Raw genomic sequence first — 144,179 nt, forward strand, 5'->3', positions numbered from 1 at the left:
TGGTCATTTGTGTTTTTGGAAAATGCTCTTCAATTTTATACAATGTAGCTGGGAACCATCTTTGGAGTTTTTTGTCCCCTTTCCCATAGATGTAATACGAAAATAGTTTAATAGGAAAGCCCTGGTTGTTCATCTAGGAATAATAACAAATAAATACATTACGAATATAATTATTCTGTGTTTTGCTCAGTAGGACACGTCGAACATTGGTATAAGAACTACAATATATTCTGAAAATGAGCATTAGAAATTCACGTTAGAGATATCAAAATTATCCAGTTAACCAGGTACTTACAATAAACACGTTTTCTTTTTTATAATAGCATGTTTTGCCAAGAGTACCCAACATCGTTTCTCTCTAAATATGCTTTCTTTTGTGAAAGGGGTGGGCTAAAATTAAAATCAATTATCTCTATATTTATATTCTGGTACTGATTTGTTTGTAGTATTGCAGAATCTGCACGTTTGTTGCATTATGCATAACCCTAATCTTTAGCACAATATTGAAAGAAAACAGTTGTAGAAATGTCCAGCTCCAGGAATTTTCTTCTGGGTGGGACATGTTTGTGGTCACGGGGGGCCTATTTCCATTGTGCGTGGGTGTACAAGTACCGTACACAAAGTGCTGGCATTAATCCAGATCTCCCAGATCCGTGATCCAGGAATAAATGTCTTCCCAGATCTAGATAAAAATACATTTTTTCACTGCTCTATTAAAAACAGTACATAGGAAAAGAGAAACAAGGAAAATAGTGTTGCAACATTAGTCTACCTATCTTCCCTTGACATCTGGTCTGCCCCTTCTTTTATATCAACTTCTTCACTTCTCCTTCTCCTTTCACTCCCACCATTTACCTTCCATCAGCTCCCTCTGATCACCATTCCATTTACCTCCACTCCCACCTATCCCAAAAACACACAAAAGTTCTTTCTTGGCCTGGCTGGGAGAATCAAGGGTGATGCTTTCTCCTCCTCTGTGAGAACTGAGCAGCAAGGCCTCAGTCGTCTTTGTTCCATCTCAGATGGTTGGCACTCAACAATGCTGCCATCTTGTTGTAAAAGACAGCCCCCTCACCCCCACTCTAGAATACTGAAGCAAGGAATAGGGCATCTTGTTTCTTACAAAATGACATTTTGAAGAACATTTTTTTTCTTGCCTTTTTGAAGACAATTTGAATTGAATTGAGTGCACAAGGGAGTGCTAGTGTGCAGGAGAGAGGGCCAGGTTTGAGGGAAATGGGATCAGGAGGCAGACAATAGCGTATGAGGTGTTTCCAGCTTCCTGGTGTCACTCCTGGTGGGGTTCTGCAGGGAGGATAGGCCCTTGCTCCCCTGCCATGACCCTGTACATCATTGTCTGGTACATACTGTTTATATACTGGTTATAAAATATGTAATTGCCCATGATGGCTTTTTGTTTGATGTGTTTAATTTGATTTGCTATTGAAATTCACAATTATGTTCAATACACCAATCATATCATACATGTGGCCTGATATTTTCAAAGAAAGGTGTGTATGTTCTTAGTAGGTCCTGCCACATGCACTGCCCATCTATTAAACCAAAAGTGAGTTTTTTTTCTTCTTTTTTTTAAATAAATCACTTCCAGAGACACATAATTTTGGCAGGTAAGGAACAGTGTGATTGAATGATTTGCCCAGGATCACACACTTTGGTTAAGCGGTAAAGCCAGAATCTGAGACAGGCTTAAAATTTAGATACTTGATCACGCATCCTCCAAGCTCAAGATGGTACAAATATGTGGTGAAGTTTGGTTTTTAATACCTAAAATAATATAATACTCAATTTTATATAATTACTTGAAAAAGTCACATGATAAATTAACCTACAAATGTCATCATTTTAGAGACATGTTGATGAAAAAGAGTAAGGTAGTCATTTTGTTTTGAATCCTAAATTGCACCACTCCTGTTTGCAGTTTTTTGAGAAAGGCCTCCATGTAATTATTTCCACCAAGTACTGGTAAAGTAAAGCATAAAACATTGGTAAATATCACCTTTGATCTTCACTTTTCCACTATGTGTCTGGAAAAGTGCAAATCCCTCCCACAATTAATGATTATGGGAGCCATCCAGAATGGTTTCTTTTGGAATCTGACTGCTTTTAGCAGTGTGTACAAATCAGACAAATTATGTAGGAATCCATTGGCTTTGTACCAACATAAAAATACATGCTGGTGGAAAACCAATCAAATTCAGCTGGGGATCCTGTAAGAGCAGGCAAACTTGTTATCTGGGGAGGACTGTGGGGGTACCATGGATCTGCTCTCCCGCTTCACCTGCCACATCATACAAAATCCGGCAGTGCATACAACGTGCTGATCGATGCTTTTAGCGTCACTTTTTCCACTCTGCTTGATTTGGAATATGACCCCCTATGATTATAGCTTTATTTTGGCCATCCTGATTGGAAGCCTACAAGCTCCAGCATACAAATACATGAGAATTTAAAAGAAATCTGATAAGACACAAGTGAAATGAAATGCATGACAAGGTCATTGTTTCACACAACTTGATCATCATGCACTTAATTTCTAATCACCCAACAATCACACATTACATAATTTAAAGAAAAAAGTGCCACAGCAATGGTCACTGCCAGTTACCATTTTGCATCTCTAATCACTTCCTCTAGTAAATAATCTGCCACTGAGACACATTAAAAAGATAAGACCTCAATGTCATGGCCTGTGTATCCCTGGCTGTTTGTGTTTGAGGCGAGAGAGACAGAGAAGGGGGACAGGGACATGGGCATTTGCACCTTGTCCAAATGTTAAATCCACCTCTGATTGCACTCTTTTTAAGACATATTTCAATACAGTTTCTAGTTTTAAAAGCTGTACACCTTTCATACTTTGCCGACAACATATTTTCCAGGTGTTTGTGAGTAATCCTTTGAGAGGCAAAGGTTTACTGCAGGGACCGGGGGCGGGGGTGGTGGTAACAAGCGTCCCAACCCACTGCCCTCTGAATCACAAGTGGGGTCCCACAGCAAATAATTTCCATTTCCGGCACTGCCTAAACACCCAGCACCCAGGATTTACATCATACTTTCCAAATAAGACCCACAAAACACATGATGTATTCAGTTTGCTTCCAAACTCTCTTAAGTTATTCAAACGGTATGAGGTTATACATTTAGTACTAACAAGTTTGAATCATGGAAGGTTGTGGCAGAGTAGACTAGGCTTTCACACAGACAAAGATATTTTCTATTTAGGTTCTAAACCCACTGCCAAGTATGCCTGAGAAGAAGATCAGAAACTAGTGCACACTTGCCACCCTACTCTTGTCATTTTCATGTAGGGCATCGTTGGAGCAAAGCATTGAGGTGCAGCTGTATTCCCTACGCATAGCAAACAAGGAACCCACATTTGGGCATATACACTTTCACTTAGGGAGACATACTGAAATCAACATGCATTGGCAAAGCCAACAGCTTTGGCTTTCAATTAGGCATGGATAGGCATTTGCCAGGCACTGCCATAAAGGTACCACATGGCCATTAGATGGGAACAGTTGAGAAAATATGTGGGTTTGGTGTGAATCAGATAGGTCATCCAATCGTAGGGAAGGGAAGGTTTTCCTCTGGCTAAAAGGACCTATCAGATACATGCTCTATTAAAGTAATCATTTGCTTGAGGATATTCTATCATCCAAACTAGCCTATATAATGTGGTTGAAGGCAAAATGTTGCTGTGTGCTTTTCCAGAGTGTCTTGTAACCTCATCTAATAAAGACTGCTGTGAAAACCACCCGTGTGCCTATTCATTTGCTCCTGTCTTTGTTTCAATATGTATTATTTAAAGATGCCAGAAAGCTTGATGAGAAGAAGACCCCCTGTTCATTTGACACCTATAAATAGGACCCTAAAGTATTTTATGAAATTCAGGAACAAATACCCAGGCTTCGTGTTGGTGTGCTGACAAACAGGAGGAGATGCCTAAAAGGAAATGACAAGGTGAGTGGCAAAAACTGCAGTGTGCTCTCATTTCTGTTGGGGGCATCTCCCCATGACTGTCAGCATCTGTAAATCATGGTATGTGTTATGAGGGACAGAGTCAAAACAAACATAAAACATGTTTATGTATATATTAAGGGGACTGTGGTAATTTTTAAGTAACAGGAAATATTGTGTGAAGTGAGAGAGATATAGCACCCAGAAGCCTGACCCAAGAGGGTCCAGAAAAGGTTGTCTTACATCCCCACAGAGGGTCCCTAGGCTATGTGTAAACAAGTTTACATAAGAAGACAAGCTAAACTCTGTGATCAGAGTTTTAATTAGGGGCGAGAGTAGTAAGGGTGCTCAATGTGGTTTGTATGTGTGGTCTGTCTGTTTATGTATTTGTGTTGAGTTAAGGAATTGAAAAAATAATATATGTTGTAAAGAAAACAAAAAAAAGTTAAGGAGCTAAAAGGGACTATCTAGGGAAGTTGTTGGTACTATTCCAGAGATCGACAATGATAATTGAAGAAGAGGTTTGAGCAAACAATTGTTGGAGCACGCTCTTATATATTGTTTTTAGCTGTTTGGAGGCTTTTTTTAAAGATTTGGTTAACCAAAAAATGCAGTCAATTGTGACTTTATTGTGCATTTTTAAACAAGCGAGTGAAATTGAACAAAAGGTTAAAATGAAGTAACAATTATATACTCATAAAGATAAGACTTTTGGCAGGTTGAAATGCTTTGAACAATAGAAAACGGACAAGCCAAACATTAAAACAAAGGAACAGATAAGACAAGTAGAAAATTCGGCAAGCATTTTCCTGGCTAGGAAGAAAGTGCGTAGCTGGAAAAAAAAACAGTCTTTAAACTTAATTATGAGTTAAAATACAACACTGATTTCCTTTTCTGTTTGAATAAAGAATACCGTTTTGTACATGAACATTTCTAAAATAAACAGAAGGCAGAAATATATTAATTTTAAAGTGCATAGTTGATAGAAGCTATGCATCATGGAGAAGAGATTTATGTTTCAAAACCGTGCTGCTGAAAGTTAGCCAAAGCTCTTTTTGAAAACAAAGATGTTACGCTCACCTGGCTCCCACAGGGGCGTCGGTCGGACCCGGACAGCTGCGGTCTCCACCCACGTGATGGGTAGTGCAGCGATGACTGACTGGATCTGCCCTCCTAATCTTGTCTGCTTAACCCGTAGAAATATTCTCCTGCAAGTAGAGAGATGGATTTAGCCACTTGTGGATTCAAGTGATGGTACCCCCACAGTCCTCCCCAACTAATCACCTCCGAAATGCCCTCACAGCACAGCAATCTCACCTTATATTCTTGAAAGATGAGCTCTCCATCCTGCGTGGATTTGCAGGGGCGCGTCGATTCCAGTTACTTCACTGGTTTGAAGGCTCGGGAGAGTTCCGGAGAGTATTGACTCTGAGGTTCCTGGTGAGGACCAGTAAGTCTTAAGTTCATAGAGTTCAATATGTCCGATGTTCACTCTTGTTCCCCCCTTCCTTTCTTGTCTTGCAGCTGGCTCGTGAAAAGATGCTCTTGTGGCAGCTGGTGGCGCTCAGGTAAGAGTCTGTATTACCCGGCGCTGTCCGGTAAATGTTGCACGTGGAAAATGTGTTGTTTTGTCTCTCTTTACAGATGCGGCACGTGAAAATATGGAGAGTCACAAAAGGATGCCTCCGGTGGTAAATCAGGTAAGTCTATGGTGGTAAGAATTATATTTGTTGGTTCCCTCAGCTCACCTTGAGGTTTTCTTTTCTCTCCTAGGTGCCGAAGTTCAGCGAAGAAATGATGGCTGCAGCGCCGACCCGAAGGATGCTGTGAAGACTGGTGAGTATAGTGCGGTGCTGCAGCTGGAGGTGCGGCGCGTGCAGAAATGATGTTCTTTACAGGTCCGGAGACGAGATGGATCCAGAATCAGGTGTGGAATAGAAATAAGTTTGTTTTCTAACCTTGTCCCTTTCTTTCCTCTTTGTTTTAGGAGCTCCGGTTTCGGGGCGGGCGTGGCAGAAGACTGGATGCAGGCTGCAGGCACGGTGAGCATTACGCTGCTGGATGCAGAATAACGTGAAGCGTGTGTTGCTGGTCGGGCGTGGTTTAAATAGCCTCAAAAGTAGTCCCAGGTAAGAAGTCCCTAGAACCACACCCGATTAAAAAATAGTCCCTGTAGAAAAATAGTCCCTTTCAGGCTTCATGTTGGATTGGAGTCATTTGCAGCATGGTCTGCCTGAGGTAAATAATGACTATGAGCTTGGCGCCTTAGGTGCCAGGACTGATTTCTACTATGAGCCTGGCGCCTAAGGTGCCAGGACTGAACCCAGATAACCCCTAGCCGGGGCTTCTGAGGTTTTACTAAATGTCTAGATGCCTGCTCCCGGGGCTGATGGGCTTGGTCCAGATGCCTGGGGGTAGGCATCATGACACTGACACAGAGCCAGGAAATAATTAATTGCAGGACGCCAAAGCAATGTGCATTTATGAAAACAAGAGCTGGCCTTGCAAGTCAAAGCAGCAATGAATCAGTCATGCACACAGATACATCATCATGCTGTTGACAATATCTTTTATAAAACACTAGCAAAATCATGGGCAATTTGGGAAAATGTATGCATGTGCATCAATTTTGAAACAGAAAAATAAATAAGAAGTCATGAAGATATGATTCAAACAAGTGACAATCAGTAGGACCAAAAGCTGATGCATATATGTTTTCTTGGAACAAGTAGTGGGATATTTTTGTATTATTTTTGAAAATATTCATATATTTTGTAACAAGCTGTAAGTGAGCCATGGCTGACTCACACCCTGAGGGAAATACAGACTTGAACCAGAACTTAATGATTTTTTTTTAAGGGTTTCTCTGATACACACATGTAATGCTTGTGTTTTTAAATGGGGAAGTACAGCTGTAGGTCTGTATGACAAACAACAGCTGATGAAATTGACAACTGAGTAGGTTTTGTGAACATAATTTTTGCATGGCATTTGTGTATGTTTATTGAAGCCATGTGCTAGAGAAGCACTAGATTGAATTATATGACATTGTGAGATAATTAAGCCTCTGGTTGTTTAGTCAAGCAAAGGTATTTATTTTGAAAAGTTATTGTTTGCTAAAAACTATAAGCGATTGAATCATATTGTGAGTATACTATTTTATAATAAAAGCTACTCCCAGTTATTGCACATATGAGAACTACTGTGGTCCGATTAGGTCACTGTTTAAAAGTCACACAAGTCACTTTCCGTTTTCAAGGGGTTGTTAGTTATTTTTGGATTTAATGTAAGATACTTTCTCTGTTAAGAACACAATAGATCGCCCCTGATTTGTTAATGCCATGTCAAACAAAATAGTTGTTTCTTATTGTTAATAAATGGGACATTTAGAAAGAACATAGATCATAAGGCATGCATGGGCCAATCACACAGATGAGGACGCAAGGAAAAGTGTTTTGCTAAGAGGTTTCAGTGCGCTGCAAAAAGAAAGACACATTGCAAATGAAAACACAGGAGAGTGCTCTGGATGATCAGAAAAGTGAGAATATTGGTAATCAAGGACAGAGAAAGGAGACATGCACCATAATACAATGCACAGCAGATTGGACAGGCTTCAAGAGAGGGGACAGTATCTCCCCCACTGCACAGTGTAACTGCACAGTATAGAGGCACTGAAAAAAAATAATGAAAGTGGCTAAGATCACACAAATTGTAAAATTGTAAAACACATTATGAGTGCAAATTACATTACAAAGTTGATTAATACAATAGTTGATTGTATTAAATTAAGCACAATGAATATTTATGGGGAAAAGCAAGAATTAACAAGACAAAGCACCTTTTTTAGCAACAATGTTAAAGGCGCATGTATTGATGTAAACATGTGTATGTAATGAGAGGAAGTACTCTCAAACACATTAAGGCTAAGGTTACACACAATATGAATGAACAACATGATATATTTAACATGATATATTTATCAGTTGTATTGATGAAGGCACTAGGTCAAAAGAGTATTTTCTACAGAACACACACCCTGATTAATATGATTTTTAAGAATAAGGAGTGCATTATTTAGATTTTTGCAGAGTTTGTTTAAATGAAATATATTTATGAATAAGTACAAGCAGGCTGGGCACTAACAAGGAAAAACAAGGAAGTCTTTGCACAATTATTGAACATGATATGGATTACTTTTATGCATGATGAATTGATTTAGGTCAGAGTCCCTGTCATGATATGCTTATAAGGAGAGGGGGAGTGACACATGCATACACACACGCATGCATGCACACACATGCACATAGACACACACACATGCACACACATGTACATGCACACACACGGAAATACATTCATGATCTTGTGGAAGTACAGGCAGTTAATTGAGTATGGCTTCAATTCACATGAAAACACATATAGATAGTCAGAGAAGGAATTCAATACTGCAATGAGAACACACACGCATATAAGATGCTTTCGATTTACATTAGGAATATCAGTTAGGGACATTATGGCCTCATTACAACCCAAGCGCTCCCGTAATGAAGGGTGCCGGTACGGGACCGGCACCCTTCATTGATGGAGTGCCTATTATGACTTTCCCTTTGCGGGACCCAGAACAGACATCTGGTAAAACCAGACGTCCTTTCCGTGTCCCGCGAGGGGAACAGGGAGCTAATAATGGGACGTTATTAATGTGCCTGTTATTAGCTCCCTCCCCATTCCCATTGCGCCCTATGGGGCTAAAATGGGAATGGGGAATGGTTCCTTCAAGGAGTAATTAATGGGTCTTCCATTGTTGGAATGACCGGTTATTCCTCATTGAAGGAACGCAGTATTGGAGCCTGGTATGGAGGCAGCCGTGGCGCTAATAGCACCATGGATACCTCCATACTCGTAATGAGGCCCTGGGCCTCATTACGACCCAGGCGGTAAGGGGTTTACGGCAGCGTAAACAGCGCCGACCCTTACCGCCTGATTCCGAGGTCCCTTAGCGCCATGGAGGATTTAACACCTGCAGGTGTTAAAATCCATGGCGCTAAGGGACCTTGATGTTAATTACGCCACCGTAATTTACGGTGGCATAATTAACGCCTTCCCCACTCCCATTATGCCCTATGGGGCAAAAATGGGAATGGGGAAGGGTAAATGGGGATTGGGGACTTACCGCCCCGCCAACCTCGGAATGGGGCGGTAAGTCCGCCAACCACCATGGCGTAAACGTAGTTTACGCCATGGTGGTAAAGGTATGACCCAGGCGGTAACTTACCGCCTGGGTCGTAATGAGGCCCCCTATGTCTTTCTAAAATATGATATAAGAGAAGCTAGATTTTTGGAGGCTACACATGGAAAAGGGATAGGAATACTCTGCATATACTATCTTAAGAAGAGATAAGAGAACGGTTTGCCCAAATCAGACATTGTATCAGATGCAAGCGCTGAGAGGGCAACAGGTACAACAGTCCGAGCAAGTACAAATTAATCCACTACAAGGGCAATCACAACAATCCCGCATGCAGACTCAGCAATGTGCAAACACAGGACAATTACTGACACCTAGAATAAGAGATGCCACTGTGGTAGGAGGAAATCCTTTCACAGGACCGGGGGTATGCAGGTACCCACAATAAGACAGATCACAGGGTGACTTGAGGTGTTCAGAACTATTTGTGATGATAGGAGGCAAATCCTTTTCTATTAGTTGACACTGGGGATACATGTTCATGTATACGGGAGGGAAAGTATCCAATGTCGGGAAATTTCCATAAATGCTCAAGGGTACTCTGGAGCTACAAGTCAAATTCCTTTTACTGACAACTTACAAGTTTCAATAGGAGAGTCTGACATGACTGTTCCTTTGTTATATTTGCAACAGACACCAGTTAATATTTTGGGAAGAGATTTCATGACAAAACTTAACATGACCATTTCATTTATTGACCAAGGGATAGTGTGTTCCACTTCATGAATTCACTATTTAATAGTGGGCAAGTTTATACTGGCATTCACAGGACAAGGGGCTCTGTGGGGAATTCAAGTAGACCCAGAGGGTTTCCTTTATGGGTTGAGCATTATATTAACATGGCTACCTCGCTTAGTGGGGAGGATTGTGAGAACACCTGACAAATTCTTGTTTAGACCACAGATACCTATGGACAAAGAGGGGGGACAGACAATCCTTATAAAATTGGAGCAGCCATAGTACAAAGGGAAATGGTGATGCTCAAAGGAATGGGCAATGAGGGTAGACCTTGGAGAACAGTAATAGCTCTTGAAGAAGGGTCTAGGTGACTGACATAACTGATGACATGTTTAGAGAAGACCAAACAGATGATGAAGTGGTGTTCTTTATGAGCATCACATACTGGAAAAAAAATAGAAAAGAGGGAAATCTCACAGCAAATGGCAATAATGAGGCAGCACCCAGCATAGTTTCAGGAAGATATGGAGAAGGTGCCAAGTGTCCTGTGGATCACAAGCCCTTATGACGTGGATCTATTGAAAGGAATGGGGAACAAATTAAAATGACATGCATGTAAGGGACGATAATATGTGAAATATGAGAGTTTGTGTTGTGATTAGACTCATTAATGTAAGGTAATAATACACAGTTAAAGTTAAAAGTGCTGAAGAAATTCAAAACCAAAAGATTGACGTCAATCCAGGGGGTTAAATAAATGAATAAATATATAAAATATAATAATGATAATAATAATAATAAAATAATAATAATAATAATAATAATAATAATAATAATAATAATAATAATGAGTGAATACATATTAAAACAGCAACAAAGTTGATAAAAGGTGCAAATAAAGGAGCAAAGAAGAACAATATGAGACAAGAGTGATGGAGGAAGGTGTGGATAAGGTATGCAAATTTGCAAACAATGAGCACACTGGATGGTATATTTGATAAAAAATAAAATGTTATTAATGAAAGGCCAAGAAGGTATTGATAGCCAAGATTGATCTAACAATAGGAGGGAACGTTTAGTAGAATTGCATAAAAGAAAATATGAGAGTAAGTAACAAGAACATTGTTTATGTTTATATGAAGATGTTGATTTATGTATTACAGATGAAAATATTGTCATGTTTGGAGCCAGGGAGGAATGTCTGTATGGCCTTAATGGAGTATAGCGAAACAATGAGAAGAAATATTTTGACAAAAGTATGTATTAGTGGGCAAGTAAAGAATGAAAAGGTGAGTACCAGTTGACACAGTAAGTGTGTGAACAACCTGATTGATCATTGATCATTATTAGAAGTAAGAAGACCCAGGTGAGTACAGCAAAAAAGGTAGTAAGGGATACAGTCCTTTGAATGGGTAGCATATTCCCAAGAAAGGTGTAAACAGGGGTGAGCAGGGGTGAGCACAGAATAGCATATATATATATAGCATATACATGCGAGTATGGCCATTTCTAATGAAGAAAATGAAGAAGAACATTGGATAGAAGGTGGGGTAACCTTTTTGTAATCATAATGACAAATAATGCTAAATATGAACATTTAGCAAATGCATGAAACTTTAAGGACAGGCAAAATAGTGTATGCCTATATGTCACAGTGGCAAACATTTAATAGGATCAGTGCTGGTTTCCAAATAACATGGGTAGGTAAGATTAGTGTAGGAAGGACAATGAAACATTTTAATTATGTCTCAACAGAATAAATACAGCAAAGAAAGAAGAGGCCGTGGTCCTCTGGCACCAGGAGGAGGACTTCAAAAGTACAGACACAAATGTTATCATAGCAGAAGAGACTAAAACAGGCCTGTTAGTACACTTATGTCAATCCAACTAAAAGTGCACCAACATTTTCATTTTTCAGAAATGCAGCCTACATTTTAGTGGGCTGAGAATGCCAATAGATGACCTCAGCAACATCACGTTGAAAGAAAGAACAAATGTGTACTTTAAGAAAATAACTGATCGCTTTGCCATCTTAAATATGACTTTGCCTCTATTTCGGTTTCTACAGGTAGCCAGCAACAACACCGCCTATGGATACACCAAGAAGAAAGAAAAGGAGCGGCTGTAGACAACACCATTTTTTTTCAAAAAAATGTTTTGAATTTGTTATGTTGTTTGTTTTGTTTTTTTATTATTTTTATCATAAAGAAGGAAAATGTATAAACTCTAGTGGTGTGAAGAATGACAACCGTAGAGAAAATGTTTCCTTTGTTATTTAGAATATAAGTACACTATAACATTTTTTGGAATAAAAACCAAGAAAAAATAACCAATTAAAAGAGAAAGAAAAAACATATGTGCCTTACGGTCTCATGTCATAGCTATACCCAGGTATTAGCCAGTATGAATGAACTAAACATGCCACCAAGATATGCAAAAAGGGGAGAAAGAAGTACTCATTTTATTATATTAGAAAAAGAGAATTCAGTAGCAATTATTTTCAGGAGGTACAGGTATTTAAAGGAAGGACATAGTTATTCTAAGGTTTGGGTATGTGGAGGCAGTACTGCACTTATTTTTCAAGAAACTCATTCCGTTTTTGTATTACAGATGGTGAGAGTTACCTGCACACCAGGTGATTGACGGCAAATGATCCTGCGAGCAAGGAGAAAAACCCATTGTGAAAAGGCTTTTGAGGGACCCAGCCAGGCGCCCAGTTAAAACCAAGCATGGCATTTTTTTTATAAGACTCCCCCAACCTTGTGTTCCTCAGAAACAGTCAAGTGCCCCCCCTGATTATTTTATGTGAATAAAGAAGATTGAGAGTATGAGTCCTCTGTGATCACAAAAACAGTTAATCCAAGGACAAATAAAACAAACATAAATGTATGAAAAATAAGAAAGTTCTTGGAATTGGAATAAAGAAAATATGATGAATCGGGTGGAAGATGTGCTGTTGCAAGATGAATAAAATGAAGACAAAATTAAATGTGCATGGGGAGAGGGCAGGGACCAAGGAAGTGTTGTGAAGTGGGAGGACGGAAAAAGTGTATATGAACGATGAAATGTTGCATTTGGACGGAACAGTATAAAATGGGCTGGTGGGTTCCCTCAAGGAATAATCTCTCCGATTCCTGTGGTGGCTGAAATCACTTGTTCTGCATGTTGTTTTTATGTGTAATGGATAACAGTGGTGGGATCCAGAAAGGAGCAAACAAAGTTATTGTTTGGGGATAAGTGCATACAAAGATTAAAAGAGGGCAAAACATATGCCATGATCTTTTGACAGAAAATAGATCCATATATTAGAATAGGGGTATAAAATATGGTTGAGGACACTGTTGATTCTTTTGGAGTGTCTTTTATAATACCTCCCATGTTGAGAAAGAGCATTACATTGAGGGGGGTGATTGATTTAGGGATGCATAGGTACACATTATATGGGAGAGGGCGGACGCTGGGTGTAGTGGTTGTATATCGAACAGTGGTCAAATATCGACCAGAGGGGTGTGTGTATAGGTGTGTTGACGCCTCCACTCTCAACTGAGTACAGAAAACATGATAGGCAGATAAATGGTTCCATTATTGCAGAAATCAGGATTATGGCGCATATTTGGGTTACAATGACCCAGGAAGTGAAGGGTGCTTTAAATATCACACACATATCATGAATATATACAAATATATTATGAATAAGAGATACAAAGTGAGACATGTTTAAATAAATAATGAATGGCCCTCTGAAGGATTAAATACAGTAGGCAGACTGAGAGATATTTCAAAATGGATACCTCAAGCACAAAATGGTGGCTAGTGCTAAGGACAGGTGTGGAAATCCTGACTCATGCTTATAAGCAATGGAGACCGACACATGAACTGGTCTTTCCCGGCTCTAGGTCATTTGGTCGAAAATAAATGGTCGACAGGGCAAATAGTCGACACCAAAAGGTCGACAGGGCAAATGGTCGAATTTTTATTTTTTAGTTTTTTCACATTTTTTTTTTTTGGGGGGGTCCCACAACCCCCTTTTTTTGCTAAAAACCCCTTTTTTTCCCTAAACGAAAACCTAAAAAAAATATATATATAAATAAATAAAAATTCGACCATTTGACCTGTGGACCAAATTGTGTCGACCATTTGTCTGTCGACCATTTGTCTGTCGACCATTTGACTGGACACCATCTTTCGCAGCATCTCGCTGTAAGCTAATTGAGTCTGGGAGATTGATCTTGGACCTTAGCAGGAAAAGTAGGCAAGATTCATAATGAGAAGGGCATGATGTGCTTTGTATAGACCAATTTGACAAGAACAGCTGCAGTATTTGGCATCATATAATAGAGGCTATTTATTTCAACATGCTATAAGGTATTAACTGACTTGGCAAGACCTCAAAAAGTAGATAACAATTGATAGTTATATGATAAAATTGTTGTTGGCAGGAGTTGAGGAATGTTATAAATGTGTATAACCGGTTCTAAAATAAGCTTTTTAGTTTTGTGCATCAGAAGCAATTGCTAATGCCAAGTATCTCTAATGTGGGCTTGGTGTGCATCAGATAAGTCATCCAATGATAGGGAAGGGAAAGGTTTTCTCTGGGTAAATGGGCCTATCAGATACATGCTCTAAAAAAGTAGTAATTTGCATGAAGATGTTGCATCATCCAGAATAGCCTATATAAGCAGGTTGAATGCAAAATGTTGCTGTGTGGTTTTCCAGAGTGTCTTGCAACGTCATCTAATAAAGACTGCTGTGACAACCACCCAGGCGCCTGTTCTTTTGCTCCTATCTTTGCCTCAGGATGAATTCATAGATGCTAGAAAGCTTGATGAGAATAAGACCCCCTCTTCACCTTCTATATAGTTTACTTTAAAAAGCCAATACTATGTTATCAATATAGCAAACATGAAAACCTCCAAACCACAATTAAAATGAACCTGACAATAAAAAAGTATAATTTGCTCTGAAAGTGCAAAAGAGTGCCACAGACAAAGTATATCTGCAAAATCAGAACAAAGCAATTCAGCAAAATATGTAAGTTAAAAAGAATCTGTCATTCTCCATTCTGGAATGCAAGGAAGGGACACAGCTGTGTGTATACATATTATGCTTTCTACATGCAATGTGCTAGAACAACTGAGCCCCATCTACAATGCCCAGGTGAGCGTGATCGCTCTCAGCACAATGCTGATATCCCACAGGCAATGATGGCTGCCCCCTTCATCGGCACAGCCGTGCTCGAAGGGTTGCCATGGCAACCATGTCGTGCTGGATGTCTGGCCTTTTCTTTAGCCCAATCACAAACCAGCAGGCTTTGAGGCCGGCACCAACATTAAGGCACCACACTAAGGCACCTGCCTGTGCCTGTTGAGGCCTGGCTGGCCTTTGTGGGCCCTTTTATATTCTGCAATCAGCAATATGTTCCTTGAGGGTGGATACCTCATTCATGTGCCCTTGGGCTATGGGATCTCCCCTTGGCTATCATGTAAGTGATGACTGTTGCTCTGTTTGCCTGTCACATCTCTCCTGAGTCTGTGCCTGTGCCACTCCTGACCATCTCTCCAATCTATCTCAGATGGCAATTTTTCCCAGTTCCACATGGTCATGAACGCAAACTTGTTCTACCTTCCTGTGCTCATACTTCCACTTCCTACACATCTGTACTGCTGGTGCTGAAATGTTATCCGAAAATGAAAAAATATACATACAAATGAAATATAGGTGTGAGCTCATCTTGCATTGTTTTGCTGGTAGTAACAAATCGAATATAGGTGTGTGCTCATCCTGAATTATTATGCTGCTAGAAGAAATCAAATGTAAGTTGTTTCACTGCTAGTACAAAATCAAATGTAGGTGTGTGATAATCCTGCATTGTTTTGCTGCTAGTTTAAAATCATATTTAGGTGTGTGCTCATCCTGCATTGTTTTGCTGCTAGTTGGACATCAAATTTAGGTGTGTGCTCAGCCTGCATTTACTTGGGACTGTGCTGACTGGTTACTCCCTTTGCCCTATGTTCTGGTCTGTTTTCGGTCCCCTTACAATCTTCAGTTCCCACTGTTTCTTCCCAGACCTGTTGTGTCTCCTTGTGTGCCTGCTCCTTCCTTGCCTACTTCCTCCCATGTACCTCAGCTGCTCTGCCTGGGTTAAGTGTACCACATTATGTGCCCTTTATTATGGCACTTTCTATCCCTCCTATCTTCACTAACCGCTTCTCTATTTCCTATCCTTCACCTCTCACTAGGCCTGTCAGGAAGAAACTCAAGAAGGACATACAGGGCTCCAACCTAGGCCTGCATATCACTGACACCTACATCAGAGCTTCCACCCCACAGACTCTCACTGACATCCTCTTTGTCATTCCCTCTCCCCACCCAATGACTCTTCATACGGTCGCTCTACTCTCTCCTTACTCTTCCTCACACATTAATGGTGGCAACCACTGGGAGGTCCTTCTTGCCTTCTTCTCCACCTCCAGGGCCATTATAAATATAAATGTCTATCAAAATGGTACTATCCTGGTACAAGGGCCTTAACCCAACCTGTTACCTTTTGATTGGCTTCTTCCTCACCTTATCAACTTTCTAGTTTCCTCCTCAGAGGCTCCGTTGTCATCTACCTCTACAGCCACCCGGGCTCCCTTGCCAGCTATGCCCACCTTGGTTACCTTGCCTCCTACTAACCTCACTTCCTGTCTCACAACTGCTCCCTTGTTGCTTGCAACTGTACAGCCTCCCTTGCTTACATGCACTGCACTGACAACCTTGTCAGCCTCTACCACATTGGTGCCCTTGCCACCCACTGCTGCTGCATCTGGGGCCCCCTTGTCCCCTGCTACCCCTCCTACACTGGCTCCCTTGCCAATTACTACTGTCCTGGATTGCCTTGTCTACACTCCTCTCACCGACATGCTTGTCAGAATCTACTCCTCTGACCCTTACTACCTATATCTCAGGCACTGTAGCAACTTACTGTCTTAGTCTGCATTTTTCTATGATAATTTAGCGTGGGCTGAATGACAGTGACTGCCTTTGCCTCCAACTACTCTCCTCCTTCTACTCCTGCGGCTGGCTTCCACCCTGACACACCCTCTCTAACTTTCACCTCTCCATTTCCAACACTCTTGCCATTCTTGCCCATCTGAAGCCTTTCATAAAGTGCTACTCTTAGTAAGACTCTGAACTGACTGCCCTTAAACAAAAGTGCGGAGGAGCAGAACGGAAATGGGGATCTTCAAGTGCACCATCTGACAAACTGGCCTGCCGCCTTCTTCAAAGGCAACATACACACTTCATCCGCTCCAAGAAAAGAGTCTATTTTCAGTCCTGTATCTCAGCGACATATAACAACGTGGCTGAACTCTTCAAAGTCTGCAAGGAACTGGCCAATCATACTACAGTCTGTTCCTGTACTGAACCCACCCAGGACCTTTGCTCGGCCCTGGCTGCACATTTCACTGCCAAAAGTCAGGACATCCCGTCCTCTCTCGGCCACCCCCACATATTCTATCCTCCCTCTCCCCTGTCACACCTGAGGAGGTCTCTAGACAAGTCTGATCCATGAAAGCTTCCTTCCAAGAGGTTGACCCATGCCCTCCTAAAACCGTCAAGTACAACATTGATTCTCTTGCTCCAGCCTCACCCGACCTCTGCAACCTCTCTTTCGCCACTGCAGTTATCACCACTTCTCTCAAGCTCTCGCTCAAAAAACCCTCTGCTGACCCTTCTATCCCAGCAAATTATCACCTAATCTCTATCACTCATTTCCTGGGCAAACTCCTGGAGAAATTAGCTATCTCTCAGCTTACCCTCCACACTGAATCTGCTGGTTGTCTCCATGACCATCAGTCTGGCTCTAGAGCATTCAGAGGCATGAAGCTGCTCTTCTGAACACCCGTTAAGCGATGTTCTCAAATCTTGACCCCGACTCTCTTTCTGTTCCCATTTCAATGTTTTTTGGAATCCAGCAATCAAAGGCATCCTGTCTTTTCTTTAGGATCTCTCAGTTTTCCCCATTCAAGTAAACATTTCCTTCAGTGATGATCTTATCATATTCGGAGGGGATTCAATGCTTACTGTTCCCGCACTGTTAGACAAATATTGAAATCAGGTATCAATAGTTATATCAGTGAACTGTGGAAAAATCTATTTATTGATTGGAATCTGATGACTCTTAATTGCAATATGAGTAGCGACTTGGTACCTGTCTCCACATGGACAAATGGCAAGGCCGAGTTCACAATCAACTATATCATACACCAGGTGCCCTTTGACCGCCCACCCCAAAGTAACAAGTCCTGAAATGTTCAAAGAGGATGGACGGGGACATATCGGCAAAGTGACCATAATGTGACTTGTATTGAGAGGTGCTCAGACGGATTCATTATAATTAAAAACGAGAGTGGTGAACTTGGAGCCAGATGGCGATGAGGGAGGGAGTGAAATGTGTGTGTCAAGATTAGAGTGCCCCAGAAACTCCTTTGTGTCCATCTCAAGTCCTGCCAAGTGCACAGTATGAGTGATAAAAGAAGCTGTATATTTGGAGTATAATTAATGTGTTTTCTGACTTTTGACGTGAGAAGAAGATGAGCCCTGCAGCACCCACGTGATGGAAGATGGACAGACTGGGCTGGTACCAATAGACTGCCATCCCTTATGGATAAAGGTGGTACATGTATAGGGTCCATTCAATCAGCCACGCATCAGCCAGGCAGGTTTTTAATGTATGTTGTCAGTGTCATCATGACGCTCTGTACCTTTAAAAGTTTTTGTTTGTACCTTTTTTTGGCAGAAAGTTCTTACCAGCAGAGTTCTTTGCTGTTGCTCTCATCTACATTGGTATTAAAACGTGTTTCCCTTACAAGATCGATTTGGGCCTTTCTTCCCTAGCGGATTGTATTCTCTTTCAGGGACATGCCTTCACCGTTACCAGCATTTGGTCCGGTGGTATTACCACTGGATTACAAGTTGTGGTAGGCAGACGTTCATAAAACATGGGGATTTTGGCGGTATTACCACTGGCAGTAATACCGCTGATTTGTCTGTTTTTGGCTGGTGAGGCAATGGAATTACCTCCAGCATTCTGCTGGAGGTGCTTCCTTTGCCTCGCCCCCAAACCTGATGTCCTGCAGTGTGGTAATGCAGGGGGAATGCAGTGGTAATTATAATAACACTGCATTACCACCGCTATGTACCACACCCCATTGCAGGGTGTTGTCTTTTCACCTTGAGAAGTTTGCTTTAATTACTTCTGGAATAAATAAATCACAGCATATTGTATTATATTCCGCTATCTTTTTTTTTCCTGCAGGACTCCTTCCCGTTTAATTTCACTCATGCCTTTCTGCTCAACTACCTCTCAGAGGAGGGAAGCAACTCTCATATAGTGAGGGGATGGCGAGTCGTTTTCTCACCATACATGCTCTCATAGTCCTCCATGTTTACACTCGATTTTGTTTCACCCTGAATGTGATGCCTTAACTTCACACATAGGTCCCCCCCACCTCCGCACGCAAGGATAACTGCCAACTGTTTCTCTTCTTCCTTGTCCTTGCAGCACCCTCGACCCCCCCATGTCATGGATTTGCTCTCATGTCTGTGCAGAAGCCCCATAAGAGCTGAAAGAAAGGCCATTTCGCAGCCGCTCTGGGCGGCAGAAGACCACGACAGATGCTCAGTTGTTTGCCTCTCCTGAAGTGTCACTGCTCAAGTCTCCTGGTGCATGATGGGTGTACGACCGAATTCTTCAATTTGACTTTGCTGCCTGGTACAGAAAAGCCTAGCTAAAGTTCAGATGCTAGTCTCCCGGTAATTCAGCCATCTGTGCCACCGTTCTGCTGGGTCCTTTCCTCAGTGGCAATAAGACGACTCTCATTCTAAACTGTAGAATGGAACCTGTGTTCGGAGTGCAGGAACTGTTTCCTTAGTGTACTGCGAGTATCTTCTCACTGTTGCAGAAACCATGCATCTACTGTTCCACCCGGCATCAGTGGCGATGGTCATGATTGGTAAATAGAGATCAGGAGCCATCTCCTGATTGTATAGAATTGAAATGAGCCCTCATGGGACACATTACTGGGCTCTGTCAGTTGTATGCAGTAGGGAGGCAAGCTCAGAGGACACAGAAAGCATTTCATAGTGCTCTCTCTCTCTCTCTCTCTTAACCCTCACCCTCCACGTAGCCCTTTTGTGTATAATCCGTCATTTCCATCTCCCCATTTTTCACCATGTCTACTTTTTCCCTCTGACATTCATACCTCGTTCTTTCCATTTCTCACTCTTCCGGCTATTTTCCGAAGTCTCTTTCACAAGCTTGCTGATTATCACTCCTCCCCCTCTCTTCTTTTCCATCTCAATTGCTTTCTCCCCATGTTTCCCTTTCCCCCACTCAATCCTCTGCATCTTTTCGTCCTGGTTTATTCCTCTCCCTTAATAACCGTTCTCAATATAAGTATATCATTGTCTAAGTATGTTTGTACAGACCTGGTGTCCCCTCTCACCCACTTTACTTGTACATGACTGATCGGATGACCTTTGGATCCCCAAAGAGTGACCGATTGTTTTCCCATTCAATCTGCAGCCATAAACACGTCCTCAATTCAACACGGTTTGTGGCACATGTGTTGGGGCCCGCGACGCATGCATGCTGTCCTAACACATGTGGTCTGCGCATGTGTTCGCTACATATGCCCATTTCACCTGCAAGTCCAAAATGACTCTCTCTCCTGTCTGTCATGGCCCTTTTCTATGTTCACCCCTCAATGGTCCAATGATGTTGGTAGGTTCCTGGGGTCTGCAGTGGAGAGTTTCCACCCCAGCCCTTGGACGTTCGCACTTGCTTAGTTTACCCAGTCGTGCATACAAGCTGTGTGTGTCCATCTCCTGCACCATTCGGAATTGTCTTGTTTATAGTTGCTCAGGCTGTTATATATTGCCTCTGCGACACCGCATGTGCATTACACATGTTTTTTTCCACCCCAGATGTGCATACAGCTATCTGTGTCCCATCTATCTGTGTCCCGTCTCTGTCAGGGGCTTACACACTTGTGGTTCCTCAGGCTTTGTCTACTGCCTCTCCTACACCACATGTGCCTCACACAGGTTTGCTCCAATGTTCCTTTCTCATAGTCCTATTGGATGCACAAGCCACATTGTTCCTGCATAGGTATGTTGACAGTCAGTTGCACCTGCCACTGAGCACTCATATTTTCAGCCTTCTGCCCCCAAAGACAGTTAGGCAATACTGGGTGCTCACTAGTGCTATGTTCTGGGCCTGCAGTGTCCACCATTCCCCTCCCTGTTGGTAATAGGTTCTCTCCTGGCCATCTTTCAGTAGAGACATTCAAGTGAAAAATGTATTCTAATACAGTCAATCAATTAAACTGAGGATCAAATCTGTACAATTGTACATTAATGTGGTGTTATGTAACTCTCTTAAGTTTATTGTTTAACTTTTAAAGTGACAGTGCATACTCTTAAATGGGAACAAATACATCACAAAATAGTTAAAAGCATTGCAAATGCAGACGTCAATATCATTATTAATGAAACCTCCCATCAAAAATCTCCAGTAATATGCATATAAACAATTTCTCAAACAGATAGGGCCTGGTTTACAAAAGTGTTTTACAATGGTGCAATCCCATTGAACAACATTTTGTAAATCAGGCCCATAGTTTCTGTGGTATAAGATGCTTGATTAGTGGCACCTTTTGAATGTTGGTCAGACCATGTCTACATGAAATAAAATATAGTACAGTAAATGTTTATTTTATAATGATACAAAAACCAAACCAATAGGCCTCTTGGGCAAAACGAATGACCTTCTCTTGCGCCCACAATGTATCATCAAAACAATGTACAGGGAGGAACCTTATATCTATATTAAACCTGGCAATCCAGGTTTAATATAGATATAGGGCTCCTCTCTGTACAGTGTTTTTATGTTATAATGATGCAAGTTGGTGAATCATGTGGGAGACCATAGTTATGTGCAGGACCACCTTTATTGGCAGTACATTCTACAAGTGGAAGGATCCTCAGGTACGTTGTCGTCACTGCAGCGAAAAGTAACCAGTGCATCATTAAATAACTTTCTCTGACTCCAACTCGCTGTACTGGAACACACACACTGTGAGGAATTCGACCATCTGCATGGGGAGTGTGCACTCAACTGAGCTTTCTTAAAATGTTGTAATGAAATGGAATGTTGGGTGATCAACCTCCGGAAAATGTGTTGGGCTAATCCACACACATTTTCCCATGGTCACCGCACAACAAACACATAGTCAAGTGTACTCTGAGGGGACACAGCCTACATGTGCAGTCCTCCTGTCATGTTCAGCGGGAATGTGACAGTCAGGGGTACATAAAAGGATCTCAGGAAAGGGGAAGGCAAAACCTGCCTCCTGCCATGGCCAGCCTAATTAAATATCAAAGGATCCATGGATCCGCCCCGCTTATTGTCAAAGTTCTGCTGGTAACAGCACATACTGATGAGAGTTAATTGAAACAGGCCTGCGGGAGGCCTGATTGCAGAACTGACAAAAGGGGACTGGAAACCATCACCTCTTTGATGTGCAATGTGTCAGCTTGAAGCTAGCTCCCAACCCTCTGTATGAAACACAGTGAATGTCATGTCAGGGACAACTGCTTACAGTAGACATCCCCAGCCCCCACCCTTTCAGAGGGAAGAAGTATGTGATTTGATGGATACAGAAAGTCTGTACTATCCACAAACTTCAAGGTAGGCCTGTTCTTTTATCAGGAGCCACAGATAGCTCAATTAAACAGAGAGACATTTTGATCCACAACAGACAGGAAGATGGGTGGGACTTAGTAGTACATGTTGTTGCCCATTACATTTGCTGTTGCAAAGCACTTGGCTATGACCCACACATAACAGAAGATTGTTGGTGGGGACCCAGGATTGGTGCATTAAGCTAGGCTTAGCCTGCACCAATCACTGTGGCTCATTTGTCTTTAAAGGAGTGCTGAGCTCCTTTCTTAGCAGATCACCTGCCAACTTTGAAAGGAATAAGACAGTCTTTTTTGGTATAGTCTGCCTTACAGCTTCTGCCTGGGAGAGGAAGGCCAGTATATACAAGAGGGAAACAAGATCCCTCCCATAAACATCTCCCAGGGAACAGAGGGAGCTACTTGCCTCAGAAGACCTGTCTAGCAGCTCCAGAACTGGTACCCAGGCAGCACACTTCGTGCCTTGCTAGGTTCTGCCTGCAAGATTCCTAGGTGAGAAGTGTCAGAGAGTCTCTGACCAAAGGATAAGGCTGTTGCCTGCAAATGCTCTCTTCAGCTTTGGCCCATCCACCTTAAAGGAGGACACCTGCCCAGTGAAGAAGCCAGGAGGAGTGCCACAAGAAGTATCAACCAGCATCCAACTTTTAAGGACATTTTTGAAGCAGTGAAGCCCTCGAACCATGACCAGCCTCACCACTGACTGTTGTCACACTGCAGTCACTAAAGCCATCCAAGATGCCTCGACCAGAGTTCCAGATCTGCCAATCAGCACAGAGACAATGATTCTTGACCTTTACCCGTCGTGTAGACCAGCCTGCAGTCGTCCATCAAGCCGCGCTTGCCGAACTGCCTGCTGCCTGATACCCGCATTTGTCTGCCGTCTTGAACTCTGTCGCAGGAGCTGCAAAGCATCCTGGAACTGGCTCGATGCTGTCGACTGGTACTGAAACCAAATAACCTTGAACAGTTAAGACTGATTGCTTTACTAACTACCCTTCTGTCGGTATCCAGAGTGCAACCCTTTCCTTCTTGAAACTGTCTGTCTTCTGTGCTCCTTTACAGGGTGGGGTGTATTTTGTAGTGGGCTAGAACTATCTGCTGTCATAATAATAAAGTATATATGTTTATACAACCTTGACTGGACAGTCCCTTGTATTATTGGGTAATAATTGTATTTTTGCTGTGTTGCAATTTACCAACGATCCACAACCTTGTGGAGAAAAGCCTGCCATACTGTCCTGACACACACACACCACATTCTAAATTCCAATACTGATGACATCAACCTGCCACAGTGGTCTGGACTGAAGCTGGTCACCACACCTCACCGATTACACACACACCATATATGAGAACCGGTATTGCTAAAGGAGCATTGCTGTAACATCAGGAGGAGAACATCCAAACCTACTAAACAGCAGAGCCACATACTGACGCACACACTCAGCTGCTCTTACGTCCGACGACCCACATAACTGCAATACCATTGCATACTACACCCACACAATTGCACAGTAACATCACAAGTTACCATAATGATGTACTGTACTGAGGCAGAAAATCTTCAAGGGTTGCAGAGCTAGACACAACAAAATGAAAAATGGCCACAGCTAATGACATCCTATCGGTCAAAAGATGATGCCCGGAAGACAACACGTCAAAATAAAAGACACACAGCTGGGCTCAAGAATGCAGGACTCAGAATGAACTACAATAAAGCAAAGCAATAAGAAACAAATGCAAGGAAATCAAAAGAAACCAGTAATGGTCACCCCCACAACTGTTAGTACACTATCACACATCAGGTGCGGTGGTATTGCGAACCACTCCTTTACAGAAGAACAATAAAAGAGATGGCAGAATAGCACCTTAATTATGCTCACAAAAAATTAACAATGAGAGGGAATTAAAAGCATACAAACCCATAAGTGTCCCAAAGTCAGCAATAAGAAAGAAAGCTAAAGGTAGGAACATGTAGGTCGCCCACACTAAACAATGTGATGAAAGGAACATGTGGAACCCGCAGGTCATCCCTTAGACCACTCCCTCCTTAATACAACAAGCATAACATAGATGACAACAACAGCACCTTAGTTTAGCCACATCAAAGAATGAACAAGATGATGGAAAGGAAAGCGTAGGAATCCTTTTGTCTCCAAATTGAGAATAAGAAGGAAAGGTGACGTGACCCAGACTGAAAAATATGATGAAAGGGAACTGCGTACCAACCTATAGGTCACTCACACCGAACAATATGATTAAATATATGATGAATATTGTAAACCTGCAAAGAGTTTCCATCCAACAGATCATCACCAACTGCGTGTGCCCTAGCTGCCACATGCTCACCACAAGTCAAACTTAATGTGGGTACAGCCATCAACATCTCCTGAAAATCCACTTAAAAGGTACGCTCAATAAGGTAGGATTCTTACACACCCACCAGCAGGTCAGTACAAATGACCCACTCCAGCCCCCTAATGCTAACAGAAAACTACAATTAATGTGGGTAATAACATGAACATTATTTCTAGAACTAGTACCGTATCCTAGCTTAACTAATGCTCAATCAAAACGGTAATCACACACCAGTGTGAACCTGTCACCACTGGAACCCACACACACAACCCACATCACACATTCTGAATTCCAAAACTGATGACATCAACCAGTCACAATGGTCTGTTCTTGAGCTGGTCACCACAGTCTACTTCTCTATTCATCCTGTATCTCACAAGGTAAATCACTATATTAAACACATTTCACTTTATTACACCAGGTGTTTCTTTTGTGATCGTTTTTTTATCTTGGCTTTTCAGTACCATAAACACAAACAGAGTTGGATGGCTTAGATACATATTTAAAAAGGAGATGTAGCCAAACTTATGTATTGCGGTACCACCCTCTTCAAATAACCTATCCCGGATGGATCATTTAACGGCAAACTCTATGAGCTCTTTCACCTCGGGTTGGCATCCGCATATTGAACCACCTGTCCTGTTGATACATTGGCTTAACTCACTTTACCTTGCGGCAAATCAGAAGTGTCTCTTTAACCAAAACACTAGACTGACACACTCACATTACATTTTGTGTGACTCTACATGCAGCTTATTATGTATACTAATATGTTCCTAACTTACAATTAAATGCTTGTGTTATGTAAAAACCAACCCTTTTAATTGAGGCAGATTGACTATTTACTAATATATTACAGTGCATTTAAAAAAAGCATGGGCCAACCATGGCCCACCATGTGTGTACATCATTGAGCCCATTAGCAACACCTTGTTAATTATAGACCTGATAACGTTCAATCTGTGGTAACTTCATATCCATATCTCCTGCACTTGGGTCCTTTTAAACCTTTTCAATGACAAACCATTCCATGTCTTTATGACTGGATTGTTCTTCCATGAAATGTTTAACTAATGAAACTATGTTATACAGAACGTCATAAGACCGCTGGTTACCTTTTCTTCCTGGGGAGCGAGGAGATGAGGCTGCCAGTCTGTTGGTGGATCTTCACAAGCTGAATAAGCGACGCGGGGTACCGATCCAACACCCTCCTGACAATATACGAGAAGACAGGCAAGAACCAGCTCCCAACGCCACAGGACAGCGCTTCTCTGATTATCGTGACATCAGGACAGTGTAAACAGTGACAGCGAAGGCCCGGTGCAGTCCACTGCGGAATAGGATGATCAGATCTTTGGAAGTATCTTGAAGAAGATGATGTCGAAGGCACAGATACTTGCAGGGCACAAGACGGGTAGTAAGTCAGGAAGGTGTAGGGAAGGCAAACCCCCCAGGATAATGAAGGGCCAAAGTGTGGGGCAGAACCCAAGCCACGCCAGGACCAGGCCCCAAGTAAACCCAAAAAGGGACAGGAAACCCCAGGAGAATCCAGGCAGGGAACAAAGGGTTGACCCAGGCAGGGGTAGGCAACCAGGCAGGGAAGACCCAGGAAGGGCTAGGCAGGTGCTGGCAGCAAGGCTGGGAAACCCAGGTAAGGCTTAGGCAGGTGCAAGTAGCGAGGCATACAAAACCCAGAAAGGGCACAAGCAATTGCAGGTAGATGGAGAACAAGGGCACAGGACAGGCAGGGCACCCCAGGAGCAAAAAAACAGGCAGGAAAACAACCGCGTTGAGACGCGTTGGTTCCTAGCTTGTGGAGCCTAAATATATCCCGGGGGCCAAAACAAGGTTTGAATCGCAAGCCCCTATCACTGTGCATGCGCGGAACGTCGAACACTGACGATCACACATGCACAGGACACCCACAATGACGGCGCCCAGGGAGCCGTGAGCACGAGCCGAGGGACACCGGCAAAGACATCAGCACAGGTAGAGTCTCCAGGAGGGAGACCGCCAGACCAGAGGACCCCAGCCCCTAGAACAGGTAAGTGGCGTAACACCATACCCCCTCCCGGGCAACCCTGGGACACCAGGCTTCCAGGGATAGCAGAGAAAAAAGTCTCAAACTAATCGCAGGGCATGCACAAAGGAGCGAGGCTCCCAGGTGTGGTCACAAGTCAGATAGCCCTTCCAGATGACCAGAAACTGAAGCACCCCATGCCTAATCCATGAATCACAAATCTCCTGTACCTCAAACTCCGGGACCCCTCGGACCATGACCGGGGCAGGACGAGAACAGGTGCGACCAAGAACATCGGGCACACAGGGCTACAAGAGAGGGATGTGGAAGACAGGATGTAACCACCAGGAGCGGGGCAATAGCAATCAAAAGGCCACCAGTGATATGCGTCTATTGATATGAAAGGGGCCAAACTAACGGGGAGCCAATTTCATGGGTAAATTACGCACCGGTAGGTTCTTTGAGGATAGCCACACTATATCACCAACCCGAAGGTTGGGCTCGGGGGTCCACCGTTTGTCGGCCTGAGTCTTCATACGTGCTTGTGCCTCTGCTAAGGTACTGGCCGCCAGATGATGTTGCTCACGGATGAGGGTCACCATCGCATCAGCGGTCGGAACAGTGCTAGGCAGTACCGGTCGAGCGGGCAGCAATTTGGGGTGCAGTCCAACAGACCAAACAAAGGGTCTGAGCCCAGTAGCAGAGTGAACTGTGTTGTTATATGCCACCTCTGCCGTGTCTAACCATTCCAACCAGTTGTCTTGTGTGGCATTGCATAACATTGCAGGTACCCATTGGTCTGGGGATGGTATCCAGAACTCAGAGCCCGCTGAATGTCCAAATGACGACACAATTGGTCCCAAAAAGAAGAAATAAACTGAGAACCACAGTCCGACAGCATCTTCTCAGGAAGGCCATGAAGACTATATACCTCATGCAAGAAACATTGTGCCATCTGGGAGCCCGTAGGTAGCTTCGGGAAAGTTATGAAATGAGCCAGCTTGGTGAAACAGTCTACCACTACCATGATACACGTGTTCGCACCCGAGGGAGGAAGTTCAAAGATGAAGTCTGTGGCAATGGTATGCCACGGGTACAGTGGTATTGGAGTGGGTTGCAGTAGGCCTAGGGGTTTCTTGTGTGGAATCTTCATCCGGGCACAAACGGGGCAGGAGTCCACATACTGTCTAACCTGGCTGGCCCATCCTGGCCACCAGAACTGTCGAGCAATCAATTCCTGAGTGGCTTTGACCCCACGATGACCACTGACAACGGAATCATGGCAGTTCTGTAGAACAGTCCTCCGTAGACCTGAAGTGGGTACATACAAGCGATCCTTGAAGAATAACAACCCATTGCGTTCACAGGCCTCTGGTTGTTGTAGTAGCCGAAATTTGGCTGGGTCCGTCTGTTAAGCATCCAAGAGTTGCTGAAGATGAGGAGTCAACATAGACAGGAAATGCTTTGGAGCAATTAATGGTTCCTTGATGTTGGCTCTGTCGATGTCTTTCTCCAAGCAACGGGACAAAGCATCGGCCTTTAAGTTCTGTGAACAAGGTATGTAAGTCACCTTCTTTGATACGCACCAGGTGGTAGGCCTCTCTTAAATCCAACTTGGTGAAGAACCAGGTTGATTTTAATGACTCTATGAGGTCCCGGATGAGCGGCAGCAGATATATGTCCTTGCACGTGATTTCATTTAGCTGGCGGTAGTCGATGCACGGGCGTAACGTACTCTCTTTCTTCTTAACAAAAAAAAGTGGAACTCCCGCAGGGGACTTCAAAGGTACAATGTAACCCTTCTTAAGGCACTTCTCGATGTACTCCTGTAAGACACGTTTTTCGGATTGGGTCAAGGAATAGATCTTGCCATGAGGGATGATGGCATTGAGTAGTATATCGATGGAGCAGTCAAACTGTCTGTGAGGTGTTACCGGTATGTCCTCTGTCTTGGTAAACACCTTAAGAAAACCAGCATATTCCTGAGGGATAGACTGGGTAACGCATAGGCGGACGGAGGTATTCCCAGGAGTGGACGGCCCTTTGCCAAGTTCCGCAGGAAAAGTATCGGGAAGGCAACACTCTTGAGAACAGCGTGCAGAAGTATAGACCAAGGTCCGGGAAGTCCAATTAATCTGCAGATTGTGATAAAGTAGCCAAGGCAAACCAGGTACTACCGGAAAGGGGGGAGATTTTATTACATCCAAGGAAATCGTTTCCTGATGTCCCTCTACTGATAGCCATAACTGTCCGGAATGTTGGCAAACAGGACCCGAAGACAACGGCGTGCTATCGATAACCTCTACTACTGCGGAGTGTTCCTTGTGGTGCAGGGGTATGCCATTGGCAACCACAAAAGTGGCATTGATGTAATTGCCCGATGCCCCAAAATCTAGAAGAGCCAATGTCCTTATGCTTTTCTCTTGCCATACCATACCGACTTCCAAAACCTTCAAGGACACAGAATGCATGGGTGGAAGGTCTGATTCAGAAAAACGGTCCACCGCTGCCTTCTCACCACACAGCGGGCCCATTAGTTTTCCGACTTCTTTGGAGGACGCAGTGTGCAGGTTCCCAGATAATGTCGGCTCCTCCACAGTATAAACATAGGTGTTGCAGGCATCTTAACTTCTTCTCTGTCTCCGATAATGGACCCCGGATAGCTCCCAGCTGCATAGGCTCAGGGCGTACGTCAGCCGGAGTCACCGACCCTGGAGGGGTACTGATAGTCTCGGATGGTATCTTTCTGCCCGACGACATTCACTTCTCCTCTCTGTAAGTCTATGGTCGATACACAAAACTTGATCCACAATGCTGGAAGAGTATCAAGCTCCGGGATATGTAACAATTCGTCCTTATAAAACAAGGTCTTTTGTGTGATCTCGGGCCACTGTGAGTCCGTTGCTAGCTGACGAAACCGACTGATGTAGGTGATTATGTCACTGGATCTTTGTTCAATATCCATCAACTGGTTTTGAGCAAAAGATGCCAGGTTTGGTGGTTTGAAGACGTCTAGAAAAGCCTTCTCAAATGCAGCAAAATCACTTAACAAGAGACTGTTGGAGTAAACCAGAGGAGCCGCCCAAGCTAGAGCGTTACCTGTTAGATTCCCAAGGATGTAACCAATTTTGGCTTTTTCTTGATTGAAATGGCCTGATCGAAACTGAAAATGGATTCTGCGATGGTTACAAAACTCTGCCACTCGGCGCGGATCACCATCGAAATTCATAGGAGTTGTATGGGCCATGGCAGTCTCAGGCTGTGAAGCAACACTCAACCCTTGACCCATGGCTTGCCGAAGGGAGGCGTTTGTCTGGAAAAGAGTGGTCATCTCATGGCGTAGGGCATGAAGTTCTTCCCAAAGTTACTGCATTTCATCCATGTCAGGACTGGAAGGGAGGTGTCTCAATCTGTTATACAGAGCGTCACGAGACCGCTGGTTACCTTTTCTTCCCGGGGAGTGAGGAGGTGAGGCTGCCAGTCTGTCGGTGGATCTTCACAAGCTGAATGAGCGACGCGGGATACCGATCCAACACCCCCCTGACAATATACGACAGGACGGGGCAGAACCAGCTCCCAACACCACGGGACAGCGCTTCTCTGATTATCGTGACGTCAGGACAGTGTAAACACTGACAGAGAAGGCCAGGTGCAGTCCGCTGCGGAAAAGGATGATCGGATCTTCAGAAGTATCTTGAAGAAGATGATGTCGAAGGCACAGATACCGGCAGGGCACAAGGCGGATAGTAAGTCAGGAAGGTGTAGGGAGGGCGGACCCCCCAGGGTAATGAAGGGCCAAGGTGTGGAGCAGAACCCAAGCCACCTCAGGACCAGGCCCCGAGTAAACCCAAAAAGGGACAGGAAACCCCAGGAGAATCCAGGCAGGGAACAACAGGGAGACCCAAGCAAGGGTAGGCAACCAGGCAGGGAAGACCCAGGAAGGGCTAGGCAGGTGCTGGTAACAAGGCTGGGAAACCCATAAAGGGCTCAGGCAATTGCAGGTAGCTGGAGAACAGAAGCACAGGCCAGGCAGGGCCCCCAGGAATGAAAACACAGCCAGGAAACCAACCGCATTGAGACACGTTGGTTCCTAGCTTGTGGAGCCTAAATATAGCCCAGGGGCCAAAACAAGGCTTGAATCGCAAGCCCCTGTCACTGCGCATGCATGGAACGTCGAACGCTCACGATCGCGCATGCGCAGGACACCCACAATGGCGGTGCCCAGGGAGTCGGGAGCCCGAGCCGAGGGACACCGGCGAAGACGCCAGCGTGGGTAGAGTCTCCAGGAGGGAGACTGCCGGACCAGAGGACCCCGACCCCTAGAACAGGTAAGTGGCCTAACAAACTATCCCAACTTACTTCTTAATACTAGATCTCTGTTCTATTATATATGTGCACTAACTGCTCTTTTTGTTTTACTAACATATCATGTATTACATGGACAGGGTACCCCATGTATAATGTACTAACTGTTACAATTAGTAGGGGGCATAGCGTATGCTTGTCTTTAGATTATGTTAGATTCTTGGTACATTGGCATAAAGAACAACGTCCACCTCTTAATGTGTCTTCATTTCATTGTTACAATAAGTTGCTATTAGGACAATTTTCATCTTCGTGAAGTGATCTCAATGGAGAGTTTTTAAACGATTTTTTTTATTCATGAATGCAAATACAAGTTTAAGTAAATATTGGCCCAATAAATTCACAATATGGCAATTGTGTGCAAGACTTCATACTCTCTTACTCAGTACAAAGAATGTGGTCGCACACACTACTCTGGTTGTTTTTTTTATTTGTTTATTAGAGTTTAAAAACACATCGCCCTGAGGCCGACGAGCGTGTGGCACGATGATATAAGAAGGTTTTATAAATAAATAAATACATGTCTATCTGTGAACCTCACTCTTTTTTAGTGATTTACACAACAAGTTAGGTGTATAGCCTCACATTACTAGATGTGTCATGATAATATATGTTTGATTATAGAAATCTTTACCTGAGGAATAATTCCATCTGGCTCTCAGTCTGCTGTCGTTTTGAAGCATATATCAACCGTTTACCATACACATTTGGTTCCTTTCAGCTGCTATTTTGCCTGTTGCACGCCGAGGTGTAACAGTACTTAGGACTAATTCCTTTGCCTGCGGCGTAGCATTCCCACCATTAAGGATTCAGTGTTACTTTGCGTCTCCATTGGAACCCATCTGGCCTGCTCTGGCCATCACACACCTCTCATTACTAGGTGTCCCTAACGTGGGTCAGCCTTACCCATGGTGTCCGTGTAATGTTCACAATGTACTCCCCACTCATGTTGATCCCTAACTGTACCTTGCATGTGCCTCTGGCATACAACTCTTTACAGAGTGACCTAACATGTCAGAAATCCATGCTTGCAACATAGATGAGGATTGCAGCGTAGAGCATGGGCCATAAAAAGTCAGGTGTGAAGGACTGAGCCTAGTCAATTGACTACAAACATATGTAATATGCTCTTAAAAGAACAGATACTTCACTTGATCTTCGACTAGAAGCAATCCCCAACAGAGTGAAAGACATTGCAGCCATCCTGATTCTTTGACTGTATGAATGAATAATAATGTGTTAATATTAATAATGTTTTAACATTAGGGTGACTGCAGTAAAAAAATAAATTATCACTAAGCCCAGCGTGCATTATGTACTTTCGCAGAATTTATTTGCCAATTAAAAAGATCTGTGGTCATTTTTATACTTACAAAAAAAAAGATTGCATTTTAGTTGCAAAGTAGCCTTCAACCATCTGTGGTCCTGGGGCATTTCTGAAGAGTGAAATGGAATTGTTCTAGACTGTCCATCTTGGAATGATAACGTTATTGTATGTCAGAAGCAAAAAGTGTAAATTAGCTGAGACCCTGAACAATTAGAACAATATTCGACTTTGCCCTAAATCGAAATCCTAGTAGAGAATTGCAGATAGAATAATTGTTATTATTTTATATGGTTATTGTAGGAATGGATAATGTGCTTTGCTCAGTAAGAGAGCTTTACACTTTGTAGTATCACTACAATATATACTGGACATGAGCATTAAACATGTACATTGTACAACTTTAAAGGAGCCACTTTAAAAGGTTGGTATATCCCTTGTTTACATAGCTTCTTTGAGTAAAATAGACAACATGTTGTCTCTCAAAATGTTGGTTCTTGGAAAGGATAATACTCATATTAATATTTATGTGAGCATCAAAGTAATATTAAATTGAGAGGCACACAGAGGGGTAGAATTCTGTAGCAGGAGAGACAGAGGAAGAGGGAAGATGAGGGAGAGAGTCATTTACAGTGCACCTGACTACACTTGGAGAGAGAACAGGCAGAACGCACCTAGCAACATCACTCTTGCTAACAGAGAAAGACTGGGCCTCATTATAAATGTGGATGTCCTGGAAAAGTGGCAGGAAACGTGGTGGTAATTCCTTTACTGCCACTGTTCCAGCACTGCCAAACTACAAGTTTGCCGGTGGGATTTAACTGATTTACCGCCAGCCAAGAACTGGAGGTATATCGGGTCCCCAACAGCAAAAAACAGCCAGTAAACCCAGCAATTTGGAGTCCTGCTGGACTCCATGGAATGGGGAATGACCGCCGTTTCTGCCATCTTTAAAATCCCAGTAATCTTGGGATATCAGGCAGGGGTACTGGTTGGTTTGTTTGCTGGTATGCTTGTGATGAATTTGACCATCCGCACAATGTGTATGTGCGTCCACCTAGGTTTTTTTGACATTTTTAAATGAAATTGAATGATGGTAGATCAAACTCCGGAAATCATGTGGGGCTAATCCACACTCATTTTCCTAGGCTCACTGCATGACATACGTATAGGCCTGTGTACTCTAAGTGTACACAGCCTACAGGTACAGTCCCCCCTGTCACATTTAGTTGGGATATGACAGGAGGAGTACACAATGCATCACCAAAAGGGGGAGTACCAAACCTGCCACAGACAGTCTGATTAACTAACAAAGGCTCAATGGACCCATCCTGTCCTTTTTTTCGGTCCTGCAGTTAGTGGCAGCGATTCACATACCATTCAGAGATTCATTCAAACAGGCCAATATGGGGCTTGGCTGCAGAGGTTAACAAAGGAGAGAGGAAACCCCAACAGCCATTAATATGCATTTGTATCAACCTGAAGCCAGCTACTGCCCTCCGTATCGATTGACAGTGAACTGTCATGTTTGGGACTGCATGTTTAAAATAGTCATGGAGGGGCACCCCATACATAAGGTATGAGAATGTGGTTTGCCAGAGCCAGAAAGACAGGTCTCACCGCAGCTTCAAGGGAGACTTGCCGCTTTAATCAGGAAGCACTGAGAGCTCCATCAAACAGAGAGACCCTTTGATCCACAAAAGACAGGAAGATGGGTGGGACTTAATATTACATGATTTCACCTCTTTACCTTTCTGTTGCAAAAGACTCTGGTTCTGACCTCACACATACAGGAGATTGTGGTAGGACCCAGTATTGGTTCATTAAGGTTGGCTTAGCTTACACCAATCCATGGGGTCCATTCGGCATTAAAAGAGGGTGGAGCCCCTCTTTTGGTAGATCATCTGAAGACGTTGCAAGGTGTATAGCAGGAAGAATTCATCCCTGGACCACAGTTGCCCCGGAAGTTGATTCGTCACATTGGTGGCTGACGGTCGGATCTAGTTGGAGCCTTGTGCGCAGCTTAGTTGCCCACCGTTAATAGTACTGTTGCAGGCAACATTTAGAACACTGCTAGGTATTTGCAATAATCATGGATTTTGACATAGAGACTGTGAAAGTCATGACCAAGGATGTCCTGCTTGTCCGATGTCAAGATTAGGTATTTCCCCAAAGCACCAAGGGTAATAAATCTGAGTTGCTGACCAGCCTGAAAGCTTGGGTAGAAGCAAGATTGTCTGTGGAGAAGACCCCAGGGGAGGGTCTAGGTCTCATGTACCGGAATGAGGAAGACCTTCCAGGAGGGTTAGTAGAAGATGACGAGGATGACCACATGAGCAGCATTTCTTGCCCACCATTCCTCTGTGGGGCAAGTGTGGTTTCTCAACATTCTGTGGCCTTCAAACTGAGGGGCTGGCCTCCCTAGGAGTGCGCAAAGGATGTATAAGGGGGGGCACAGAATCTTAAAAACGGGATTAAGATAGCTGTTTTTAAAATAAAATAAAAACAGATTTTCTATTGCTTATATTTTCTTTTAAATGCAGTCAACGTCATCGTTTTTGTAAATGGCCGGGGCACCCCAGTCCATACTTCGGGCCAGGTAGGGGGGAACCCCTAGGTGGGGGGCACAGAAACAACATGTGTGTGCATGGGGGATCAGTATGAGCAAGTTTGAATACCACTGCTCTATAGTGTCAGTGAGGTCAGGGGCTAGTGTGGCATCCCACTTGATCCAGGCCTCGGCATGAACTCTACTTGATCTAATAACTGTTCCTTCGGTTGCTGCTGCTGATGCTGTTGGACTTATCAGCAGCTTTCGACTTGCTAGATCAAAAAATTCTACTTGATAGAATGCAGACTGTAGGGGGCCAATGCTATAGCCTGATTAAGATAATTGTTGGAGGGTTGATGGTCACAGGTGCATTGGGGGGATAGTGCCTCTAAATCACAAGTTATAACCTGTGGAGTACCCCAGGGAGCATGTCTTTCCCCACTATTGTTTAACATTTACATTTGCCCCCTCTGTAACGAATTAGATCTCTTTCAGACCTTTTTCTGTAACTACGCAGATGATTTTCAGCTGGTTCTCGATATCACTGGCGATCATGATGATGATCAACGCACAGTGGATACGGTGTACCAACTGATGAAACAGTGGATGTCCACCAATTGGCTCTGCCTGAATGCCTCAAAGACTGAACTCCTGCTATTTGGCCCCCGTCAGGCACAAACTAAGCTGGGCCAGGAGTACTCAGGCTTCAGGACAGATGGCAGCTATGTCAAGGTTGTGCAGAAAGTAAAACCCTTGGGCACATTTATGGAAAACAGCCTCGATTGTGAAGCCCATGTTGCAGCCATCACTATTAGCACTAACTGCCACCTAAAAGTGCTTAGGCTGGTTGCCCTATTGGTCTCAGTCCATAATCGTACAAAACTTGTGAGAGCCGTTATCCTGCCACGAGTGGATTACTGTAATGCACTTTTAGGTGGGGCAAGCAAAGCTGGTATCCAAGAACTACAAAAAATACAGAATAAAGCCATCTGCATCATCTTTCAGATGAAGTATTCAGAACCTACTACCGCAGCTAGAAAAAAACTACATTGCCTTCCTGTGGAAGCCAGAATACAGTTTGAACTGCTAACTATCTGCCATAAATGCATCTTTGGGAATGCACCAGTCTATCTGAAGGAAGTTGTTAGCATTTACCAGCCCAAAAGAAATCTTAGGTCAGCTGAAGGCTCTTTACTGGTACAGCACTGGGTGAAACGATCACGTGGGCTCGGCAGGGCCTTTCACACTCAAGGAGCCAAGGCATAGAATGCTTTGCCTGCACCTCTGCGTAAGACAAAGGACCTTCTTGCTTTCCGGAAACATTTGAAAACGCACCTTTTCAATTAGTATGAACTCCTGCAGGTAGCTTTCTGTCACTGTATCTGTCGCTCTGCGCCTGGATGCCTGCGGGCTTTGGCGCAGTACAAGCAAACTAACAATAACAATAACCAATGTTGTGGCTATAAAGTTCCTGTTGGAGGAGAGGAGACTAGTGTTGTAGCAGCACAAACAGCGGGACAAGGTCAACCTAGAGCTGTGCAAGCTGGTGCTCAAAGAAAAGAAGGAGGCCAACAGATCCTCCTCTAGTGAAAGCAGCGAAAGTGGCTCAAACTAGGGTGCCCGGGATAAGCCCAAACGCCACATCCCAAAAGACATAGTGTGGGCTTGCGAAGTTGGTCAGGATATTTTTGACTGGTTTGAAGCACTCCAGCTTGCTATTCAGCCCCGATGAGTTGCTTACCCAGACCAGGGACTGATGCCATTCTAAAGTTAACTCCCAAAGAAAGGCTTGTTTATGGGAGCAGGGCGGCAGCCTTCCTGAGGAAGTTCTGTAAAACACCAGAACAGTATCTCAAGTTCTTCAGGGAGCTTGGAAATAAAAAGTGGGCAGACATTTTAAGTCTTCACACACAATATCTGAGCGGGTGGGTGGCTGTTAACAAAGATGATATAATCTCTCAAGAGGTGGGGTGCACTACTGTTTATGTTTGTTTTAAATAACTGTACTTAACTATGTTCACTAGTAAATTCAACTTGGTTATATTCTTTTAATATCACAGGTGCAATTGTGTAGGGCCCTTCAACCACATGGGACCTCAAAAAATGCAAACATAAAAAAGGCCTGTTGTGTCCTTATTAAGAAAGATGCGATATTACCGGGAGCTAATTGAAAATATAACTGGGCAAGTTGTGCCTATCCCTAGGGAAACATTGCTGACTCAAAGACCATCAAAAACAAATCCCTCCAAGGTTTATGTGACCACCTACTCGATCCAGAGCACCCAAATCAAGAACATCATTAAAAGACACTTGGCCCTCATTACGGGTCTGGCGTAAACCGTGCCAGTAAAACCGGCAGGTATCAGCCGGAGCCATAATGATTTACTGCCACCTGACTTGCCGGAAACACCGGGGCATTACAGCCCTGGCGGTCCAGTAAGTCAGGTGCCGGTAAAATGTTGATCCCCATTCCCATAGAGTCCAACAGGACTCTGTGGGAGTGGGGACCAGAGAAGCACCGGCACCGTTGATAACATGCCGGTGCTTCCGTGATGGTCTGCAGGAGGGTGACGTTCTGCCCACCAGATCTGACACTGGTGGGTGGAACGAAACCCGCCTGCAGATTCGTAGTTTGCCAGTCTGGAAACAACGTGCCAGTAAGCTTACCGGCACCATTGTTTCCGGACCGGAAAACTTGTAATGAGGGCCACTGTCCCATGATGCACATGGATCCATTATTACATAGATTGTTTCCTAAACCTCAAACTTTTGCCTATAGAAATAGCAGGTCACTTAGGAATGGCCCAGTTCGAGCTAATTTATCAGCCCCAATTAAGATAAAAATTAACTTCTCTCGATACAACTCTGTTGCAATTGTCAGCATTGCGACAACATCATCAAGGGAGATACTATTACACGTCCACATTGAGGGAGAAAAATCCAGCTGAAATATTCCTGCACATGTGATACCAAGAATGTCATAAACACTTTGAAATGCCCATTTGGGCTTTTTTATGTGGGGATTACTACTAGAAAGGCCAAGGTCTGTTGGACCGATCATAAATCCAACATAAGAACAAAGAACCTAAAATCACCAGTGTCAATGCACTTTTTTGAGGATAGGCACAACATAGCACAAATGAAGAGCACTAGTTTAGAACAACGAATTGAATCTAAAAGGGTAGGTGACTTGACAAAAAGATTTATGCAGAAAGAAATTGTTTGGTTTGACAAATTGGATTCTATGACTCCCAGTGGGATGAATTGTGATTGTGATCTGTCATGCTATCTGTAATGATCGTTTATGGAGTAGCAGCCTAGGTGGGGTGGATCCAGATCCTTGTATCTATAAATATCCCAACATGGTAGATGCTGGTACTCTGCAGGTGAAATGGATCTAACCACCAAGTGACACTGGTAACTCAGGTCATCTTTGGGTGGTGTGTATATTGTATACAGAGCTTCCTGTGATGTCTTTACACTGACGGGATTGGGTTGAGAATGCGAGCAGGTTTGCCCGAGAGATGTGCGTTAATTGTATTGACATTCTGATTGGTCAGAGGGTCAGGTGCCATTGTTTGATGCCTTGACACAGAAGGCATTTTGATGTTTATTTTTAATGATCGACTATTGAGCACTAGCCCCTGTGGGGACTATACAGATCCTTGTACCTATAAATATCCCAATATGGGAGATGCAGGTGCTAAGCAGCAGAAATGGATCTAACCACGAAATGACTCAGATAACTCAGCCGGTCTTTGGCTGGCGTGTAGATTGTGAACAGAGCTCTCCGACGGGATGGGGTTAAGCATTTGAGCCTCAGAGGTGTCCTTCACCTGTACTGACTTCTGATTTTTGTCAGGGGCTCAGATGCCATTGTTTGAAGATATGACACTGAAGGTATGTTGACTGAATGCCTGGTGGCCTCATTTTATGGTGAATGTGAACATGCTTGCCTGAGACGGGTACCACTAAATTGGAGAGTTTAGGTCATCGGACATGGTGGCATGTGCTGTGCTGTAAACAGTGCAAACACGCGTTAGCTCTGTTTAATTCCTCTTTACTCCTATTGAATGCACATAGGCTCGGGAGTCTATGGACTACATGACACAGGGAGTCACATGTTTAGAAGAGAATTCATCCCAGTATGTTTGGGCGGTTAAGTTTACCCCCCAGGGCATCCCTTTAACACAGTTATGACTGTCTCAAGTGAGAAAGCAGATGTTTTATGCCTGTTACATTGGCTATCCCTGTGGACACCTAGAGATGGTGCTTGAGACCTATTAATACACTTACGCGTGGACTGTTTAAATATAGTGATGGCACAAACATTTTACAATTTCATTTTGGCATTAAATAGGCCATATGTAAGCACAATATCTATTTCTTATAATTGTTGCTATCTTGGTGTCATTGACGTGGATGCGGCTATTTCTTCTGGTACAGAACGAACAATTATGGATTGATTTTGCAGAACGGTAGTTACTTCATAAGTGATATATTTGGGAATTTGTTATTTTGGTTTTTTACCCCAATATGATATTCGGTCACCTTTCCTGGGCCCCTATAAGTGCGGTTTGACCATTGGAATATGACCACTGGCGGGCACCTCAGTCTCCGTTTCCCTTTCACCCTGGCTGGTCATGTACTTTGTTCCTTTTTGTGTAACTTTCTTATTTAACGGATGCGGGGCACCCGGTTGATTTCCCCAGTCTGCTGCCATGTGTTCTGCTGAAGTGTTGTGTTGCACATCCTTGGTACTGTGAGTAGACAGGGAATCGGCCATATTTGTTACACTTCCCCAGGGAGTAGGCTGACTTCTATCCTTTGTGTTTATTATAGATGGTACAGAACCAGTCAAGTATATTCCTTCAGCGTTTTATATGGCTCGTATGCAACATGACACTCTGCTGTGGGTGAGTCCTTCTTCTGGGCCGTTTTGAATTACCTGTAGGCTGATATTGGTTCAAAGGGTTGATCATTTACCCGTGAGATGTGACTAATTTTCTGACAGGTTAGTAAATCACATGCCAATTACATAGGTGTTTGCTGTTTATTACAAACTCTTGAGTATTGGTATAACATACTATACCTTTTAGGTTCCACAGATTGCTGTGAATGAGTAACAGCAGTTTTACAGCCTTGAAAATTGATACAGAATGCAAAACACGTCAGCCTATTGGAAGTGTCAACAGTATACCATTTTTAAGACTGAATGCTGAACTGTTTTTAAGAAAATTTACATTGTTTGTATTTATCTCTTTTGACAATTAACTTCAGCTATGATTTGAGGTTCTCTTTAACCTGTATGTACATGAGAAATTGTAAAGGAAGATGCCTTCCTTTCTGTTATGAGTTTGAGTAAGGAATGCTAAGTGGGAAAACCACTAGACTTGGTAAATAATTAAATGAAGTAAATTATTGATTTTGCTATTGAATATGGTGTACCTGTTTCTTCTTTTATGATAAAGCTTTCTTTTCTTGAATGAACAACTTTTCTTTTTACTTGAATTAACTTTGTTTGGGATTAGTTCCATAGGAGTGCATTTGGGGGTACCTGCTGAAAGCAACAGGCCTGTTTTATACTGACAAAGATGACATATTTAAAGGGATGTACAATTTGATTGCATGTGAGAATGTATTGAAGAACTGTGAGGTTGACCTATACCAGTATCGTGTGGACAAGACTATCACAGACCCTAGGGGGCTTGCAAAGGCTGCCAACAGGTTTGTGAGTACTCGAGTCAAGAAAAAGGTTCAGGTAAGCACACGCAAACTGAAAGCGAAATCTTCACACAAAAACATTTAACAATGATGGGATGGACAAAGGTCCACTCCTATTCAAAGTCAGGTCCCCAAAAGAATGAACAGCAATCCCAAAACTCTATTTGAGCTGTGCACTCCGAAAAGAAGACATAGGCACCCTTTACACTGGGACACATTCTTTCTCACCACCCAAAGGTTGTTTAATTTCTAAAGAGCTGTGCCATAGGAAAGGGGATCCGGCTGCAAGGGTTTAACCAAGCAAGCAATAGTGAATGTTAGACTCATGGAAAAGGCCATCATTAATGTGGTCCTCCTAGAGGAGCACTTCCACTAGCCAAGGAACAGTACTGGGATTCCAAGAAGAGATCTCAGTTCTGCATAATACTCAACTCTATTTAGAACGTGTGTATATCAATGGACACAAATCTCCTGCTGTCCAAGACACCACAGCTAGCCTCACTGCTGTCACCCGTCAGTGAGTAAAGCCAGGCCAACATATTGATTGGCCTGATTGTATTGTAAGTGGGTTTGAAGGAAAGAGTAATTGCCCCGGGGTGATAGTATGATATGATATAAATCATTTATAACGTGCCTGTACACAAGTGTTCCTGGGTGTGACAAGACAAGGAAGGGAGGACAGAGGGAGGACAAAACAACAATCTTAGTTGGCCTTGTGTCATTCAGATAGCACAAGTGTGTGGGGAGGGAGAGGGGAGAAGTGCCACGGGGAAAGTGCAGGTAGCTCATAAGTGCAGCCGGTAAGTAGCTCATAAGTGCAGAGAAACAGGGGGCTGTAGGGTTACAAATATAGACCCATAAGTGCATGGGAGGCCCAGAGGCAGTGCAAGGGCTACTGGACATGCAGGACCCTGGACACGAAGTTCAGTGGGTGGCCGTGAGACAAGTGTGCAGAGCAGTCAGGGACATTGGCAGCGGAGAGGGAGTGAGAAAGCGGAAGCGAAAAGGAAAGTCTTGAGTTGCTTATCGAACCAGAGGTGGTCTTGCTCAAGTTTGAGAGAGACTGCAAGGCTATTCCAGAGCAAGGCCCCAGCAGAGGAAAGAGATCTACCCCCACTCTCTGCCAGGAGAAGTGTCTGACCCTCAGAGAGTTGGAGGTGGCTGAGCAGACGGCTCGAGAAGGAAGATGCTTAGGAAGAAAAAGTTGATTGTAGTGCAGTCCCCGGCCCCAGAAAGCCTTGTTGAAGATGCAAAGGGTCTTGAACTTTATCCCTGCAGCCACAGGGAGCCAGTGGAGAGATAACAGAGCTGGAGAGATACAATCAATGGGCTTGAGGTCAACGACAAATCTCACAGTCCTGTTCTGGATAAGTTGTAAAGGACTAAGAGAAGAGGCAGGCAGATGTAGAAATAGGCTGTTACAGTAGTCCAGCTTAGAGAGGACCAGGGCTCTGAAGACTGTGAGTTTCTGGGGGAAAGTGAGAAAAGGAAGACTACTCTGAGAGGGTGCAGCAGATAATGTGACTTCTTAGAGGTGTCAAAAATGTGAGGAGAGAAGGAGATGGTGGAGTTGAAGATGGCCCCAATGTTCTTAACCTCATAAGAAGGAGCAAGTAGAGGGCACATGGTGGGTAGCCAGAGTGAGAGACAAAAGGAGGGAGCAGGTGTTCCAAAAAGGAGGATCTCAGTCTTACTGGCATTAAGGCAGAGATCATTGAAGGCACACCCTTAATGAATTACGGACAGGCAGTTTGGTATGAGAGAAGGAGCAGAGGTGGCTGAGGGGAGCCTGTAGGAGAGCTGGGTGTCATCTGCATAAAACTGAAAGTTAGAGCAGAATATAGAGATGGGGTGGGAATGGGGTACCAGATAGTGGTTGAAGAGCCAGGTAGAGAGGTTTGGCTTATGGGGAACACCACAAGTAGAAGGAGAGAGAAAAGAGAGGAACGATCCAAGTTACACTTGGAAGGGTCGATCAGTGAGAAAGGAGGTCAACCAGGCCAGGGCCTGACAAAAGATACTCATGTTGTTAGAGAGGTGATTGAGCAGGATAGCATGGTTGACTGCGTCGAAAACAGAGGATTGATCAAGGAGAATGAGAACAGAGGGAAGGTAAAAGTCAAGATTAGAGAGCAAGTCTTCCCGGGTGGTCAAGGGAACAGTTTCCGTGCTTCTGGCTGCTCTGAAGCCAGACTGGTGGTCGTGGAGACAACTACCAGATTCAGTATGTATATTAAGCTGGGAGATGGCCAGCTTTTCCAGTAGTTTGCTGAGGAAAGGAGTGATGGAGATCAGGCGATAGTTTGTTGGAGAGTAAGGATCCGGAGAGGGCTTCTTAACAAAGCGGTGAACAAGGGAGTGCCTGATGGGGGAAGGGAAGGTACCAATGTCAAAAGAGTGATCGCAGAAATTGGTGTTGATGTGGTGCTTGATGGTTCTGGAAGAGCAGTGGAGCACCTGCTTTGATGAGACTTTCATAAATCGGACTTGTCTAGAAACATTGGCAGGGGTGAACAAGGGAAAGGCAGAGAAAAGAGTAGGAGGGACAGCCAAAGTGGGGCCTGGGGTGGAAGAGGGAGAGGAAGAGGAGGTACAGGCAGAGAGAGTGGACAGGATTTCCTGAGTTTCCGTGGTGAAATGAGAAGCCAGAGTTGTGCAAAGGACCTGGGCGTGAACAGGAGAAGTAGAGACTGCAACAGGATTGGCCAGCTCCTTGCAGATTCTGTAAGGTTTGGCTGAGTTGTTAGAGGTCGACGAGACGTGGGCTTGGATGTAGGCTCTCTTCTTCAAGAGGGCAGAGAGGATGTAATGCCTTTGGAGCAGGTGGCAGGCCAGTTGGTCAGACAGTGTGCTTGATGCTCTCCACTTCCTCTCAGCACCCCTACACTTGCCCGTAAGGGTGGTGAGCTTGGAATGGTACTAAGAGTTGTACTTGGATGCAGGCTTCAAATGGTTATTCATAAAAGGGGAAAGGACATCAAGGGTGTTAGAGATAGAGAGACAAAGGTTGGGGAGGGCGGTGTCAGAGTGTGAGTCAGCCAAAGGAGTAGGAGGAGGAGAAAAAGTATCAGCGAAGGCCTCCACTGATACACGCTTCATGGGCCGGATGATCGAGAAGGTGGTTGCAGTGCAGTGGTCGGCTTACCCGGAGGGTAGAGAGAAAAAGGTGGGAGGAAAGAAGAAAGTGGTCACTCCAAGAGAGAGGAGTGGTGAGGGGGCTGGAGAGGGGGAGGTCTGAGGAGAGCAGAACAACAAGGGTGTGTCCTGCAGAGTGAGTTGGGCCAGAAGGAAGAATAGAGAAAGAGAGAGAGAGAGTCAAAGAGTTTGTGAAAGAGCCCCAGTAGGACCCCTAGTAGAGTTCAGCTGGCAAGGTGATATGACCCAGCATTGTGTAGCAGTGATAGACTCCATCCCTGTCCCATGTATGTTGGGTAATGATCTTCCAGATCCCGAGATAGTTGCTGTGGTTACCCGATCGAGGGCCAAAGAGGTCACCAGATTGAAAACTCTCAGCGTTTTAGGGCCTGGAGTGCTTCCACAGGGCTAGTTGGAGAACCAGGGTGGCCGGTAGCTCCTGGTCCAGTTCCGTCGACTGCTGGGCCACCTTCTCCTGTGCGAGAGGGGCCAGTAGCCATTGAGGACCCTACTTTGGTAGCAGGGGACTCAGTGACTTCAGAGTTGCCTGGTGCAGTGTATGAACCTGAATTGGAGGACCAGGTGAGCACAGATCTGAAGCGTCTGTCCAAGCTGGATGAGTTTGCATCAGCTGGGGGACCAGCTCAGATTGACTTATTTAAAGCCCATAAAGAGTGTCCTACTCTGGCAGGCCTGCAGAAGCAGACAGAGGTACAGGCTAAGGGTGTGGCCCCTGGAATGTTCAAAGTGTACTGGGAGGATGGACTCCTGTACAGTGAGCCAAACGACTCAGAGTGTGAGGTTACCAGAAGGTTTGTGATTCCCCAATACCACAGGGAGATCCCTTTGAATTTCCTTTAGTGTGTCACTGGGGAGTGACTAATAAATCAGATTGGTTGTCTGCGCTCTTTTATCGGCTGCAATTTGGTGTATAAGTTAAGGAATTTGTCCTTTCCTGCCCATCTTTTAAAGCTTATAGCAAAACAGGTGGTGCCACAAAGGCCCACTTAATGACACTACCCGTGGTTGGGCGGCCTTCTGAGAGAATAGGCATGGATATTGTGGCTGCATCTTGGTGGTGATAGACTATGCAACAAGGTATGCTGAGGCTGTCTCTCTGAGGAGCATCAAACGACCCATGATTGTGAAGGCTCTGACTGGGATACTCTCCTGTGTCGGATTCCTTGAGGAAGTTGTTTCTGACTGGGGATCAAACTTCATATCAGTGTATATGAACGCTGTGAGAAGAGTGTGGAATCACCTACCAGTTCTCTACCCCCTTCCATCCACAAATGAATGGGCTTGTTGAGCGGTACAACAAGACCCTGAAATGCATGATAGCACGAAAAGCGCCTAAGTAGGAAATTGTATATTCTTCTGGCATGCCTAATGTTCACCTACATGGAGGTGCCATAGAATGGAGTAGAGTTTAGCCACTTTGATCTTCTGTTTGGACACCCTGTACAAAGATCCTCAGTCTAGTGAAAGAGGGATGGGAGGGCAACCCCTCATCAACTAGGTGAGATGTGGTATACTATGTATTTGGCCTTCGATCTGGAATGGAACAGTCGGCAGACAAACCGAAAGGACAGTCAGAAGCAAATGAAGTACTGGCACGACCGGAAGGCCACAGTGACAGTCTAATCTCCAGGACAGTGGGTGTGGATTACAGAGCCTGTCAAACCCAGCGCACTTCAAGACAAGTGGACTGGGCCTTACTGTTTGCTGGAAAAGCTCAGTTAGATAAATTATCTCATTGATGTGAAAGTACCTTAACAGATGTTCAGTGTATTTCACGTCAACCAGATAAAACCCCATTATAGCCCGAATGACATGGTCATGGCATTAGTGACTGATGAAGAGACTGATCCCCTGCCAGGCCTCCTGCACACTGAAGCCACAGATGGGTCCATTGAAGTTGTCAACCTCGCAAAGGACCTGTCAGAACAGCAACTGACAGACTGTCACCATTTACTGGGATAGTTTGCTGGTCAGTCTTCACTGAATCCAGGTCACGCAGATTGGTGCACCCATGATGTGAACCCTCGAGAAAGTATGCCGGTTAAGAGCAGGATTCACGGTTATGTCTGATAAGATCAGGGATACTATCAAGGAGGAGGTTTACAAGATGCTGTCCATACGAGTGATAGAGCCATCCCACAACCTCTTGGCTAATACAGTGGTACTGGTCCCTTAAGAGACCAGTGGTGGGAGGAGTGAAGTTTGCTTTCGTGTGGACAACAGGGGGCTCAAATCTGTCACAAAGACAGAGGCTAACCACATTCCTGAGGCATATGAGCTAATTGACAAGCTCAGGGCTGCCAAGTGCATGAATACCATTGACTTCACGGCAGGGCACTGGCAGGTTGGCTTGACAGATGGAGTGAGAGAGAGGGAAGTATTCTCAACCCCAGAAGGACATTAGCAGTTCACAGTGATGCGCTTCAGATTGAAGAATGCCAAGCTCCCAGCATGGTAATGCAATGGCTTCAGTCAGTACTTTCACCTTGATGATGAACCCGACCGTTAGTAGGGTGGTGGTTCACATGTCGAGGCTGGGGGCATGTGAGGAATTCCAACATCCGCTTAGTGTGTGTACACTCACCTGGGCTTTTTTTAAATTTGTAAATGAAATTGAATAATGGTAGATCAACCTGAGGTAAATCTGTGGGGCAAACGTTCCCCCTGACATGGCCAGCCTGATTAACTAACAAAAGCTCCATGGATCCACCATGTCCTTTTGTTGGGCCTTGCAGCGGGTGGCAGTGACATGCATACCATTCAGAGAGTAATTCAAACAGGCCCACATGTGGCCTGGCTTCAGAGGCTAACAAAGGAGACAGGAAACTCCAAAAAGTGTTCATATGCAACTGTCTCAACCTGAAGTCAGCTCCCACTTCTCAATATCAAGGGCAGTGAACTGTCCTGTCTGGGACAGCTGTTTACAGTAGTCATCCTCACAGGGGGAGCCCATTCAGAAGGTACGAGAATGTGGTTTGCAGAATCCAGAAAGTCTTGTAATGGTGTAGCTTAAAAGGTGACCTGTCACTTTAATTAGGAACCACAGAAAGCTCCATTAACCAGAGAGACCATTTGATCTACAACAGAAAGGGAGATAGGTGGGATTAATGTATTACATGTTTTCAACTCTTTACATTTTGTGTTGTGAAGCACTCTGGTTATGACCTCATGCATACAAGCGATTGTTGGTGGGGTCCCAGGATTGGTTCATTAAGGAAGCCCTAGACTACACTAATCACTGTGACCAATTTGGCTTTAAAATAAGCCTATACACATCTTTTGGTCAGCTCATCTGAAGACTTCACAAGGAGGAAGAAGAATAACTCAGCATTGGACCCTGGCTGAAGGTACAGTCTGCCTTAAATCTTCCACCAGTGAATAAAGGCTACGACCTCCAAGAGGGAAGCAAGATCTCTCCCATAAACATCGCCATGGGAACAGAGGGAGATACTGAATCCAATCCAGAAGACCTTCCAGCAACTCCAGAACCAGTACCTAGCCAGCACACTGCGTGCCCTGTTAGGCGTTGTGTGCCCTGTTAGGCTCTGCAGCTAGCTTCCTAGGTGGGAAGTGCAAAAGTCTCTTAACCAAACAAAGGTGAAGGAAGCTGCCTGCAACACTCTCCTTAACTTTGGGCTCTCTGCCTTAAAGGACGACACAAGCCCAGTGAAGAAGCTAGGAAGAGTGCTTCGACAAGTATCTACCAACGTCCGCCTTAAATGACATGTTCGAGCCAGTCAAGCTCTCGAACTACAACCAACTGCACTGCTGACTCATTACAATGCAGTCACTGAAGACATCCGAGATGCCACAACCAATGCTTCATAACAACCAACCAGCACTGAGACAATGATTCCTGACCCTGAGGCACTGTGTAGGCCAGCATGCAGCCGTCCGCCCAGCCTCGCTCGCCGCACTGACTGCCACCTCATACCTGCAGCTGTCTCTCGTCTTGAACTCTGTCATAAAAGCTCCAAAGTGATTTGATGTTGTTGAGCACCACGAACATCTACAGCACAAAATACATTGTGGTTCTGTCCCCCTGTCCTTCTCCGAAGGCCCCTAGTGACATTTTATGACCCATTGCTCCTTTTGTATGGGAAACCAAATATTCTCAAACTATTGTGACTAATTACTATACCGACTACCCTCCTGTCAGTTTACAGCGTTCACCCCTTTGCCTTCTTTGAAACTGTCCACTGCATTCCTATACAGGGTGGGTTGTATTTTGTAGTGTACTAGAACTGTCTGCAGTGATAATAAATAGTAGTTATCTGTATACAACCGTGACTGGACAATCCCTTTTATCATTGAGTAATAATTTAATTTTTGCTGTTGTGCTGCTAACAAACGATCCACGACCTTGCAGAAATAAACTTGCCGTTCCGTCCATGTTAGCAAAATTGAACATGGAGCATTATAATTGACTTGTTTTCCAATCTGTTCCAATCACTTCTGGTGTCAGGCTTATTGAAGGTTTAGAACCGATATTCACCCTTGGACCACTGGTGACCCAGAAGCTGATCCGTCACAGTAACTTAGGTGTTTAGACATGTGGTAACAGTCATTACTGCATGAGGAATTCAATGTCAAATATGTAATGAAATCAAATTTAAGGCAAATATTCAAAAGTGCAATAACAGAAATTCACTATCACTAGTAAGACGGAACTATGGGAACTATGACTAGGCTACTTGCTTGAAATCAAGGGGTGAAAGAAGACTTGTTTTATGCATTTTGCCTGCAGTGTATCTAAAAGTAGACTCAAACCGATGAAAAAAGAGGGCTGCGAACGAGAGTTTGGAAAAGCTGATGGATTTTGATGCTGCTGAAATCCCAAAGCAGGTCTCCCCTGGCCGGGGTCAGCATGTGAAGCTGGAGGCAGAGGTTGGGCTGCCATCGCACGATTCCATTACGCTGGGGTCACGGCAGAGGCCGCCGGAGAACTGGCACAGCCCAGGTTGGCCTAAACGTGTGATACCCTTGAGAAGAGGAACATCTTGACGAAGCTTTGATATTGATGGATGTCCTCTCAGCAGCCTGCAGTCACAAGTGCCATCAGGGAGAGTCAGCTGACAGTATGAATCACAAAGAAAGGCAGGGCTGGGAGGAAGAAGAGAGCGAGAAGAGCGAGAGAGAGAGAGCGAAAGAGAGCGAGAGCGAGAGAGAGAAACCCATGGTTTACTGCTCTGATGACAGGAATGCTGAAGCAGGATGGACACTTTAGTACAATGTGTGAACGGACCAAATCGTTCAAAATGTAGTCAATGCACTTGTCAGTAGATTTAGATGCGTTTATCCACTTTTAAATCCGTCCCCAGCCATTTTCAGTCAGTGTAAACGTGAGTGCCAAATTGCCACTTGGATGTGCTAAATTGCCGATCATTGTTACCCTTCATGGGGGGCGGGCCGAGGGAGAGACGCCTCTCGCTCTGTCTCCCTTCCGTTTGCAGCAAGAAAACCGATCAAGAATCTAGAGCTCAATATTAAGCTGACATGTTCCTAATTGACCCACGGTTTGAGGGAGAACATGAGAAAGCACTGCATTTGAGAGCACAAGTCACAGATGGTACATCTGAGAGAATTTAAGTTTCGGAGTATTTACAGATCTGCTGACTCAGCTAGCTGTAGACCGAGGCTAAGAAAAACGCTGTTCGATGCGATTGAAAAGGGTCCCAGGAGCGCAGAAGGGATTTGGGAGAAGGCAATACACCCTGTGCACACCCGTTGCATGCCAGGCATTCTGCAGTTGCAACTTAAAACATTGAAAAAAAGCTCTGTTTGCCTAGACCGCGCTGGAGGCCAACCTTTCCCATGCGGTTCCCTTGAGAAAGGGAACATCTTGAAAACGCTTTCATATTGATGGATGTTCTCTCAGCATCCTGCATTTAAAAGTGCCATCAGGGAGAGTCAGGTGACAGTATGAATCAGATAGAGAGGCGGTGCTGGGAGGGTTGAACTTAGCCACACTTAAAGAGTGAGAGAGGCTACACAATTGCACACACACACACACACCGAGGGTCTCAGGATGAGAGATGAACTGCACAGGGGCTGGATCAAATAAAAAGCTATGCTTGTGGGGATTGTGTGCTGAGTGGGGCAATTAAGCACCAATATTTGCACAGACGCAAACATGTAACATGTGGTTCTTGCACTGTCAGCTAAAACAGTGGGCCTCATTACGGTTCTGGTGGTAATCGTGCCGGTTGTACCTGCGGGTTGCCGCTGGACCCGTAAATATTTACTAGCGCCTTACTTCCCGCTGCCACCGGGACATTACAACCCTGGCGGACCAGAAAGTCAGGCGCTGTTAAATTGTAAGTCCCCATTCCCATAGAATACCATAGGAATCTATGAGAGTGGGGACCACGGAAGCACTGGCAACGTTGCTAACAGTGCCAGTGCTTCCGTAACCGGTCTGCCTACTGTGGCCGATGTGCCCGGCAGGATCAGACCTGTCGGGCATGGCGGCTCTGGCAGGCAGATCAGTAATAAGCCGGTCCGAAAACAACAGTGTGGCAAGCTTACCGGCACCTTTGTTTCCAGACCTGCAGGTTCAGAATGAGGCCCAGTGTCTCTTCACTGGTCCCTCAGTTAAATGCTATTTTCGGCATTGGTAAGTAACTGCAAATGTCAATGCAAAAATGCCCTTCACTGTTTCACAAATCCAACATCTGGTGCCTGAGTTCTTGTAGTGGAATGAGATAATGAATGGGATGTAAAAGCCACCCCGGTCATATTTAATTAAATTAAATCCCTTTACCCTTTATTCTGTAGCTGTCTCCAAATATTGAATGGCCTATGAGCAAGTTCATAGATTATCTGCTAGTTTTAATATTTTTTTTAAAAAGATAATACATTATTTAGACAAGACATACATTATAAAATAGCAATATAATCCAAAACATAATGGGCCTCATTACAACACCGGCGCTAAACCGTGGCACGATTTGCACCATGGTTGGTGCCGTTATTGTAACGGGTCCGCCAATGTTCAATGGGGAATTACCACCCCATTCCAAGGTTGGCGGGGTGGTAATTCCCCAATGAACATTGGCCCTTCCCCATTCCCATTTTTGCCCCATAGGGCTCAATGGGACTGGGGAAGGCGGTAAGTACGATACCACAAATTGCGGTACCGTACTTACCTCGAGAGTCCCTCTGCGGGTCCCTGCTTTAATGGCTGGTCTAGACCAGCCGTTCAGGTCGGGTCCCGTATAGGGACCTTGTAGTAAGGCGCTAAGTGGTTAACGGCGCTGCAGCCTTTTACGGCGCCGTTAACCACTTAGCGCCAGGGTCGTAATGAGGCCCAATATCTATACAAAACTGCAAATTGCATCACTCAATACTTCTCGTACTCCAACACAAAAATGACATAATATCAAAATGGCTACTACTGCAGTAATGTGCACAGTGCATATAATTCCCCTTTCATGCTGTTTCTCTTGGAATCAGTTTGCGCTTCTCTTCTTCGTCTCATTTAATGTATACCCGCATTACAATATGGCAGCATTTCCTTCTAATTTATCATATTTTTTAATGTTCATAATGTTTTAAGAGCTACATACAATCAGTTCTAATTAAGAGTTGAATGTTGCCAGTTTAAAAGGCCCGGCTGCAATACAATTAGATCACCACGCTCCCAACCCTGGCCAGTTGTCACCATAATAATCTTTAAATGCATTCTACAGCACTCCAATAAAGTGCCAGTTTATGAAACGGCAGCAAATCTATGTATGTGAAACTGCACAGTGCTTATTCAGATGTCATAGGCGCACATGGTATTTCGCTTTTCTGTGGTGTCTTGCAGCATGGTCTGCAGCCTTTACCTTTTAAGATATTTTGCTACAACTCCCTTCAGTCCAAAACATCAAGTAATTTATGGAGGATCATTGCATCATTGTCCAAAACATGTGTCTAGCCGCTTGTTTTAGACCCCTGGCTTAGAGGAAATCATGTCTATGACATTCCAATGTTCGTTCAAATCCTCCTTTTGCCTACGGGCACTGCTGCTTTTTGGTTTTAATGGATATTGGTGGGTCATCCCTTCCTTACTAACCTATGCCAACAATCTGGAATTGAAATACCTGGTAAGTCTGGCTGGAGCGGTGGAAGAAAAACCCAAACTCATAAAATGTGTAGTTAGTATGGCACTGTTAAACCTCAGAGGGATTTCCCAAAGTTTGAGATACGTGGTTTGACCTTTCATGTATGATATGGCATTTGTAACGCGCCTATACACAAGCGTTTCAAGTGTTTCAAGGCGCGAGTAAAAACTGGCAACTAGAAACTTGGGACACTGTAGGGATTGGCAGGAACAGCTCAGGCTTGTTAGAGAGGGGTTTGTAGGATAGTAAGGTCACAGTATAATTGAATCCATAATAGAGCCTAGGTAGGATTAGGAAATGTGGTTGGAATTTTTTGCAGAGATTGGAGCGACCTGTTTTGTGTTTGGGTAGGGTTGGGAATTATGGGGGGAGGGGCAGTACATGCATTCAGATGCAATCTGTAGGGGAAGGCCAAATCACTAAGAACCTGGCGTGCATCTGCAATGATACTCCACATGTATTTACTAGGTGTATGAGAAAGTCAAAGCAGTGGCAACCATATCATCCTTTAGTAGGTGGAGGAGATAGCCAAGTCACTGGGAAGAGAACAGCAGGTGCATTTAGTTGGTGGAGAAAGTCAGATCAGTGGGAACCACATATGCATTTACTTGGCATAGGAGGAGGCCAAAGCACTAAGTATCCCACATGCATTGTCTAAGCAAAGGACCTGTTTGTAACACTGATACAAATATGTACATTCACTAATCATAGGAGAAGGCCAATGTACTGAGAAAAACACCTGCATTTAGTAGGTAGAGAAGAACAACATAGGACTGAGAACCCCACTTGCATTCCCTAGGTTTACGAGAAAGCCAATGCACTGAGAACAACACCTGCATTTAGTAGGCAGAGAAGAACAGCCTAGAACTGAGAACCCCACGTGCATTCCCTTTGTTAAGCAGAAGGCCAAAGCACTGAGAACAACACCTGCATTTTCTCGGCATATGAGAAGGCCAAAACATTCAGAACCCAACGTGCATTTAGAAGGCAGAGGAGAAAGCTATAGCACTGATGGCCGTATGTGCATTTTCTAGACAAGCACATGACATGGAAAAAGTACTGAGACGCCCATATCCATTTACTTGGTAGAGGAGGAAGCCATATCACTGAGATACCCATATACACATACTAGGCGTAGGAGAAGTCAAACTCACTAAGAACTTCATAAGCATTTACTAGGTGTAGGAGAAAGCCAAATCACTGACAACCATAGCATCCTTAAATAGATGGAAGAGATAGCCAAATCATTGTGAAGAGAACAACATGTGCATTTAGTCGGTGGAGTTCAATCAGTAAAACCACATGTGCATTTCCTAGCAGTAGGAAAAATCCAAATCACTGAGCACCCCACATGCATTTTCTAGGCAGTGGAGAAGGCCATAGCACTGATTATAACATGTGCATTCGTTAGGCATAGTGGAATGGCTAAGCATTGAGAACCCCACTTACATTCCCTCAGTATAGGAGAAGGTACAAGTAGTGAGAAACAAATTTGCATTTTCTAGGCATGGCAGAAAGCCAAATCATTGAGTACCCCACATGCACTTACTAGGAATAAATGAAGTCCAACGAATTCAGAACTATTGTGCATTTACTATGCGGAGGAGATGGCCATAGCACTGAGAACCCCACATGCATTTACTAGGTGCAGGAGACTGCCAACTCACTGAGAGTGCATTTAATAGGTGGATGAGAAGGTCCAATCTACTGCAGTGCCCAAACTTGATAGGTAATAGGATTAGAGTTAGGCAAATAATGTACCTGTTGGATTTATTCCACCTTCAACAGCAGCAGGTGATTGCATTGGAGAGGCCCAGATAGTATGTGGACCTTTGCACACACCATATTGGTAAATTAGTAGCCACAAATCGCCCCTTATTCAAAAGACAGGGTGATCTGCCTCAAAATAATCTGGTACATTGGGGAGAGATATAATTCTGCATGCAGCATCTTTACAAATGCCCCAGGTGCCAATGAATGGCTTGCAGGAGAAGGAGACAGATTAGCTGCCACCTGAAACACCTTAGGAAGAAAAGATAGAATCAGACTGTCCGCAGGTAGCAATCTTCAGACATTCCCTTTAGGCCACCATACAGTATTTAGCACACAACGTCTGGAAAAATACATGCTAGTCATGCTAAAACTTTGCAGTCATGCACTTGAAGAGCAGCAGTCCATGAGTCAGTAGCATCGATAACACATCTACAGCAATTTACACCGTGCAGACCACAAGAAGGAGGAGAGGTAATGTCCCCTCTAAGCCCTCGTAAAAGAATCTGGAGTGTGGGGCTATTTTACATTGAAAAAGCAACACACTCATTTGGACCAGCACTACACCAGAAAATCTTGCTGACTTACATATGTGTACACGCCTTGTTTTAACACCATGTGCCTGCAGTTCTCACGGTGCAGAGAAAACATATTTCCCAGTCAATGTGTTAGCCACATTTGCTGAGGTGTTTGCGAGTGTTGCAAAATATCATAAAAGACACAAGCCTTGTTGATTCAATGACAACCTTGCTGTAATGTTGACAATAGATTTACCTCCCTATTCATTTGTAGAAAACCACAGGGTTAGGTGACCCCTTGTCCTTGTTGATCCCTGCTGAGAAATTCTGAGGTTGTCACTACTTCGCTCAAACTTCAATATTGCACCTGTGTGGAAATAACACTGCACCACTATGACAGTATGAAAGTCCTCCTAACAATGGACTTGTAGAGCAGAATTCAAGGCATATGCTTCATGTTCACCACTGAGCAATGGCCCCCTTCCCACATAGCTATACTCAGCGCAACGCAAGGCATTAGCTACCAAATGTCATTTGCTAGTGGGCCACCTTGTGCGTGGAAGGGTTTGACAGCAAGTACCACTGGGAAGTTGATTTCTGATAGAAAGTAGTTGAGTTTGTGGCACATTGGCTTACTCATCTGTGGGATGTTATGGTAGTCCCAGCTGACGAAAGAAAATGCCAAGTTAGGCCACATATGCAAAATGCATGCACTTGAAGGAAGGGCACAATAGCAGAGTGAAAAGTTAACCTTAACATTGCAATCCTGCTAAAGATGCCTAGTAAATCTAAAGATATGTACTTCTGCAGATAACATAAGAACGATTTGAAAATCAAAAGCACAGTGCTGGCTGAGAGATAAATGCAGCAATGTCATTGAAACTGTCAAACATCAAAATGCTGTGTAAATAAGTGGACCTTGCAGGTGAAATTCAAAGCCATGTGAATAGCTGTCCTTCCAGGTGACTAAAACCCACTTTTCAGCACAAAAAAAACAGACAGCAGATAAATAAAAATATATTTGTCAGCGACCAAAATGAACAGCAGTCCTTCATTTAAAGTTGCCACATTAATATGGATTGATGTTTACAAAGTAAAAGAAAGACTCTGGAGTAGTCAGAATGACATTGCTAATGGACAGTGGGCTGACTGCAACATCCCACTCTCTTCAATTTGCTCAAGCCTTCGCAGTTGATAAACAACTGCTTTGAACTTTTCAAGCCCAAGCAGAAGGCCAAGCAGAAGGATGTGGCCAGAATGTGACAGGAATGTATTGGTGGGCTGCATAAACAGATGTTGCAATCAAGTGAAGCTGAACTTTGAAAGATACCCCAAATTGAAGACATTTTGTGGACTAAAATTCTGACTTTAATGCGGGATGGCATGCCATAAAGAAATATATACTGTTTGCTGTCTCCCTTAGCACAGCTTTTGGGCCCCACTATAGTGATTGATCATTGTATTGCAGGCCTGAATCAACAGCCTAATGCATAGGCATGGACCACATGGTTTCAGGGAACTGAGACCAAAAACCAAACATGAAACTGTTGTTTATATGTATAAATATATGGTCATTGACTTTAATTGAAAATGTATTTTTATTCACTTACTTTGAGATCATAATAGTTACAGACTTTATAGGTAACTTCAAGATGATTATGTTGCCACAAATTTCATCCACATGCGATTTGTGGGACCCAAGTTATAAGTGATTTTTTTTTTCTATCTGCCCCAAAACAAAGTACAAATCTGAGATTTGGGGAGCTCATGACTTATTAAAATAGAAATCTGGTTATGGAGTTTCACATTCCTAAATATGTTCGTTTTTAAAATGAAGGGCGGAAACCATAGCATGCCTGTGCAATCACTTACCGAAACGAGAGTGACCTCTCCCGGAAAATTACACTTGTTTGCCATGTAGGGACTTGTTGGGAAAATTGGCCATGGGAAAAACATGTTAATTTCAAAAGGGAGTTGAAATATTTCTGTTCTAGACTCCTGAACCAATCCTTAGAGAGGACTTGGGGGTGGAAAGAAATATAAATGTCCAATCCTGGTTGCTAGGTCATATATTAGCACCTCTTAATGTTAATTTGCCATGGGAGGGGCTTATAGAGTAAGTAAAAAGGTCCTGCATTATGGAAGAGGGCCAGCTGCCTAAAAATCACCAAAGGAGAGCTGTTGCAAAATCTTCTGGGTAGAAATATTGAAGAGGCCTGGGTGTTCCCATTGCTAGGGAGACCAGACAACAAAGGTTGTGATACTTACCTGGAGCCCATAGAAGGATGAATTATGTGGGATACCATTGATAGGCATGCTTGCCAGAATACTATTTTCCCCCAAAAGTGAAGCCCTGCTCAGTCTTCATGATTGCAAAGCACAGAGGTTTCCAAAAGTATGTAGATTGTCCAACAAATGTCACTGTTTCAGTCTAATTAATCTATTCCCATAAATTAGTGGGCTCCCTTCTATTGATGGGTGGGTGGAAAATTGTGTATACCTTAGCATATTTGACTGTATAATAATTTAATTAACTCCCAAATAGATTGACGCAGGTGAGAGCTTGGACGTATTCAAAACGTTCACCCTCTCTCAAAGCAGGAATAATGTTATAGCCAGCTTAAGTAATTGGGGTGTCCTTGTCATCAAAAACGAAATTGATAATTGTTCCATTCCCAAATCTTTCCTTTAAAACCAAAAAGGTGTTTGTTCCATTCCCAAACCCTGCCTTTCAAATAAACAGGTGTTTGTTCCATTTCCAATCCCTGTACTTAAACAAAAACTTGTTTTTGACACTCAATAAAATTCCCAATTGTCACCCCTCCTTAAACATTGTATTTAGTCAAAGGGTTGCCCTTGTCCTCAAACACATTTCCCAAACTGTCCCCACTCCCTAGACCTGGCCTTTAAACGGACAGATCTGCATATCACTGAGGCCTGGGTTTTTGGTGTCAGGGAGAGAAGTGCTTTGCAAAAGGGAAACATCATCTTTCCAACATGGCATTGTATAATGTGTAATTTCTTTCAAATTCAAACCTGTTCATGCTTACAATCTAAATCCTGATCTTCAGGATAGTTATCCTGATCCTCTAAGTCATATTTCCGTGTTTATTATGGGAAAATCCCACATTGTGGTTGAAGCTTTGTTTTGTGCCACAAAGAAGGAGGCATGTGTTCGCGGTTTCGCTACGTGACACAAGAACTACGGCTGTCCTCGCCGATCCCGGCATCAGACCAGGCTACCCAGTCCAATTGGCACCCGGACTTGGGAGGACCAGATATCAGCTCTACCCTGGGCCCACCAACATACTCACTTGGCCTTGAAAAAGACTTAGGTCGAAACGCGCGTGAGCTGTTTGCACTCACTAAGGTTGACCAACTGGCATCTGTTGCCACTCTGTTGAAATGTTTGTTCTGGTAAACCGACAGAAATAATAATTAAAAAAAACACATGCACCAACAACACTTGTAACCAGACCATTAATTAAAACCAAAGGCAAAACTGCTAATTTTTGGACTATTGAATCCATCCAGCGCCCACAATCATCCACAGGTTTGTCATCCCTCCAAAGCATGTGTAACATAAACAGAACCTCATTGAACCTATACTTTAAATACATATACATTCTGTCTCTACACTGGTCTTTTTCTTGGCTAGTTGTTGGTACAGGGAGAACTATCCATGGGATCTATATGAGTTATTAGTGTGGCGTATTTGAACAAAAATTAATGGTTTATTGTGGTCCCCTTTAACCTGGGGTACACGGTAGGTTGAGTGTTGTCTCCTTATATATCGATACACCTCAAGGTTTACAAGTGAGGTTTGTGGCAGCTGACAGTTGATCTATTGTTACAGCTGCCGTGAGGGGAGTCAAAACCATGCACTTTGACCATGTCCTCCATCTTGTGGTGGCCCGTACCAGTCACCAGATGAGACGGTAAGTGAGGCATTAAAGATTTGCGCTCATTCTAGCCACTCATGCAGTTAGGGTATCTGCAGTCATGCCACAAACTCCCTTTCAATGTCCTGAAAAAAGCAATGATGATTCAGTATTCAACTCTCGAGGCCCTACAGCATTTGTGATGACAGGGCAACATAGTGAATGACTATTGCAAAACACTGAGATAGCAACTGGATGGTGCCTACTTAACAAAGACATAGTGGAAAATGTTGGCTAATGTTTGCTGTTTGCTGCAGCCAATTGAAGAGGTCACATGGCTGGTCAGCCTGCATGCTAGAATACTCAGTGAAGTGCTGTAATGTGTGTATTTAATGTAATTAGAACTTTCCAACATAACACATAAACATGAAATGTCTGGCAATGCAGAAGCAGGCCAACTGGCCAATAATCCTCTCTCAACCTTCTGAGAGGATCCACACATTTTTGATATGAAAGGAAATATGGAGAGAGTCCTGGCATTGATAGTGAGGGTGACAAATTCAATCAACACGTGCCTAAGGTTTCAACTCCCTAGGCATGTGTAAGGTTGCACTAAAGAGAAATGTAAAAGCATGGCCAAAGATCAGAAATCAGAAATCACCCAGTGTGAGGCCCCACCACTTCAACAATGTGTTTACGACAGTTGACACCCATTCTCCACAATTCTTTACACTAATTCAGTCTACACAAAGGCACGTTTTCAGAGACTTAAAAGGTCTAAGAGGCTGTTGGACAGACTGATCCACCTACTCTTGCTTGATATATGGATTGGGGACAGGCTAGAAGTCGTCAGCAGGCCTTCTGCAGACTAAATTGTTGATAGTTATGTTTTCAACATGTGACAACTGTGTAGTGATAGCAATCGTCTGCAATTCTGGCTAGGCATGTGGTTAGTATGATCTAAGTTGCCAGCTCCAAAGCTAGTGTGCAGTGTGAATGGGGTTTTAGCGCTGCTGGAGCTATTGTCTCAGACTACAGTAAATGTATCCATGATTACACAGGAGAGTGTTAACAATCATAAACATGCACAAACATCTTGTTGCTACAGACTATGGTGGGAGAAGAAGAAAAAAAAACGTTCCATCATTTGGAAGGCAATACAACAGATTTCTCAAATGATGTAGATGTTTGTGTGGGCCAGGTACAGTCCCATGGATGGAGAATCATGAGGAACGTTTGTGGAGACGTACGCCTTGGCAGCAGTGGTTGGGTGCATTGCAGAAGTAAATCTTTCATTTATTTCGTCATCCTTAATATATTTGGATCAACCAGCAGAGTCACTTTCTGAGTCCTAGTACCACACTCACAAACTGCATGTTGTTCTATCTCAATATATGTCACCTTAATCCAGTAGAGCATTAATGTTTGTTTCCTGCACTTTTCCAGTTCACCATGTTCTTCCTTTTACAGGATACTTGCCCAGTCATCTAAAAAAGGCAGGGTAATGCACCAGAATGTGCATCTCCACCACATCCAATAGTATCTTGTCATCCAGCTCCCAGCCAGAGAGAGGTTGGGCAATGCACCCAGTATGTGCCTGCAATACGCACCACTCTGTCTCACGTGTCCTTCCCAAATGACACCACAATCTGCATTGTACGACCACACATAGAAGGATGCACTGGTAGTCATAGTAAAGTAGCCCTGCTAGTCATTGGTGACACTGGGATCCTTGATAACATCATTAAACCACACCCTAAAGTGCTTTCTGAACAGGGAGGTGCCCATGTCACCCTTCTTAGATTACACAGATGATGTGTCTTCTTGAAGAGATTTCACATAACCAGGGGCGTTGCTAGGGGGGGCTAAGAGGGCTATAGCCCCTGATTTTTTTGTTGTAGCCCCGGATAGAATCTCAGGAGCTACAGCCAAAAGACTAGCTAGCCCCAGTCCCAACAGTACTTACATCAGCTTAGCCCCAGGTCTTTTCCAGACCTAGCAACTCCTCTGCACATAACACTGCATTCCTCCCCCTGACAGGAGCACTGGACAGTGGTGTCATGAGTGGCAATGTTTTCAGAACTGGCGTCACCCTCTTGTGGAAAGTCTGAGTGCACTTTGTCCTACCTGCAAAGTCAGACCATGGCACAGTGACACCAGTCTCATTGACATGGGCCAACTGCATGGGGACCATCTCTGGCTCCTTCAGTTGATGCTCTTGGTCTCCAGCAGCCCCAATTCCTCCTCCCCCTCTGCCCTTCATATCCCGTGAACATTTTTGTCTACCACTCCCTGAAGCAACCAGTTTACCTCCTCCTCTCTGCCAATTCCAAAGTCAAGGTATCATGCTTCTCACTCTTCAGACACCGTAACCTACTTGAAATTGGTAGCCATATCCTCCTTAGCCCACATCTGTACCCCTCTCCTACAACCACCACCTTGCCTTAAATACCAATTCCCATAATCAAAATCCATCTCCCCATCTTCAACAACTGCATTCCCAATTCATGCTCCATCTCCTGCTCTGTCGCCCCTACTCGTCGGGTGCCCGCTCTACCTCAACCTCTGATACAGAGATTGAGGAGAAGTTGTGCTCCTACATTCTCTCCCTCCAAATAACATAACATTCTGTACCTAAGGTCTCCATGTGCAAAACACACATGTGCCTAATATGCCTAATGTGTTTAAGGTGTCAGTTAATGTTCAAAGAACAAAAGAAGTGAAAAAGACAAACAAAATAATTATTGAAAGACTCACACATTTGGAAAGGTTTCTTGAAACACAAAAACAGTATTTAACAAATTTTATGACATGGCACACTCCCGCCAGGGATCTTGCCACTGACAATGAATGTGGCACACAATAAAAACTTTATTTTTATATTTATTTGAACCCTGGGTTCTTGGTTTGAGTAGGCACCCAACCCGCCCGTCTCACACCCACCTTAACAAATACCCTGTGTCACAATGGACTATGAACCAGGCCAGTGTGTAACCTTGAAATATTTATTCATTTTTAGAATTCAAAGAAAAATAAGCAAATCAAAATTAGGGCAGCAGCCACCACTGTGTGACTGTATACATGCAAAAATCCCCCAATGAAGTTACTTCACACTCCTTACATAAGATAAATAGCCTTTAATAGAAACAGAAATAAAATTACTTTTCTTCAAATTAACAGATAGCACACTGGTTAAGCACTTGCCCCAAACACCTGCTGGATAAATTGTTTGTGGATGGAAAGCAGTGGCAAGGACTCAGAAAGAAGAGGGAAAAATCAGATTTAAACTTCAGCCCACCACCCCAAGATGGGAGGCCAGAAATGAAAATGAAAACCTTCAAAAGGAGCAAAATGGCACACTCATATTTTACTAGTTACTTATATATCAGTTTATAATTGCGGTACGATACCTAGGACAGACATTTGTGTGGCTGCACTTAAATGACAAGGAGCTTACAGACTACTGAACAGGGCACCAAAGCAACGTGGCACAGGTAAGATAATCGATTTTGGGAGGAAAACAATGCAGAAGAAAACACACATGGCAGAATTGCAACTCTTATTTAACAAATGACAAGCAGCTAAAAAAAGGGGCTTAGTTGTCAAAATCATAAATCGGTTTTTGAATGAGTAACAAAGGCACATATCAGACAGGATTCTGAGGGAAAGGGAATAGTCTTAATGGGATTGTATTTGGATTTTTTTAATGGGAAAACTGCTAATCAGAATTTAGAGAAAACACAATACGGGGAAAATGTGGCTTTGTTGCACAATGACAGGTTCTACTGAGGCTATATTTTAATTACTATATTATTAACAAAAGCCACTGTGAGCAAGTGTATTAGTTTTGATGTTTAACCAGCTCACACTACGCACCTCCTTACAGGGGTATTAATTAATGTATTTCAAAATGTTACTAAAGACTTAAAAGGATAACTGAAATTATTATAAAAGAAATACGCTAACAGACATGAACCAACACAGATTCTCATAAGGAAAGGTGAACAGATGATACTGGCAATTTGAAATTTTGTATGGGATTTTAATAGGATTTGAATAGGGTGCAAGGGTAAAAGAGCAGGATATTCAGTTTTTGGGTACTGGGTGATATGATACTTACAAGATAAACTTGAGTTTGGTAATTTGGACAGCCAGCAAGGTCTCTGGACAACAGGCCATGGATCTTGTCACTGGGACAGTGGGCCAAGAGATCTGGTCACTGGGACAGCTGGGCTCTCTTGAATGAGATCAGCTGGGCAAGGTGTGGTCACTGGGCTCTCCTACATGGGATCAGCTGCCTTTCCTCCTTTCTCCCTGGATTATTGGGTATGGCTAGATCTGGAGCAGTAATTCTGCCTTGATCTGGATGGTCCTGCCTGGATGGAATCAACTGGCTCTGGATCTTGTTTTTGAATTTTTTAATCCTTGAATCTCTCTATCTCCTGCTTATATGGCCAGAATGACATCATAGAATTTTACAATCTGTGGCGGGGGAGTACTCTGGACGTACCCCTCTACTGGGATAGGCAAGACTACTGGTGTTCCCTCCTCCCTCTGGGCTGATTGGTTCAAGGAAAATTACATAAATTTATGTGTGTGCATTTATGACTTCCTTTGTCTCATTTAAGTTACTTTTTACAAAAATAAGTTTATGGAGCAAAACATCAAATCTATACTAGTCACCATCATAAGAAACAGATATGCAGATTCCATATTTCACAGGGAATCGGACAGTCCGATCACCAACTCTGTGCGAGGTAGAAACATATTTAAAATTCAAATGGCTAGACATATGCCCACTACTATTTTGCATATTTTCACCACGTTTTATGTCTGTATCCTTTATACTTTGCCCCGAAATGCATTTTTCCTGCCGTTCCAGTTCCCAGGTGCTATGCAGTTGGGGCTAGGGAGGGATGATCAATTAAATCACACCTCTTGGTGAAAATGCTAGTTCCCCTTGGGTCCTTTGTTCCTTTCCATAGGGATGCCGGTCAGTCTGACGATGCCGCAAACTTCCACACTTTGGGCCTTTCATATGCCCATGGGGGCTGGTACATTTCTTGAGGTAATTCTTTGCCCATGGGAGGCAAGGCATCTTTGAAGTAAGTGCCTGGGCCAAACCTGTTCTGCAGGTTTCAAAGTTGTTTTTTCTTTCTTTCAAGAGAAACCAAGAGGGTAATTCATGGAATTAAAGTGCACCAAAAACAGAGGGCGCAAGCGTGAAAATCGCAGCGCACTCGTGTGAAACCCACGCAAGCACCCGTTTGGCGATTCATAGAAGGCGCTGCGTGTGGCTTACCTGGGACCTGCGCTGAATACGCGTGTGGGGCACATGTCATTGTGACATCCCGAAGGCTGTGCGCGAGATGCCCAGTGCACACACATAAAAAGGGTGCGGATCATGCAGAATTGGGAACAACATGTGAAAATGTGGGCATTAGGGGGGAATTACCGCTGTGAAATTCTCGCAACGCCCAGGTGCGTGTTAACAAAATGTATTCATGGAATCAAACAGATTCATGCTAAGCCGGAAACATGTATGCCAAGCAAAAGCTGGCGTAAGCGCCCCTGCGCAGCATACAAGTGCACGCAAACAACAAACAAGCTCACATCGCTTTGATGAATGTACCATTCCTCGCAGTAGTGGTCGTGGGACGTGGGACACCGCAGGAGGAGGAGGATAGCCACGCGCTGCATTTTTTTACCCAGGACCAGCCTTTTTGGGATGCCTGATGACCAGGTCTATGGCAGGAACAGATTTCCACCCCATATCATCCTAGACCTGGTTGCTGAGTGGGAGGATGACCTCACATCACCCACCCTGTGCTCCCAATCACTAAGCCCCTTGAAAAGGTGCTCAATCTACTGCATTTTATGGCCACTGGGTAATTTCAGCGGACAACTGCCATGGTTGGTGACGTCTCACAGCCCACGCAGTCATGCTGCCTAGACCAGTTGTTGGCAATCATGACTGCACACCGCTCAGTCCGCAGGAACATATACATGCACAGAACACCTGTAGAAAGGTAGGCCGTGGCCCAGGACTTTTACGAGGTGGCACACTTCCCCACAGTGCTTGGTGCCATTGATTGCACCCTTGTGGCTCTACGTCCACCTAGGACCACTCAGCACATCTATCGCAACCGCAAGCACTGGCATTCCATCAATGGGCAGGTGGTATGCGATGCCAAGGGAATAATCACCTCTGTCTATGCAAACTCTCCAGGGTCCACCCATGATAGTTTCATATTAAGAATGTCACCTCTAAACCGAGAGCTGGAAGCTGGGAGGCATGGTGACACATGGCTCATTGGTGAGTACAAATGCCTGTGCACATGCATGCATGTCACACACAGTGAAATGGCAAAACCCAACTAATCACAACCATTATCACCTGCCCAGGGGACAGTGTCTACCCTCTGAGCAACTACCTGATGACGCCAATATGGAATGCCACCACACTACCCGAGGTAAGATGCAATGCAGCCCATATTGCAACCCGGGGCATAGAGGAGCACACATTCAGAGTGCTCAAGTCACGTTTCCGCTCCCTTGACTGCTCTGGTGGGCAGCTGCTATATGCGCCCCCAGTAGTGTGCAGGATCATTGTGGCAGCATGTGTTCTGCACAACGTTGCAGCCCGGCGGGGTGTACTGGTGGACATGGTGGTGCCCCCACATCCCCAACCACACGCACAGCTGCTGAGCATGGGAGGGAAAGGGCATGTGGCGAGGTAGCCAGTACCCAGCTTGTGGCTAAATTTTTCACCTAAAATCCCACTCCTGCCAAGTGCACACCGGCCTGGCACATACCAGGTGACAATCGATGATGAGAAAGGGACAGTCAACTGTCACAACCTTACCACCCTGAGAATGTGTCCCTGGAAGTGCTACATTGTGTGCATCCCAAGCTACTTAAAGAAACCCAATGCCGCGTGACCAAAAGCCACACATTCATGCTGCATAATGGACTACACCCTTGCAAAACAGCAGACCCAAATACTGGTATGTCACCTAACCCCTCCCAAACCCCATGTTACCCGTCCGACACACCATGGCATGGCATGCAATGTGAAAGCAACCAAATAAATGCACAACACATGACACAACTGTCATAAAGTGCACTGTCACAAATGGAAAGAGGCCACATAAAATTCCCTCTCGCATATGAAAATTAAACTGCACATATGAACATATACTTACCAGCATGACTAATCATGAATACAGGACCCAACAGTGGCAACGTCAGACAATCAACAATCACAATAGCCCAATTGTCACAATTGGAGAAAGCCACCACATGGCCCCCTCCCATCTTCAGTGTGTTGCTGGTAAGTAAATGTGGCAGGGTACAGGATGAGGCATCAGCAATGGAGAGAGGCAAGGTAACACATGAAGCAGCAATATGTAAATATGCATAATGAGCAATATTAAATACAATATACATATCAACTATGCAGTGGAGAAACCATCATGAATCCCAACTATGGGTGTACACACAGTTTGGACTACAGACTGGCCACACAACTGATGGAAGCCCATTGCCTCTGTGTAAGGTACTGTCACACTGTGCCCTCCTTGCAAGCCCATGGAAAGGGGAAGCAGGAGTGGCATATGTGTCTGTACCCCAACCCTTAAACAAAAACACTAGACAAGCCTATATTGGCCCCAGCCAGAACACTAGTGGATGCCTTTGGATGCCACACAAAGCAACACACTGTTACATGAAGGCACAATAGACAAAAAAGGGAAAAAACAAAAAAGAAAAAAGAAAAAACAAAAATCAAAAATGGCTATGGTCGACCAGAGGGGGTGAAGAGGAGGACGACCCAGGAGGGAGGAGGTACAGGCTGCACCTCAACACCCACATGCCTGGATGTTGAGAAAAGAAAAACCCACAATGTGCTCATGGCCTACACTGCTAGTCGATAGTGGGAGAACTGCCATTGCTGTTGTCGCCCTTTGCAGCAATATGTGAAGGTGTGCGTGGTACGAGAGGCAGACCATGCAAAGACCTGGCATGCTCCTGCATGGCAGCAAGCATGCAGGTTTTAAAGGTTTGGTTGTGCAGGATGATGGTCCAGAATTGCTCATGCAGCACCTCACATGTAGCACGAAGTTCTGCCTGCAAGGCCTCACGTGATGCACAGATCTCCTCACGGATTGCCTGCAGCTCAACTGAGATGTTATGTGTTAGCTGCTCCAGCTGCTGTTCTGACCATCTACTCTGGGCCATCTCAGGTGCACCCAGAGTAGCTCTGAGGGAGCTGTTATCTTCCCTCAGGGCATCCCACGGCCTGAGCCATCATCTCACATGATGCCCCCTGTTGTTGTTCATTTGCATACATGGAGTTCTCCCACACAGTATTGCCCAGAGGCGCACGGCCACCGCATTGCCTGACACGACATCTGTCGGGCCCAATGAGACATGCACCTTGCTGTGCTGTCACTGCATGTGGCTGCAGGACTACATTCCTCCTTTGATCTGCTGCCCCAGGAACAGGAGCAAATAAGGTGGAGTGTAACCCTGCATCCGTAACCGCCACAGGCGGACAGTCGAACACTTAATGGGCCATTGAGGGGTGTACCCCCAGTGTAGGTGCGTTGGACAGAACAGCATCCCTGACAGAAAAACTCACCGGCGATGGGACATATGTGTCAATGTCTGATTCAGCACCTGAGCCATAGAGATCCTCAGAGGTGTACTTAGAGACACCCATGGACAGGATGGTCTGTAGAGGAATGGATTCTCATTCAGCACCAAACCACATCCTCCACTGGTGCTTGGTTGGGGCTCTGTGTACCCCTGCCCCTGCGCCATCTCCTCCTCCTCCAAAGCTTTCAGTGCCTCATCACCTGCACAGAATGAAAAAGAAGTTATGAACACAAACGTGAACAGCATAGCCCACACACAATGTTGACATCCAATACATTAATTCGACATGTCACACATGACACAAACTCAGCCATGCATGCCGTGGCAATGTAGTGGAAGGGGACCCTGAAGACAGACACTGATTAGTCTAAAATGGAAAAGCAGCACATGTGCTGCATGGTTCATAGCACCTGCATCACACATACGCCTGTGAGTGGCACAAACATGACAGATGCCAGCATACAGATGGCACATAGCATAGCCATGGCAGAACTGACAAGGACACCCAGATGGGAGTTAATCACTACTGTCCCCCACCCATGTAAAATACATTTCATCAAACAGGACATGCAAAAGAATGTGACAAAACACACATGTGTCACACGCTGCAACAATGCGAGTGTGTTCAAATACAGTGATGCGAGGTACATGGATACATCAATGGTAGGTCACTTTGACATGACACAAGTCAATTGGCATGTTGAAGGTTGAAACTGGGCTCAGAAGTGAACAGGTGCAGTACATGTGTAGGTCCTCAGCAGTCAATAAAGAGACAAAGACCGTATTTAAGGGCAAGTGCAGTCATCATGTGCAGAGTGTTTGCAGTGGTTAGTAGGGATACAGTGAACCCGAAATCCAAGGGCGGGGGATGGCTTGGAAGCACTACATAGGTCACATATGGCAGTTATGACTACACAGCCTGACTTGGCACTCGATCACAACACATCATCCAAGCAACATACACATGGTCTGGACACACACGAATGGACACTCGTCAGACATTGTCTCAAGATCTGGGAGGTCTCCCACGCCTTGGATCTGATCCTCTGCGATGAACTCTCCAGCGATTGCCTCATGTTCTGTGAGTTCATCCTCCTCTGTTGGTGACCCACTGCCAGTCAGCAGAGTAGAGGCGTAAATAGAAGCCAGCTTGTTTTTAGCTCATGGTTTGAGGTCATTCCAACGCTTCGAGCAATCATCAGCTGTGCGCTTCACAAATCCCAAGGAACTAATGTGGTCCGCGATGCACTGCCAGTGGGCCACTCAGTGAGCAGGTGTAGTTTTGGCCCTGCCGTCACCAGCATGTCGCGGCCGTGTTCTGACACGTAGCCCACAAGTTTGTCCAGGTCCACATTATTGAAACTCTGCTTCCTTGATGTGCCGGAGGGCAGAGCCGTGCCTGGGGTCCCAGCCTGTTCCACAAAACCACGCTTCTTCCTCTTGAGAGGTAGTGCGGCCCATGAGTGGCTTACGCCGCTCTGGTCTGTAGGGGCTGAAGCGCCGGTGGACTGGCCACTTGAAGCAGGCAATGGAACGATGACCAAAGGTCCCACTACAGGCATTGGCTACTGGGTGCTGTTGCCAGGACCAAGCACCACAACTGCGTCGCTGTGAGGGGTCAGGACCAACACTGTCCCAGCTGGGTGACTCACAGCTGGGGTGATGTCAGCTGCAGCTGACCCTGCAGCATCCACAACCTGGCTGCTCAGGGCAGCTGATGACATTGCAGCCCAAATCCAAGTGGCCTGGTGACAGTAACTTTCACCGCCACACGTGGCTTCGACTTTGTGACACGGAAGTCGGCCTGTGAGTCATCCTGTGCATGTTCTGTGACCAATCCGGGCCATGCTAGCAGGGCCTGTTCTGGGATGGCGTCAGCTGCATCTCCCTGACCCACTGCGGGAGTGGCATAGCTGTCCCTGAATGGTCCTGGACACACTGCTCTCTTGAGCCACCCTGCCCACGTCACCCACCGCTGCACTTTGGCCACCCTGTTCATCCTGGCCACAGCCCCTTCCGGGGACACCTCTTGGAGGTCGTCCAGCTTTGCCTCCCTTATCACTTGGTCGCCTCCCAACCATGGCACTGATGTACTCATGCGAAAGGGAGGTGCAGAAAACAATTGTCCTGGGCAATTGGGGTGAAGGGGGCAGGGTACTAGATGGAATAGGCACCCTTGTGCTCCTGCAAGGCTGTCTGTGACCCCTGGGGAAAAATGACAGGTTGTGCAATGCTAAGGCGCCACAAAAACAAAAACAAACTTGCAGGCAACCCCTCGGTAGCCCATATGCGTGGAATTAAGGTCCCGCAGGATGCTGTGGCACCCAGAAACACAAAAAATGCATTCGCGTGGAACATGCAGACTACTATGACCTTGTGAATGGGGTATGCGACACACGGGACAACCACAGTGGGAATAATAGGTGCGCAACCCACCGTCTGCCTAGAAAAAGTACGAAAAAAACATGCACATGTGCGCGTTGGCAACTCCCCCGCCAAAACAAGAAGTAAGCTCTGGAGTAGTAAACATGAAGTACGCACTGCAACCGTTGTGAAGTAATCGTGTGTGAACCCACAAGAAGATGAAGAATCACACCTCGCTCTCCACAATAAGCACATATACCAAAATGGCGTCCAACGCGACCTTTAAATGCTACACGCATCACGTCACTTACACGCTTACGCGCTAAGGGCCTTTCCTCAGATTACATGCTCACGTGCTGTTTTTTCACGTGCGGACTCACTCTGCATCAAGCTGGCCATGCAACAGCACATGGAAGACCATGCTCCTGCCCAGAAGGCCATTTACCTGTCTCCCAGAGCCCCGAGCAGCCTCCTATGAGCCAACTGCTGCTGTCAGCCTGCCTGCTGCCAACGTGCCCTGCAATTTGGTGCCTGCACAGAAGCCATAGTCAGGGATCCTGTACCTGACACCACCTCTGCTGACCCAGAAGACTCCCAACTGGTGTACCATCACTTCATAGCCCAGCCCCAGGAACAAGTTGCCCACCCACACCTGCCTCGGGGTTGTCATGTCGGACCAAACACCATCCGGGGCCAGTGCAACCCCCAGTCAGAGAGGCAGAGGGCTGCCAGCTTCACTGCAAATTAAGTTGGCATCCTGGTGGAGCAATTTCTGGGGTATTATGATGCCCTCTTCTCAACAACATCGCGTCTCAACAAGGAAGGACAGAGGAGGATCTAGTTGGACATCGTGGATGCCATCAACACAGAGGGGGTGGCATCCTGCGGCTACCAATGCATTCTGAAGCGCTGGGAGGACTTCAGGTCCAGGACCCACAGCAAGGCTTGGCACCTCATAGCAGCTTGTGGAGAAGTGGAGCGCCGGGACCAGCTGTCCAACATCCAAATGCGGCTCCTGGGGCGCACAAGGCCAGTGCTTCACCACCAGGTCCTCGAGCTGCAGACCGGTCTGGAGTCGAGTGGTAATTGTCCATGTGTTCTTGTCCAGCGTAATGGATGTTCAGGTGTGGCAGGAGTGTGCACCTTGGCCTCATGTCTAGTATGCCCCATGTATGTATGTCTGTGTGCAGGGCCATGACAGTGCTGCACGTGAGTCCACTCAAGCCTGTTCCATGTCAATGGTGTCTAGTTTGCAATGCATCATGTGCACCAGCATGTGATGATACACACATGTTTGGGGTGTGAGACATGAATGTTGATGTAACCGTCATGGTCATGCATGGCGTACACGTGCGTATGTCTGTGTAGTGTGTGTGTGACTGCGAAACGCCATGGACCATCACGATGCGTGAATTGACTGATGCCGCCTAGTTGTCCATGAATCCACTGTGACGGGAGGTAGACATGGCCAGATGCACGATTGTCCGGTGGTGTGTGTGCATGTGATCAGCATGTCCCATGATGCATGTGACGTTCAGCCCCCCATTGGATGTTCCAACTGTGCCTTGGACATGGATGCAAATGTCTGTTGCCTGTGCCATGGCTGTTTGTGCATGTGTGTTGCTTGCACTGACCCATGTGTTGTGGACGGTGATGATGAAAGTGACGTTTGACAGTGGCAATCATGTGCAATTGCTTTATGTCTAGCAGACTATTGTTCAGTACCCTGATGCTTGTGTTCAATCTCTCCCTATCTACAGCGGCGACTGAGGAAGAGGGCGGAGAGAGCGCTGTGGGGCAGAGCAGCAGGGATTCCTCCATCAAGCGGGGACACATGGCCCGGTCACCCTCCCAGGACATGTCATCTTCTGGGAGCGAGGGGACTTTGTGCCGCGTCCATGGCCGGGGCTCCTGAGGGGATGCCCAAGAGGCAGTGGTTGGAAGTGGTCTCCTCGGCAGTGGTAGGGGCAGGTGAGTCCACACAGGGGCTGTCCACAGCGGACAACGGTGCAGAGGCATCCAGGTTGGTGGTGGGTGAACAGGAGGAGGAGGCCACATCAGAGCCACACATGGGGCCTGGTGGGGGTGGTTCCACTGGTGCAAGTGGTGCAGTCCAGGGGCACGAGGCAGCACAGGTCATCACTGATACTGAGACTGCATCACCATGCACCAGCAGGAATGCCCCATCCCAGGCCCGTCCGCAGGTAGGGGGGAGGCCCACATCAACTGGCACTCCTCTACCTGTGGACGTGGTGATCCGTGACAGGGTTGAGCCAGAACTAATCGGTCTCACGTTTCGCACACGCACAAAATCACAAACAGGTGTGTGCCAACATGAACCAGCTAAGAGGGCTCATTGTCAGGGGCTTCCTCCATGTGCTGGGTGCTCTTGCGACCCTCGCCTCCTCTTTACACACTATGCGCCAGTCATACTCCTTGCCGTCTTCTGGCCCACATGCCACCAGGCCCCCCTGTGGACCCGCCCAAGTCACCACGGCCATGCTTGTGGAGATCCCATCTCTGCTACAATCGGTAGTCGGAGGTCCAGCAGAGGTGGTTACCCAAGCAACTGGACCCCTGGCAATGGAGGTTGTGCAGGCACCATCAAGCAGGGCACGTGCACGATGACCCCGGGTGTTGCCATCTTCCTGGAGGCAAACAAGATGGCACAGGCAGATGGCATCAAGGTGGCAGAAAGCTCAACGTGGGAGGCGTCAGGCCTCGGACCTGACTACATCACGGGGCAGGCATCGGCCCAAGGGCAGGAGGACCCTGGACAAAGTGTGTCTTCCGTGTGGCAGCGGTTGGGCCAGCGGATAGGTGCAGGGCGGTGGCGGGCAGAGAGAGCACAGCTCACCATGGTCAGGGTGGAGAGCTCCATGCTGCAAGCCTTGAGGCGGGCAGAGCTCCTCATGGAGAGGGCACTGTCCCGCCTCCGGGCCATAGACTCAGAGTTCAATGATGCCCTGTCACCATTATATATAGTTTATTAGAATTAGGTTTCATTTCATTTTATTTTTATTTTGGAGTCAATGGACATTGCTACACTTTTTGTACATAGTTGTATTTGTGTAGTGTTTTTACTAGGTTTCATTTGGTTTTGGAATCATGGACCCTAAGAACTTACGTCTTAAATAGTTCAGGAACTGTGGACTTTATTCTTTTATGTTTTTCAAACCCATGAATGAATGGTTTTTTTGGGATTTATTCTTTGGATTCTGATATTTTGTTTCTGGACATGGACCACTTGGAGGATTTTCTTTTTTTTTTTTAAACACTTGTTTTGGAATTTGCATTTCAGTTCAGTTCACAATCATTTATTTTTCCTTGTCATGGTTGTTTTTTTTTGGGAGATTTCTGTTTTTTGATACATTTTCATCTGTTCATATGTTTGTGTTTTCTGTTCTCATTAGTTTGGTGAATGTGTCAGTCGTCATTGCCTCAGTCAAGTGTTGCTGCTGTGTGGCCGTGTTGGGCATGTCTTTGGATGCATGCATGCATGCTTCTGTGAATGACATGCCATGGGGCCTGTACTGGGAAGTGGGGACAATGGGTAGGTGTGGAGTAGCAATGTGGAGGGGGCAGCGTGGGGTCGGGGCATGCTTGCAGGTGCCTGTCACTGGTGGAGGGATATAAGTCGCGGCATGCTTGCAGGTGCCCGTCACTGTTGGGGGGACATGAGTCGGGGCCTGCTTGTAGGTGCTTGTCACTGGTGGGGGGACATAAGTCTGGCCTGCTGGCGGGTGCCCGTCACTGGTGGGGGGACATGTGTCGGGGCGTGCTTGCAGGTGCCCGTCACTGGTGGGGGGACATGAGTCGGGGTGATGGGCTGTCAGGGGTGTTGGGGTGCCTGTGGGGCATGGTCAGGGGGGAGGGCACACCCAGAAGGGCCCACACAGCCAAATTGCGTGAAATGCACACTCACATACCCCAGAATACACGTACCCTGCTCGCGCCAGCCAAAACACATGGAAATCTCACTGCATACCCCCTTGAATATGCGTACCCCACCCGCGGGAGCCAAAATGTGTGAAAATCTACTGCACTCCCCCTTGAATACACGTACCCCTGCTCGCGCCAGCCAAAATGCATGAAAATCTCCCAGCACACTCCCTTGAATACCCATACCCCGCTTGCGGCAGCCAAAACGCGTGAATATCTACTGCGCACCCCTTCAATATGCGTACCCCGTTCGCGCCAGCCAAATCGCATGAAAAAGGACTACCGTAACCCTGCGAATACACGTACCTCACTTGCGCCAGCCAAATCGCATGGAAAGCGCACTCGCAAACCCTGGATTACACGTACCCCGCTCGTGCCAGCGAATTCGCGTGAAAGCGCACTTGCGTACCCCGGAATACATGTACCCCGCTTGCGCCAGCCAAATCGCGTGGAAAGTGCACTCGCTTACTCCGGATTACACGTATCCTGATCGCTCCAGTGAATATGCAGGAAAAGTGCATTCGCGTACCCTGGAATACACGTAACCCACTTGCGCCAGCCAAATTGCGTGGAAAGCGCACCCACGTATCCTGGATTACACATACCCCACTTGCGCCAATGAATTCGCGTGATGTGCACACTCGCATACCCCCTGATTGGCGCACCCACGTGGTGAGGAGCCGTGTGCACCGTCTGCAGGCAGCCTACACCACAGGGGACCCCCCTAAACCCGTGACAATGCCCCACAGGCAGCCCATCACCTCTGACATGCCCCGCATGCAGCCCAACACCCCTAACCATGCCCCGCAGGCAGCCCATCACCCCTGACCATGCCCTGCAGGCAACCCATCAACCCTGCCCAGGCCCCGCAGGCAGCACACACCACAGGGGACCACCCATCACCACTGACCATCCCCGCAGGCAGCCCACACCACAGGGGGAAGCCCCCAACCCCTGTCACCACACGCACAGCCCTTTTCACATGATTTGGTTGGAGCGAGTGGGGTACGCATTTTCAAGGGGGTGTGCAAGGAGATTTTCACACGATTTGGCTGGCACGAGCGGGTTACGCGTATTCGCAGGGTTACAGTAGGCCTTTCTCACACGATTTGGCTAGTGCGAATGGTGTATGCATATTGAAGGGGGTGCGCAGTAGTTTTTCATGCATTTTGGCTGCCGCGAGCGGGGTGCACGTATTTAAGGGGGTGCACAGGGAGATTTTCAAGTGTTTTGGCTGGCGCTAGCAGGGTACGTGTATTTTTTCACGCGATTACGGTGTAGGGGGCCTGTGAGATGGTCCAGGGTTAGCACAGCCCTTTGCACCATATTGGGGACTTCTATGGTTTTTCTGGCGCAAGGGGCGTTCTTGGGGGTGTAACTGGTGCTGCTGGATGTTCGCTGCGCCACAGCTGCAAATGGCTTGGGAAATCCATGAATATGCAGTGCGCCTGGATGCTGTTTGTCACACACGGCTGGCGCACGCTGGGGCACGCTCCCTCTCTTTGGCAGCCGTGTGCACTACATCTGCGCAAGATTCTATGAGTTGGCCCCCAAGTCTTTTTGGGAATAAATACAATGTAGATTTTAGAGCCAAACCCCCATCCCCACATATTCATTTCTGTGTGAACACAGGCGGTAATTGTATTTCACTTTTAAACAGCATTCTCCTGATTTGTGATGTTAAGATAAACTTAACACGTGTGTTGATTTTAAGTTAATTTTGAGTTTGCCAATGCGGTGTGTGCCGCACACAGTTTCTTGTTAATTAACCTTCTGCAGGGCTTTTACAGATCCGGTCAGTTTCTGGACACACAGGGATATACTGCCAAGCATTTCTTTGAAATTGACATTGACATGGGATAAGAGAGAGAGCTCTGCTATTGGTTTCCTTTGCAGTAATTTGAGTGCACTGGTCTATTTCAAAAGGAAATCATACTCGTGTTTACTGAAACAGAATTCTTGCTCTGCATGTACTTTCTCAGTGAAAATAATGTTGTTCCGGAAGGTATTGCCTTACTTCATGGCAATCAATACACAGCAGGACAATTTTTTTAATAACATATTTTATTGGTTTTTTAAAACATACATACCATCTATAGACTCCCAAGAAGTCAAGCCACAACAAACAACATCATAACAATAGGTCATTGGAATTACCTAACACATGAATTTTCATTGATATGCTCGTTCGCACTATCAGCATCACTTTACTGTCTAACATATATTCGACAACCAGACGGATCATTGAGCATCCTCCCATTTTTGCCAAATCTTCCCAGCCTTTTTGGGGCAACATCTGGCCGTGTATACTCTTTGTTCCATCACCACACAGACGTTTACATCAGCCACCCATTGTTCCACCTGTGGCAACGCATCTGATCCCCATAGTTTGGCTATATTTCTCTTGATCAGGGCAGTTACGGTTGAGAAGAACAGTTTCGCATATCTTGTCATCTCCCCCTCACCTTCTATTCCCAGTAGCAAGAACTTGGGTTCTCTCATTATTCTCTGCCCCAAAACCCTCGTGAGAACGTCACAGCACTGCTGCCAGTACTGACGGATATGCGGGCATTCCCATAATATATGAAAGAAGGTACCTTCTTCTTGTCCACATCTGAGACTATTAGGCTCTGTGCTCCTACCCCAGCAATAGAGCGATGATCTTGGATAGTTTACTCTATGGAGTATCTTGAGCTGGATAAGTCAGAGCCTGGATGATATGTCTATTTCGTGAGGGAACATCAGGGCAAAAACCCATTCTTCTGGAAGGATTTCCCCTACATCCCTTTCCCATTTAGACTTCAGGTTCGACAACTCTGGTGTAGCAAATGAGGTGATGACCCCATACATCACGGAGGTAATCCTGCCACCCACCTTATCCACCACAATGTTCCTTTTTTATTGGGGTGCAGTCTGACATATTCGCTAAGCTCGGGATGTGTTTGTGTAATGCGTGTCTCATCTGTGAATAATGGTACCTTTCACTTTCGGGAATGTCAAATTTCGTCACAAGGTATTCAAAGGATAACATTCCCCCGGCCTCCATCACATCTCCCAACTTCCGTATTCCTTTTGCTATCCAGAATGACCATCTCGGTAGCTTGCTCACCTCTGTCAGGATCCCGTTTCCCCACAGCGGGTGGACTGGCGTTACCTTCTTGTCCCAGCCTATGAATTTGTGTATCTCTGCCCAAATCAACGTTGATTGGGCCGTCAGTTTGTTAGGGGTCATCAGTCTCGGTTTCTGGTAGAGTCCTTCCAATGGGGTGGGTTTCGTCTCATCTCTACCTCGGCCCTTAGGGATTGTCTCCGTGTAGCATATCATTTACAACTTCCATATGACTTGCCCAATAATAAGATTGTAGGCACGGGAGTCCAATACTGCCCTCCCAAATTGACCTTTGGAGCGTACCAAGCGCTATTCTCAGGTGCCCATCTCCCCATAAGAGCTTGCGTAGTGTTCACTCAATTTTGCGGAAGATTGCCACTGGGACATGTACTGGAGTGTTCTGCAGGACATATAAAAAACAGGGCAAGGACATCATTTTGTACAGTGCTGCTTTACCCAAGAGGGTCAGTGGTAGAGACATCCAGTGGTGTGTATCCTCCTTGAATCATTCCACAACTGGCTGTAAATTCCTGTCTATATATTTGTTCATGTTCCTAGTAATTCGTATTCCTAAATATCTAAAACAGGTTCTCTCGACTCGGTATGGGCACCCCTCCGGGATCGTGTCTACTACTCTACTGACCGGAAAAAGAACCGATTTGGCCCAGTTTACCTTTAATCTGCTAAAGGAACCATATTTTTGCAGGATGTCAGTCACTATTGGACAGGCAGTGATCGGATCCCTGAGGTTTACCAAGAGGTCATCCGCATATAGGGAGACCTTATCCTCCCACTCTGTCGGGCCTTTAAAGCCCTTCCAGTTTTGTGAGTCTCTCAACCAACAAGCAAGGGGCTCTATGGCTAATGCAAAATGTAGCGCTGACAGGGGGCAGCCCTGCCTCATTCCTTTACCAAGTTTGAAAGGCTTAGATGGCCAGCCGTTAAGTCTGGTTTCCGCCTCATGGGCATTATATAGTAGTTGCGTCCACCCCACAAATTCTGTACCAAATACCATCCATCTCATAATCTCCCACAGTGCCTCCCAATATACCGAGTGAAATGCTTTCTCGAAGTCTATTGCTAGAAGTGCTAGGGGGTCATTGTAGTTCTGCGCCCTTTCCAGTGCTATATGAAGTCTACGGATGTTCATGCGTGTTGCCCTGTTTGGCATGAAACCGCACTGGTCCGGATGCACTAGGGACGTGATCACTTTTTGTAGTCTGATCGCTAGTATTTTGGCAAGTAGCTTGGATTTGCTGTTTATAAGGGAGATTGGTCTGTATGAACTAAATTGATCCGGGGGTTTATCAGGTTTAAGAATTACTATTATGGTAGCCTTTCAAAGATCGGCTGGCAGGCTTCCTTGTGACTTTGCGTGTTTGTACATTTTCAGGAGATATGGGGCCAAGACCTCTGGGCCTATCTTCTTCCATGTCTCAACTGGGAAGCCATTTGGACCCGGGGTTTTACCATTCTGGAGTTGTGACATTGCCTCAATTAGTTCTTCTTCCATGATGTCTTTTTCTAAAAGGGATATTTGTTCTGCATACAGGCGTCAGAGGGTTATCTTATCCAGTATGGAAGAGTCAACAGGGCCAGGGGGGACCATACAGCTTGGTGTAGTAGGCTGCAAAACCCTCAGTAATATCCTTGTTTGTTACCAGCGGTTGTGTATTCTCTGGTCGGATTATTCTGACCTGACTGTGTCCCTCATCCCTGCTATCCAGCCAGGCCAACATTTTGCTTGCCTTGTCTCCAACTTCATACATTTTAGCTTTCATTGCCCTGTGAGCTTGCTTGGCATTATCTAATGCCACGTTTTGTAGGCATTTTTGTGCTACTACCAGCATTCTATGTGACTCTTGCTTCCTCCTTGCAGCCGCCACCCAGGAGAGAACTTGTCCCCGGAGTACAGGCTTGGATGCCTCCCACAGCTCCCTAGGCATGTCCACAGACCCCTCATTCAACACAAAATATTCTTTAGTCATAGACTGTATGTGCTCAATAAGGTCCGGGAAACCCAAATAGTAGCTATTAAGATGCCATGATCTAGGGGGGAGTGGCCTTGCTGTTGCCACTTCAATTAGTAGGGGGGAGTGGTCCGATATTCCCCTCAGCTGGAGTTTGGCTGCGTTCATCCTGTGGATACTAAACACAGGGACAAAGAAGTAATCCAGCCTGGACAATGAAGCATGCCCTCCCGAGTGGTATGAATATTCTTTGGTATCAGGGTGCAAGTCACACCATACATCACGCTAACCCTTTGCATTAACAAATGTGGCTAGTTTCATGTGGGTTGCGGGATATCTCCCTCGTAGATGTGTCCTATAGAGTTCCACGTTCATTACCTCATTAAAATCTCCCCCCAAGATCAACATATCGGATGTGTCATAAGCAATTAGTGGAGTAACGTATTTTATCAATGCCGACAACAGCACAGGGGGAGCGTAGATCGCCAGCAGGCATATTGCTTGATTCCATAGTGTCCCCACCGCATATGTGAATCCCCCCCCTGGGTCCTGTGTCACTGTAAAGAGAGTGAGAGGTATTGCTTTATGTAGTAGTATAAACACCCCCTGTGAGCCCTTAGAGAAGCCGGCGTGCAATCCTGTGTGATAATTGCTGTGTTTAAAAAGATTGCAGGTTGAACCCACTAGGTGGGTTTCCGTGAGGAATGCTATATCTGGGCGATGTTTATTTAGGTATTGTATAACTAATCTCCTTTTGAGACTGTTTCCTAGCCCGTTGACATTCCAGGTGAGGACCTTCAAAGTGTGCTCTTTCTCATTGGGCATGTGTTGCTCATGTACAATGGGTCTAGGGCTGTTTCCCGCCATTCCTGATCTGTAAGGTTATGATTGTGTGTTTGCAATATGCTGCAAGCTTAGAGGGGTCTCTGTGGGGAGGTACCTGGGTATCTGCATGAAGTGTATCTTTCAGCATTCCATTTTGACCTTCACTTATCATTGTAAACCTAACTAACAACCAGCCCTTCACCTTCCCCCCACCCCCCTCCCCATGCTCCACCCCAATCAGAAATACCTGTCGCCCGAACATCAGTCTGAAGATAACTAACAACTACTGCTTGCCATAACCAAAATCATTACAACTCCCACCACCAGTCTTAGTGGGTTGGGGGGGCAGGAAAGTTCTTTCTTCCCGACCTATCGCTCAATTTGTGTTCATCTCTTCTGCCATTTGTTACATTTGAGCCTTCATGTGAGGGCCCTATGGCATCTCTGTAGCACCGGGGTTGCAGGTAGGACCACATATTGCCATTCGGTAATTCAATCGTTCTCTATCTGTGGTGGTGCGTCCCTTTCTCGTTCCAGTGTGCCTCTGAAAGGAGGGTCCTGCGCTGGCAAGGCTCTTTGGTTCCCATTTCTGTTATTGCGGCTTGCACTCCAGTCACCCTCAATATGTCGTTCCGCCCATTTCCAGGCTTCCTTCTGGTCCGTAAAATGGACCGACGTGCCTTTGTGGTAGATTTTTAATTGCGCCGGGAACACAAGGCCATACTTAATGTTTAGGGCGTGTAGCTGCTTCTTGAAATGGTCAAATGACTGTCTTGCCTTCTGCACTTCCCTGGTGTAGTCCGGGAAAAATGCTATTCTAGATCCGTTGTAGGTTATCGTGCCTTTAGTACGCACCATCTGGAGCAGCACATCACGGTCTCTATAGTGTAAGAATTTTGCTATCACCGTGCGCGGTGGGGTGCCCGGTACCACTTGACCAGTTGGCATGCGATGCACTCTTTCAATCGAGAAAAATTTTGAAAACACTTTTGGATCAAAAACATCCGCTAGTCACTGTTCGAGGAACAGCTCTGTACTTGGTCCTTCTGCTTTTTCCGGCAACCCGAGTATCCGGACATTATTCCGTCTTGATCTGCCTTCTCCTTCATCCACTCTGCCTTCCATTACCTTCAGACAGGTTGTTACTCTATTGAGCTGCTGTTCCAGGTTTCTCAGGCTGTCTTCTGCCCCCAAGATTTGTTGTTCTGCCTCCCCTGTGTGGGACGTCAGTTTTTGGAGGTCATGTCGCAGTTGCGAGACGTCCATGCTAATACCGTCCATCTTCTGCTCCATGGACGCCCGCGAGTCTGCTATCGCCGCCATCACATCTCTTAGAGATATTGCGTCCCCCACTTCCACCATGTCCGTTGGGTGCTGTTGTTCAGGTAATGTGGCTGCCGTGGGTGTAGTGAACTGGTCTATTTTGCTCTGGGCACCTGATTTTTTCCCTCTGTCTTTGCACATGCTAATATAACTTGGCGCTGGGTTGTATTTTGCCGTTCGCACCGTTTTGGGGCGTGCCGGGAGGCTGTCAGATTGTCGGCTGTCACTCTGCTTCGGTATATGGATTTGCAATTTGCAGTTTATATTTCTTGCCATTGCACACCTGTGGCGTAGATGCTGCCACTCAGAGCTGGAGGGCTGGTCTATTTTTGGGCACAGGGGGCCAGATTGGTTGTCTGGGTTGCGTCGCTTTTCAGCTTATTGTCTAGGCCCCATGAGATCAGCGGTTAGCTATCGGTCAGTCCCGTCTTGTCACGGGCTCTGGGGTTGATGGTGTTGGTCCACGCTGATTCTCGCACCAGACCCCGTTATGCAGCTTTCACCTTGGGCTTTAATTGCGTTTTACTATGCTAGTCTGTAGCTTGTACTTTCTAATAGTGTGGGCGAGTGCAAGGTTTTGGGTGGATGAGGTTATTTCCCACAGTCCGAGCTGTGCTCAGTCATAGAGGTGGATCAGTTACCATGCGGCGGTCCGAGGGCTTCGGTAGTTGGGGTTGGCTGTCAGTTATTGCCTCCGGTTGTGCCTGTGTTCTTGCACGGAACCTTGTCGCCAGCATCCGCTCCCAGACCCGATCAGGCGCACATGTGTTTGGTGCTTACGGCGCGACGCAGGCTGTGTCTTTGAGCCCCCTCCCACTTACTTGACTTCCAGTGGGGGGAATTGTGTCATCTTTCAGGCTTTCTTGCCAGCCAGCCCGGTTCACATGTGTGTGTTCTTTCCCACAGAGCAGGTCACACTGCTTGCCCCACACAGTCACTTAGGGGCAGTATTCACTGTCCCCATGCTCCGTTATGTGCCTCCTCACTCCGGGCCCTGTGCCGGATCGGCCGGCTCTCAGCAGTGGGAGCAAGTGAAATGTGCTCATCTTTCACCAGTCTTTCCCATTAACAGGGCTTACCGCCAGCCACCACGTTCCTCTGTCTGTGGCGCCGCAGTGCTTCTGCCTATGTTGTTCTGCAGCCTCCCGTTGTGCGCTGTGGTTGACCCGAGGACCTGTGACCCAATCACGCCTGGGGTCAGGGCCATGAGGAAGGTTTCTGCGTGGTTCGTAGCTGGGACCACCTCTCCCCCCCCCCACGTATTAGGCGCCTGGCAAGTGTCACAGCAACAAAAGATTTATCCCATTAGGGCTCTCTGCAGTGTTTTCCTGTGCTGGTCATCACCCTTCCAGCGCCGTGCTACGGAGCGTGACCGGGCTTGTATTACGTGTTTCCTTCTCTGTCATAGTGGAGGATGATCCCTTTTCCGATCCGCTCGCCCGGCACTCTCGTTTGATCTTCCACGCCTCTTTGCTCATATGGGATCAGCAGGGGTCGCCTTCATTTTGCAGGTCCTGTGGTTCCCTTTCAGGGGCAGGCTCTCTCCCTGTCGCTGGGCTTGATGCAGTTACGCACCATTGCCACCATTTTAGTTTTGCCCCGTCCCACACACACCGGGAAGGTTTCTCACCGTTGTGTGCTTCCAGCTGGAGGATATTCAGGCCTACGATCCATCCAGGCGTGCCGAAGCACCTTATCTCTCGGCAGGTTCTTTTTGGAAGGCACTTGCAGCGGATGACAGGCTACTTTTCCAGGATTTCTGCGGCATCGTGGGAGCTCTGAAGGCTCACGTCCGCATTTCGCTGTTGCTGGCAACGCCCCCAAGCAGGGCTATATTTAATGCAGCAAAACTTTGTGGTGTTTAAAATGAAACGAGGACAAATTGCAATGCCGTCTTGAATGCAGGTCATTTTTATTGTGCTTGATTTGAAGCAAAACAAATGCAGCCATTTTCTTGGGTCACAGTGTTCAAAGTTTATCACTCATGTGCCAAGGAGAACACAACACAGCCGTTTTTGGGGCAAAATGTTGAAATGTGGTGTTGTGATGAAGGGAATTTCTGTTAGGGCTGGTAAATGCACCTCACAAATAGGGAAGGTGACTAAGCACAACACTGGAAGATGCTTCTGGTTCCCATGACATATATTTCTCTGCAAAGACAGGAAAGGAAAGCTGTTATGAAACTTGTTTTTGTTTTTGTAAACCTTTGGAGTGGCACAAGGAAACAGGCAAATGCTCAATCTGAACGTTATTCTTAAATGTAGTATACAGAGACAAATGCTAAAATGGAAAGATTACAGAAGGGTCCTACAGAACACACATAACAATAAAAAAGGAGATACAACTGCAATCAATAAACAACAAAAACACCACAAACAACAGACTCCTGTAGAGTACTCCAAAACTGTCATACATTGCTAACTTGCAAGCCAAACAAAAGCCACAAAGGAAACAAGAAGCAAAACGGACCATTATAAAGGCCTCCACACAAATGGCTAGTTAAATTATTCTCCCAAGTCTCAGGCCTTTCGATTGAATGATGGGCGTCTCCAAATTCCGAACGGCAGGCCAAACACACCCACACAATCTCAACATTCCCACTGGGAAAATTTTGGGAAGTTTGAGCGCTCCTAGTTCCTGGACTACCTATTTAAACGACAATCAAGAGAGCAAAATGTGACAAGTAGATTTTATCTGCGAGTTCAGGCCAGCCAACCGAATGTTCGACTGGCTCGCAATCAAGCAAAGTGTTTATTTTAAAACCCAATACATAGCCCACTGATCCTTCCATGGCATGGGCCTGGAATCTACCTATAAACAATATTTAGAATGCTTAATTCCAGCAACATGCCTTTATTAACAGTGGGTACGTCACAGAGGATCTTCCTTCTTCCACCGCTCAAACAAACTCAGGAGTTCCATGCCCAGGTGTCCCTGCACAGGGAAGAACCTCACTTTCAGAAAATCCCTTTCAACTAATAGCAATAAAAGATCAGCAGGAAAACCTCGACCAATAGGCATCCACTCTCTATAACGTTGTCTCCTCTGCCCTCTTACCCAAATATGCCACACATATACACACAACTCACCAACTGTTTTCAGCATGAATCGGTATAACTATGATTAAGATGCTGGTACAATTGTGGGGAACACTTTCACCAGCATAGTTAAGACCCTTCACCAATGAGGGTTTCAGCTGCATCTACCTCGCGTCCCATGTTGTTGCGTTGCATTAAGTAGGCACAGTAGTATCCCCATATGTCCTGAGGAAGGGCTAATAGCTGTTTGGAGCGTCAATGATGTCAGCCAATTCTACAACGTCAAGGGGTGCTTTCGCTTCCAGAGCAAAAACATCCTCTGATATCCAGTAAGAATGCAATGTGGAACAAGTTCGTTTCACTACTCCCCTCATTTTACAGTAACAGCCTAGTAGAGCCCAGCCGTGATCCACAGGGACATTCAGAAATGGGGAACACCATTAGAAATTGCTCGCTGCATACATACGACCAATATGTCGGGAGCAGTGGGGATGACAAAACATCTGCAGGTGATCAGCTTCTGGGGATCCACATCTCGGGGAACACAGTGTATCACCCCCACCAAATGTACTCTACATCGCTGGAGTGTAATGTAGCTTAAGCAAGATCTTGACATTTTAATCTAAATGTGGAATGTAATAATGCCTCCTTAGTTAGCATGCATGTTTTGTGCCGCATTTCATCAGTTATATCTATTCCCAGGCTGCTTGCACACCCGTGGCGAGCCCTGATGCGACTCCCATCTCTTCAGAGTGAACTACGTTATACAAAGCTGCTACAAACATTTTGCACGTCTGAGCCAAGAACATGAAGTCAACTCACGATTGTGAGACCGGCTCGGCTGGAAGAACTGGCCATTTCGAGATCAACGCTCCTCGGACTCTCATATACTGGAATAGGACTAGTGAGCTGCACCCCATAGTTTCCTGTAGCCTAAGAAGGGCCCCGCCCTTGAATACATCACCCGCACACACATAGCCACATTGTAACAAGCTTTTACTTATTTGCAAGTGCAGTGTCGGCTTTACTTCCAATGTACCCCAAAGAGGTGCACTACCAAACTATTGGTGAGCTGTGCAGAGTCGCTTCACAATCCTCCGCCATGCTTGGAGTGTTGATCCTCGGGGATAAAATGCACACAAGTCGGAGTACCGTGCACTAAGCAGGTCCGCTTCGAGCTGCATAGGATGTGCCACTCTTCTGTCGATTTTTAAGAGTGGATAGTGAACACTGTGTGAGGGTGTGTGTGTGTCTGTTTGTTTTGTGCGCACACCCAGTACTTGCTAACATTGGTAATCTGTTTGTGGGGTTATGCACATGCATGATAAACATGTTTCACTAGCACAAAATGTGCGTGGCTTTTTTTAACACTGGCCGCACAATGTTGTAGATCACTAGTGGGCAGCATGAAAGTGCGGTTAATTACCGGTCCAGCATTGCTATGGCTGTGTTGATGCTGGTATCAGAACATTGAAGAAGAATTTAGATTCGACCATAATCATCTGCATTACTGGTGCAACAACGGCATTTATTTTTCAGACTTGAATCACAATTTGCTGGAGAAATGTAGACGTCATTATGGCAAGACTGACATGATGTTTTTTTAAAAATCCAGCATTACAAATTTTTTGGTGAAATGCTGATGTCAGCATGGTGCTCGGATGGGGTCAAATTAGACAACATTGGAATGTATGATAATATGTGTAGTTACTTTGACAATGAGGGTAGGGTTTATTAATTAATTAGTTTGTTAATTGAATTTTTATATATATTACATTGGTGTCACAGTTTTCTGGGAGCAATATAGAAGCTCGCATGATAATTTGAACATTGGCATGGCAATATGTGAAATGATGGGCTGCTGCACTGAGAAACCTTTGCAGTTCATTCTGAATTCATGCTCTCTTCTGTTGGTTCCAAATGTACTGTAACAGCTATCACAGGAACAGTGATGCTAAAGCTCCTGGCACAATATGTAAACAATTGCATTTTTTTCTGGCATATATCATTAATGATTGCCATGTTTTCCTTATGTGGTATTGACACACTGCAAAGGCAACATTGTTTCAATGGTCTTGTATCGATGCCATGCGTCTACAGTGCACCCAGTGTTTCTGCCAGCGTACTGTTTACTGCTGGGTACATGTATGATTTGCCATGGAACAGGTTATATGTACTGTTTGTGGCATGGCACCTGAAGAGGTTGACTATTCATTGGGTTCCCTTAGAGACCTTTCTGTTCATCATATGGCGTTTCATCCAGTTGTGCTGTAAAATGCATTATTTCAAATAAATATTATTCTTATAAGATCTCCCACAACGGGGTAAGTATCACTTTAAAATGTGGTTCATCATCGCTATTGCCCTGCCCCCCACGTATAGTAATCCAGTGGCTTCCCCCTATGTTATAAATTCCTTACAGTTTCAGTATGTGATTCCCATGTTCTCTCTGTTCCCGAAAAGCTTCCTAACATCTCACTCCATCATGGCCAGCATTCCTGACAGAATTCTTCAGAGCTCTTCTACCTAATGTGGGCGGGTGATTTCTCACTCTTTAGCTACAATATGTTGTTAAAACTAAAATAATCTCCTCTAGACCTCCTTGTGTATTATATATGTGCTGAACCACCCTCGTTTGTAATATGACTTATGGTACTCTTTGCACATAAAGGGGATCATTTTTCAGGGTGTTGAGCACAAAAGGAAAGCATAAAAATCCAAGGCAAACATTCCTATGCACTTTCACTTTGCACATCATCTCATTTGTGTTCCTTTCTAAGGCAGAGCAGGGCAGCAAAGTGGAGTTTGCATCTCTTCTGTGCTTTTCTCTTTAATTGAAGAGCACCCAGATGTTCATGTGGGCGTAAAACCAAAGGATGCTTTTGGAACTCGCCTTAGATTTACATATGGTGTATGGCAGGCGGATCCCATGGCAATGCATTAAGAAAAGCCCCCTACAAAGGATCATTTTCTCTGGTGTTTAATTTCTGGCGGAGAGTAAAGAGTAAAGGCAGTTTTACCTTGCTTTACTATTTCACAACTACACTCAGCTTCGGTAATAATGAAAATTGTGAGGAGGGGACCCAACAACACATAAGTGCTAATGGTGGCTGTCCTCTGCATGCAACTTGCATTTTATTGAAAATAACCCACATATATGATATGATATAACATTTATAATGTGCCTGTACACAAGTGTTTCTAAGTGTGACAAGACAAGGAGGGGAAACACATGGAGGATAAAAACAAAAATCTTACTAGGACTTGTGTCATTCAGAATGCGCAAGTGCGGGGAAGAGGGAGGGGAGAAGTGCCAGGAGGGGGGAGAGAAGTGCAGGTAACTCGTGGGCTACATTGACCCACTCAACAGAATTCTTCTCCATAACCAAGCTGTGCTTTGGCAGAAACAGCAAAATGGCTGTTCTGGCTCCTTTGAGCACCACTGCCTCACACCAAAACTGTGTTTTGCAACTACAAAAAGATGGCTGCATCATCTTGTCAAGCACATATTGGGCAGGATGGAACAAGGGGTCGCACTGAAAAGGCCTGCCAGTGTGTTGGTTACACATACAAAATAAGGGGAGTGAAATGCAGAGCTGCTTTGCTGCAAGCACAAATAATTCACATTGAAAATGATGCTGCTCTGATGCTATTTTCATCTGTTTTTCATCAAACTACTTTTATTAATAAGGCCTTGCCATGCCCATCCATATCCACATTGTGCTTCAGCAGAAGAAAGCATAATCCTTGAATGTCAGGCTCTGTCAGCCAAATCTGGGAAAATCAACAAAAGCTTTACTTCAGTTATGCAGAAAAACACTTGACTTTTGCTACAAAATGTCAAAAATCACTGCTTTAAAAGAAATTCTAGCTCTCTGCGCACATGTCAATCTCAAGAGACCTTGGCCTTGTACAGACTGCTGTTTACAAGAAGCTAACTATGGCTACAAAACAATGTGGACGTGCAGATGGAAGAGACACACCGAATTTGCAAGGAAAATCTCAGCTGGCTTTACACATGGACAAATGGGCTTTTTCAAACCAGAAAAAAACAAAAAATGCCTATTTTAAAAGTACCATGCTGAACAAAAACCCGTCTGTGCCTAGCAATGTAAAGGGGTTTGTTGCTGGGAACCATAGAGGAGATGTTTTATCCAACAGGTTTATTTTGATCCAGGACAAAATAAAATAAAATAAAAGGAATGAAACTGAATTGGCTGAATTTTGCAAGCTCAAGAACAGGTTTTTCCCTGCTGGCTAAGCTAAGACTTCCCCCAAAAGGGATCACCATAAATTTCCAGGGCACAAAAATGATAATTGCTAGCTTGAGCAACTTTGAATGGACCAAGACAAAGAAAGTTCACACACTCCTCAGACATTTGTCTGTGCTCCAGGCTGGGACAATGGAAATCTGGGACCCTAACCTGTGAAGTGGAAGCGGCCATAAAACCTTCAATCAAACTGGGAAACCCCCATACCCACACTGAACTGAAGTGACAGTTGGTGGTAGCTGAAGAAAAAAAATGGTCCAGTGAAGGATAAAAGCCAGGCCATTTGTTTCAAAAGACTATTTTATTAAGAAACTTTGAAGACGGTTATTATTGCAGCAGAAATCCACATTATTTTTTCAAAGTTAACAATTTTAATGTAATTTTGTGGGGTGTAATTTAAGGTGTTGTAGCCTTCACTGCCACCTTGGGAACCGGAATGGCAGAGAATTGGGTATTCTAAGGAAAGTATACCTGATGCCACTGCAAATGTCAATGCTGACATGCCTAATGATACTTCACACACCTGTATAAAGTTTTAGAATTTTAGGCAGAATATTTCACACTAAAAATGAACAAAAATTATTAGAAGGACGCAACAATGTCTTACAGACTGCAGAGTTGGACTGGTATGTGCTGCATACAATATGTAACCTGTTTATGTAATTTGTTAAAATGCTACCACTGTACAAATGTGCCATTTATGGCAAAACTGGATTTTAGCTAAAGTAACTGTGGGAGGGTCTGCACAATGTAAAACTCATCTCATAAATCTGACATCCTGCCCTTGAAACCCAACCAGCTGAGAGAAAGGTGTCAACCATTACCCCTGACCAACCCAGTTGTTTAAATGCATGCTCAGCTAAGGCTGCCCCGCCATATAGTTCTATGATGTCACCATGCTTTATATAAAGCGTGGCTGACAGGACGCTGGTGACGCACTCTTTCCTGAATTTCCTGTGCCTGCGGTCCTGATTTTCCATCTTGTCAGATTCCAGATCCCACTGCAAAGCCAAAGCATAGCTGATTCCAGATCCCACTGCAAGGCCAAAGCATTGCTGACCATCCCAGCAAAGCCTCAATCCAGAAACCCCAGATCTAAAAATCCCAATAACCAAAGGGAAAGCTGTTGTGTCCTTTTGGGAGGCATCCTGAAACCAGACCGGCTTTTTTCCCACTAACTGCATGCCCGCTGCAACCTGCTCCATCCCGCTGAGGCGTCGCTGTGCTGTGACCAGATCTTTGCCCAGCTGTCTTTCGTCAGGAGAGTCCACCATCCGGTGACCTGAGCCCTGGAGCCCATTACCCGGTTGACTGCGCCTAATCCCAAATTTAAGAGCAGACTGTAAGTATCCAAATCCCATCTCACTTAGTCTACCCCATCTTGATTTGTGTCTTTGTTCCACTCTCTAAAGAACCCTATCCATAATCTGATAACTTGTCCAACTGTCAGAATTCTCTGTGCATCTTGTCATTAATCTCCACGCGTTAGCGCCACTTTCTTATTCCTTTTTGTCCTGCCTAGATCATAAATCCTTAGTCATATTTTGAGTAATCTCCGCATAAGGTTGAATACTGGGGTGACAGGGTTGACATTTGGAATCAACCTGGGATCTTACTGTGTCCCTCTTTATCAGTATAATCTTGATAGTCTAGTTTAAGTCAAACCTGTACTTTTCTCAGCTGATTTTTGTTCCTCTTTCACGGCTTCATTTTACCCAAATCAAACCTTTTTCTATCTTGCATATCTCATCCATTCCGTAGCTAAAGACATCCTTTCATCTCTGTCTTATCCCCATGATATACATCTGTCTCCCAGCCCAAAATTACACATTGAAAATCCAAGTATTTCACCCGTTTTTCATTAAAATGTGTTTGTGTCATTTTAAACGGGAATTGAAAACAATGCAATTTTCTAACGTGTGAATACAGCTGCAGCATGTTCTAGCTTTCCACTTTTATTTAGAATTGTAAGCATTTTGTTGATCCATTGCCTTATGATTGCTAGTGTTTATGCCTTACTGCCTTTGTGAGAAATCATGTGTGCCTCATACATTTAAATGCAAATTAATTGTCAATTTCCGAGTGTCATTTTATGCCATTGCACAGGGTTTTTCCCTCTTATTTTGTGAGGGAAGGTCAGAATTTGATTCTGTTTTCTGCCTCTCATCGCTGACTACCTGCTGCTTCCTTCCCTCCACTCAAAATGGGATTATTTGTGAGTTGAGGGAACATTTCAGGGGGAAACCTTAACTTGGGTGCTATCTATCCTAATTCAAAAAGTGCTCCTATTCAATTGTGCTATGGATATGTTCATGTAGAAGGTTAACCAAATGTAGTTCAGTAGTCTTTATTGTAATTATCACCCCATTGGTGATTGCTGTCCCATATTAATATTTATGTGATTTTTCTGAATTCAAAAAGCAAATAAATATTGTATTTTCACCAACCGGCCTGGATCATGGTCCATTGTGACCCAGGGTATATTTGTAAAAGGGAGATGGGTCAGGTATCGGTTCAATTTGAATTAATTGAAATTAAAGAAAAAGCATTCCTATTGAGTGCCACATTACAGGATAAGACCAAGTGTCCTGGTCTGGTGTGTGACGCCCAATTGGTATCCTTAAAAAACTCAATAAGTGCAGCCAGCGGGTGGCTCATAAGCGCTGTGAGAAGGGACTGTAGGATTGCAGGTACAGACCCTTAAGTGCAGGGGGAGCCTGGAGGCAGTGCGAGGGCAACTGAAAATGCAGGAGCCTAGGTCTGAGATCAGAGGGTAGCCAGGTGACCACCGCTCAGAGCAGTCATGGACATCAGCAGGGGAGAGGAAGAGAGAAAGCAGAAACAAAAAGGACGATCTTGAGTTGCTTACAGAACCAGAGATTGTTCTGCTCCAGTTTGAGAGAGTCAGGAAGGCTGTTCCAGAGGGAGACTTCAGCCGAGAAGAGAGAGATTTGCCCTCAGTCTCTGCATGTAGAAGCGTCTGACTCTCAGAGAGTTGGAGGTGGATGAGCGGAGAGCTCAAGAAGGAATATGTTTAGGAAGAGAAAGATGGAGGTAGTGCATTCCCAGGCCCCAGAAAGCCTTGTGCACAATGCAAAGGGTCTTGAACTTGATCCCCACAGCTACAGGGAGCCAGTGGAGAGATTTCAGAGCTTGAGAGATCCGATCTGTGGGCTTTAGGCTAAGGACAAGTCTTACAGTCCTGGACTGGATAAGTTGAAAATTGAAAATTGGAGCAGAAAGAAGCAATGCAGTGGGCAAGAGGTGCCAAATAGTGGTTGAAAAACCAGGGAGAAAGATTACACCCTTGGGGAACACCATAATTAGAGAGAGAGAGATAGAAAAGAGGAAAGACCACAGTTGGGACTGAGAGGGTAGGTCTGTGAGAAAAGAGGTCAACCAGGTCATAGCCTGATCAGTGATACCCAGGTTATCAAAGAGGCATTTGAGCAGAATGGCATGGTTGAACGTATCAAAAGCAGAGGATAGATCAAGAAGAATGAGGAAAGAAGGAATATTAGAGTCAATATTTAAGAACAGGCCTTCATGGGTCTTCAGGAGAACAGTTTCTTTGCTTCTGGCACTTGTGAAGCCAGACTGGTGGCCTCGAGACAACAACAGATTCAGTATGCTGATTAAGCTGGGAGATTGCCAGCTTTTCTGGGAGTTTGCTCAGGAAAGGAGTGATGGAGATCGGGTGATTGCTAGCCGGACAGGAAGGATCAGCAGTGGGCTTCTTAAGAAGGGTTTGCACAAGGGAAGTGCTTGAGGGGGGAGGGGAAGGTTCCAGTGGAAAATGAGTGATTGCTGATATTGGCCAAGACTGGAGCAAGGGTATCCATGTGGTCCTTGACGGTTCTCGATGAGCAGGGGAGAACCTGCTTTGACAAGACTTTGATATATCGGACTTGTCTAGAAATACCATCGGGGTGAGCAAGGGCAGTGGGTGCTGCATTCCTTAGTCTACATGTGGGATATTCTTTTCTTCCCGCTTTCCCCTTTAGATTTATAGCACTGTGGTATCTTTCCCATTTTTTTTTTTTACTCCTACATTAAAGCTCTCTTTTATCTTTCAAAATGTCCTTATTTTGCTACCTTTTTTCTGGGCCTTCCTCCATATTGCTTCCTTTCAACTCGATGTTTTATTTCTGAACCATACATCGAGATAAGCACTTGCCCAAGGCATCTGAGCTCAGCCTAAAACACATTTTTTTCAAATACATCCAGGCCAATATATGCATTTGTCCATCTGAAATGAATGCATTGGGTGTAATGAAGAGCTGTAAAAAATGCATTATTGATATTTCCTCTCTTTGAAGTTTTGGCTTCCATGGGCAAAATTCTGCCGAAGGATGCCATGCTGTTTAGCTGGTGGATACCAGCATTCCACAATGGCATGTGTTATGTGTCTCCGTTCTCACTATGTTGCTCTGCTAATGTTGTCCATTATAGCAAAATACGTTGTTGCCTTAATGGAATGCGTTTGATGCTGGCTACTAGTGTCTATATTGTAGCCACACTGGGGAATGTGGGTGCAATTAACAAACTTGCTAATGGCCTAAAGAACATTGCTAGCATTAGGAGCCCCGCAACAGAGCTGCTACCAGTGAGATACATGCAAAGCCTTAGACGGCTATCATTTGTGTATTTACCTGGGCTAAATATTATTGCTTGTTGGTAACATGACTGATTGGCAGGCTCACGAAATTATTTTGAAATTTGCAAAGAATTGATTTGATTTGCAGTCCCCACTCACATGCCCAAATGCATCATGTAGTGAACCACTTGTGCAAATACATATATTTTCGATTGCTTGAGTGGCAGGATTTATGAATCATCAGTGTATTACAAGATTAACTTGAGCATCCTGCATAGTAAGAGAAAGATTAATTAGATGCATTCACATTCACAGAGGTCTCATCTATTTGTTTCATCAATTGTACACTTGTGAACATTGCCTCACTAGTATTTCCAGCAACGTGCTCCACTCGAGCCTTTATGTGACATCGTGGTATTTCTGATGAACAAGACATTAACCACTTAAACATTTCAAATGTCTAGTCTGACGTTTCCCAAGTGACCGTGAAGAAAGTAAGCAGATGACACTTCAATCAATCACGTTTCGAACGAATACGTGCCTGTCTGTAAGTGCCAGCTAATTAGAGCTGATGTTTTCTGCTTAAAGGCGCTTTTCCCCGCAATGTTAATTTTCTTATCAATGTAGTCAGGATCTACACAACATCAGAACCGTTGTATAATTTAAATGCGAGCCAGCATGTATTTGTTCAGAGCATTTATGCATAACAGTATAACAAATGCACTCTATATGTTAAATGCTTTACATGGTACAGCATGGCAAAAAATTATGTTTTAAGTGGAATTCAAAAAATAGAAAAGTTCAATAAATATTCATCGAATGCACACTACAATTTAACCCACAACTGTTCTGTTCCAACTGAAGGTGCAGTGGTTCTCCTCAGTTGATTTGATTCATTGTTTAGGCTTAATTTCTGGCAGGTAGGCAGTAGCCAAGTGCTCCCATTGTTGCCAAATAATTATCTCTTCAGTAAGAATGTAAAGACATTCACTCGAGATTGCACAGTGTGGTCAGGATTGGGAATCAAGAATCAAAGACAGTTTATCTAAGCTCACAGTCACCAAATTAATCATTCAACCACATCTCCCATGAATTAGAGGTTAGGTGGCACTAGACAAAACAGTACATCTCCCAACAGACTGGTGTCTCAGGAAGGCAGGTAGGTTTGTTGCAGAGCCAATCCGACATGTCTGCCTGATAACTTGCTTGGATGCAGTCCAGATGTTAGGAAAGAATTTGTAGAGTCCAACTGGTGTTGAACTTTGGAAGACGTATCTCTTGGTATTAGGTAACCCACCTTTAACTATAGGCCTGCACTAAACACATAGGTAGAGTGAATAATGTGAGGTGTAGAGCTGTACAATGACATTAGTAAATACAGGATCCAAGTAAACACACACTTAAAGTTATAGTGTACATATTTGTTTATATATACACAAGGATAATAAAATAATCTTTAAAAGGCAGCAACTAATAGTAACTTTAATCTCAAAGTTAGGATTCAGTTCAACAAGAGCAATACAGTAGGTGAGTAAACCTTTCTTATGTTATACATATTGCAGCACACTGAGTGACGTCATTTGAGGTAAGTAATAACACTTATGTAAGATCACCATTAGAATATTGAGTTTCAAGGAGGGAAAAGTTAAAGTCAGATCAGAACATACTTTGTAAGTAGAAAAACAGTTAGATTCTACCAGAGGGATATAGGCAGTCTTTTATCCCAGCAATAATAGTGTTTAACAATTAAAACCTGTAAGAGAACACGCACTGCCAAAGCCAATAGGTTTATAAAGGGTCTTTAGGGATCCAGGACAGCCATGGTCATTGGGCCAGTTCCAATTTCTGATGCTATTGTCTTAGAAAATGTTTTCAAATAGTCAGTCAGTGGTTCAGTAGAAAATCACAGAAGCTCAAGAAGAGCCAACTTGAAGAATCACACGCTGGGAGGCCAGTGCAAGTGAGTTGATGTCAATTCAAAAGGGTATAAAATAGTACTCTCCAAGCTAAGAAGCACCACAATTAGCAAAAGGTAGATGTACCCCAAGCCCCAGAGTACCTGAGAATTGAAGAATTGGTTCAAGATGGATGTCTTCCTGTTGCAGTGTAGCAGACCCTCATTTCTGGTCCTTGATCGTGGTGATGAAAGAGAGAACATCTGGTGGGCTTCTGTGGCAGCACTCGAGAGAGGGACTCGACAGCAATGGATTCTCCTTCATTCAGCAGCCTTTTGTAGTTTTTGTGCCTTTTTTTCAGCACCAAAGAAGAACAAACAGCTCTGGTTAGAAGTTACTTGATCCCTCGGTTCTGGACTCTTGTTAGGGGACTATGGACAGCAATTTCCTGCTTCTGTAGGTTACTCTGGATGCACACGAAAATTTGGCTGGATTTACACTTCCGAAGACAATGCATTAGATGATGGTGAGGGGTCCCCGGGCATTGGGATTCTACATCCTTGGACATTCACAGCAAGTTGGGGGTTTCCCCAAAATGAAGCTTGCCTCAAGTCTAGGTGAATCCACCAGCTCAAGGAAGGAAGTTGTCCCTTGTGGGTCTTCTCTGTCGAAACGGGGTCAGCAGCTGCAGGGCTTCATCAGCACATCGCAGTCCAGGAAGGTTCTGTTGTATTTGTATTTGTATTTATTTTATTTATAGGGCGCACCAGGCCCGAGGGCATCTCTTCATGTCTTTTCCATTGGATGTTGTCCTCCAGTGGTCAACTCTAGCTCTAGCCCCAAAAACCTTGCCTTTTAAGCAAGTTCCCATTCATTCACAGCCCTAGGCTGTCAATCACTCAGCAGAGTGGCTGTCCTGCCGGACAGCCATCTTGCCAATCAGAACTGGTTTCACTCAGGAACACCTATAGACAAAGGACATGGAAGTTTCGGGACCCTCCCTCATGTCCTGCCTTTCCAAACACACTGGAGCTTGGGCAGGCTTCAGGGCTTAAGTACACCAAAGGCAAAATGCACAAAGGACTTAAACTCTATTCAAACAACAGAATAAAAGTCCAGAAGGATTCACATGACAAGAAATGGTGAAAAAAAGAAGGCAGGGGTCTACATAGCACAAAGGTAGTATAAAAGAAACCACTGCCACCAACCATTCAAGTTAGTTAGTATAAAACAATGTTACATGGGAAGTGGGATAAAGGAGTTAATATGTAACCATAGGATGGTGTGTGCTAGACCCACAAAAGAAAAGGTAAGTAAGACAAAAGTCATTTTACTATTCTTGGGAACAGTAGAACACTCATGAAAATGTAGTTACACATTAAAAGAAGTCCAAAGGACTTCTCAGTGGCACTGCACAACAGGTGTTGTGTGCCACAATGCAAAAGCAGATGCCTATAGAGTTTACCAGACTCCATTAAACAGTAAGAAAAACTAAATCCTAGTTAGATAAAAATACATGGGAGGGTGAGGAAAATGCCCCACTCATGCAGGAGTAAACATTAAAAAGCCCAGGGTCCAGCAAAGAGCTGCGGGGTCTCTAAGGTTAAAGGGAATTGGCACAGAAGTTAAATTATCCCTAATACCAGCCCTATCAGCTTTTCAAAATGTGCCTTCAGTGTACACCTGAAGAAGGGAAATCCAGCCAGTAATGGGCAGTGCAACACTCCTAAGCACATACTGTATTTACGTGTTTACTTTGGTTTCAATGACTTTCTTGCATTCATAAAATGTAAAATCTTGTATTAATCTGTCACCAGTTGCTCTACTTGCTGAGTATCATACAGTGTCATGTTGCTGGTGACTGGGTTAATGTTTTTTTCACATTTTGCCTCCACTGGATCCCCTTTTTCTGATGCATGCTGTTCAAGCTCCGGCTACCAGATATCTCTCACCCCACATTGTCGTTCATATTATAAATTGGCATTTTCCATTGTGGATAGTTGGTGGGATGATGCTTCCTTTTTTGCAGCCTTCCACATTGAAACTCTATACTGGACACACTTGTCACCTTTATATCTGTGAGTATTTGCCACCTGGCAAGGGCAAACCACTGGTTTATTTGATTTTTAGTACCTAAAATGATGCAGGTGATTTGTTTTCCAAAGGGGTTATCCACTAACCAGAGTCCCCTTTATCACAACTCCAAGCCAAAAGCATAGTGCACTTGTGCCTTCTGCATCAGTAGCCTGATCCACTTCACGTGCTCTGCTCATGATGCAGAGCAGGTTCAAAGGTCACAAGATACCAACTTGCGGACTGCAGGGACAGCAAAGTCAATGCAGCACAGGGGTGACATTTAAGATATGGCCCCAGTACCCAAACTACGCCAATCATGAGTACCCAATGCTGGTGGCATGAGGCTAATTATTGGCATAATGCACAGCAATACATATGGTTTGGCTGCCACAAAGCAGTTGATATTGCACATGTGCCAGCTCCTGTGAGTGGGCTCTGATGTGGAAGTCAATGTGTAATTGGCTTAGACAGGCTGATACTGCCACCCGGCAGGAAAGAAACTCAGAGGCCCCCAGCATCTCTTTGATGCTCTTTGTGAGGGCCGGTACCCCCTCCCCCAGAGACCACTGCACAGCAGGCAGTGGGGCGGGCCCAGGTATGAACGGAGCACACCTCACAGCAACCCGAAGGGCCAGACCAGCATAAGCTCCCTGTTCACCCTCACGGTACCGGTCACTGTGTGTTCCCCACATCCTGAATGAGAGGGAAGGCACTGGTACTGCTACCTGCATTCCTCCAACCAGATGACCGATTGCACCTCCATCAGCCCGGCACAGAATCACGTCCTAGCAGAGTCCACCAACTGCTAGGCCTGAAGTGTCTGCTGAATGCCGAAAACCAAACAGAATATCTGTAGAATCACTCGCCAATCCTACCTAGTGGTTACTAGATGGCTCGGCCAGCTAGCTTGAGAACCACAACCTCATTGCTTGCACCTTGATGCCCCCTTGCTCACCACTTCACCACCATGGCCCGCTGACTCTACCTGCTGGAGCATCACACACCAACCTCTGCCAGCGAATAAAGCCTGACTTAGCCGGACCAACGTCCCGGGAGGATAGCTCAGCGGCAACATGCTCTCCTTGGAAACAAGATGACACGAAGCAATACAGGTTTGATCCCCGGGTTCGCGCCTAGAAACCTCCGGTTATTAAGCGTGTTATAAATACGCAACTAAGAGACATATTCCTGTAACAGCGCCTCGATGCCCCGGATGTGTGAGAGCTTTAGCTATGCAAATAAATAAATAAAAAACAATAACGCTGAAGTGTGCTTGGGACTGCCCCAACCTGCAGCACTTGAACTGCCACTGTTTGACCTCACCCGCAGTTTACTCTGATCGGTGCCCACATGCTGCCAGTGCCTCCGTGATCCTAAGTGTCGAACTGAGACTCATTAGCTCTCATCAACATACAACCCGTGTCTGATGCGTCAGCCCACTATGAACTGAATTCAGGTACTGTGACACTGAAGTGCCCCCCAGCCCACTTGAGCCCTAGAGACTGGTTTGGTTATGATCTTCCCTGTCTTCACTATAATATCCTTTTTGGCAGTAGTTTACCAACCACCCCTGGAGCCAAGCCCCGAAGTGCTACTTCCTCCCGTCTGTCACATCTTCTCTTTCTTTCCTCTGTGGTGGATTTTTGTACACAAATCTCTTTTCGTTCTGCTTGTAGATGGTGTGTTTTATTAAAATGTTTATATTTTTAAACAACATTGATTGGACATTCCCTTTATTTTGGACTATGATACTGTGTTGTTTGGATCACTACTGGTTCACATTTGCCCCCTTACTAGGAGTATAGCCTGCCCTCACCCCACGTTACCGCAAAGGTGAAGGAGGTATATTGCTTAACTTCCCCTGTTTTACCTTTATGATGTTGTTGTGTTTTGGTTTGCAGAATTGTGAGGGCTGAGCGAACCATTTTGTACCTGCTTGCACTTGTGTTCCTGTGGGGCAGACTCCAATTAATCACAATATCATTACCACAAAATGTGCTAAAGATGCTATTGTTTTGTTGAAATGTTAAAAGAAGTACAAAATACATAAACACTAAACCCATGAAATATAATTGTAAGCATTTCAACAAAGAAAACCAGTGGTGGCTACTGATTTGTGTGTATCTCTTCTTTTTTATTTTTTATTGGAGAGACATATACATTTCTCACAAAAGAGGGCAAACTCCTGGAGGGATCTCCTCCAGAGAACTGTTTTAAAAATGTGGTTAAAAGTAGTGCATTTTGCGCCACCATTTTTGTTGGGTACAAAGACATAACATTTAATAGGAGTTTTGTAGAGTAACTGATGAACAAATTCAATAGATTGCATGTCACCAACAGCACACGAAAGCATTTCCCAAGACATTTTCTGATGCTATCATTGTAATTGGAACATCAAAAGATTTCCCTAAATTAAACAGATGCTGGAAAACTGTGAACTGTTCTGATTCTTTGAAGTGTGAGGCAGATGGCTCAGTTGATGGGAAATCAAAGACAAATGGCGATTGTCTCAAGTTTAAGTGAGAAAGGCACTGGAGACAAGCATCATTTTATTCATGATTTCTATCTCTTTCTCACTGCCACAACAAGGGTGAGTGGTTGGGATATCAACATTTCCCTGTTCCACTAAGAAATAGCACCTCACAGATTGCATGGAGTTTAACACATTTACCAGTATCTTCCACATGAATTGACCCCAAACGCTGGGTTTTAAAGATTTCAATCAAAAATTGGTCTGGCTGAATGGTCATTCTTTGAATGTTATTAAACCGTACATATGAAAATACCATTGCCCACATGTGTATGAACTATAATTTTCTTAACCGGAGAACAATGCCTGTGTTAGAAAATATATAATATCATTAAAAAAGTAAAGTGGTAGGATGTTGTTTAGTAGTCTGAATAGTGCACTCTTGCCGTTTCTTCACTAAACAGCAAATTAAGAATGGTGGTTTATTGTACTGGGTTCATAAAACCATTGTGAATATTACATAATATATCATATTTTGCAGTGTAAATGAAGGCAAAAGCAAATGTTCTGTATTGGTTTGGATAGCACTGTATTCATGTGCGTTATGTATTGTGCTGACTTCAATTTGACCTGGGTTTCACCCACCCTTGGAAATTCTCTCCAGAGGAGGCATACATAAATAAGCTAAAATATACAATAAAGGAGATATGCAGTGTATGTAGCATTTAACCTCTGATGGTAAACATCTGTTCTTATTTATGACCCAACTTCAAGCATCTTCTTGCTCTTAGCTGATCACCTTTTGAACTCTGCCTTGAAATAAATGTACAGTGTTTGGAATATGCTATATAATTGTGGCATGGAAACCCTTTGGTGCAGAATACCCAAACATGATTAGCCTATTCATCAGCGACTATTTAGATTTCAGCAGCTCATAGAGGGATCTGTGATATATAAAGAAAGGGAATAACTCTAAAGGACAAGGTTGTGAAGCTCAAAAAAAAAGACGGCGTGGGTTTGCAAATTTACAATATTGGCAGTGTGCCTCATTCTTGAGTAATCATAGTAAAAGTAAATATCAAGGGATAATATAGTGTACCCCGCTAGAGGCTGCACCGGTCCTGAAGAAAGTGATTACATTTGCATGCATCACTGAAACTGGCCGTTCAGTTGTTGTGACATCTTTTGAGATACAGAGATGCTGAGGGTTAACAGAAGCCATACTCGGAAAATGTTAACAGTTAGAAATACATACATTCATTTTGTGTACATTTAGCTAGTTCATTGCATTGGCAGATAAGCAAGGAAAAATAAAGTTGAATCTCTTTGCTTTCCTAAGTTAATGGGCCTTTAAAAAATTAAAAAAAACAGTGTTTGTTTAGCACAAATTACAGGCATTCAGGAACACATTACCCCTCGAGTATTAGGATAAGGAATAGTCTTTATTTCTATTCACTTTCAGATAGACGGTGCGCCACCTCAATACTATATATGCACTCATCTGTAAGAGAAATCTTAGTGCTTCATTAGGGACAGGTTCTGAAAGGGAGATATTATTGAAAGTTCTTCATTTGTGTTTGGAATATAGAAACAAAATGAACCATTTGTCAGACCCTCCAGGATATTGTGGAATGAAATGGCAAATTTTGCGGCACAAAACTTTATTGTCCCATCTTTGCAGCACATTTTGTATAGAGGGTGTAATATTGGCATATTGTAGGAAAGAGGCAGTGTCCAAGGCTGCAAGAGAGCCAGGGTTTGAGTTTTACCTTTTTTGTCAATGTAAAGAAAGAGTCCCAGATATCTCTTGCTTGGCAGAACCGTGTTTGTTTTGACTATGTTTATGGTTTAACATCTATGCCTATTTAATATTATTTATAATATTGTTCATTATCAGTTGTAATGCTGAAAATATTCCCCTTCTATCTTCTCCAAACCCCAATCACCCACACACCTCTCTCACTAACATACCTCACTCGTCTCACCAATTGCTAAACTCCAAATCATACTCCCGACTCACACCTTACGCTCCTCAATTCCCCCTGCAGTAAAAAGTGCTCTATTATTTCATATTACTTGTGCATCTTGCATTTTTTCCCCCGTTCTATCGAACTCTTCCTTCATCATTTATCCCAATCTGCAGCTCACTGCCTCTTTCTGGCCAACCGCTCCCTCTCTGCTTTTTGGCCCACTGCTCCCCCTGAGCCCACACTTACCTCTAGTTTCTTTACCTCTGCACCCTCTCTGATTTCTGGCCTACTGCCCCATTGTTTCCTCTCTGCTCTCTTGCCAACCGCTTCCCACTCTGACTCATTGCTCTGCCTCTGCTTTCTTGCCTACCACTCCCGTATAGACTAATACAACGTGAGTATGATAACTCACAGATTAAATTATAGCTGCTCTCTTGCCACCATTGATGTTTCTCCTTTTACATTCCAAACAGGACACAGGTTGGGATCGTGACATCAATGACATTAGTGATGTCATCTTTCATGTCCTGGGTGTTAGTCTTAGCCGTGCACGGTGGTGGCACAAGTTATGGTTGCTTAGCTTACCATAACTGGCTAATTACTGAGGTTTTTCGGTTTTACCTGTAATCATAACATCCCTCTAACAACGTTTTTTCCATTGACTGTGATAGGTTTATATTAGGGCAACTTAACCATAATGTCCCCTTAACTAAGTTTTTTCAATGAATTTAATTGTTTTTTTTTTTTTTTATTTTGATAATTTTTTTTTTATTAAGGTATGTAGTATACAATCATAAAGTCATAACTTCATAAACATAATGCAGTGAAACCTTTACAATAGTATAGGTTAAACAATGGTAAAAGAAAGTGTTCCGAGAAAGCAGTTAATTGAGTACTCTGTGTATAATTAGGAGTTAAGCATTTGAAGAACAACTTTTCAATACAATTGAAAACATTCGCGAAACAACCATAGCACCGTGTTGTGCTAAACTTAGTTTAGAACGATTTCTGCATTATGATGTCTTAAGTGGGGGAAGACAAACACAAGACTGACATTTGACAAACACGAGATGTGAGGGAGGGGGGAAAAAGAGGGGGGGTAGATATTAATGAAGAGAGGCACATTGGCATATATTACAGTAAATATTCAGTTGAGTGATGGGATCAATATTCACATGTAAAGATCTTGGGAGCATCAAAGGAGTATGAGATATTTGAGGATGTCACATTCCGTGCGTAGTTACATTGAAGTGATTCAGATAGCGAATGAAAAATGACCATTTAGCATTAAACTTGGGTATAGAATTAAGATTGTTTGCCATGCACATTTCCATCTTTTGCGTGAGACATATATTGTTCCACCAGCTTCTTATACACAGGGAACGAGAATCTTTCCAATTGGCAGTTATACTCTTCATAGCCAAACAAATAAAGAGATCATAGAGCCTGGAAGCATCATATGGCAAGTGGGTGGTAACTGCCAGGCTACCTAAAACAATATTCATAAATGAAAGTGGTATATCGGTGAAGAAAATAGAGTTAAGGTATTTCCATACTTGTTGCCAAAACTTAAGGGTATAGGGGCATGAGAAGAACATGTGCTCATACGATGCAGGGGTAGCTCCACAAGTCCAACAATTGTCATTGTCATTAATATTGGATAGAAATAATTTGGCTGGTGTAATGAAAGCTCTATGTATAAAGAAGAAGAAATGTTGGGAGTTATTTGCTGATGTTGAAATATATTTGATTCTAGAGAAGAGCTTGGACCATGTGTAATCGTCTAAAACATAGCCAAAGTCATCTTCCCATTTGTGGCGTATCGAGCACAACTTCAGAGATGATATTAGGATGTTGTAGAATTTTGAAGCCTTTGTGTCAGTGGGCATAGTAAGATGTAGCAATCTTGAGGCATCAGGAGTCAGAATATCATTGGAGGAGCTGTGGAGAGCGTCAAAGCAAGAATTAACTAATTCATTATAGAAGTTGTAATCTGTGTTGGGGATTGAGAATCGATTTTTAAGCTGCTGAAAGGAAAGGATAGATGATTTATTTATGATTTGTTGTATAAATCTAATACCCTTTTTCTTCCAGGATTTTCTATTTAGGGTTTTATTCTTAATCAGTATCTTATTGTTATGCCATAGGTAAGGAGAAAGGCATTTTTTTGGGGAGTCTGTCTGTGTGAATAAAAAGAGATGGAGGGCTGATATTGTGGCTCTGATGGGTTCTGATATAGCCAGCGAGGAGTGCTTAAATATATAAATGAGATCGGTGATTTCTACAGGATACATTAACTGCTTCTCTATGGTACACCATGTGGCAATGTCTGACGTTATGGGGCAGGCAAACCAATATCTAGCTTGCTTCAAAAGAAAGGCAGTGTGGTATGCTTTGAAATCAGGAAACCTGACACCTCCTTTGTCATATGGTGCCTTCAATTTGATTAAGGCTATTCTTTTGCTTTTGCCCTCCCCCCATAGGAAATTTAGTAGGATAGAGTAAATTGATTTATAAAAGGAAGGAGATATCGGAACACATAAGAGTTGTAGATAATATAAAATTATTGGTGATAACATCATCTTGATCGTATCTAGTCGGCCCCACCAAGATAGATATAGGGGGGACCATCTGGATGTTAATTCCTTAAGTCTATCTAGTAATGATTGTGTGTTCTGTTTAATGGTGTCTTGGATGGTAGGAGCAAATCTAAGGCCTATGTATTTAATAGAGGAACTGCACCATTTAAAACCAAAGGGGTCTATGTCATATTTAAAGCAGTAGGGATTGAGGGGCATAATTTCTGACTTATCTTTGTTAAGTTTGTACCCTGAAACTGAGCTAAATTGGGATAATACTTCAAGTAAATATGGGAGGTGTGTTTTGGGGTTTTTGATGAGAATAAGGATGTCATCAGCGTAAGCAGCTATTTTAATATGGGATGTGCCACTTGCTATACCTGGAATATTGTTATTGGATCTGATTAGTTCTATTAATGGTTCTAAGGAGAGGATATATAGAATAGGTGAGAGGGGGCAACCTTGTCTAGTACCTCTGCTGAGGGAAAAAAATGGGGAGGTAAGACCATTAATACATATTGAAGATTTTGGGGATGAGTAAAGTAAACTGACTAGAGAAATGAACTTGTCACTGCAACCGTGCCAGCGGAGGGATTGGAACATGAAGTCCCAGCTGACTCGGTCAAAGGCTTTTTCAGCATCTAGTGCTATAACCGCTGCGCCCTGTTTATCTTTTTTATTTTTATTAGATAGATGGATAGCATTTAGAAGGAGTCTGGCATTGGAAGAGATGTTGCGCCCTTTAACATAGCCGACTTGTTCAGGTTTGACAAGAGAAGGAAGGGAGGATTCGATCCTGTTGGCTAAGATTTTTGCAAAGATTTTACTTTCTACGTTTATTAGAGAGATGGGCCGATAATTACCTGGTAATGACGGGTCCTTATCGGGTTTGGGGAATAGAATAAGCAAGGCTTCTGAGAAGGAACCTGAGGATGCTTCTTGGGATATAAAGTAGGAAAATAGATTTTGAAGCTTGGGTATGAGAGATTGAGCTAACCTGTCATAGAATTCTGTGGAAAGGCCATCTGGACCTGGAGCCTTGCTTTTACCCAATCCTTTGATTGCTTTGGAAATCTCTGGAAGAGTAATTACAGAGTCTAAAGAGGATAAATCAGCTTGGGGGTAGGAGGATCTATTAATATTATCAAAAAAGGACGTGATGTTATTATGGGGAATGGAGTTCTCGGGAGTATATAGTTTGGTGTAGAAGTCTCTAAAACAATTTAGTATATCTTTGGGATGGTGATGCACATTGCCTGAAGAGTCTTTGATGTGGGATATGAAAAATTGTTCCTTTTTGGTTTTTAAGTAAGAGGCCAGTGTTTTTCCAGCTTTGTTGGATGTTTGATATATTTTCGTTTTGTATTTAAGAATTGTCCCTGCAGCAAGATTTGTGATCTCTTTATTAATTGAGAAGCGTAAAGTCAATACTTTGTGGAGATTGGTAGGGTTGGAAACACTATAGTAGTGTTGTTCGGCTGTAGTTAGCTGAGAATAAAGGTCATCTAAGTGTTTTTTGCGTAGAGCTTTCATTTTTCCAGAGTAAGCCATGATGTGACCTCTCAAGGCAGCTTTAAAGGCATCCCAATTATTCACTACTGAAGTGTCTCTGTCTTGATTATCTGCATAGAATTGTTGAACAAAAGACTCTACGGATAGGATGAATTGAGGGTCTTGTAAAAGAAAATTGTTAAGCTTCCACCGAGATGACGGTTTCCGAACATCAGAAAGACTGAAAGAGGTACAAACAGGGGCATGATCAGAAATAATTATATTTTCTATTTTGGAATCTATAATGGTACCTGTAAGGTTTTTAGTGGAAAAAATATAGTCAAGACGAGAGAGAGTATTATGTGGGGAAGAGTGGAAAGTATAGTCAAGTTGAGTAGGGTGAGATATTCTCCATGTATCAATAAGACCAGTTTCGGCTAAGCATCCTGAGAAGGATTTGTGTGTTTTATTATTTTTGAACAAGCAGCTAGATTTTCTATCCAGAAAAGGATCAAGGACTTGATTCATATCCCCACACATAATTAAATTGGTAAAGTTTTTTTGAAGTATCATATGTTTGATGGTGGTCCAAAACTTGGGATCTGGGTTGGTGGGGCCATAAATATTCAGAATGGTAACATCAGTAGAATCTATATTTAGTTTAGCCCAAACCCATCTGCCATCTGTGTCCGCACCTTGGTCGAGAACTTTATATGATAGTTTCTTGCTGATTAAAATAGCTACCCCATTTTTTTTAGCAACAGCAGGACTAGAAATGATTTCTTTGATCCAACGGGACTTCAGTTTCTGTGTTTCTCTAACAGATAAATGCGTTTCTTGTATACAAGCTATGGAGGGGTTTAGTTTGTTGAGATGCGAGATGACCTTACACCTTTTGATGGGATTATTGCAGCCTTTAATGTTCCATGTGACACATTTAAAAATCATAATAACAGTTTAGATGTTATGATAGCATAGCGATAATATAAGACCATATACATGCAAATGTTAGGTGCTCTAGAACAGTGTCTGAAATAGCATTTGTGAACCATATAGATGCAAACAATGAGTGCCCAAGAACAATATTTTGAATACCAATTAATGAGAAAAGGACACATTAGGAAGACACATGAGGTAATAGGATGAGGGTTGGGGTGTCTGATCATAAACGGTTGCCTAATGGCTTGGAGATATGGAATAGAACACTGATCAGACTGGAAAAAAAAAAGGATGCTAGGGGAGATTCAATTTGTAGGGAAGGGTGACACCCGCTGAGTCGACAAAAGGGAAGTAGAGCGACTCAGGATGGAAGATGGACGTCACGAGGCCACCCGTCCCACGTCATATATATAGGAGATAATCATGGCATTAAATTTGTAATAGTAAGGAGAGAAAGGGAGTAAAACGTTCATGTAACGAAAGAGGTGGAGGTACTTGCAGGCGAGGTAGTGTCCATGTTATCGGTTTTGATGGATCGTATAAATGCTTTTAGGTCTGCTGGTTCTTCAAACATTCTGGTACGGCCTTCATGTGTGATTTTGAAAGAACAAGGGTGGTATAGCCCATAACGTATGTTGAGCTGTTTCAAGGCTGGGCGAAAGGATAAGAATACTTTCCTGCGCTGGGCCGTGCTTTTAGCGACATCCTGTGAGATGAAAATCTTAGAGCCATTCCATATAAGGGATTTACGTTCCTTTGCTGCAGATATAATGAGCTGAAGTTGGGAGTATTCCAGAAGATAAAAGATCATTGTTCTGGACGAAAGTCGAGGAGAGGTGGAAGTAGATAGTTGGCCGACTCTATGAGCACGTTGAATATTAAGTGTTAGATTAGGGGGTAAGTGAAGCAGCTTTGCTAAAAATGTTTGCAAAAAGACAATGGTATTAGTTCCCTCTGATCCCTCTGGCAGCCCTGAGATGCGGAGGTTATTACGTCTGCTGCGATTTTCCAAATCTTCATTGTGTTTTTGAAGTTCTTTTATTGCCTTTTCCAGTTGTGTTACTTTAGATGTAGTTTCTTCCACTAGACCCACTCTCTTCTCCACCTCTTCCATTCTATTCTCAAAACCTCTCCATCTGTCGTCCAACTGTTGTAATTTTAAATTTGTAGTCTCTATGAAGGGTTTGAGTGATCTAATCTCTGCCAAAATGGTCTCCAAAGCAGGGTCCGAAATGCCCAACGGAGGAGGTGAGTCACTTTTGGGTCTCTTGAGGTTGGCGGTGAGAGTATTAGGTTCTTTGGTGGTTGAGGTATTATTTTTTTTGTTGGCCGCCATGATATTGGCTGCAAAATATGGATATATGAGCAATTGAAAAAAGCTTGGTTAGCAATATTAATGATGCAAGATTAAGAGTTGCAGAAAGTTGTAGCATGTACAGCAATAGTAGGTTCCGTTGCAAATAGAAACTATTTTGAGAAGAGCTTGTGATGGTAAGCACATATGTATAGAGTCCTTAAATAGAACTTCGTGGGGTTCTATGTACCAAAGTTTACAATTATTACGTCCATATTATTTAGGTAGTACTACTCCTGATAGAGGAGGTTAATAGAAGCACTGTTGAATAATAAGGCGTAAACTTAGGTGTGAGTTGAGAGTGCTACAAGCCTTGTAGTGGTAGGATGCTTCCTGTTAATATGGGTATCCAATTATAGTTAGGTTCAATTTACGGTTGAAGTTATACCCAGTTCCATGCTTATTCCATCATGTTAAATGCGTGGTTCATTCATAGTTCAGGAGACCAAATATGTGCTCGCTATCAGAGCCAGAGGCGAGCGAGAATAGGGTTGTGTCTCATAAGTGGCAATGTGTGGTAGATATTCTGTGAAGTATAACAGTATTCCTTTCTATGTCCCTTTCGTTTTTTTTTTTTTTTTTTCTGAGTCTTAGAAATTACGTAGATGCGATGTTCTATATTTTTTGCATGGAGGGGTTTAACCAAAATATGGTTTCTTATGAAGCCACGAAGGGCTTATTAATCCTTTCTTTTTTTTTTTTTTTTTTTTAACTTTCTCTTCAAGAATGTGATGCTGTTGCACGCCGGCACCAGAGGCGGCCGCTTTGAGGCAGAGAGGGTGGACCAGGCCGCAGCCGGCGCGTCACGTTACACGTGACGCGGACACTTACTTCAGAGTGGGCGGATGCCTGAAGGCGGCTGCGGCGGTCCCCGGAGCTGGAATGCCGGAGCTGGTGAGGCGGCGCGGCCGAGCATGGAGCAGCGCTGAATTTCGCTCGACGGTATGTGGAGGAGGTCCGGAGCTCGGGGCAGGAAGATAAAGGTAAGTTATGAGGGAAAAGAATATGGGGAAATGCCTTTTTTTTTTAAACTGTGGGACGGAGCTGCCAGGTCACGCCGCCATCTTCGTTGGCGTCAGGCCACGCCCCCCATTTAATTGGTTTTTACTAGTACAACTTTACCATAACGTCCCTTTAACAACATTTATTCACTTAATTTCCTAGGTTTTTACCAGGATACCCTTACTTTGTATAGATGTACTATAGAGCATACAAAATGGATGTCTGCATGCCACTGGGCACAGTAACCACAGACTGTGCATCTGTTTGCGTATATCGGGTAGCATTCAAAGTGCTGAAAAAGGCATGGGGTCTCTTCAGCAAAGACAAGGAACATATACAAAGAGCACCATGTATGTGCATTGCAAGGAGAAATTGAGTATGTCTGCAAACTCTGTACTTGTGAAACAAACAGAGCAAAGGCATACAGTATATACAATAATAGAATGCACCAATAAGCGAAATAACGTCTGCATCCAACAATATTACTGCACTGCTGCTTTACATAGAAATTAAGAAGGAAATGGCAGAGCAAGGACTGCAAAGTATTGAGAGCAGAACGTCACTACAACACGGTAAATACACCGGAATTTCTCAAATAGTTGCACAGCTTGTGCAGTGGACAATAGTGGAAGACCATGATGTTTTTTTAATTATGTTCGCAACAATGCCAAGCACCCTCCAATGGCTGCAAGAGAATTTCCCTCAGGACAAAATGAGTAACGATAGAAACCTCAATGGTACACAGCACAGTCTGAAAAGTAAGACAGTTAATATGTATTACTTCATGTACACCTAACGGATATTTATATCTTTAACAGGACATACTGGAAATTAAAGGAATGCACCACAAGTGGCACCTCTTCCACAACAGCATATGGCCACAGGAAATGTAAAAAACAACATAGACAGCCGGACACCAAAATTGAACAATTGCTAAACAATTTAGCCACCCTAAAATATTTTGTACAAGGACATATTATGGGAAAAATAATATACACTGCCCCACCTTCACGTGTATCCCTTCCCTATTTTCCCTATTCCCCATTTCCCAGCCCACCATGCCAACAATATCTCTGTGAGTAGAGACGTTGCGAAGAGACCTCAATCCTTGGCTCCCCTCATGACGAACTTGTACAAATGCCTAATTCCCCAGTCTATGTATCCATTTCTGCTACCCCTTCCCTTGCCTAATTGTGTCTATGTATGTCAAAAATTAAAGGTGTAGATGTAAAGTGTTGTTGAGTATGTGAGTGGCTGTTCCTTTTATTTTAAAGTTCCATTATGAGTCTGTGGTGCACAATACTGTCTGGAATGGCTGCAGTTAAGCAAAATGGAGGTTTCCTACGGACACCACGCCTGCCCGTCATATATGCAATCACAATGCAGGTATCCGTATGATGCCTGTACTGGCCGCAGGTCCACATATTGTGATGCAACTTTAATTAGTTGTGGGAGTGCACGTCTGTCCGTTCCACAGCTACGTGCATCTGTATGCCATCCTTTGTGTCCTGGTAACACCGCCTCTGTCCAGCATGGTGGGAAAAAGTTGTGACGTACTTTCAGTAGTTTGGGGCTTCCACCCACATCCTATAGACAGCTGTGCACATGAACATTGCACTTGCTGTAGGCTACAAACACCCATGTGTCACAGTTTTAATGAGGCCAACCCTGTTCGTAGGACACCTATGCACATGCGCAAAAAGTATTCGGCCCAATACACATCCTGCGGACAGCCGTCCCAATCAAGAAAATGTGCAACGTCACTATGAGACCGCATCCATGCTGTGTGTGGGCCCTTATTTGCTGCACATGATCCGCTCCCCCAGATATCAGAAAGGTACTGTTTTCTGCTATGTAAGGAGTGTTATTGTGAATGTACACCTTTACAAACGTCCCTAACTGTGCCATTGTACATGTAGCTATTGTTTTATGATTTAGGCAAGCTTTCTGGTTCCAAGTGCTCCACAGCAGCCCTAAAAAAGGCCACACCCCAGAGCTGCTGCACATTCTGTTTTGGCTTTGCAGAGCAGAGTAGTGGACCACATTGCTTTGTGCTGGAATTGCTTTCTGATCAATTCTGCTTTGCGGTATTACCTTTGCAACTAATGGAAACCATGGCTGCTGCTGCTGCCTCTAAGTCACCAGGACCCACACCCTCACCCTCACCACCACCACCTCCTTCCGAAGGGCCTGGACAAGGGAACAGGTGTGGTGATGTAGATAGCGATCAATAGGAGAACAAGCATGAAGTAGAGAAAATCCCCAATGCCTGCAGATAGCATGAGTGCTGGGTGTGGAAACTGTTTACCAGCATAGGAGACGTGCTGAAATGTCATGCTAACCAAGTGGAATGAACTGACTCACTCACGCCAAACCTGGCTTGTACAGCTACGACACCACCTCCATGCGACAACAGCTCAAATCGAACCACAAGGCAGCAGTTCAGAGGGTAGGTTACAAGGTAGTAGGTTACTTTCCTCTACAGCATTCTCCACATCTTCTCCTGCCACCACCAGGGACACTGCTGTGGGGCAGCAGATCCCTAAACCAGCCTTGCAGGGCATATGCAGCGCAGCAGACCCTTACCTTGCAATGGCCATTGTATTGTGCATGTACTGCGATGCAGCACTCTACGGGGGGAGCAACTTTGAAGTTCTATCGAGGGTTTGATTTGGGAGTGAGGTCCACCCAACATCCTCTGCTCTCTGCACTTGCCCCTTCCATACCTTGCCTTCCCATCCTTTCCTTCTGTTTCATGTGTAACAACCGCAAGAAAGATACAAAACAACAAAAAAACTAAAAAAAAGGCTCCTTTAAGAACCACCTTTCAGAGGTCAAAAGTGGAATTGGCAATAAAAGGATGCAGGCCGCCGTGCAGCCCATAAGCTCTGCAGATTGTGCGGTAAATGATGGGAGGGGTGGCTCCGTCAAAAACATTGCAGTTGATTCCGGGGAAAAGTGCTGGCTCTAAAAAGAGTCTTTTTGTGGTGTTTGTTTGTGTTTCGAAGAGTTGAAATACACAACACCTACTAGAAAAATGCTTGTTGTACTTGCGAAAAAGGGCAGCAATGCATGTTGGATAGGTCAGAGAAAAAGTTGATTGCCAGAATCAGTAATATGAACTCCATCTGTGGGAAAAATGTTTGTGCTACTAAATATATTATTTGCATTGTGAAAATAGGACATGCCAACATCTCACAAATAGGCACAAACAGCCTTCTTGACATTGTACCTCGCTTTTTCCATTTGCGGACCAAATGAAGAAGAACGCAGCCACACCTGTGTCTGCGCAATGAGAGAACAAATTACTCAGGAGTTCGGAAAAATACCCATGACCTGGCCAAGTGCCTGCTTCATCGCAAACTGCAAAGAAATACTGGTAACCTGTCCTAAGCTGCTCCCTCAACAATGAAGAATAATAATGTCTGAATGATCGAGTGTCACCAAAGTGGCACAAAGAGGAACCCAAATCAGCCACTTCATTGCATGTACTCCATACCATTGCACATCCACATGGTGGAATGCAAAATGTGCAGCCACTCCATAGTGTTTAGCATGCACTTTTAACCATTGTATATAGGAATCCCCGAAAATCCATACACTTTGCCTCCTGAACGACACAGCCTTAAGCATAGGCTTCTGCATTCCTCTCTAAAAACAGACCTTCTGCCACAGTCTCTGCGTACACACCACACCCAGAAACCTTATTGACCAGTCCCTTAGCCTCCACAGAGCTATTTCCATGCCTGCCATCCTCAAAAGCCCCAGATGTGGCACGTGCAATCCTGGAACCACCACGGTGTCCATGGGTTTATCATGCTCTGTACGGGAGTTGGGGAACACATTTTGTAGGGGATTTGGTCTTTAGTGGTGGCTCTGAAAAGAGCCCTTTAAAAAAAAAATGTTTTAAGTGCTTGTAAACAAACACCTTTTTATAGGGGTTTTTGTTTTCTACTCCTCATTAAATTCTTACAGGAACCTCTCCAAAGCATCCTGTAGATTGTATAATAAAATAGCATTTCCAATTGCGGACAAAGAAATGCCCTTTGCATGGAAAAAGGATACATTTTTGAGAATTAAGGATCTCATTGTCACAGGAGAACCTCCCAGCAGTGCACACAAATTCACACATGCCTCTGTTGATAATACACCTTCCGAACTCTGGCTGGGGACAAAGTACATTGGGATAGTCCCATACTCTTCTTGGTGGTATGCATGAGAAAAGCACCTTTGCAGTAGGAAAACCCCCATCACTGCTTTCACCAGCTTCTTCAGTTGACAGAACAAACGTGCACAATGGATGTAACCCACATGCAGGGCTTCATAATGCACCACGACAACATCAACAGGAGTGACAGTGGCCAGATCTCTGCAAAGTGCAACTACAGAGCCAAAACTGCACAGATGCACACCGCGCCACAAAGCCTCGACTCCTTCCAAACTGAAATTGTCAGCAATGCCTCTTTCCTGGGTATACCTGTGCAGATCATGCACAAAGGCATCACCCACGATCAACACTTTGTGTCTCTCCATCTCTGCCAGCCTCACTACACAGAGCAATGAAAAAAAGTATTACCGCCCCTTCCTGTGAAGCACACCCTCAAAACCTGATTGGATAATCCCCACTGTCCCATTTCCATGCCAAGCATGCTGAGAAGGGCAGGATATGGCATGTGCGCTTCCCCAACTACCGCGAGAGCTGCACCCCAATAATCTAGGAGCAGTCCTTCTTCCTTTTCCACTACTCTTTTTCCAGCACTCCATCATTGGGTACTGTTAAATGGTCACATACACATCCACCAATCACATCCAAGATATCTGCATCTAACACTATCATTTCTGTGCAACACTCCTTATGTACCGGTAAACACTCATAGTGCAAGTCTCGTGTGATTCAAAAGCACCTCTAGTAGAAGGTTCTGTGAAACTATCCAAGATTTATGCATCCAGATTCATCCACATTGGCACCCATCACTATAAAGTACAAGTGTCAATATTTTTTATACAGCATTTTTGCAACTCTGTTATGAGTGCCTCTGAGCAGGGTACCTGCCACTGAACCTCCATAACATACTCAAAAAGCATACTGTAATTTCTCCCATCATCTACCATCAAATGCCACTCGCAATAGTATGTGCTTTGAAAGTTTTCATGTACCCATATCAGCAATTGCAATATCCAAACAGTTGCTCTATTCTTTCCTTCTGTCAAGTGTACGACTTTTTTCCGCACTAACGCATCTCCTATAAAATTTGTAAAAATGGTTGCATAAAAGGAGCACTGAATGTATCCTACCAACCTAAACCAAGTACATACATTGCATGCATGAGAACAGGGTATCTGCCACTTACCTTGCACACTTCACAGAAAGTAACATTACTTAGAAAGGCAAACAATTATAAGTGTGCATTGACAACAGTACCAATCGTAAATGTGGATACATAAATCAAACAAGTGAAATAATTGCTCTACTCATGTAGGAAGCATATATGTGCAGAAATGTTAATGGAATCTCACACACGAAAATATTTTCCATTCCAAGCTGTACACCATTTCAAATCTTTTTCTCACCCTTCTACAACTAGCACTAATCCACACACTAAGTCTTCCTGTCAACACATCCCCCTACCTTTTTGAGTAATATATTCTCCAAATGCAGTCAGTATGACATTAACAAACATATTGGGCCTCATCACGAGTTTGGCTGTAACCCTTAAATCTGGCGATAGTGCTGTTACTGCCGGATTTAAGGGTCCACTAAATCAGGGCATCGGCGGAGTTCTCCCCAGCTCTGAGCTGGGGGGAAATCTGCCGAAATTTCATGCTATTACTGCCGGCGGGAAATCCGCCGCCGGTAAGACTGCGAAAATTCCCCATTGAGCCCAATGGGCAATGGGGAGGTCCCAAATGGGCTCAGTTGGGAATGGGCAATACCCGTTCCGCCAAACCCGTGATCCCGCGCTATTAGCGCCGGAGGGGTTGTCGGTAGGGCTATTAATGCTGGCGCTAATAACGCCGGCGTTACGACCCAACTCGTGATGAGGCCCATTGTCTTACTGTCTTCTTTAACAGTTGCAGTAACCACCGCTGTCCTGAAAGCCAGCGGCGTGTCAACTTGAAAATGCAACCCAGAGTAAGGTTACTCTCGACAACAAACAAAGTAAGTGCAATGCTATTGTGACGTTTCACCTCTTACTGAGACAGTGCAGTGTTCTTATATATTAAGGTGCACAATTGCATCAACCCACTGGTATTTGCTTCATTCTTACTCATTGCACCTCAGCAGTTGCTCACTTTGTGCTATCATATTGCCACCATTGTATTAACTTTCAAAAAACAATATAGCGTTCCCACCATACACTAACACACCATTTCACAATCACACACCTCTATCTGTATTCCTACCCTCATATGCATCCATTCATGCAAAGCTGCACACACATATATTACAAAATATGCACACCCACACTGTCCTTATTTCTCCAACAGCTACTACAGAATGCCTAGCAAAAAGGAACTCTGTACAAAATAACACAGAAATAGACCAGCTCTACCTAAAAGCATAGGAAGTAGCCATCCACCCCTAGCAGATTTTGTACAGAAAGTTGAAACAGAACTGCTAATGCAGTCACTAAAGAAAACGAAAGCACCTACCAGTAAGGAGAATGTAATGCCTCTGTCAAAATGTAGAAATGAAAAGAAAGGTCATGAAAAGAGTGCAACTGTCACTACTGGTAATAGAACATGTACAAATGCTAATGTCACCACAAGGAAGCATCTCAAAAAAGTAATTTTACAAAATATGTTCCACCACAGAACCCTTCAGAACCTTATAAGTAGAGGGGAGAAATCACCCTGAACACTTAAACCTTACAGCTGAAAAGTAATCCTGGAAGCTCTTATACAATGCTCTGGAAACGAAAAATCTTTCTATTCATTTTAAAGAGAATGAAACCACTAACAAAATCATTTTGTAAACGACAACCACTACCTCGAAACAAATGCAATATCAGCATAGATACCTTTGGCAATATCAGTACAGGTGAATAAGTCACACCACCAGCACAGAGCCATACTTCAATGAAGAATCATACAAACAAGAGCAAATAAACCAAATTGCCATAGATACCACTGTACGAGGGTATGAAAATGTAGACAATAGCATAATGGAAGAAGAAACACTGCTTTCACAAATATCCCCATCAAACTTAGATGCCACTCTCCATGGTACCGAACCAATATGGCCCAGCTACAAATGCCTTGCGCATCAATGTGTAATGGTCGCCACAACTCTATCACGTCGTTGCAGCAGTTCCTCAAGCACCATGTGAAAGGCAACAACAAAGGAAAAAGTTAAATACTATAAACTATGAACTCCTGGACAGTGCGCAAATACACAGGAGTATGAATACATTTGTTAGCCTGCATTTCTGGACCTGCTTGTCAAAGCACCTTCCACCATATCAAAATGTTAGCAACACATCATTTTAGTGTAAGATATCTTGTTTGCAAAGTGTACTAAGCAAAAACTACTCAGACACAAAACTGCCTGGACCATTCAAATTTTCGAATGCAAGTGGTGCAAATTACTATGCAAATGTAGCAACCAATGCTGTACTGTAAATCCCAGCAATTGTTGAAAACATTTATTTAAATGGCTCAGACCAGTTGTGTTTACAAATGATTGTCTTGCGCAGAAATGCTGCAAACAATCCTGGACACAGTTAGAGTGTCTCAGGAATTGGACTTCTGTGCTAGACTGGTAAATTCACGTTAAACACACAAGGACCACAGGAAGTTGTAATGTACTTACTGCAAGTGTTGGAAAGCAAAACCATACTCATAAACATAATCTTTCAGATTTTCTACATGTGGAAACAAACATGCACTCTCTGCAATCATTTCATTCAGGAAGCAGTCCCCAACAAAGGCTTTCTCTGTGTATCTGTATGTAACTGTGATTCCATTCCATTTCAGCAGGTGGTACAACATGCAAACCATAGCATATTGTGTAGGCCTTGCAATTTCGATAATCGTTCCACCGTACATATACAATCACAAAGGCAATATGTAATATGAATGTTTTCATCATACAATGCAGATGGAACCACAAAAACTGCAAGCTTATTACCTTCGCACACGGACAGGTATCACTTGGCAACCAAAACTTTCACACCAATAGCCATAATGTACCACACAGGCAACACAACCAGTTCAGGTCACTATACTGCATACATTAGAAACCAAGTACAATCTTTGAAGAAGTTGTAAAGGAATTTGTTTCCTTTCATGAAGGAGAGGCCCAAAAATCTCCTACCCCAAAGGCACTAAAGTGCGTAACATGGCCCTGCCACCCACGTATGTGCAGCGATCTCACACACAGTCTGCAAATATACACTGTTGATTCATAAGACACTGCCCATATAAATAGTAGATAGGGCCCATAAAATTAAATTTAGAGATGATGTCAGCTGTACATTCATTGCACCGTGTATAAGATACCAGCATGTCTCCATGTATGTAAAAGTAAGTTCTACGTAATTGCACTACTTAGAATCGGAAATGCACAATGAAATGTTAACACATTGCCACCTGATTTTGTTTTTGTAGCTGCATGGTGGCCGGAAATTGAAACCTAACATACCTCTCTATGAACAGGGGAAATGCTAATTGTAAAATAGGCTTGAGTGGTACACATGAATTGCTCCACATGTAGACGTTGAATGAAATTGAAAAAGAACATTTAAGAAAACTTAGTGTCATTACAGTGACATTTTTCGTAAATGTAGTCTGCAAGTGTTTACTACGCCATACAGTACGATTTCCTGGAGACACAGTATAACCATGTAATTTGCAGAAATTATGTTAGTACAACTGTACATAACATGTGTACAGGGATTAAAATTAGTAGGCTACAGTTTGGTGCACATAACTATTAACGTACCATCCCGTACACTTTGTCCATTTGCAATGTAGTGGGTTTTGTAAGAATAGTCATGCACGCTGCATTACAGTACCATCTCTGCAGTGTTGGTGTTTGATTTGTTCACATGGTTCTCCAGGTCATGCAAACCTATATATTGAGCGCAACAGTGAAAATGAACGCAACTCCTGCACTGAAACAGTACACCATATTTCCAATCATGTGCTAAAAGATTACCTGTATTGTTCTTACAATGACCTTTCAAACACATAACAGTTATACACGCCTTCAATGTATTAAAAATATTATCTGTCAGAGGCACATATAGCACTCGGATGGCACACAAACATCGACCGCTAATATTTCACTGGTGAATGGTTTGGAAAAACACACAAGCATTGTCCTGCAGTCGGACAAGTCAGTAGGAGATATTTTTTGCTTTGTATGTTTGTTTGGGCACACACAAAGAGAATGTGCCATGGGTCTGATGACACTTGCTGGCAGTGACATCAGTTGTGAAAAGCAAATAGATGAAAGAAGGGTCTATTGACAACATTTGAAAGACGAAGGGCATGTGTGTAGCCATGGAAGGAGAGTGGCAGCTAAAAAACAGACAGCAAGCCTGTGGGTAAACATCTGACGGCACACATTAATACACAGTAGCTAACCCTAAGCTGCAAGAACCAGCCATCTAGGGCCCTTTGTGACATCCTTCCCTCAGAGCTCTTGTCCTTTACACTGCCACTAATAATGGCTACTGAAATGTATTCTTATTCGTCATTGTTTGCAGATACCTGATACCTTACTGCCCATGTCACTCTTTCCACTTGTCAACAGATGGATTGTGGAATAATCGTTACAAGATTACCATAAGCGGTGTGTAGATGCTCATCGTTATCTGGAGGATTGCTATGGCCCTGTATGTCCATTTGTGTTTCCGGCAATAAGAAGCAACATGCATACCTTTATGATGTAAGACATCAAAAAAATAACAACTGGTACTTTTCCTAACTTAAAAAGAAAGTGTGTTCTCCCACACAAACCACCAAAGACCATAAATGAATCCTTTTGCTGCTTTGCCAGACAACAAAAGAAGTACACAAAAGCACAAAGAGCATTCTATGCTGGAAGTTTACCGTAAAATGGAAAAAGCGTGCATTTCAGGCAGCTTACACTTTCTTGTGAACATTCTATGAAAATTGAAACCACTGGCGGCAGTACAGAGTGTTGGTCACAAATTATGCAAATATTCTCTGACCAACTACTGTGTATAGGAAAACATGAACCAAACTCTCTGCTTGTGTATGTCTGTTTTACCTTGTATTTTTTTCCTGTTGTCTGGACGTAGGTGCTCCATGGCATGTTGGGCTACGCTGGGCACAGAAGTTATGGACGTAGCATTAGTACACGGGTTGAGCTAGAACTGTCTGCAAGTAATGTCACCTATGGGTGCAAGATGTAGTGGCACACCCTCACTTAAAGTTAATGCAAGTGATGCACACATAGCAGTAGCACAAAATGGCAATGCTGACTGTGTTCTTAGCGCATCGGAAAAAATACACAAAACAAAGTTAATAGTCAAATGGCCAACCGTATTGTATTTTGTGGAAGTTTCCCGCATTGTTGGTTTTGGCCAGTGATTTGCTGGCACTCTGTGCAGAGCTTTAAACATGCCGAATTTGCCTTCACCCACTGCCAGATTAAAGCCTTATGTGACCTGAGTGCGCACTTCTGTGTAATAGTGGAACTGCAGGGCAGAAGGGCGGTAGGGAAGCTCTGCATAGATATGCGGCACACAGCTCTCCCAGGATGTGCAGCATTTGAAGAGGTTGCTCTGTGTAAACAGAGCATGACGATGGCAGCAGAGAAATGTCAATATGGGCCAGAGGGGCATATTAGCACGCACAATTGTGCCTTTAAGAAATTTTAACTTGGAGTTATTACAAGCAGCAGTGCAGCATGTTGTCTTTCAAGTAAGAATGTAAGTGTTAGAGTGAAGTGTAAATGTTTTCTCGCACAGTAGTGCGTCCACTACTAATGGACCTTCCTTGCTGGATGGGGGAGAAAAGAATAACAGCATAGGCATGTAGCTGAAGACATTTGTATAACCAAATATTTAGTGCAAGTGTAGGTCATTGTGAAATGCTCCTTTTATTGTAATGGAATATGTTTGTTTCCAAAGCATTTCTACAAAGAAAACATCTCATAAATATGTATGTGAAGTACACCTTCAACTGTATGTGGGTGGATGTGTACATTGTCCATATTTTAAATGTTTGATACTGAGGAATTCCTTTTATGTGGGAATATTGTACTGCACTTCCTAAACAAATGGTCTCATTAGGGGCAAACTATAGAAAATGCAAATGGTGGCATATCGCTCCCTAATGTGGGACAAGTGCAAGGACCTATACCATATGGAAGTGTACCCATGTCAGCTCACTTCTGGTGCTCTACCAAATCTAAAATGTCCTCATAACCATTCTGTAAAGGTGAGTTAAAACTGGGTATGATGCAGCAACATATGATTATAACAACTTACCCTCAGGAGCGAATGAAAAAATATTGACTATGTAAGCATATTTGTGGCATCCATATACCAGTATCACATTGTTGTCATGCATGGCTGCATTACGTTGAGGTGGGAGTGGCCAAGGCCTAGGCTCTTAACAACAAAGAACCAATACATCATAATACAGTACAGTACTCAGTAAGATGTGCAAAGGCCACAACCCAACCACATAAAACAGTCACTGGAACCCTATGCACTTCTATACACACAGTATTCCAACACTTCACCCAGTGGACACACTGCAGGACTGTTGACTCCATCATCTCTAGCCATGCAACCAAAACTGTGGGACATACTAACAATCACCACACCCATACACCCATGCAACCAACAATGTGTTCAATGCTGAGAAACGACACACACAAGCCAACAATGTGAAACCTACTTGCAACCAGTGGACATACGTTTCGGTGCAAGGCCTCTAGCCATGCATCCAATGTGCTAGGGTCTTACCACACACAACACAGCATACTACACCTAATGTAAAAATGCATGTGCAATCCACTCCACATCTACAATTGATCCAGGCAGCAGTCACCACAGAATGAGGTTGCCTGAGGACCTATTGTGCTGTAACGAAGGCTGCCTGCAGTCACCACACAAGCTAGTCACCTGAGGAGCTACCCAGTCACCACACAAGCTAGACACCTGAGGAGCTACCCGTGAATTGCTGCAATACTCGCGCACACCGCTGGCACACTACCATCTACTGCCACAAAAACCAATATATCATATGAACCACTTTTCACTCCTGCATCCTTTCTATCCCCTCTTCCTCCCACCAGATGCCGCAAACCATGTTTTCCAGCCCCTTTTGGCACCACACTATCCTCTGATTCACCATGGTAGCGTTTCCCAAAATTGTGATGCACATCACGCTTCCCTGCAGCCAACCACCGGGCGCATCCAATGTTCGCCGACATCAAGCCACACTCCAAGCCAATCAGACTTTTGACTGCGGAGCAAACAGGGAAAAGTGACCGTGGAGCAGAGTTAGATATCATTATTTTTTTGATACATACATTTTAGCTGTTTCTAAAAAAAAGTACTGGATGGATTTTCACTAAATTTAGAAAAGCACGCTTTCAGGACCAAGCTGCCGCTACTGCCGCAAATTTGGTGAAAAGTGTTAGTGAGAATTCTCAAGAATGTGCTAATTTCCCTTACCTTTTGAGACCCCCAGCAACTTTGCTGGGTTTCTAGGATTTTAATTTTTACTTGGAAAGAGTGTGAGCCTTTTTTACTACATGTGTGTTTTACTTTTGTGTTCTTTGGATATGGAATTTTTAAACAACTCCATAGACATCAACTTTTTCTTGTGTGTCACACAGCACCTTCAGTGCAGTGGAACAGGGGTGTCTTTCGGACTCCCCAAGGTTTAACAACCTTCTCTGGGACTGAGTACCCTCTCCCAGAGCATGTAAAGTTAAATTGACTTTGCTAGACTTTTTAAATTCATAGACCCAGCACACACTATCTTCCTATAGAGTGCTGGAGGGGTTGCCTAGCAACCCCTTTGTCTAAAAACTCATGTAACAGTCAAATGGTACCCTTTCCTCTTGAAATGGTTCGTGGCAGTGGTTTTAGAATGAACTACCATGATTTTTCCCGACCGACTGCGAACACCGGTAGCTAAAAATCGGGTCAGCCTTGTTTTTCAATATGGCACCCATGGCCCCTCTGTAAAAACAGTCTCTGGTCATCTTTTTTCACTATTTATTTTAGGAAAGGTCCTTCTTGTGTTTAACTCTGCGTGCCAAACCAGGTTTGGTCCCTTCCTTTGATCGGTGCCCTTCGGCAGACTTCAGTGCTGAAGTGCTGAAGCATCTGGAAGTCTAGAAGGAAGTCATCTCTGACAGGGGATCCAATTTTATGCCCCAATACATGCAGGCCATGTAGAAGAATTGTGGAGTGACTTGCAAGTTCTCAACTGCCTACCATCCACAGACCAATGGATTGGTAGAGAGGTTTAATCGTACAATGAAGAGCATGATAGGTGCTGTAGAAGAACCCATTAGGAGAAAATACTGCCATGCCTTCTATTTGCTTATAGAGAAGTCCCTCAGGAGGGATTTGGATTTAGTCCCTTTCAGCTTCTCTATGGCCATCCAGTTAGAGGTCCTTTGGCCCTAATTAAGGAGGGGTTGGAGAGTGCTCCATCCCCCAAGCCAGAGAGTCATTGACTATGTGATGGGTCTCTGAAGGAGAATATCACACATGATGGCAGAAGCATCAGATAACTTGAAAGCAGGTCAGGCTCTGGTGAAGCATTGGCATGACGAGAAGGCCAACATGGTTGAGTTTATTCAAGACCAGCAAGTTCTAGTTATGGTAACTACAAGGCAGAGGGCCTTACAGGACAGGTGGATAGGACCCTTCCAGGTTGTGGCAAACTTGGAGAGGTCAACTATCTGATGGACTTAGGCAATCCTAACGAAGCTCACAGAGTCTTTCACACCAACTGTCTAAAAGCTTATGCCTCAAGACCAGAAGTAAGAGCTTTGCTTCTAGCTTCAACTCAAGAGGAGGAGGGGAGTGAACTTCTACCTGACCTACTCAGAGGACAGCCTTTAGATGAGAAGATAGAAGGAGTCAATCTCCCTTCTAATCTGACACTGGAACAACAGGAGGAGTGCAAGTTTCTGTCGAATCAGTTTGCCTCCCCATTTTCACTATCACCAGGCTTGACCCATGGGCCAGCATGAAATTCTCACTGGTGACTGTTTACCTGTGAAAAGCAGAGGTTACAGGATGTCAGATCATGTCAGAACCCACATAAAGGAGGAGGCAAACAAGATGCTTGATCTCGGGATAATAGAGAAATCTACAACTCCATGTTCTAGTCCAGTTGTACTACTGCTAAAGGCAGGATCCAAGGAGTTGAGATTCTGTGTGGACTATAGATCTCTTCATGCTGTCACAAATACTGATGTCCATCCTATACTGAGGACAGAGGAACTGGTGGAAAAACTTGGTTCAGCCAAGTACCTCAGTATATTTGATCTCACTTCAGGCTATTGGAAAATAGCACTGACAGGCCATGCCAAGGAGAAAACTGCATTCTCAACCCCAGCAGGCCCCTACCAGTTTAAGGTAATGCCCTTTGGACTAAGGGATGCACCTGCAACATTCCAAAGGATGGTTAATCAAGTTATGAATGGGGTGGAGGACTTCTGCATGGAATACTTGGATGACATTGCAGTGCTCACCCCTACTTGGAAGGAACATGTTGAACACGTAGGATATGTTTTGAAGGCTCTTGAGCAGGCCCACCTGACCATAAAGGCAAGTAAGTGTCAAATTTGTCAGAGTAGAGTGGTCTACCTTGGACATTAAGTGGGACGAGGTGAAATCAGGCCATTGCCTAGAAATGTACAAGCTGTTCAAAACTGGGCCACACCTACTGCTCAAACCCAAGTGAGAGCCTTCCTAGGCCTCACTGGTTACTATAGGAACTTCATAGAGAACTATGGGACCATAGCTTCTCCAATGAATGTGATCTCTTCACCCGAATTTCCTAAAAAGGTCAGGTGGAGTGAGGAGTGCACTCAAGCATTTGAAGGTCTTAAGAAAGCCCTTTGTCAAGCTCCAGTCTTAAGATATCCTGATTACAACCAAACCTGATTGTGCAAACATATCCCTCCAATACAGGTATAGGTGCAGTTCTGAGTCAGATGGATGAGAAAGGTAGGGAGCACCCCATTTGCTTCGGTGAAGGAAACTGAAACAAGGTGGCCAACCATTGAAAGATAATGTTTTGCTACTGTGTGGTCACTGAAGAATTTTAGATCATACGACTGAACACCAACCCTTGAGATGGTTGATGCAAATGAAAGGGGATAAACCTAAACTACTGAGATGGCCAATCAGCCTGCAAGGGTTTGATTTTACTATTGAACACAGGTCTGGATGTAACCACCAAAATTCTGATGGTCTCTCCAGGATGTTTGACCGACTGGAGTAAGGAGATTCATCCAGGAGTGGATTAAATCCTCCTGTCCCTTAGTTTGGGGGGGCGAGTGTTAGGGAGAATTCTCAAGAATGTGCTAATTTGCCTTATCTTTTGAGACCCCCAGCAACTTTGCTGGATTTCTAAGATTTTCATTTTTACCTGGAAAGAGCGTGAGAATTTTTTCCCACTCGTTCATGTATTTTGAAGTGTGTTTTACTTTTGTGTTCTTTGGATATGGAGTTTTTAAACAACTCCATATGTATCATCTTTTTCTTGTGTGTCACACAGCACCTTCAGTGCAGTGGCACAGGGGTGTGTTTCAGACTCCCCAAGGTTTAAATACCTTCTCTGGGACTGACTACCGTCTATCAGAGCATATAAAGTTAAATTGACTTTGCTAGTCTTTTTAAATTCATAGACCTAGCACACACTATCTTCCTATAGATTGCTCGAGGGGTTGCCTAGTATCCCCTGTGTCTAAACACTCATCTAACAGTCAAATATAGTGGTTTTAGAATGAACTACCATGATGTTTCCTGACCGCGAACACCTGTAGCTAAAAATCGGTCAGCCATGTTTTCCAATATGGCTTCCATGATCCCTCTGTAAAAACAGACTCCAGTCATTCTTTTCGCCATTTCTTTTAGGAAAGGTTCTTCTTGTGTTTAACTCTGCGTGCCAAACCAGGTTTGGTCCCTTTGTTTGATGCCCTTTGGCAGGCTTCAGTGCTGAAGCCCTCCTCTGGTGCCTGAGTGTCTGGCTTGGACAGGATGTGATGGAGGTGCCCAAAACTCCATGTGATTAGTCTCCTAGGAGACCTGAATGCACTCTGGCGTGATTGGCTGGCTGACTGTCTGGCAAGGACAGACACACTGCTGGGTGAGTGGCAGCTAGGTTGGAATGAATGGGAGAAAATTGTTCAAAAGCAGGCCTCTGGGACTTGGGAAGCAGAGTCGACCACTGGAATGAAAGAACCAAAGATGAGCTGAAGGAAGGCGACTGCTGCAACTCCTGGACCGTTGGTTTGCCCGATGAAGCCCTGCTGCAGGTCTGAATCGCCTGAAACTCCATCAACAGAGAAGCCCCTTCAAGGACGACTTCTTCCATTGAGCTGGTGGGAACAACCAACTCATAAGCCACATGGGCGCTGTCTCCATACTGGTCGAATTTTCATGAGTGCTGTTGAAAACCAGATAGCCAGTGAGAAGGATACCAGTTTGTGGACTTTAAGGCACACCTTATAACCGACGCTTAGCCACGCTTGTGGCCTCTTCCATGGGCAGTGCAGGAACCTCCCAATGTCCTCCTTCTCGTCCCCAAGACTGAAGCTCAGGAACAGTGAGATCTGCAGGAACTGCCAGGAACAATTGCCTCAGCTACAGTTTTTCTTCATACCTAAGGTACTGTGCAAATGCAGTGAGGAAATCTTTTTCTGCCACGGTGAAAGTTTGTGAAACTTTCCCAACTTTGGAGTCTTGTTCGACTAATCCGACATATAACTGTTTTTCTGGCAAACTACTGCTTCAAACATTGGCAAAGACTTAACCGTTTATTACCAAAACTGTGCTATCCTATCCAAGACTCTGAACCATTGACTTTGGCTCAGGCCTAATGAATTGAATTACCTGTTGTAGTGAATTGAAACTATTTGCCCTGCCGATGAAAGTAATTGTGCTTTAATTCTGTTTAACCTTTGTCTTTCTACCCCTTTTGAAAGTTACTGAAGTGCCATTTTGCTCCCACTTCAGGGGAGCCTAACTTGTTCAGAAACTTATTGGTTGTGTACCGTAGTGTATTATATTGTGATATTAAGCTGCTTCTTAATAGTGGAATGTTTTCCAACTAACTTTGTAATTAAATGGATATTCTTTTACCAAGAACCCTTGAATAGTGTTTGTTTGAACTACTGTGATTGTAAGTCCTTTGTGTAACATCTTGTACTGCTCTGTAAGTGATTTCAATCTGGCACTTCACCTAAGTCAATACCTAGCGTGAGATGCACAACTGAAACCCTTAATTATTTATTTGTGTCTATAAATTCTTTTATTCTGAACGATGTACCACTTATATCACACCCCTCTCTATGAATCCCCCCCGGTCACACTGAACCAGGAATCAGGCTGGTTTGCAAAGTTAAAATATTTATTTAGGTATTTTCAAAAGATAATCACACTATTTCTAATGGTTATGCAAAAATCACCAATGGGGTGATGTCACACTTAACAATCTCTTTAATCATAAGGAGCAATGATGAGCAAAAACAATGCAACACAGGAATGATACTTTTGTGGGTATGTGTTCAAATCAAATGGCAATGTGGTTCTCTTTCCCCCTGCACACCCCTCAATCCCCCCCATTATGCAATATAAAGAGATTGAAGGAGAGAAAACAGGTTTCAGGAATGCAGAATTCAAATACAATGTCAATCCCAATTTCCCCCCAGCAAACACAAGAGAGAATCAGAACTAATTGGCAAACTGTCAAAATGGTTTTAAAAGTTGGCTTTGAATGGAAGAGGTGAAACACTAAAAAAGGTTTAAATCACTAAAATTGTTTAAATTCTAATGTGAGCCGCTGTATATGGTTGCAAACAAACACTAACAATGATTTGAGAGTAATAAGCATTGGGAAAACTTAATTTTGAGGTCGGGTGCAACGAAAAGCTATTTTACACGTTATAGATTTTGGCCAAATGAAAATTTGCGGCAAACTTTTCCACGTGCGATAATCGCGATCGCGGGAGAACTATAAGGATTTGGGATGTGGCTTGGGGTTCTCTTGAAAGCTTAGCATGTTAGCTACACGCAGACACTTAAATTTCTTTTCTAGCATGAAATTGAGGAAGTTATATATTTTCGTGGAGGTTGTTTTTTCAGATAGAGGCAAATTGGTAAAACAAAGAGGCGCTTTTAAAATACAAACAAGGTTTCTTTAAACTGTGGATCAGCTATGAAGAAGCTGTGCTACATGACAGCACAGCCACCAGACCAGGACGTCTCTGATCAGGTTTTTGCCCGCCGAGACGCTTGCCTTCTTCAGATGAAATATATCAGCGCAAAGATTATTTTAACAATATTATTACAGAAGGACTATAGGATAAGAGAGAGAGTTCAGGCAAGACAAAAAGATTTCTAACAATACAGTTCTGGGTATAAGATAGATTTGATTTGGATAGGGATGACTATGGACAGTACATAGGCTAGTGACAATCCTATACTATGGATACTCACTACCAATGTTTTGAATGGAACCGTCAGGGATCTGGTTCTGGTCAGGGATTTCTGGGATTCTCCTGGGTACACCGGACTAGTCTGGTTCAGCGATCAGCAAGGCGCTCTGGACACTGCACAGCAGGGCTGCACAACAAGGTGCTCTGGTCTACACTGCACAGCACGACTGGACTGGATCTTCAATTGCTCTCTGGTCTGCACAGCACGGCACCAGACAGGGTTTAATCTGCCCTTCTGGTTATGAAGATAATTATTTGGCAGGCAAGCAGTTACAGCACAGCCTGGCTGCTTCTTTGGTTTCCCCTTTAAGTTGAGGGATGGGTTCTGGAAGTTAGGCCCAGCTGAAAGTGGTTCAGCTATTCTCTGAGCCTTTCTGCTTGCAAAGTTTCAGGAGTCTTGAACAAGGAGTATGAATGGATCTCCTTCAGAGTGCTTCGCCAATATTGGGATGGTGGATGGATCAGTGTCAGCTGAGTCCTCAGCTGTCTCTATTTATGTGTTTGATAAAGGAGTGGGTATGTTGAATTATCACAGGTGCACCCCCCTAGGTAGTCTATTGGCTAGAGTCTGCTCTCTCCCTTGATTGGAGGAGAAAACAGAGTGTCATCATGATGATGTGGTTTATGAGGCAAAACATCCTTCCCTTTGCCTTTTGCACATAAAATCTATTTTTGATATAATACATCTTTACATATGTACAATCTTTATACCAATAACATACATAGATCACATATTTTGCGGAGCACACCCTCTTCCAAGAGTCGTTGCTGTGAGATCTTGGGTCTGGATTTGACAAATGTTCACACTTTTTGTCTGGGACACTATGGGCCTCATTACACGGAAGGCGGTAATGGTTAACGGCCACCGTTAATGGTAACGGTGACCGTTAACCATTACCGCCTTACTACGAGGTCCCTTAGCGGGTTGGTGCTTTAACGCCTGCTTTTTGCAGGGATTAAAAACCAACCCGCTAAGGGACCTCGGAGCTAATTATGGCACCGCAAAATTGCGGTGCCGTAATTAGCGCCTTCCCCATTCCCATTGAGCCCTATGGGGCAGAAATGGGAATGGGGAAGGGCAATGGAGGAAGGGGGATTTACCACCCCTCCAACCTTGGAATGGGGCGGTAAATCCCCTTTCCGTGTAATGAGGCCCTATATCTAATTTGTCCAAAATTTTGTACATGTGTGCGCATGATATCTCGGCATAATCGTATGAAGTTTCATGCTTCTGATATAAATACAATTTCTACAAAACCAGCATTTTCACTGTGCCTTCCCAGAACATTGCACAGAGTTCTGGCTCCTTTTAAAATGTGCACAAAAAATCACATTAACAATGCTGGTAATTCTATAATTTTTACAAATTTGCACAGTACTTCATCAGTCTTTTTCAAAAATATGCTTTCTGTGCTTTGTGAATCAACAAAAGTGTCTGTCCCCGCCTCCATCTCCATCTTGCAGCTCTAGAGCAATCTCCACCCTCTTCCTTCTGGCAGAGGCCAACTTAACACTTTACAATCTGCATATCCTTTCAGCCAAGGAAGGTCCATTGTGCTCCTCGAGCTACAGCCCAAAATCTCCTCCCCTGATTTAATCATCACAAAGGTGTAAGTTCCTGGCCTTGGTGGGAAGCAGGGGAGATGCCTTTTGTTGGGGAAGCTGGGGGGAACTGGTTTGGTGACTTTGAGTTCAGCTTAAATTCGCTGTCAATTTATTACATTTTTCTTGGTTTAAAATAAAACTTGCAATTTTAAAACAAGCAGTTATAACACCAATTCCAGTCTCTAAACCATGGAGATTAAATCGTTGCAACCTATATTACTTTTGATAACAGGTCACTTAATTCCCAGACATTTGATTTCAATTGCACAAGTTTAAGCTTCTGATGGAACTAATGACAACTGTCATACAGGCAGCCGCTGGCACTGCGCCCATATGTTGACAGATTTTCACAGGCAAGCACACTCTTTACTATGGATATTTTGATGATAGATTCCACATTTCCTGAAATTGTGTGTTCATATTGATTCCTTAAATGAAGTGGCGGGTTACACCCAGCAAAGATATTGGATGTTTTGTGATGTTTTGACCAGTATTTTGTATTTTAAGCAACCAAGAAAAAGGGATTTCAGAGCAATTTCTGGGTCTCTTTCAGTAAAGCACTGCCTTTCATGCAGTTTCATTTTTCCTTGGTAGGCAGCCCAGTGATATGTTTCAGCAGTGGGGTCTCTGTTCCACCACCGACAAGAGGCAGAGTAGATTTGGCAGCCATCTTTTCATGTTTCAAAGTGCAATCTCCATAGATTTTTGGCGCGCATAGAGCTTTTGCAGCCATTTTGACAATTCTTGCACCATCAGCACACATGGATGTCGCAGGGCAGAGCCTAGTGGATTGAAACATCCCACAGCTCACATCCTATTGAGATAAGTCTGGCTGCTCAGCCACTGCTACCACATAACTGTGTAGTACAGGATTGTACCAAAGGTAAGATTGTGCGTACACCGGTAGTCTTAATTATGTGTAGTGTTCCCAAAGGTTCTGCATGTAATTCTGCCAAGCAAAACTCCTTCCAGTGGTTTGGCCTGTAGGCGTTCACAAAGCATCCACCGCAACCCTCTGCACTTCTATACACAGTATTCCAACACTTCACCTAGTGGACACACTGCAGGACTGTTGACTCCATCATCGCCAGCCATGCAACCAAAAATGTAGGACGTGGTAACAATCACCACACCCATGGAACCAACAATGTTTACAATGCTGACAAACCACACACTCAAGGCAACAATGTGAAATCTACTTGCAACTTGTGGACATACTTTTTGGCGCAAGACTTCCAGCCATGCATCCAAGGCACTAGGGTCTTACCACACACAACACAGCATACTACACCCTATGTAGAAATGCTCATGTCATGTGCAATCCACTCCCCATCTACAATTGAGCCTGCTAGCAGTCACCACAGAAAGAGGTTGCCTGAGGACCTATTGTTATGCAACTAAGGCTGCCAGCAGTCACCACACGAGCTAGTCACCTGAGGAGCTACCCAGTCACCAAACAAGCTAGATGCCTGAGGAGCTACCTAATTGCTGCAATACTTGTGCACACCGCTGGAACACCACCGTCTTCTTCCACCTAAGCAAATATATCATATGAACGACTTTTCACTCCCGCACCCTCTCCATCCACTATTCCACCCACCAGATACCGCAAACCATGTTTTCCAACCCCCTTCGGCGCCACACTATCCTCTGATTCACCATGGCAGAGTTTCCCAAAATTGTGACGCACATAACGCTTCCATCCAGCCAACCAGGTGCGTCCAATGTTCGCCAACATCACACCACACTCCAGGCCAATGAAACTTTTGACAGCGGAGCGAACAGGGAAATGGGGCCGCGCAGCGGAGCAAAATATCACCATTTCTTTTTAGATGTACATTTTAGCTGTTTCTAAAAAGAACACTGGATGGATTTTCACCAAATGTACAACAGCAAGTATTCGGGACCAAGCTGACACTGCTGCCGTACATTTGGTGAAAATCCATCCAGCGGTTTGGCCGGTAGGCGTGCACAAAGTTTTTGTCCATTCAGTCTATGGAGGAAAAAAAATTGTTTGGGACCCCCTACATCTTTGCCCCCTCCATGAATCCTCACCCAACTTCCCCAAAATATATTCAGAGTAGGCCATATACTTTTTTTGCAAAGTTTTATGCAAATTCGTCCAGGGGGAGCAAAGTTATAAGCCGGCCAAAAAGTGGTCTTCCTATGAGATGAGAGACTTAACCATAACTACATGGCTGCTGCCGTGGGCTGAGTAATATATATATCCCCCTGCACTTGCGTGACCTGAATGACACCTGGCCTAGTAAGATCGTTGTCTGTCGTCCCTCTGTTCCCCCTCCCTTGCCTCATCACGCCTTGAAACACTTGTGTGTCGGCACGTTATTTTTAAACTATGAGTGTTTGGTTGATAATGTGAATCATATCAGCCTGACGAAGCTCGTAATGTGACCGGAACGCCTGGCAAAATTTCATCCGGGAGGGTGAGTGTACTTTTAACTTGTCTGCCAAAGCAAGTGAGTGCTCAAATGTGCTTGCTTACTAAGATGTGTGCTGCACTTAAGATGTTTAAATAAAGACTATTTGATTTTTAAAGCAGCAAGGTCGTGTGTGCTTGGGTAACTTTTTACACACGGATTCTGAGGTTTTTTGTAGTGTTACAACTGAAGAATAGTGTGTGTATGTTTTTACATTCGGTGAAGGAAATAGCAATTTAATAAGAGTGGAAAATGAGAGTGTGTTTAATTGCGCCATTTCTACTTCCATAAAACTGAAGCAAATATAAATACCATATACCTCTCATGTTTAAACTGCACAATAAGACGTTATTTGTTAAGGGACAGGGGAGTGACATATACACCTGCTTAACACGTTATTTGTGCATTCTGAACACTGATTCCCTAATCCAAACATTTTGAATTCTAATGAAATTAAAAACAACCTTATTTTAAACTTGTGAAATGTGAGACATGCAACAGTTCTCTGATTCCATAAATTGCTGATGTTTTTGAGGAAAGCAGCATTCTTGAACGTATTACATTACATTACAGGGCCCGTGGTTGTGGTCCTGTAGTTAAGGTTAAGTTGCTCAACTCATAGAAAGAGAGCTTTTTGGGCAGCTTATCATTTTGCCCCCACTAGATGAATCCTCACCAAAAAAAGTATATGGCCCCCTCAGAATGTTTTCGTGAAGTTTAGTGTGGTTTCATCTGGGGGGCATAAAGTTATAGGGGTGGCCCGAACTGTGTTGAAATCCTCATAGAGGCAGTGGAAAAACAAATTTGCACACGCCTACAGCCAAACCGCTGAGAGGATTTTCACCAAATTGGCGCTAGGAGTGGCAACTTCATCGTGAAAGCATGCTTTTGTAAATTCTGTCTAAATCTGTCCAGTATTTTTATTTTTAATGGGAAAAAAGTAGGTACAAAATAATAGTTATATCTGGGTTCGGTCGGCTGACTCATTTTCTGATTCGGCGTCCGCAGCATTGTCTGGGACAATTAGAGATTAGTGTGCCGTTTGCAGATATAGTACGCATGCGCTGATTGGGGGGTCAAAAACAGGGGGTGCATCATATTTTTGGAAACAGTCACCATGTTGGATTTGCGGACAGCCACCATTGTCCGTGGATAGCGCAGTGAGAAACAAGTCTGCAAAACACATTTGGGGTTATTTGGTGGCTGAAAGAGGACCTGGAAATGATGGGGGAGCAGAATGAAGTTGTCATGTAGCTGTTTTTATAGGTGAAAAAGGGGTTTGCAGGTTCTGCCGAGTCTGCAGACATCTCTGCTGACAGCGGACAGCGCAGTGAAAGAAAAATCTGGAAAGCAGATTTGGGGTTATTTGGTAGCCAAAATAGGGCATGGAAAGGGTGGGGGAGTGGAATAAATTTGACATCGACCAGTTTTTATAGGTGGAAAAAAAAGGTGTGCATGTGCTGTAAAGTCTGTGGTCCATTGTAGTGTCTGCGGAAATCATTTGGATGACAGGGGGTTCTGGGTGAGTCTTGTTATTTGAAAGTGTATTGTACGTACTTGTTATATGGTTTAATTATATTGTGGTGGTTGTGGCCAGTGGCCAGATTCTTGGGGGAATGTGACACTGGCAACACATAATATAGTAACATGTGTATAGTAATTATAGGTACGTAGGGGGAGTATACAGTATTTGTAATATGGTGGAATTATATAATTGAAGTGTATATGGTATTTGGTCCTCTGTAGGCTGGACTACTGCAAAAACCTCTTCATTATAAGCCTTTGTTGTCTACGCCCCTTTTGGCTAATCTATAATAGGGCTGCAAGACTTATCCTTGGGCTCAAGCCCAGTGTTTGTATCAATGCAGCCCTAAAATGTGTACATTGACTCCTGGTGGTTGCAAGGATAACATTCAAGATCATCTCTATTATTGACATGGCATTTTGGGGCCTGGGAATACAATATCTCCAACTTGGTCTCCATAAATACTGCCCTGCTATAGCCCTCCGCTCCTCTAACTCCAATTCTCTTCTTGTAACATGTTTTTTGAAACATTCTGGAAACTTTTGAAAACTGCTTTTCTCATCCTGTTTTACTTAATCCCTTCCCTGTTAAGTCATAACGCTGCCACTGAAACTGGTGCCCTGGTCCCACATGAACCTCATCGGTTCCATGCCCTATCCCTAATTGACAACAGTACACCCCAGACCCCTTCAGCACTGCACGTTGTGGGTCCACCACCTGGTGGCTATGTACCCCACCCTTGGAACTCCTCTGCCCCAGCAGTTGGCAATGGCCTCCCACCTTGACATCTCTTGGCACTTTTCTTCTGGGCTCCTATCAGCAGTTGGCAGTCGCTATTCCGCTTTCCATGTATGCACTTCTTTTACTGCGCAATGCATATGTGCATGTATAGCACCAGTGTGTACAATTTATTTTGATTAGCAATGGAAATGCAGATGGAAAAGAATTCTAGAACATTCCTAAGTGGTAGTTGGTGTGTGGAAGTTTAATATGCTGATATTACCATTAGCATAGTATAACATGCTAATGGGAATGCTGGAAACTATTATTGATTCTAACTACTTTACTAAAAAAATGTAAAGTAGATGGAGCCTATGTGCCTATTTTTTTTACTTCTATTTTTTAACTGTGAAAGGTGGTTCCTAAAGGAACCTTTTGGTGTTTATTTTTGCAGGATAGATCAGGAAGTAAGGAGGGGAGGGAAATGAGGGAATGACCACCAACCACAGATATGGAGGGGCAGGTGGACAGGGGAGGATGCTTGATGTGCGTTAATTCTAAGGTAGAAGGCATTGCTTCTCATGCTCCTTGATTACAGCCTCGAAAGCACTTCAAAACTGCTCCCCTTGCAGAGTGTTGTGTTGCAGTATATAGAAAGTACCCTTGGCTTGGAAAGATATGGATCAACAGCCTTTTTTATGGCTTGCAAGGAAGCTGGTCAGATTATGTGCCCAACAGGAGGAACTTGTATGGTGGCAGTATTGGTTGAGGAAGATGAGGTAGAGGAAGACCGCATACTACTTCATGAGAAAGCAATAGCTTTTCGGAGAGAGCATCCTCGTGGTTGCATCCAATGTGGTGGAACATGGAGGTGGTCCCATAGGAGTACTGCCCAGGTTGTGTGCGACTGAGTACAATGTTGTCCTAAGTACATTTCACCTTGGTTGCCTTGCCTTCAGTACACCACCAATGGTGGTAAAGAACCGCCACACCCACGATTCTCTCTGGGTGATGGAGGTAGGCATTTCCTCTACCTCATTTTCCTTTTCCTCTTCGTTGTTTTCTGCATCATTGTACTTTTCCTGTTGTTTAGGCCCTCCAGCTGGTGGTGTTGTTGGTGTTCGTGGTGGTGGCTCCTGGTGATGAGGAATGGCTTTGGCTGATGCAATTTTTGAAGTTAAATATCAGTTGTGCTAATAATTTTCTAAGCATGTATTCTCTCCTGGATTGCAGATGGACAATCAGTAAGAATAGGTCTAGGAGCTGCGCAACAGTACAATTTCAGCTTCAAAGTTCCTAGATTAGCTGAACATGCAGTTTCTAACTGTTCGCGAAGCACAGACTCCTTCTCGAAGCGTGGACCCCATTTGCGAACATGTCATTATGACGGCGCACATATGCGTGATCATGTGGCACTGTCGGGAAAGTCTGCGATGATGTCAGATATTTGTGAACATCAGCAAACAAAAAAAACGTCCAAAAAGTTGCAGAAAGTTCACAGAAGTGTAAAGAATGTTGCTAGGAGGTGGGCAATGGCACAGTTTTAAGTGCGAACATTCTACACCACCTGAAAATGCTGCTATATTGGGGAAAGTATGATATTAAAAAGTTGTAGCAAATTAGGGTGCTCTGGTAAAAACCCATGACATTTAGTGAAAACCTTTGTTAAACTGACAATATGGTTATGTTGTACTAAAAAAAAATAATGAAATTCAATGAAAAACTTTGTTAAAGGGACTTGTTGGTTACAATAAAAATGTAAACCCCCAAAATTCGCAGGTTATGGTAAGCCAAGCAACCATAACTCACACCACCACAGTCCACTGCTAATACTAACACTCAGGTCATCAAAGATGACATCACAAATGTCATTGATCACATCACTGATGACATGATATATTATTAATTGTGATGAAATGTTCCTGCAAGGGGTTGTGTTTACAATGTTGGTAGCAGGGGGTGATTAAAACACCTATTATGAAGTATTTTATGTATTAAAGAATGTGCTCATCTAAACAAAATTTCATATTGGAGTATTGTTTTTAATTAAAAAAAAAAAAAACAATGATACATACACATAGTTAATGGCTGCAGCATGTACCATAGAGGTACAGTATGTTTAATTTGGCAATTTTGGTTACTAAAATAATGAATGCAACTCTAGCAGAGTTTTTAAACATGGAATAAATAATAATAATTCAAGACTTACTACATAATTGTCTTAGTACAAACAATACATTTACATATCCACAATGCAAACAAATTAGGGGCACATACAGTGAAAGTAAAGTAAACAAAAAAAGAAACACCGCCAGAAAAAGTTAATAATATTAAAGTTCATTATTATGTATACAAATGAATTGTGTGTTTGAAGCCTGTTTATTGTTCAATATATGTGAGCCATAGGCTGAGACCAAACCCTAAAGAAAGTGCTTTAAAAACATACAAGAAAGTTAATGTCTACATATATATTTCACCTTTTCAATGTTTATAGTTTCATTGTCAGTAAAGACAACTGTCTGGCCTACATATGTAAGTCAACAAAACCAAGTGGCCCCGATATGTGATGTCATTAGTGATGTGACCAATGACATTTGTGATGTCATCTTTGATGTCCTGGGTGTTAGTATTAGGAGTGCACGGCAGTGGCGTGACTTATGGTTTCTTTGCTTACCATAGCTGCCAAATTTTTTTGCGGTTTTGGGTTTTATTTGTAATCATAACGTCCCTTTAACACTGTTTTTTCATTGAATTTCATAGGTTTATTTTAGTGCAACTTAACTATAATGTCGCTTTAACAAAGTTTTTTCACTGAATATACACATATAAATATACACATATATATGACTAAGTAAATTAGAGAGATTTGCGCAAGCATGTTAGTTTCATTTTTTTGGACAAGCTGCATCTGATTGTGTAATATTGTGGTGACCTGCTCTACATAAATGTTAGTGACCAACTTTTGCTAGGCCATAAAGACTGCATATGGAAACTAAGGCACAATTACCATATACCAAAGTGACACGTCAGACACGAGGTTCATTTTCCAAACAAGTCTGGTTTATTTCAAAGTATTCTCAGTCGACCGACTGGGTCTCAACACCTCACGACATGTGTTCCCAAACACTGTGAGATGCGAGAGAGAGCGAGCAGCGCTCAAGCAGCAATATATATCCATTAAACATAGGGCCTCATTCCGAGATTGGAGGTAGCCATGGCGCTATTTGGTCCGACACCGGTCTTGTTCAATGGGGACTTACTGGTGCATTCCGACCCTGGAGGGACCGGTAAGTCCCCATTGAACAAACCATTCCCTATTCCCATTTGAGCCCCCATAGGGCTCAATGGGAATGGGGAGGCTGCTAATAATGAGCTCGCGACTAGCAAGCCCGTTATTAGCACCCTTGTCCCTTCGCAGGACCCGTAAGGGACGTGTGATCAGACCACACGTTCCTTATGGTTCCCGCTAAGGGACCTCGGAATTGGGCGGTAAGGGATTACCGGCACCAGTCTCCTTACCGGTGCTGGTAATCCCTTACTGCCCAACTCATAATAACCCCCATAATCTTTGTGAAGGCAATTCGATCCACCAACATACATGTCGTACAGGCTAGGGTTTAGTGATTGATAATTATGACAATTATGAGACGTTATGACAAGTCTTCATTCATCCTAAACATAGTTATTCTAGCAAAGGCAGCAGAGAAAGCTTTCTGTTATGGGGAACATGGAGCCGTGGTTGAGCAAGGATATTGTGTTCTTAGCAGGGGAACATTCCTTACTACATTATCTGTATGATTTGGATCATGAGCTAAGGGTCAGATAGTTCTGAAGCAGAAAATACCATTCTCCACGAAGGAGCACCGCTAGAAGAATAAAATTCATGTTTTAACTGCCTTTTACTACAGCGTTTGCAAGACAACCCAGCACCTGGTCTGCAGATCAGATGCGGCTTCTGCTCGCCTGCAAGAACTTAGTGAGAGAGAAAAACAATGTATTTCTGCACAGTTTGACATTTCTGTCTGTGAGGCCGTGGCCTCGCACTGTGTGTGACTTCGAAGCATAGTATATATTTGAAAAGCGCTTTGACAGAAAGGAAAAAAGCAAATGGCCGACATTCACAAAATGGACGCCCTTTGGTTACATTGACGATTCTTTGATTAAGATGTTTGTCACATGATGCGATTGGTTTCAGGCCAACAGACTATACATATCATTCGACTGTAGGGTTACGTTTCTGGTCTAACAAACCCTCCTTTTGGCCGTAAGCCAATAGCACCATCCATGCATTGCATCTTCATCGGACCAAGTATCCAGTTCTGAACTACCCATGCTGCTGTATTCGTCATCAGAAATATTAATTGCCATACATTATTTAATTATTTCATTTTCGTGTTGTGCACCTTCACTTAATATGCGAGGAGGTTTTGTTCTTATTGCATGTACACCACACTCATTTGTGATTTGGGAGTAGAGGACTGGCAGGCATTGTATGCAACAACAGCAGAACATGAGGATTCCAAATATCATGACCAGAATTGCAATTAGTTTCCATACCCATGATCGCAGCAGTTCCCAGAACCATGAACTTACATTCAGATTCCAACCACCTGTGGGAACATGAATTTCAGAATTTAGGACATGCAATTTTTTAATTGCTTTAAATATCATGGGGGAGGAGTCACTTACGAATACACAGCATGCTGACCCCACCAATTTGCTTGCATACTCCTCCACGATCAGCCACAATTATATCAAGAACCATTCTATTTCGAAGTGCAATTAATCTGATTGCTTTTTGTTCCAATGTCATTTTATAGAGTATATCTGTTGTTCCATTTATCATTTTTTCTAACACCCTGGACAGTTTCCTTACATTTCACAAATGTATTGCTTGCACCCAAAATGGTATAAATGATTTCGCTATATCCCCTACGATCTGTCCTGCGGTATCATCTCACCGTGGCCGAGATCTAGATAGTTTTGCTATCTCAGAAGTTTTGGAAAGAAATACATCAGGCAAAAGTATACCTAAATAACAGGCCCATTCCCAAGTTCTAGGTAACCATGGGTAGGCCTGATCTCCACATATAAAATAGACAGAACCTCCTATATATAATGTTTTTCTTCTTGCTCAAGCACAGCAATGTTCATGCATCTAGTGAATGTTCCCACCGGGTAGAAACCCTTTTTCCGTAAGCGAAATGGGACAGAATGTGGACTATGATTAATAGTACAAGAGGGAGTCACAGCATTGTTATTTCATACCGGAGCCATTTTAAAAGTGATTAGGGACTTGTGAGGCCTACAGAGCCTATCTACTGGACTTGCTGTTACTGGGTTTATTTTGCTTCTGCTTTTAAATACGCAACAACCCAACAGTTCCAATACCAATCTTTCAAATTCATTTATGTTTGTTCCATCGAACTGACCAGTGACACTATCATTCCATTTTCCAAAAAATAGCGCTCTTAATGATGCATAACGCAGGCGGTATTAAGTGCCAAAGGATGTATATACCAACCCATTCCTCTTTCCCCGTGCTGGGGTAAATGGGAACAGACCCAACAATTGGACCTATTCAAGATACCATGGGTCATATTCATAATCAGCAGCAATGTATTATTGTCATACCTTTTTCTATGTTTCACTTCTTGTGAGGGGAGAGTATAAGAGAGCACATTCACTGGGCTGCTCATAGTAGGAGCATTGGTAGCAGTAAAAAGAGAGTTCAAAGGATGCACAGTTTCTAGATACCAGAATATTGGGACTAGTGTAATAAAAATGCAAAGCGGTATCATAATCAAAAGCATATTATTCCTTCTAAAGAAAGTCTTTCTTGCAGTAGGCTTAATCCCTATCTCAATATCCTCAACAGCACCTGTGCAGAAGGGAGCAGGAGCGAATATAGGCATTGTCTGTAATGTTTAGCTCAGGAAAAGTTTTCAGTGTCCGTCGATGAAAGTTCACCACAGCAACACACGTTAGCAACAAATGTTCATGCCAGTCCAGGCTAGCCTGCTTTTTGATGATAGCAAGCTGATGTGAGTTTGCACAGAGCTCCAAAAAGGCAGGAGCAAGCATCAATTTGATAGTGTCGGTACCATATGCTCCCGCTTGACCATGCCAGGTTGCATTGGTCCTTCACCTTTCAATGGTAGCACCGGGAAACCGCGTGTCAGAGCTTTCAATTTGATACAGCTTGATACAGCTCATATGCTCCTTTCCCTAGGCCTCCGTTCCCAGCATCATCCGTGAGCTTGGAACAAAGATGAAACAAAAGCTGATCATTTCCAATTTTGTGAACGTAGATTGTACCTCACAGCTCCAGGTATAGTATGGTCGATGAACAATGCACTCTCATTTCCAGATGCAAGATCAGTGCCAGCTTGAGATGCACTGTGTGATGATGATAAGGCAGCAGTCGGACAAAGTTGAGGCACCTTTGGCCTTTCGATCTTCGTTGCAATCCCCCCAGGCCCTTTCTCGGGCTTACGAAGCACTTCTGACAGAGGACTGGTGATGATATCTTTGTGATCAAGTACAGCTGTTTTTCTTTCGATGTCAGGATCATCAAGCTCTTTCTCACGTGGCAAAGGAAACCAAACTCTTTTTGTGTGTGTTTTGTGGATCCAATGCTTGTGTCCATTCACTCGGAATGCAATCTGCGTAGCCAGCAGCACCTGGAAGGGTCCCACCCAACGCGGTGCAAGTGAAGATTTTATTTCAAAACTGTTGACAAGTGTCCAGTCCCCAGGCTGCAGACAATGTCCTGGGCTGGTATATCTGACAGGAAGAGCCTCCTGCACCTGCTGAGGCATCAAACGCAAGTTTTGAGTTAACTGTTTACAGTAATCAATAAGTAATTGGTACTCTATGTCCCTCAACTGTTTCGGTCGAGGGGCATTCCAAACATTTGCTGGTCTCCCCATCAAGATTTCGTAAGGGGAGAAACCAGTCATCGCCTGTACAGTTGTTCGCATACACAATAAAGCTAGCAGTAGTGCATCGGCCATTTCAAATTGCTCCCCGCACATACTTTACTAATTTTGTTTTTCAGGATACCATTCTGACGTTCTACTAAACCGGGACTCATCGGGTGTCTGGACGAATGGAATTGTTTATCAATCTGGAGACCTGCACAGATTTGCAATTTCAAGGCCGCAATAAAGTACGGGCCGTTATCTGACAATATGACACAGGGTAGGCCGAAACAGGGAAAGTATTCTTTTTGCATGGCTTTAGCTGTGGACATAGCTGTACAGTCTTTCAGGGGATAGGCCTCTACCCATTTACTGAAGGCACAAACCACCACGAGAACATACTTATAGTTTTGGCACCTCTCCATTTCTATGAAATCAAATTGGATGACTTCAAGTGGCATAGACGGCAGGCCAAAACTACCTACTGATGTCATTGTTCCCTTTCCAATGTTATTTTGTAAACAAGTCATGCAGTTCTGAAACAATCTTTCAGTAGTTTTTTAATGTGTGGATTTTGCCATAGAGAATCCAGGTGTTGTATAATTTTTGTAGCACATATGTGTGTTGGACTGTGGGCCATCATGACCATTGCCATCACATAGGCATTTGGTAACATCCATCTATTATTTTTCTTGTCCACCCAACAACCTTCAGAATCTAATTCTGCTGGGCCCTCAGACACATTTTCTATTTCATCTTCAGTAGCTTCTGCTTGCATTTCCTTAACTGTTGCAATTCCATTCTCTATCATGCAGGGTACGTCCTCTAATTATTCGAAATACATTTTTGTGTGTAAATCAGTGGCAGTTTGTTTCTCAATTTTGTCTGCAAATGTGTTTCCCTTTCCAACATTACATGTTACTTTTATGTGCTTCAGATTTCATTATTGCTAATCGCTTGGAAAGCGCAAGTGCTGACAACAGTTTCATTATCAAAGTGGCATGTTGGATTTTGGTTCCGTGTGGTGTCAGGAAACCCCTTTCAGCCCATAATCGACCAAAATTGTGTACCACCCCAAAGGTATACTGACTGTCAGTATATATGTTTACATTGAGATTTGCAGAGATTTCACATGCTCTTGTCAACACTATTATTTTTGCAGCTTGTGCTGAGTTATATGGGATTATTTTGCTTTCTATAATACTTTTCAGTGTAGTGATGGAATAAGCAGCAGTAGATGTGCCATCTGGTAATTTAAAAGAAGAACCGTTACAAAACAGTTCTCCATCTGGCTCTTTCTGTGGGGTGTCAGTTAGGTCTATTCTTCCTTTTGTCTCTTGTTCAGTAACCATTAAGCAATCATGGGGGAATTGTTTTTCACCCCTTGCTCATTTGGAGGGGGCATTAACTCGGCCGGATTTAAAGCGCAACACCTTTTAATTTGGATATGCAGTGCAAATACATCTATCTCATACCTTGTTAATCTGGATGATGCAAGGTGTTGCGTCTGTGTTCTATTTAAAAGAACGTCCACTGAGTGAGGTACCATTACTATTAAAGCGTGACCTAAAACCATTCCCTCGGTTTGGTTTACTGACGCAGCAGCTGCAGCAACAGCTCACAAGCAACGCAGCAAAGCACATGCAACAGGATCCAATGTGGAAGAGAAGTAACTGCATGGTCTGTTTATCCCCCCGTGTTCCTGGGTCAAAAAAGCCAAAGCACATCCATTATTTTCATGCACATATAACTTAAAACTCTTATCGTAATTTGGCATGCCCAAAACTGGAGCCGAACATAATGCAGCTTTAAGCAGTTCAAATGCTTCTTGACATTCCATGTTCCATGGCAAAGGTATGGTAACATCCTTCCTTGTCAATGCCACTATTGGTTTCACAATCATCAAAAAGTTAGCGATCCACTGCCTACAATATGAAGCCATGCCAATTAAAGCCCTGACTTCTTTCTGCGTATTTGGAATAGGCATATCAGAGATGCTTTCTATTCTTTCTGGTGTCAATCTTATTCCCTCCTTCCAAGTAGGCCACTTCCTTTCAACAATACTGGAATTATTTTAGTGATGCTTTGTGTACATGCGCTGCTAAATCTGTCAATAATGCAACTGTACTTTCTTTACAAATTTCTTCTGTGTCTGCTGCTATCAATAAATCGGCTATGTACTGTAGCAATATGCAACCTGTCGGTAGTTCAAGCATATCTAATTGTTCCTTCAAAGCTCTACCGTAAATACTTGGACTTTCAGTGTAGCCCTGTGAAATTTCTGTGAATGTAAATGAATCCTCCTAGAGTAAAAGCAAACAAATATCTGCTATCTGGATGCACTGGGATACTAAAAAAATGCATTCTTCAGATCAATAACACTAAAATACGTAGCAGAGGCTGGAATCATAGTCAAAATTGTAGTCACATCCGGGACTAATGGAAATTTAGGATCAACCACTTTATTTACTCTGTGTAAATCAATTATAAAACGGTAAGGTATATCATTACCTCCTTTCTTGTAAACCAGAAGAATCGGACTATTGCAAGTACTACCAGAAGTTTCTTCAGTTATGCTTCTTTTAATCAAACCTGATAGAATGCATTTCAACGCTTTGTCTCCCTTAGCCGAAATTTTATATTGCGGAATACACAGCAATGTAATTCCTTCGTCCAAAGCAATCTTTACTGGCTATACTTTCAAACAACCAACATCATTGTCATTCACTGCCCATATACAAGCCGGTACTTTACTCAATTCTGTCGGTAGTGGCTTAGATACAAATTGCGATACAGGAGTCTTTTGTGGCGATATTGTCAAATATACTCCATCAGGAGAACAATAAATGACCGTCTTCAATTTCTTCAATAAATTTAATCCCAACAAATTTTCGCTGCAATTTTTTGTCAAAATAAATGGCCAAAACTCTGTGAATGGACCTAATGTTATAGGTACTGATTGTGACACTAGACTAATTACTGGTGTACCTGAGAACCCTACTGAGACATTCTTATGCTCTGACAGTGGTATTTCTGGAACCCGCTGATGGTCAATTGAACATTTTTGTGCACCTTTGTCCACTAAAAAAATGTGCTCCCTATTCCCAACCTTCATTTTCTATGTAGGACCCTTTCTGGTCTACGTGAATAGATACTGGTTCCAACCCCTGTCTCGGGCTGTCCTAGTAGAACAGTACATCGTAAAGTGGCCAGAGTAATATGCATTGATCTGATTGTCAAAATCATTCCCACCATTTGTATTGTTTTGTTGAAATTGTGGCACTCTTTGGTTTCTATTCTGTCCTTGTATTCCGGGACAACCTCTATTCAGTCTTCTTGGAAAAGTCCCATTTTTATTCTGCATATGTGGGCACTGTGCTTGTCAATGGCCTTCTTGTCTAGAATAGGCACATTGATTAATCCCTATTGGATCCCCTTGCATATTGGACGTTAATGCAAATTGGACACTGGACGGTGCTTTCCCACCACCTCTATTATTGTTCACTACTTGCTGTAACAGTACTCTTGTTTTCAAATTCCCTTTGTCCCTCAGTTCCTTATCCTTTTCCAAAGTTACTTTGTTCTCATAATACTGGCCCATGTGTAATATTTCACTTTGTGTTTTTGCTTGCCATGCACTTTCAGATGTCATTATAAAACTTTGGATTTTCGGTAATAAACCTTGCACAAACTTATCAACAAACAATCTCTTTCCGGGTTCAGTACTTAGATCTTGACCACTAAAATCTGCAAATACTTCTTCAAATGAATTAAAATAATCTGTCACTCCTTCCTCTTTGCCCTGCAAACAAGCAGTCACTTTATCCCGAACTATTCTCTTCTCAGGCTTCAAAGTTTTCAATTTCTCTACTATTTGCGATGGTAAGGCCAACATTACTTGCAGTGGCTTCTCTCCAGCCTTTCTCTCACTATCAATTCTGGTAAAATTCTCCCATGTATCACCTAACATCGGCGCGTCATTTATATTTCTAA

This window comes from Ambystoma mexicanum, chromosome 8 (assembly GCF_040938575.1).
Source record: "Ambystoma mexicanum isolate Mex_15411 chromosome 8, UKY_AmexF1_1, whole genome shotgun sequence".
NCBI classification, from domain to species: Eukaryota; Metazoa; Chordata; class Amphibia; order Caudata; family Ambystomatidae; genus Ambystoma; species Ambystoma mexicanum.